Source organism: Rana temporaria, chromosome 1 (genome assembly GCF_905171775.1).
Source record: "Rana temporaria chromosome 1, aRanTem1.1, whole genome shotgun sequence".
Lineage (NCBI taxonomy): Eukaryota > Metazoa > Chordata > Amphibia > Anura > Ranidae > Rana > Rana temporaria.
In genome coordinates this window covers 627,784,696-627,928,874 of record NC_053489.1, presented here as the reverse complement: position 1 = coordinate 627,928,874, position 144,179 = coordinate 627,784,696, and the positions used below count along the sequence as shown (strand labels likewise).

The following is a 144,179-nucleotide window of genomic DNA, read 5'->3' as shown; positions in this document are numbered from 1 at the left end:
GGACACAGTCAGTGACTGGGTTCCCACTTTGAGGATCCCAAGCTGTACTGCTGTTCGGTGGGGAGTCAGTCTGAGGAGCGCCATTGAGAGGCTGGCGGTCCAAAAGGGCCTGGACAAACCACCGGGGATCGAGGTAGCCGGACACCTGTCACCTGTCGGTCGGTACCTGGGCGACAAGTTGAAGGAGATCCAGACGTAACCCATTTAAGGGGGCATATCTCCAAGGATCAAACCCAGACGGGACCTGTGGCAGAGGTATCTTCTGAGGCTCATTGAGAGGGGTCTGTGGCAGAGACTTTCTCCCAAGTTCACCAATGCGGGTCTGTGGCAGAGACTTTATCCTACAATTGTCCGAGTGATACTTCGGCTGCCAGGTCAGTGAGAAAGGCCTGTCCGGGTACACTAAACCCATTCCAGCGGGAGTGGTGCTAAGAAGTGTTACGTTTGGGAGCAGGACTGTTTCCTATCATTACGCCTGAATCTGCTATTCTTCAGCTTTACTTTCCTCACCACAAGTTTACTGTTTTTACCCGGCTGGGTAATAAAGAGCACAGCAAAGAGCACCTGTCTGGACATTCCTTTACTTCTGCTACATATACACTGCAATACGCATCATTCACCCCTAGAAATTTCAGAGAAGCCACAAGGTAACACGCCGCCCAAAAATACAGCAGCTCCACTGGGGGTAATGCTACACTCTCAACACTATAGTAGCACAAACATACCAACTTTGGCTTTGTCATAAAGATCCTTTCAAACGTTCATCCTTGCGTAGCACCCTCTACCATAGGTAGGTGCTAGAGGTGAGGATTTCTGGTGTGATAGCTGCCAGGCAGGTAAATTTAGGCAGGCCTATGCTTCGGGCTAGGCCTGCTTGTTTTGATCTGGGAGTAGTTAGTGTAGCAGTGGGTATGACCACCTGTGCTTCAGTTCCTGCTTCCAGTGAGAATGTTCTTGAAGAGGGGCAGAGCTGGGAATTGGAGTGACAGGGAGCTCATGTGAGGAGCCCTGACCAATCCCCAATTGGAATTGGCAGGGGGCAGGCCTACTTTTTAAGCTCAGGTCCAGCCCACTGGAGGTTGCTGTCGGCTGGGAGAAGTGAAGAATGGAGTGTTAGACTGCAAAAAGGAGGCCCATCCCCATCTGGGGAGGGGGGGGGGTGTGCGCGCGCCTTAACAGAGGAGCCCAGGAGCTGGGAGGGAGCCTCATTCTTACATGGTCATGGAGGAGGTGTCCTGGAACAGAGGAGCTAGAGAAGTAGTCGGTACGCATGTCCGGTTAAGTTCTTCACCATGGACTCAGGGCAGGAGAAGGTCGTGAGTGAGGCACAGTGGATATCTGGAGAAGGCATGCCAGGGGAGCTGGGTGCAAGGCCAGAGGAGAGACTGTGGGGTTTTGTGTCAAACTAATGTGGCCTGCGGGCACAGGATTTGCAAGTCAGGCTAGCTGGGATCAGTAGTCCACCAACTAATTCAAGTTGCTAAACAACTAGGTCGCAAGAAGGGGTACTGCAGGCCCCTGGCCAATTAACAAGTCAGCAAGTTCAGTAAGCACCTGGGGCCATTTAGAGTGATCCCTGGTGTAATGTGAAGATGAAGGGGCAGAGAAACTAGCATTACACAGTGAAGTTTTGTGCAGGAGAAGGAGTCCTGGGAGTAATAGTCTGCAGGAGTTGGTTCAGAGGAGGAGTGACAGCCTTCAGGAGTTGATGCAGGGGAAGTCAATGTGAATGTTAGAGTCCATCAGTTCTTCAATTCATTCAATAATTCTCTAAATTATGATGACAAAGTGATCTGTTCTATGGGCATCCCATAACCCCTTTCCCCAACCAAGTTATTTCCCACAAATAAATGTAGTGCCCTGCTCCTGACGAACAGGCGCTGCCTCAAATTTAATGGGGGTCTGAGCTGTTATTTGGCTCAGACCAGAGTGATTAAGGGCAATTTAGCCTCTGTTCCAGCCATGGCTGTGCTGGGAGTGATCCACCATTGATCGCCTGGGGGTGTTATTACCACCCCAAGCCAAGGGTGGCAGCAGTTAGGTCATGGTACATTGATTGTTCCCCTAAGCAGCGAATTAGTGGATGTGGTTGCCCCGCTGTGCATGCTGGGGAGGGGTACTTAAGGGACAGACGCCATTGGTGGGTGTCCATCCGTGCGCGCCTCGTGGCCCACCTGGCCTGGGGGTGTGTGTTGTGAATCCTGTTTCCGGGTTCCGTTGGCCCAGGGCTGCGGCTTCGTCTGTTGGGCCCATTTGTCTGACTGGGGCCTGTACCGCAGAGGTGATCCTGTGCTGTCCGTCCTGCGGGAGGAAACCACTTAAGGAATGCGACCAGGGGAGCACCTATCCTGGGAGGGACCATGCAAGAGGCTAGTACCTTAGAAGAAGGCCTGGAAACTTCATCAAAGGATGCACTGTTCACTGAAAGGCTTGACAGTGTCGCCTTTCAAATTCAAAGGTTCTAGTGAGAAAGCTAAAGAGATCCGAGTGCTGAATCCTGTGGCAGAGGATTCCGGACCAAAATATCTCATCAAGAAAGGAAGGTCTGTGGCAGAGACTGTACTTTATTTTGTGCGCCATCCCGGCTGCTAGGCCTGTGAGAGGGACCTATCCGGGTGAGCAATACCCACTCTGGCTAGAGTGGCGACGAGAACTGTTTGCTGGAAGCAGGAATGTTTCTACCTGAACCTACCTACCCTTCCACCCCTTACTCCTCTTTTCTACTAAAGTTATTCAAAATAAACCCCAAGAGAAAGAGGTACATTGTGTGTGGACATTGAAATTCTTTGGACTCTCCTTTCACCCTGGACAGCGAGAATAGAGGTAACGTGCCACCCAAAATCTAAACCAGCAGCAGTGCTACATAAACAAAAACCAAAACAAAGCAAAATGAGAGTCGGTTCACACTAGGGCGACACGACTTCCAGCGCGACTTTCAGAGGCGACTCCGACACGACTTGAGCATGAACCACAGGGCGATCTGCGGCGATTTACAACACGACTAGAAGTCGTCTCCAGGACAGGAGACTTTCCAGTGGCCAATCAAACAACAATCAGCTCTAGGGGAGGGAGGGGGGAAGGAGAGGTTTGCCTGAGAAATGTATGTTATCTTCCTGGAAAGTCGCTTCAGTTAAGACATTGATCAGACTTGGATCAGACTTGGATCAGACTTGGAGGCGACTTCCATTGAAATCAATGGGTACCAATCGCCTACAAGTCGGATTGAAGTAGTACAGGAACAGGTACGAGTCGTGTGTATTAACACCGCTCCCATTCACTTGCATTGTTTTTCTCGACAGCACGACTTGGGACGACTTGAGGCGACTTCAAGTCGGATCCCAAGTGGCCCCAGTGTGAACCGGCTCTGACTGTTCATTGTCTCTGAGAGTGATACATTGAGGTCTGGCAGCAGGGTGATATGGTGGATGTTAATAACTAGTAGAAACCAAGCTTTACACTTGATACCACCATTGGCCTTGTTTTTGGGTGACCCTAGATTTTCACCAGCTTTAAAGGATAGGAGCCCATTTGTCTTATGGATAAAAAACGCAACCTTACAACACTTAGATCCCTTACTCCCATTCGAATTTCTACAAGCTAAATATAACTTTCCTCCCTCAGAAGTCTCCCGCTATATACAACTGAAAAACGTCTTTAGAAAATATTATTCACTAACTATTCACCCTCCTAGCACACACCCTATTCACTATTCACCCTCCTAGCACACAATTTGACAATATCTCATCTCTACAAACACTTTAACAATCTTCATCTCCCTGAAAAATCGAAACCAATGTTGAAATGGGAAGAGGAACTGGAATGCTCCATTGATATAGACGGACTGGGTCTCCATGATTGACAACCTGCATAAATGCAATCGCTCAGTCTCAATCAGGGAGGCCCCAATAAAATTATTCTCCAGATGGCATATGACCCCTGCCAAAATACACTTCTTTTATTCTACATGCTCTCCTAATTGTTTGAGGGGATGCACAGACCAAGGCTCCTTTCTACAAACATTTTGGAGTTGCAAATTTCTTCAACCAATTTGGCAAGCAGCTACCAATAAAGCAACACTTGTTACAGGCAAAACAATTACTCTTACACCAAAAATATGCCTCTTGTTTCGCCTCTATACCAAACATTCCTATCTCCTACAACAGATTATTACACTTCCTATTCAGTTCAATACTATAGATGATTACACTTAAGGGGTTGCAAAGGTTTGTTTTTTATTTTCTAAATCCTTTAAGCTAGTGCAATGTTGGTTCACTTACCTTTTCCTTTGATTTCCCTTCTAAATGTTTTTTTTCTTTGTCTGAATATCTCACATCCTGTTCCTCCTCAATAAGCTTGCCACCATCATCCGAGCCGTTCTGGCTGGGGGTTAGTCAGCATGCTTGCCCCCTTCCTTGGGTCTACATCCCTGTGGGGAGATGCCCCTTTGCGTCACCCCTGTCTTCTGGGAAACACACTTATCCCAGGAGACAGCGGGGACCAGTGAGGGCGCGCTACGCTACTCGCGCATGCACAGTAGGGATGTGGAATGGGACATCAGCTGCTTTATTAACCGCTTCCCGACCGCCGCATGTACATATACGTCGGCAGAATGGCACGTACAGGCACATTGGCGTACCTGTACGTCCCTGCCTTTCCGCGGGTCGGGGGTCCGATCGGGACCCCCCCCCCCCGCTACATGCGGCGGTCGGATTCCCTCGGGGAGCGATCTGGGACGACGGCGCGGCTATTCGTTTATAGCCGCTCCGTCGCGATCGCTCCCCGGAGCTGAAGAACGGGGAGAGCCGTATGTAAACACGGCTTCCCCGTGCTTCACTGTGGCGGCGTATCGATCGAGTGATCCCTTTTATAGGAGAGACTCGATGGATGACGTCAGTCCTACAGCCACACCCCCCTACAGTTGTAAACACACACTAGGTGAACACTAAATCCTACAGCGCCACCTGTGGTTAACTCCCAAACTGCAACTGTCATTTTCACAATAAACAATGCAATTTAAATGCATTTTTTGCTGTGAAAATGACAATTGTCCCAAAAATGTGTCAAAATTGTCCGAAGTGTCCGCCATAATGTCGCAGTCACGAAAAAAAAAACGCTGATCGCTGCCATTAGTAGTAAAAAAAAAAAAAATAATATAAATGCAATAAAACTATCCCCAATTTTGTAAACGCTATAAATTTTGCGCAAACCAACCGATAAACGATTATTGCGATTTTTTTTTACCAAAAATAGGTAGAAGAATACGTATCGGCCTAAACTGAGGAAACATTTTTTTTTTATATATATATGTTTTTGGGGGATATTTATTTTAGCAAAAAGTAAAAAATATTGCATTTTTTTCAAAATTGTCGCTCTATTTTTGTTTATAGCGCAAAAAATAAAAACCGCAGAGGTGATCAAATATGACCAAAAGAAAGCTCTATTTGTGGGGAAAAAAGGACGCCAATTTTGTTTGGGAGCCACGTCGCACGACCGCGCAATTGTCTGTTAAAGCGACGCAGTGCCGAATTGTAAAAAAACCCTTGGGTCATTTAGCAGCATATTGGTCCGGTCCTTAAGTGGTTAAAAATGGTTGAGGTCCCTTCCCATTAATGATGGTTCTATGTCCCCCTTCTTTATATTATATTTTCTTTCATTTGTTTAAAAAAAAAAAAAAAAAATATTCAATTTTTCTGTAGGGGATAATCCTTTTAAGAGAACCCCCCCTCTGGAAGGTGGCAATCTCTAAATTGAATCCTGTAATTTTTTTGCATTGTGGGTTTTTTGTAAAATGCTGAGTTTGTATTCGTTTATTGCTGTACATATGATCTGTATAATTAGACACTGTTGGCTCGCTAGGGTTTTAACAGTGACAGTATTGTGGAATAAGTATGGTGATGCTATCTGCAGTGATGCACACTGTTTTTCTCGTGTTTAGCATTCTGATATTTGTCCACAAGATGTCACTGTGATTTTGTATCAATACATATCTCTTTAAATTGCTGCACTGTGTTACTCAACCACCTGATGTCACAATTGATCCTGATAATTTTCAGCTCTCTGTGCACACCTGTTTTAGCTCTGAGGCGGCCCCACTGTAGAACCAATGGCTATGTTCCGTTGTGGTTCAGGATGGTATAAGAGGTGCATGCGCGTGTGCATGTGCGTGCCCCTGATGATGTCAGTGTGACAAAACGATCGTCGGGCGACACGCACACGCATTGCACATGCGTGGTTTTTCTTCCCCATAGGCGGCTTGACGCCAAACAGAGCTACTTTGTTTTATAATTCCTTGAAAGGATATTTTATTACCTCTCGCTGAACACAAGAGTTTGTATTTTATACCCACAATAAACCCTCTTGATTTTTAAATGCCTGCACTATGGAACTCTTTTTCTGTTTCTTTTCCATTGCGGCACACCCACCCCCACTTTGAGTGTGTAATCAACACTATACACACACACACCTGTGATACCCCTGGAAGGACCTGTGAGCCGTGGTTGGAGATATAGAAGGTGTGAGAGACGGAGGATCTTCTCATCTGCTCTGCAGGAGAACTTCATCACGGTCACAGGCTTTCTGGTAAGCCTTCCATTTTACTATATAGAAACAAAAAGCCGCGCCACAATACTCAAACACGAATAATTATAAACTCTGAGAATATGCTATAATGAAAGTCCATATGAAGGTACATGAAACACTTGTAGCAGTCCATGAGGAAATAACTGTATCCCTTAGATCACAGGTGTCAAACACAAGGCCCGCGGGCCAAATCCGGCCCTCCAGGCCATTTCATGTGGCCCTCGCACCTCTCCTGTAGCTGCAGGAGAGCTCCAGCCCTCCTCTTGTCCTCCTCCAGACCCCTTACTTTCTGGTTTCAAGCAATGCATCCAGCTTATTCCCAGCAGCAGCATAAGGAAAGGGGGGTGCCCTGTGATGTCCGGGAGAGTGGGGGACTCAACTTCTGATGGTGGGGTGGCTGTTCACATCTAATGTAAGGGGGAGGGGATGCGCTGGCCATCTAATCTTACAGATAGAACCGGCCCTTTTGAGGGCAATCATAATGCTGATGCGGCCCAAGGTGAAATTGAGTTTGACACCCCTGCCTTAGATGATAAGCATAGGAACCAATAGGTTAATTCTATGCAGAAAAATCCTACGGTCAACACCACCAAGTGACATGTAGACAGTTTAAGTGAACCCTCCACCGGAATAAAAAGCCGCTTACCAGAGGGCAAGCATTACAAGCGATTGGATATAGCCCAGCCACGGCCTTTAACTCCTCAGGAATCCCGGACAGGTTACCCCAGATCCACGATAGTCACCAACTCCAATAATTCAGTTAAGATAAAAAAGAGAGGCGCACATAGCGTGACTCCGTATAACAAAACGATTTATTTAAAAGTTAAAAGATACTCACAAACGAGCAGTTTTAAACAGCATGTAAAAATGCTGGCCGGCATGTAAGGAGCCCTCCTCCTCAGCGTGGTGATGTCACTGCGTAGCCTCCCAGACGCGTTTCGTCATTCATAGGACGTTATCAATGGGGGTAACCTGTCCGGGATTCCTGAGGAGTTAAAGGCCGTGGCTGGGCTATAGCCAATCGCTTGTATTTTTGATAATTTTGATATATGTGAATAAATACTTTTTTACCACATTGTATCCCATTCGTCTAATTGAGCTGCCTAAAAACCCCACTTGGGAAATTTTCTCTGCTGTATTATAACGGGGTGAGCAGCATTTTTTCTCTCCACTTCATGTGTTCTGTCCCTTCTATCGCTTGTATTGCTTGCCCTCTGGTAAGCGGCTTTTTATTCCGGTGGAGGGTTCACTTAAACTGTCTGCATGTCACTTGGTGGTGTTGACCGTAGGATTTTTCTGCAGAGAATTAACCCATTGGTTCCTATGCTTATCATCTAAGGGATACAGTTATTTCCTTATGGACTGCTACAAGTGTTTCATGTACCTTCATATGGACTTTCATTATAGCATATTCTCAGAGTTTGTAATTATTAGTGTTTGAGTATTGTGGCGCGGCTTTTTGTTTCTATATTGCTATTTGTGTATTAAACGCCAGCTGCTGCCTTTAGTGTGTCAACTAGTGGGCTTATTAGAGCAGTTTTTTGTTTTTTCCTTCTATTTTACTATCAGGTGATGGGCTGATTTCACGTTTATCTGGAACTACTCAATACACACTGGATGTTCATAGCTTCCTTTTAAATTTTTAAATTTTCTTTTCTGGATTTCCATCTGCTGATTCATTAGACTCATTGTTTTCACTGATCTCTCACCATTTGAATATATTATATGTCAATTGCATATATCCTAAGATTTTCACTTCATTGTTTTTGAATGTCACGTATTTTTCAATTTTTACGTTTGTTTTACTCATTTTGATTTCATTTCCAGCGCTACACTGTTTTTTACATATGTTTTTTTTTTTTTTTTACTTGTTATCAAGGTTTTAGTGTCTAGCTGCAGGATCCCTCAGGGATTATTAATATTACCCTCAGGGACTATTAATATATTTTTCACTTTATTTCACTTATTCTTTACCAAGCGCAAATTTTCCTCTTTGCCTTTTCCCTTTTACACAGTGAAACCACAATGCTTCACTTCCTTGATTCCCTCACAGAGGATGGCGATGGGGGCAGCCAAGAGAAGAGCGATTGTTCGGCTTCAGCTGCCGACATCGCAGGCACCCTGGACAGGCAATTTTGAAAAAAAAAAAACACTATGGGCTAGATTCACGTAGAATGGTGTAACTTTGTGCGGGCGTAACGTATCCTATTTACGTTACGCCTCCGCAACTTTTACAGGCAAGTGCCTGTGGCATAGCGGTGGCGTAGCGTAAATAGGCCGGTGTAAGCCCACCTAATTCAAATTGTGAAGAGGTGGGCGTGTGTTATGTAAATCAGGTTTGACCCGACGTGATTGACATTTTTCCCGAATGGCGCTTACGCCGTCCGTGGAATTTTCCAGTGTGCATTGCTCCAAAGTACGCCGCAAGGACGTCATTGGTTTCGACGTGAACGTAAATGACTTCCAGCCCCATTCACGGACGAATTACACGAACGACGTAAAAAATTCAAAATTCAACGCGGGAACGACGGCCATACTTAACATTGGTACGCCGCACTTACACCACCATATAGCAGGGGTAACTTTACACCAGGAAAAGCCGAACGTAAACGGCGTAAATGAACTGCGTCGGCCGGGCGTACGTTTGTGAATTCGCGTATATAGCTAATTTACATATTTAGACGCGTAAATCAGCGTACACGCCCCTAGCGGCCAGCGTAAATATGCAGTTACGATCCGACGGTATAAGAGACTTACGCCAGTCGGATCTAATGGAAATCTATGCGTAACTGATTCTATGATTTAGGCGCATAGATACTACTGGCCGGACTCAGAGATACGACGGCGTACCTGGAGATATGCCGTCGTATCTCCTCTAAGGCCCCATACACACGATAGAATTTATCCGCGAATACGGTCCAGCGGACCGTTTCCGCGGATAAATCCTCTCGAGGATTTCAGCAGATTTTAATGCGATGGAGTGTACTCACCATCGCATTGAAATCCGCGCCGAAATCCTCTGGCGATGACGTGTCGCGCCGTCGCCGCGATTATGACGCGGCGACGTGCGCGACGCTGTCATATAAGGAATTCCATGCATGCGTCGAATCATTACGACGCATGCGGGGGATCCCTTCGGACGGATGGATCCGGTGAGTCTGTACAGACCAGCGGATCCATCCGTTGGGATGGACTCCAGCAGATGGATATGTTCTGCATGTCAGCAAATATTCGATCTGCTGGAATCCATCCCAGGGGAGAAATATCCACGGAAACAGATCCGCTGGCGTGTACACATCATAGGATCTATCCGCTGAAACCCATTTGCTGGGATTTATCTGCGGATGGATTCTATGGTGTGTACGGGGCCTAAGAATTTGGCCCTATATTTTTTACTTTTTTCTATAATGAATATCCCAATTTTTTTTTCTCAGTTTAGGCCGATACGTATTCTTCTACGTATTTTTATAAAAAAAAAAAAAAAAAAAAAAAAAAAAAATCGCAATAAGTGACTGGTTTGCTCAAAAGTTATAGCACTTACAAAATAGGAGACAGAATTATGATTTATTTTTTTATTTATTTTTTTACTAGTAATGGCGGCGATCTGCGATTTTTATTGGGACTGCAACATTATGGCGGACATATCGGCCACTTTTGACACATTTTTGGGACCATTCACATTTATACAGCGAACACTGCTATAAAAATGCATTGATTACTGTATAAATGTGACTGGCAGGGAAGGGGTTTACACTAGGGAGCGAGGAAGGGGTTAAATGTGTAAACTGGGAGTGTTTCTAACTGTCTGTGTGGGGGGGGGACTGACGGGGGGAGGTGACCGATCTGTGTCCCTATGTACAAGGGACACAGATCGGTCTCCTCTCTCCCTGACAGCACGTGGATCTGTGTGTTTACACGCACAGATCCACGTCCTTGTTTGTGTATCCGCCGATCGCGGGTGCCCGGTAGACATTGCGGCCGCCAGGCACGCGCATCGGCACTTCAGTGATGCCGCGGGAGCGTGCGCCGCCGGTGGTGGTGCTCGCGCGCCCCCCAGTGGCCAGAGGAGCGGAGGACGTCCATAGACGTCCTCCGGGCAATTGAGAGCCACCTTGCGGCTGTCTTTTGACAATTGCCCAGATGACAAGTTGTTAAAGTAGCACTATTATGCCGCGTACAAACGACTGTTTTTTCCGTCGGAATAAACTCAGACAGGTTTTTCCGACGGAATTCCGCTCAAGCTGTCTTGCATACACACAGACACACCAAATTCCAACTGTCAAAAACGTGGTGATGTACAACACTACGACGAGCCTAGAAAAATTAAGTTCAAAGCTTCCAAGCATGCGTCGAATTGTTTCCGAGCATGCCTGTTTTTTTTCTCCGTTGGAATTCCATACAGACTAATGGAATTTCCGATAGAATTTTTTTCATGTTCTCTTTCTAACATTTTGGATAGAGCAAGGGAGATTTACAAAACCTGTCCGATTTTTCACCATCTGTGCCCCCTTTTCAGAGATTTCCCTTCACTTCCTTAGACAGGTATCTGCACCCCACTCCCCCCTGAAAGGTGCCAAATGTGACACCGGATGGGGGTAGGGTTCCGAAAAGCGGAAGTTGCATTTTTGGGTGGAACTCCGCTTTAAGAGAATCCCTGGGGGACCCTCAGGTCAACAGAACTATTGTCCCCATTTAGGATTTTCTTTACTTTCAAATAATAATGGTAAACAGGACAAATAAAGAGGGTGAATCTCCCTAACGGGGACACAGACAGCAATAAAAAACTGTCAGAAGCTCTAATCTTTCTCCACTCTGTCCAAAAAAAAAGGTTTTCCTTTAGCTATACTTTAAAAAGAATGTATAGTGTTTTATAGAAATGTTTTTTTTTTTTTATTATGTTGAGCAGAAATAATTACATGCTTAAATATTTTTAGTCAGGGAAATATAAAATTAGGGTTTACCCGATACCAGTATTGGTATCGGGACCCATACTGGGCATTTGCGCGAGTACGTGTACTCGCGCAAATGCTCCCGATGCTTCACCGATACTTATTTTTTTCTTCCTCCTGAGAGGGGTCGGAGAGGAGACTGAGAGGGGGCAGAGAGGAAGGCGGAGAGCAGAGCAGTCCTCGGGTATGTAAAACATGCCACTGGAGGAGAGCTGCTGCCGCGTCTAGTTGATCGGCGCTCAGGGAACATAACAGCTTTCATTTGAATAGCTGTGTGTTCCCCGCCGCGCCCGTCATATATAGCCCCTCCCCCTTGTCCGGGCACTTTGATAGACAGATCACCCATCCCAGGATTGGACGGGTGATCTGTCTATCAAAGTGCCCGGACAAGGGGGAGGGGCTATATATGAAGGCACGTGGCGGGGAACACACAGCTATTCAAATGAAAGCTGTTATGTTCCCAGAGCGCCGATCAACTAGAGGGCGGGGGGGGGGGGGAGACCTACACAAAGCTGCATTTGGGGACATGGCTGCATGGGGAGACACAATGCTGCATTTGGGGAGACACAAGGCTGCATTTGGGGAGACACAAGGCTGCATTTAAAAAAAAAGTATCGGTAATCGGTATCGGCGAGTACATGAAAAAAGTATCCGTACTTGTACTTGGTCCTAAAAAAGTGGTATCGGGACAACCCTATATAAAATATTTTTCTTTGGAACAGTTTCCTACTCACCTATTTCCAGGGCCCAAGGCTCCTATTATATGCTTACTAACTTAAAAAAAAATAATATTGGAGTACTTTTAAGGTTCTTAAAATAAAAAAGCAGCTCAATGTATAAGGTTGGGCTTTAAATACCTGTTACAGAACTCAATTGCTCAAGCTCTGGGTTGTTGAGAAGACTCCACCCAGAGTTTCAGTTGAAGAGAGTTGTCTGACAGGAAACAACTACTGTTGAGCCCTCTTTTACTAAAGCAATAAAGAGCTGTGACTCCAGTATCATGTGTACAGACTTTGTTAAATGTTTACTTATATTATAAGGATTTTAACTTAATAGTAAAACAATAAAAAACACATGAAACATTTGTTTATCTTAACCACTTAAGGAACGCCGCACGACAATATACGTCGACAGAATGGCACGGCTGGGCAAAAAGGCGTATATGTACGTCCCCTTTAAGAACCCAGCCGTGGGTCGCGAACGCACTGCCGGCAGCACGCTCGCGACTTGGTCTGAAGCTCCGTGACTGCGCCCGTGGGACCTGCCGACCCAATCGCCGCCGGTGTCCCGCGATCGGGTCACAGGAGCTGAAGAACGGGGAGAGGTGAGTGTAAACAAACCTTTCCCCGTTCTTCTCTGTGGCTTGTTACTGATCGTCTAAAACAAGGGGGGAACTAATGCGCAAACCAGCCTAACCCGGGAAAAAATATATATAGTGGTACAAATAAATTAAAAGTTACAATCAAGCAGCAGCCACAACTAATAGTGCTCACGCACTGACAGCATATGATAGACAGGGGGATGTAGTGGCGCTTGCAAATACTAAAAACCGACAATAATTTAAAACAATAAAATATTCTAAACAATGATTCCTAAAGTATGAGAGTGAGTCCGTCCTCTACTGGGGTAAAAATGTGTAACACTCGAGGTCTATGCCCAAACAATACCATCCAACATCAATAATTAGATGTGGAAGGAACTGCGAGTGAATAAATAATGAAATCCAATGGATAAAAGTGCCTGACTGGCCGCACAGTGTACATGGGATAATAATCCTTTTTTAAAAAATATGTGTCATAAATCCTTAAAGTGCTTGATGAAAAACAAGTGCAAAGTGCTAATAATTAAAACAATAATAGCAGTGAATGAAAGCTCCAGCTCTCCTGGAAAGTAGTGGTTAATTACTAATTAGCAAACATATGCAGGAAAAAGCAACAACTGAAAAGAAGTCCAAAAATGCAAGTGTCCTAAAAACCTAAACGGTTCAATCATAAAACTGTTGTTTTTCTGTGCAATGAAAAAGATATAATAATATAATAATAAAATAAAAAATAAAATAAAAAAATAAAAAAATCATAAATAATAGTCCAAAAACAGATAGTACAATATCACTGCAGGATTAGTGATAGTGAATAAAACTATATCCAGTGCACAATCAAGTGATAATGAAAATATTAAAAATAAAGTCCAAAGTGCAAAGTGCATCTGTGCTCCATTCAACAATTCAGATGATAAGTGGTTAATTCAGTGAAGACTTGTTACATTGTGCTCATTCAATGAAGACTTGTTACATTGTGCTCATATGTCTGTGAATCAAACCAGCCCGATTTTCCTCAGTGTGGGGATTGTTTTTACCAGCCTCTTACCTTCTTGAGGCTTTTACCAAGCCTGTAACAGGAGCTGCTCTGCAGTCACATAAATACAATCCAGGATCCAAAGACGGCTCACACTCCTCCCCATTCAGGCTCTCAAAAAGAAACACAGGAATGCCTCCATAGCATAAAACCACAGGATATCAGTTTAATAAAGAAAAACAAATACACTCACAAACATTGCTGTGTTAAACAGCGTGTGTACAATCGAGTGTCACCGCTCTGCGGCCGCAAAGCAGGTGACTTCACCAGCAAGCCCTCTGTGTCCTCCTCACGCGTATCGCGACAGCCCTACGTCGCTTAATCATAGGATAGAGGGCAGCTGGTGTGGACATGATTTTTATAGCGCCGGCATCACAAGTAAAGAGCTATGCAATTAGATAGCAATCATAAAATAAAAGTACATCTACATCATTGCGATCAATCTAGACATATAGTGTTTCTACAGTGATGTTAGATAAAATATGAATATATATAAAAAAAACACATAATTCAGACACAGCGATCCTCTGAGTTAAGTGCTCCCTCTAGTGGTAGGAGGAAGGAATAGTATAAGTAAGATATAGGTGGACTGTTAAATGTCGCCACCTGCTGGAAATGTAAGGTGCATATTTCAAATGCCCAGCCATCCACCTCATTGTCGTGCTGAACATTTAGATTAATCCAATTATATTCAGAGAGACAGAACATAATAAGAAAAAAGGCAGTGCGGAACCCAGGTAGGCAATCTTCTACTAATTTATGAAATAATTCATAAGTGTAAAAACCCTGATCAAGGCTAAAATATATGTGGTGGGGAGATATAAAGCCACAATAAAATAAAATTAAAATGAATAATCCAATGTAAAAAACCCCTTATGTGGCAATATTAACCATAAAGTGACTCATATGTATAAAACAATGGCCAAGGCTAATAAATATATGGTAAAAAATTCCAGAGCCACAATAAGAAATATAATAAGGAATAAATGTTAAAAATGTCAATATAAAATGGCAATAAAAAGGAAAATCCAATACTGTAAGACCAATACATGGTTGCGCTAATCAAATAACCAGGACCAGTAAATAAGTACGGTGATGTAACCCTAAAACCACAGCAGTACCTATTTAAAATTATTGGTAAAATAATTATAAAATCACTAGTAAAAGAATCAGGCAAATAGGTAGTTAAAAGTTGGATATAAAACAATTCAAATCAAACTCGACATTGTGCCCCTGTGGCGTGAGGGTGCATAACTCGTGTATCCAACGAGATTCTGCCTGACTAATTTTCTGCACTTTATTGTCTCCTCTCCAATGCGGTTTGTATTTCTCTATCCCCCACACCATCAATGACGAGGGGTCTCTATTGCGGCACTGGTCATAGTGGCGGGATAGACTATGCTTGGGGAACCCATTGATTATGTTTTGTGTGTGTTCCCGAAGTCTTTTCCGCAATTTCCTTTTTGTTCTGCCCACATATTGAATCTTGCATGGACATTCCAACAAGTACACTACCCCCTCCGTCTCACAGGAGATAAATTCTTTGATTTTATATTGTTTCCCTGTAAAACAGGAATTGAAAGTCTCTTTCTTCTTTTTGCTCTCTTTGGTGCGTTTGCAAGTAAAGCATTTTTTACACGGATAGTACCCTTTCTCATTAAAAAATGAAAAACTTTTTTTCTCTGGTGGATCTAGTACGTTTTTAGCAATAATATCTCTCAGCGTTGGGGCCCTCCTATATGTGAATAGGGGTTTTTCAGGAAGTACCTGTGCCAAATGTCGGTCGGCCTTCACAATATGCCAATATTTTTTACAGATCGCCTCTATTTGCTTGTGTTGTACACTATAATCCATTATTAATGGTATTTTTCCAGTGAAGGAGCTGTTTCTCACAGAGTCCTGGATCAGCGTGTCTCTATCCAAAGTGACTACATCTTTGATTTTTTTCTCAATAAAATCTGGTTTGTAACCTTTTTCTATAAATCTTTTGCCAATAAAATCAGCCTGTTCCAGGAATACGTTGGTTTTCGTACAGTTTCTCCTCAATCTCAAGAGCTGACCCTTCGGTATATTCTCTAACTGATCGTCTGTTTCCTGTCATAGGACACGACAATCAGTGATGTCACACGTCCAGCCACGCCCCCTACAGTTAGAAACACACATTAGGACACACTTAACCCCTTTAGCGCCCCCTACAGGTTAACCCCTTCACTGCCAGTGTCATTTTCACAGTAAGCAGTGCATTTTTATAGCACTTTTCGCTGTGAAAATGACAATGGTCCCAAAAGTGTCCGCCATAATGTCGCAGTCACGAAAAAAATCACTGATCGCCGCCATTACTAGTAGAAAAAAAAAAAGATTAATAAAAATGCCATAAAACTATCCCCTATTTTGTAAACGCTATAACTTTTGCTCAAACCAATCAATCAAAAATATGTAGAAGAATACGTATCAGTCTAAACTGAGGAAAACATTTTTTTATATATTTTTATTAGGGATATTTATTATAGCAAAAAGTAAAAAATATATATATATTTTTTTTAAATTGTCGCTCTATTTTTGTTTATAGCGCAAAAATAAAAACCGCAGAGGTGATCAAATACCACCAAAAGAAAGCTCTATTTGTGGGAGTTAAAGCGATGCAGTGCCAAATCGCAAAAAGGGGCATGGTCCTTTACCTGCATAATGGTCCAGGGCTTAAGCGGTTAAAGCTGAATTCCAATCAGCTGTAAAAAAAAAATAAGGCACTTTAAAAGTCAGTCACTTGCTTTATTTAGGGGATAGGAAATAATGCAGAAATACTTACCTTTTTCTTTGATACCAGCAGTTGTGCATTGTACATGTTGAAGGCCCATTCACATACAGAAATTGCTGGACACCAGAGAACGACAGCTGCTGGGGAGCAAAGAACAAGGTAAGTCTAGAAAGGAGAAAATCTGGACAGCCTCACTCCAATAAAAATGCCTTTATTGTGAAAAATATCAAAAGTTCATGACAACAGCAGAAACCCTGCTGTTGTCATGACCTTTTAATATTTTTCATAATAAAGGCGTTTTTATGCGGCTCTCCAAACTTTATCCTTTTACTAATATGTTCTTAGCCTGCACATGCTCCTTCCACCTTAACCACTTAAGGACCAGACCAATATGCTGCTAAATGACCCAAGGGGTTTTTACAATTCGGCACTGCGTCGCTTTAACAGACAATTGCGCGGTCGTGCGACGTGGCTCCCAAACAAAATTGGCGTCCTTTTTTCCCCACAAATAGAGCTTTCTTTTGATGGTATTTGATCACCTCTGCAGTTTTTATTTTTTGCGCTATAAACAAAAATAGAGCGACAATTTTGAAAAAAATTCAATATTGTTTACTTTTTGCTGTAATAAATATCCCCCAAAAACATATATAATTTTTTTTTTTCCTCAGTTTAGGCCGATACGTATTCTTCTACCTATTTTTGGTAAAAAAAAAAAAATTGCAATAAGCATTTATCGATTGGTTTGCGCAAAATTTATAGCGTTTACAAAATAGGGGAAAGTTTTATTATTATTATTTTTTTTTACTACTAATGGCGGCGATCAGCAATTTTTTTCGTGACTGCGACATTATGGCGGACACTTCGGACAATTTTGACACATTTTTGGGACCATTGTCATTTTCACAGCAAAAAATGCATTTAAATTGCATTGTTTATTGTGAAAATGACAGTTGCAGTTTGGGAGTTAACCACAGGGGGCGCTGTAGGAGTTTGGGTTCACCTAGTGTGTGTTTAAAACTGTAGGGGGGGTGTGGCTGTAGGACTGACGTCATCGATCGAGTCTCCCTATAAAAGGGATCACTCGATCGATGCAGCCGCCACAGTGAAGCACGCGGAAGCGATCGCGATGGAGCGGCTATAAACCAATAGCAGCGCCGTCGTCCCGGATCGCTCCCCGCGGGAATCCGACCGCCGCATGTAGCGGGGGGGTCCCGATCGGACCCCCAGCCCACGTCTAGGCAGGGACGTACAGGTACGCCAATGTGCCTGTACATGCCATTCTGCCGACGTATATGTACATGCGGCGGTCGGGAAGTGGTTAAGGAGGGTGTTACCTTCAATTCATCAACTGAAGCAGTAATGGAGCAGTAATAAATTTTTTCCCATTAAAGCGGGGGTTCCGCGGGTTTTCAGTTTTTTTTATTTGTATCGTTCTAGTGCTCTTACCTGTAGTAGTCGGCAGCCCGTGTGTCCCACTCCTTTAGCCGGCTGGATCCCTTTTGTCCCGAAAACTATATTTTATAAAAACGAGCGATGGACGTTTCCATCTTAACTGTGGGCACTCTGAAGCCCACAGGGTAGTTCTCCGGGATACGGTTAATGCTGACGTCCCAGCATTCACCGCTCTATCCCGTGCATGTGCAGTGTTGACAGCGAGCGTCGCCGTCAACACTACACAGTTGCCATAAAAACGGCCGGCGTAATAAGCTCACGCTATAGCTCAGAACGGTCACTGAGCAGCTGATAGCTGATCACGTGACCCGCGAGATATCGCGGGATTTCAGCACAGCGCGTCTCCTGGGATTCTCATGACTCACTCCCAGGAGACAAAGCGCTGGTCAGGGGAAAAGGATGATACACGCCCACTCCCGCGGGGAATCGTGATTGACAGGAGAGAAACTGCTGCAGTACCAAGGTAAGGATTGCGATTAAATAAAAAACAAACAACAGGTTAGTTATTGTCTATGCCTGCTAGTTGACCTCAAAATTTAGGGTGAACCTCCGCTTTAAGGCAAGTATAGCTAGACATAATTAAAGCGGTTGTATACCCAAAAACACACATAAAAAAAAAAAAACCTGCAAGACAAAGGCATAATGAGCTAGTAGACATCAGTGCCCGATTTTCTGCAAATATCTCCTTAACCATGTAGGTTAAGGAGATATTTCTTGCACCTACAGGTAAGCCTTAATGTAGGCGCAAGTAGTATCAGAGTGTATACAACTGCTTTAACAGTTAACTTAATAACATTTAGTTTGTTAAAGCCTGGTGTGTCATAAAATATTGACTTTATTTCATTATCCTATGGCAGGTTGGCTCCCCTGCTCAAATCGCCGTTGGTGTACGTTAGCCGCTTTCCGAGTGATAGGGGGCGCCTAAGCCGATGCGTGTGGCCGGCAGCCACGATGTCCACCGGCCACCTGCGATCACTCCACAGAGAGCCAGAACAGGGATCTGTCAATGTTAACTAACAGATCCCCATTTTGACAGGGGAGTAGAGAGAGAGAGAGAGAGAGCGCGTCTGTTCCTAGTGATCAGGAACAGCAATCTCTCTCCTCCTCTAGTCAGTCCACTCCCTCCTCCTTAGGGAACACTTAACCCCTTGATCGACCCCTAGTGTTAACCCCTTCCCTAGCAGTGACATTTATTCTGTGATCATGGGCCATTTTTTAGCTCTGATTGCTGTATAAATGTCCCAAAAAAGTGTCAAAAGTTTCCAATCAGTCTACCGCAATGTCGCAGTCCCGCTAAAAGTCGCAGATCTCCGCCGTTACTAGTAAAAAGTAAATAAATAATAAAAATGCCTTAAATCTATCCCGTATTTTGTAGACGCTATAACTTTTGTGAAAACCAATCAATTTATGTTTATTGTGATTTTTGTTACCAAAAATATGTAGAATAATAAATATTGGCCTAAACTGAGGAAGAAATTTGTTTTAATTCTTATTTATTTTTTGATATTATAGCAAAAAAAATATATTATTTTTTTCAAAATTTATGCTTTTTTATTGTTTATAGCGCAAAAAAAAAAAAAACGCAGAGGTGATCAAATACCACCAAAAGAAAGATCTATTTGTGGGAAAAAAGGACATAAATTTTGTTTGGGCACAACATCGCACAACGCAATTGTCAGGTAAAGTGACGCAATGCCATATCGCAAAAAAATGACCTGGTCATTAAGGGGCAAATCCTTCCGGTCCTTGAGTGGTTAAGCGAACCTTTCATGAATAATGGAAGGTCACCTTTCTCTCTAGCTTCCAGCCACCCAAAGAAAATTTGCGGTAATACAAACCTTGAAAATAAAGATTTTTGAGGCCAGTAAGGGATGGTGACATCACCTGCATTTTACAGAACATTTTCAACAGAAATCTGGGGCATGTGTCTCTACCTCTACTTTTGTAAATCAGGGAACCTATTGGGATCTAGCTTTCCATTGTCTTCTAGAACTCTCTGGATAGTTCTAGAACTTAGAGGGTGGAGGAACAGAGGTTGTAGCCTGAATATTTATGGAGTTTCCACCAGTCCTTGAGGAGGCAAGGCTCAGTAGGTGGGGGAACAACCCATAAATAGTCAGAAGACTGGCAGTTGGGAGAGCAGAGTACAGGCTCCAGTTGCTTGGAAGGGACCCCTGTGCTAGGGGTCTCTGCCACTGTGCAGAAGGAAGAAAGAGAGGAGAGAAGAGTAGCTGAAAGTCTCACACACTTTACCAGCTTCAGCTAGGCTAGCTGAAGCCATCTTGAGAGCAAGGCCTGGTCTGTATAACAGAGTGCCCATACAGCAACCTCTAGGATCCCACTTCACCCCAATCCTGTACATAGAGGACAGTAAGGCTGCAATTCTTTACATGTCCAGGACCAGGGGACTGCTTAGATCCAGTGCAAAGCAGCCAGAAGCAACCTCATATCTCTATCTCTAGCCAGTTGCTTTGGTTTTCTTGCCAGGAGCAACACCTGCATCTTCAGTTTGGAACCTTTTTTGTTATCTTAGCTGCACCATCACTCCTATGGGCAGACAGCACAGTCAAAATCAGTTATTAGTAGCTAGAGACATAAATAAGTCCTCAAGAGTTTATTCAAATTCTTTAATTTTGGGCATCCCATGCATTCCTATTATACACGTTATACCCTAAATCAGGGGCCTCCAAACTTTCCAAACAGTGGGCCAGTTTACTATCTTTAAGATTTTAGGGGGGCCAGACTGTGGCCATTAAGAATAGAAAAGGTCCCAGTGTCAGCGGGAAAAACAATGCCCCATCTTTGGTGTCAGTGGGAGGAATTGTGTCCCATCATTGGTTTCATTGGGCCCAATTGTTGATGTCATTGGGAGGAATTGTGCCTTTCATAATTGGTGTCATTGGGAGGAATTGTGCCCCATCAGTGGTGTCATTGGGCCCAATTGTTTATGTCATTGGGAGGAATTGTCATTTGAGTGTTTGGAAGGAATTGTACCCCATTGTTGGTGTCATTGGGAGGAATTGTGCCCCATCATTGGTGTTATTGGGTCCAATTGTAGATATCCCTTTTGAGGAATTGTGCCCCATCATTCGTGTCAGTGGGAGGAACTGTGCCCCATCATTCGTGTCATTGGGCCCAATTGTTGGTGTCATTGGAAGGAATATTGTCCCATCATTCAAGTCAGTGGCAGGAATTGTACCCCATCATTCCATTCAGGGGAGGAATTGTACCTCATCATTCCAGTCAGTGGGAGGAATTGTGCTCCATCATTGGTTTCACTGGGCCCAATATTTAGTGTCATTGGGAGGAATTGTGCCCCATCATTGGTATTATTGGGCCCAATTGTTGGTGCCAGTGGGAAGAATTGTGCCCCATCATTGGTGTCAGTTGGAGAAATTGTGCCTCCTCATTGAAGTTACTGGGTCCAATTGTTGGTGTCATTGTGAGGAATTATGCCCCTTCACTGGTCTCAGGGGCAAAGAATTTAGCCCCATTGGTGATATCAGTGGATGAAATAGTACCCCAAGGGTAAGGTGATCAGATTTTTTAAATGAAATCCAGGGTCATATTTTTTTTTACTAGTAATGGCGGCAATCAGCGATTCTTTGCCCATCGCCGCCCGCCTCACAGCCTCTAAAGTCTCACTCTCCTGACCCCCGGCTACTACTGAGTGGAAAGCAGAGGAGGATCACTCTGCCAGGGAAGGCAAGGAGATAAGCAGGCAGGTGGCTGACCGGTCCAAGGCAGAAGAACATGCGAGTAGAGCTGAATGGGCATGTGCCTGAAACTGAAGAAATATTCCCTCCGTTCTGACCAGCACATGATCATTAGTGTTGCTCACGAATATTCGCATTGCGAATATTCGTTACGAATATGGCATATTCGAATATTCGCGAATAACTCAAATTTCGCGGCCAAAATTCGCTATTCCGAATATTCGTATTTTTTCAAATTTATTTTTAAAACAGATCACATCCTAGTGATCTCCATCGACGTCTAAAAGCATTGCTGGTATGATTAGAGACCTTGGGCCGAGTAGCTAAGCTGAGGCGATCCTTTTATGTTGACGAATATTCGCAATCGCGAATATTCGCATTAAGAATATTCGCGAATACTTTCTCCGCCCTTCTTTTGCATCAGAGCCAATCAGAGTTCTCCTACCACAGTTGTCATAGGAGAGAGTGGAGTGTTTCTGTGCGTTTTTCCAGTGTATCAATCACATCTTCAAAGAATTTTCCATCTTTTGTCCCGTGTCATCATTTGCATTTCACCTCTTTAATGAGAATAATAACTGTTTAACATAAAGACATTTAAGAGATGTCAACGTAAACGGTTTACTTGGCTTTTTTTTAACTCAACAAAATCAGGGGCCCCAGTGTGCGGTTGATCTTTACCTAACTCAATACAGGTCAGTCTAGAGGAGAGATCTGTATTTTCCAAATCTATGGTTATTCAATATTTATTAAACTAATCAATATACAAAATTGGTCATAGTAAACCCTCAAATCTATATAATAATGTATTTATTTTATTAATACCTTGTTGTTAGTTGCAGGGTCCATTACGTAAAACCACACTTTTTCCAAAGGGCAGGTGAAATTGAATGTTTCAAAATTTCGCAATCAATTTCGCATTCGCATTAGCGAAATTTTGCAAAAAAAAAATGTTTTGATAAAATATCACGAATATTCGATTTTAGCAAATATTTCACGAATATTCGTCTATATATTCGTGATATATCGCGAAATCGAATATGGCGTATTCCGCTCAACACTAATGATCATCAGAAAGGGGGCACAGGTAATGGAAAAAACTACACCCCCCCTAAGCTAGTAGGTACGGTGAAGCGGGGGTGTGTAATTCAGATATATATTTTTTTCTGCACTGACTGTTTTTGAAATTGCCCCAGCCCCTGTTCAAATCCAATCCAGGACTAAAACCAGGAACAGACTTGTCCTCAATCCAGGGACTGTCCCCAGAAACCAGGGATGTCTGGTCACCCTACCCAAGGGCCAGATAAAAGCAAGCAATGGGTCGCATCTGGCCCCCGGGCCACAGCTTGGAGACCACTGCTCTAAATAAACAAAAATCAAAAAAAAAAAACCCTAGACTGTTTATTGAGCCTATGAAGAAAAGTGTGATGCCGCGTACACACAATCAGTTAAACCGATGAGAATTGTCTGATGGACCGTTTTCATCGGTCAAAACTGATCGTGTGTGGGCGCCATCGGTTATTTAACCATCGGTTAAACAAAAGCCAACTTGTTTTAAATTTAACCGATGGATTCCTAACCGATAGGACAAAGACGATCGGTTAAAAATCCACGCATGCTCAGAATCAAGTCGACGCATGCTTGGAAGCATTGAACTTCGTTTTTTTCAGCACGTCGTCGTATTTTATGTCACCGCGTTTTAACCGATGGTGTGTAGGCGCGACGGACCATCAGCATACCTCCCAACTTTCTGAGATGGAAATGAGGGACACCTATTGGCAAAAGTATGAAGGCATAGGACACACCCCTTGTCACGCCCCCTTAAAGGAGAATTGTACAAAAACATACGATTGGTTAAACCCACAAGTGCTTTTTTTACCACTACTATTCCTTTATATTGGCTCTTGGAATTAAAAAATGCAGCAATTTAGAAATCAGATGAAAGGTTTAGCACTGGAAAACCCTTTTTGATAGATAAAAAGTGAATTTTATATACATCTATATAGAACAGACCAAAATGAGGGACAAATGAGGAGAATGAGGGACAGAGGGACATTGCTCCAAATCAGGGACAGTCCCTCGAAATCAGGGACAGTTGGGAGGTATGCATCAGTCAGCTTCATCGGTTAACCGATGAAAACGGTCCATCGGTCCGCTCTCATCAGAGGAACTGATCGTGTGTACGCGGCATGAAAGTTCCTGTTGCCTGGCTGTGTGGGGGAAGGACCCAAAAAATTCAGCTGCTCCTCCACATGTGTATAACCACTGACATCTATATGAGGCTGTACGCAGAATCTGTGGACAATTTTACTATTGGTACTCATTCTCATTCATTGCTACAATAAAGAGATTACTACTGTAAATGGATATATATTGGCGATATCACTGCTGATATAGTATCCATATGAAACATATATGAGAATCAATGTATCAGCAGAGAAATGTGACAGAAACAAATCGGTTTCCTGTTTATGAACGGAAAAAAAAAACATCAGGACCAGTTATTTGCTGAGCTCAGAACTTTGAGAACAATGGAAGTTCAGGTTGTGTACAGTTCTGCTGACTGATAAGAACTTATGACCATGCAACTTTCCTGTGTGCAAATCAGCTTTATTACAGGACCTCTATAATAAACATTTCATTGTGTATCACATGTTAGGAGAATTATAAATATTTTTTGTTGGTGTGCTAATTTTGTAAAAAATAATATTCAGACAGAATCCGAAAAAAAAAAAAAGACTTAAATATTGTTAATTATTAGGACGATAAGTAAAGATAATTTAAATTATATGGGTTATTGGGTATACCCACATTTGGCATGTCATTTTTTTTGGGGGGGGGGGTGGGGGCTTCAGGAGGAGTGGGACTTCCTGTCCCACTTCCTCCTTCCGCCGAGGGGCTGTTAAGGCAATACGTCATATCGCCTTTTGGCAGCCCCCCCTGTAGGCGATTTCGCCTGGGACACATGACAGCTCCGAGGCGATCGCCTGTCCAATCGGATGGCGCAGTGCCGCTCGCACATGTGCAGTGGGTGCCCGGCCGTGAAGCCGAAAGCCGGCCGGGTGCCCACACTTAGAATGAAGACGCCGCCCGGGGAGAGGGGGGGGGGCAGAGGAGCGGACCCCCGGCCGGCGCGTCGCTGGAATGTGGAGCAGGTGAGTGTATGTTTATTAAAAATGACTGGAACACCCCTTTAAGTAGTTCAAAGCTGTGTGCGTTGAAGGGCTTCAAAGCTGTGTGCCCCAAAGGAGCCTAAAGCTGTGTGCATTAAGGGTCTTCAAGCTGTGTGTGTTTAAGCCCAAAGCTGTGTGCGTCCAAGACTGAGACTGGAAGATTGGGTGGTTTAAGGTACCAGTACCTATAGCAGCAGTGCCGTTGAAGAGTAGCCAGGTGGGCTTGTATTTTCAGTTATCTCTGAATGACGTTTAAACCCCTGCGTGGGATTCCTGAGTGGACTTTTTTTTTTCTCATTTAATAAACGTGGGCTACCAGGCCCTTAACGATATATGCCTGTTTGGTGTGGACTCACTACAAGAAAACGCATCTAACACGAGAGCCAACAATCCCCTATGTCACAAGTGCCTTTAAAAAAAGTATTAATTTACGCAAAAGTTATAGCATCTACAAAATAGGGGATAGTTTTATGGCATTTTTGTTATAATTGTTATCGTGATCGCGATTTTTATCGTGACTGCGACATTATGACGGACACATCGGACACTTTTGACACTTTTCGGACCATTGTCATTTATACAGCGATTAGTGCTTTCAAAAATACACTGATTACTGTGTAAATCAAGGGGTTAAGCGTGTTCTATGAAGTGATTCTGACTGTAGGGGGGGGGGTCTCACTAGCACATGACATAGATCACTGCTCTCCTCACTGACAGAGAGCAGTAGATCTCTGTCATGTTGCTAGGCAGAACAGGGAAATGCCTTGTTTACATAGGCATCTCCCCTTTCTGACACAATCACGGGCACCGAGTCTGCGGGACCCGCGGTCACACTCACGGAGCACGCGGCGCACGCGCGCCCACTTTGTCGCGATTTAAAGGGGACATACAGGTACGTCCCTTTGCGCAGCCGTGCCATTCTGCCAACGTAAATAGTCATGCGTTGGATGGCAAGCAGCTTTATGTTTAGTATTATGTTATCACTTATGAATAAAAGTGTGTGTGTATATATATATATATATATATATATACACACACACACACACACACACACTGTATATAGTATATGCAAAAATGTTGCCTTGGGTTCACATATGCTTTGATTTTCTAAATAAACAAATCAAACAAAAAAAAAACTTTGCTGGAGGAGTACAATATGTGATGTAATGGGTTGTACACAGACACTTTTAATCTCTGTCACAATGTTGTACAAATAAATGCATTCCCTGAGCATACCTAAGCAAACATTCAGTAGCAGAAAGCCTCTGTGAAAGCCATGGTCACCCGGGCGGCCGGGCCATGGTGTTAATGGTCAACTCTTTGTTAGTTCAGAGAGTCCGAGCAGAGCTCAGGGTAGTTCAGTCAACAGGAAAGGTAAAGAGGTCAGACAGGAAAGGATGTATCAGAAGGCAGTTCCTACAGAGCTGTACAGAGAACACAGTCTATATACTAGCCTAGTACTTGTCTGCCTGCCGGAGAGAGACTCTGCACAACTACAAGGTAAGAGACCTTCCCATCATTCTACCCAGAAGAAGCACACTGGTGTCTTCTAACTACCTTGGCTAAGTTCTTGTACTGTATGTTAGGCCTGCTACAGACTATAAACTGACAGCATGTGCTGGGATTTGTTAATACTCAGCCCAAAGAGCACTATACTACACAACCGATGGTAAGGTAGCATGCATTGCTACAACTCTTATATGTAGAGCAACGTCATTGTGTAAGATAGCGTGTTACATCTCCAATATGTAGAATAACGTCATTGTGTAAGATAGCGTGTTACACCTCCAATATGTAGAGTAACATTTTTGTGTAAGATAGCGTGCTACATCTCCAATATGTAGAATAACGTTAATGTGTAAGATAGCGTGTTACATCTCCAATATGTAGAGTAACGTTATTGTGTAAGATAGCGTGTTACATCTCCAATGTGTAGAATAACGTTATTGTGTAAGATAGCGTGTTAGGCCTCGTACACACGACAGAGTTTCTCGGCAGAATTCGGCGAGAAACTCTGTCAGAGCCGGATTCTGCCGAGAAACTCTGTCGTCTGTACACTTTTGGCCCGATGGAGCCGCCGAGGAACTCGTCGAGAAAATAGAGAACATGTTCTCTATTTTCTCGTTGTTCTATGGGAGAAGGCGGCCCGCCGAGCTCCTCGGCGGCTTCATCCCTGAACTCGCCGAGGAACTCGACGTGTTTGGCACGTCGAGTTCCTCGGCCGTGTGTACGAGGCCTTACACCTCCAATATGTAGAGTAACGTTATTGTGTAAGATAGCGTGTTACATCTCCAATATGTAGAGTAACGTCATTGTGTAAGATAGCGTGCTACATCTCCAATATGTAGAGCAACATCATTGTGTAAGATAGCGTGTTACATCTCCAATATGTAGAGTAACGTCATTGTGTAAGATAGCGTGTTACATCTCCAATGTGTATACACACAATGAGATTATCAGACGAATGATTGTCCGTTTTTTTGCATGCTAGCCTCAGATCGAATCTGATAAGTTTACTAAAGTCACAAAAATTTGTGAACGACAGAATAAAAATTCAGAAGTGATGTCATGTGTTGTAAGGGTCTTTTCACACGTGCGGACCGTTTTTTAGATCAGTTTTTTATCATCAGTTGATCCGGTTTTTTATCCGTTTTTTTTTTTGTTAGAACTTTATTTTTATTAAATTTTTTGATGAAAAACTGATGTTAGCGGATCGGATGTTAAACGGATCGTCCGCTAACATCCGTATTTCGTCCGTTCCGTTTTTTTGACGGAAGGAAAACGGACGTATGAAAAAACGGACGAACGGTCCGCACGTGTGAAAGGACCCTAATGCATTCGTATTGTATTTTCGAATGACAGCTGTACTGATTAAACTAAAATCTTATGATCTGATATTGTGCAAAAAAAATAAAAAATGTTGTGCATGTCCGATCAAATAATATCAGATGAACTGTCCTGATCGGCTTTCGAAATCTCTGTACTAACAATCAGATTATCGTACAATCGCTCTGAAATCTGTATTTTTCATACGATTTTCTGATTGTGTGTACTGGGAATAAGATAGCGTGTTACATCTCTGAAATGTAGAGCAACGTCATTGTGTAAGATAGCGTGTTACATCTCCAATAAGTAGAGCAACGTCATTGTGTAAGATAGCGTTTTACATCTCCATTATGTACAGCAATGTAAGAGCCGGTTCACACACAGGCGGCACGACTTTGGGGGCGACTCGGCAAGGCGATCTCAAGGCGACTTGAGAGGCAACTTGCAAAATGACTTCAGTATTGAAGTCAATGCAGATCGCCCCGAGTCGCCCCCAAAGTCGTACAGGAACCTTTTTCTAAGTCGGAGCGACTTGCGTCGCTCCTATTAGAACGGTTCCATTGACTACTGTGGACCGCGACTTGTCAGGCGGCTGAGTCGCCTGACAGGTCGCCCCAGTGTGAACCGGCTCTAACAGTGAAAGTGTTATATCTCCGAAATGTAGAAAAACATCATAAGGTAACGTTTTACATCTCCAATATGTAGAGCAATGTCATAGCACAAGGTTGCGTTTTACATCTCCAATATGTAGAGCAATGTAACTGCAAGATAGCGTGTTATAGTCATATAGCTGGATTTACAAAGAGTTACGCCGGCGTATCAGTAGATACGCCGACGTAACTCGGAATCTAAGCCGTCGTAAGTTTAAGTGTATTCTTAAACTGAGATACACTTAAACCTAGCTAAGATAGGACGGCCTGTGCCGTCGTATCTTAGGGTGCAATTTTTCCGCTGGCCGCTAGGTGGCGCTTCCGTTGAGTTCGGCATAGAATATGTAAATGACTAGATACGCCGATTCACGAACGTACGTGCGCCCGTCGCAGTAAATATACGCTGTTTCCGTAAGAGGTACGCCGGCGTAAAGATAAAGCTGCCCCCTAGGTGGCGTAGCCAATGTTAAGTATGGCCCTCGTTCCCGCGTCGAAATTCGAAAATTTTACGTCATTTGCGTAACTCATCCGTGAATGGGGCTGGACATAATTTACGTTTACGTCGAAACCAATACGTCCTTGCGGCATACTTTGGAGCAATGCACACTGGGATATGTACACGGACGGCGCATGCGCCGTTCTTAAAAAACATCAATCACGTCGGGTCACGAGTAATTTACATAAAACACGCCCCCCCATCCTCATTTGAATTAGGCGCGCTTACGCCGGCCCCATTTACGCTACGCCACCGTAACTTAGGAGGCAAGTGCTTTGTGAATACAGCACTTGCCTCTCTGACTTACGGCGGCGTAGCGTAAATACGACACGCTACGCCGCCTCAAAGATGCGCCGCCATACCTGAATCTGGCTAATAGTGTAAGATTTTATCTTCAAAATGTAAAGCAATTGTAATATTGGGGGGGGTTTAGCTTAAGTGGGATATGCGGTTTTTAAGCGATTCACGCCAGTCCAGAACTATATTTAAGGGCCTGGTAGCCCATTTTTATTAAAGGCAAAAATAAAGTCCAAACAAAATAATGACTTCAGCCTCCTGGCTCACACATGTAAAAGGAAATGCCAAGCCACCTGGCCGTTTTCAGCAGTAGCACCACTGCTCAGCATGAAGCCCTCCTGACGCCTGTCAGCAACCTCAGATTTAGGTCTCTGGGTTTCACGGTGCACAACTGCACTCTACAGCTCTCTAGCTACTTCCCAGTGCACACCTGCACTCTCTGAGTTCTCCCTTGTAAGCCTGGACTCCTGGGGAGGGTGGAGCCCAGAATGCTGGTCCTGAGTCTCCTATCAGGCCCACACACACCTGCACAATCAGTGTGCTGATCAGCTCTAAAGCCTGAACTCAGGACTGGGGATTTCTTCCCACCCGGATCTCTACGAAATCCCCAGGCTCCAGATCCCAAAGTGGATTTTAGTAAACACAGAGGAAACTGAAAAGCCAGTTTCCTCTTAAAATAGCAAATACCCTGGAGCCCCTCAACCTGCCTGGTTGAGAATCCTGGGTCACCACACCCCTGGGGTACCACACTACTACATATCTCCCCCCCCTTGTTTCGACCCAGAGGGCGGAACACACCAGTACAACCTCCTCACTTTGGCATGACCATGCAAGCTACCACCCACATGGGCCAAACCTTGTCCCATCCGGTGACTTTCTCCGCGTCCCCCTGCTAGATTTACTCGGGGTCTGCAAAGACACTCCCATGCCTTTTTACGTGTATGCTTCCAAAAGCGCTGTCTTCCCATTTCCCTTGGACCTACACTAGCCACCTTATCAGTAGGGAGTTTACTACTCTTGGTACCTTTTTGCACCCAAGGCTGATTTCTGAGCTTTGAGGGTCCGATACCATTAAGGCTACCAAAGTCTCCCTCAATTTCCGATAGACCACCCCCTTTCCCTTTATTTAATTTGTAAGGGATCATATTTTTATACACTTGTTTAGTAATAAGCGGGGGCTCTTTTATTGGGGTGACGCTGGTCCCTCTCTGAGCTCTATGTACGGGCACCCACTTACTGTCCAAACTTAGCGTCACTTGTTTCCCCATGTACACTGCATGCTTCATTATGTCAGTTTCATCACTAACACCCTCATATGACTGCGGCCTCATTCTAGTCTCCCTCTGAAGGACATCCTGACTATCTCGCCACTCTGAGGTTTTTAAGTCATGTGACACCTTGCTAAGTTTTGGGCTTTTTCCCTCCAACCATTTTTTACCAGGATCCTTCTCAGATCCTAGAAGTTCCTCAAACCTCAGGAAACCTTCCCCAGAATTACCCTCCTGAACCTGTAGGGGGCCTAATTCTGCTTTACCTTTTACCTCTTCGGTGTCAAACCCATCATTCCCTGTCTCGCTACAATTTTCAGGGTTTTCTACAACCATATCAACTTGACCAAGACCATCAGGTCTACCTTTATTTTTGATGTCACCCATGGCAACCATACCATCAAAAATCGCCAACATGCTGCATTTTTCATCATGGTCAGAAATATCAATGCATTTGTCATATTTAATTTCACCCATGTTTGGCAGGGCAGTATCTGGAGAGGAACCACACCCAACGGAGTGGTTGTCTCTGGCAGCTTCAGTATACACCAACTCCACTGGCATGAGATCCTCTGCCAGCAACTGTCCCAACCGCTGAACATCATCGCATAACACAACATTTGGATCTTTGACTACAATCAGTTGACTTATTGCTGTGCCCTCTGGCACTTCCACCAACATCAGCTCATTTGGCACGTCACCATCCATTACCACATCATTAGAACCTTTGTGGATCACAGACATGACCTCTTCTGTGCGTTCGCCGTTACTTGGCGCTTCCATCTTTTGAGCAACATCTGCAGCAGCAAATGCACCATTGCATACAAGTTGCTCTGCAGGTCCTTCATCTGGCACTGCAGAAATCATGTCTGCTCCACTCTTACCAACAGAGGCCTTTTCCAACAAAGCCAACAGGCTTTTTGCCCATCTGTCCCAGTCTAATATCTCTGCGCTACCAGAGGGACAGAGTGGCACAGCAACAGACACATTGCAAACATCACTTTTGTGTAAACCAGACTGTGGTAATACATTTTTAACCATTGCAGGCTGCAATACCACACTCTCACCTTCTGGTGGCGCTTCATTAAATGCATGAAGACCTTCACACCTGTCATTGCCAGACAGCATTAAGACACTTCCATCATGAGTGTTTTCAAACACATTAGTTTTAGCATTTAACATTTCATTATTACTATGTTCAGGTACCGTCTTATCCTTCAGAATGGCACCATAGCTGTCCCAGGCAACCTCCGGCTCCAAAACGCAGAGCTCCCTGGGGGTTTCTAGGGACACCTCTGTGGCATTCATTACAGTTGCTAGGGGAGATAACACATCTTTAACTGTATTCATAGCAACATTTATATCTCTAGTGAGCTGCACTAGCTCATTAGCAGCTGGGCCATCAACTTTAGCCAACACAATATTGTCAGTTTTACCCATCACATTGTCATATTCAAGTTTACCACTTGCCTCCCCACTGAACAGGGCACTGCAGCGAGGCAAGTCCTTTTCCACACAGACAGTGGATCTCCCATTTGGGGTCACTGCAACTCCAGTGTGCACATTCACATAGTCAATCTTTTCCATGCATTTACCAGCAACAGTCTTACCGATCACTGTAACGGGGGCTGCCATGTTCATTTGAGTACGTTGTCTGTCCTTTATCGCACTTTCACTGGCCAACTCTCCCTGGTGGCCATGGGATGAAACTGCAGCAGCCACTGCTGACTCCTTAGCACCCCCTGCAGGCACAACAGGTACTTCCTTACTGTTGTCAGAGGTGATTGCAAACACACTTGCACAAGGACCTGGGCTTGCAGACAAAGACTTGTGCCCAGTAGCCATATCTCCAGCCATGTTCCATAACCTGGGACAAGAAAAAATGCCATGCCCCAGCTGACCACATTCCAGGCATGGTACATTTTTGCACACATCTTTAGTGGGACGCCTCTCCACATCTCCACTGTAGCTCCTCCTTCCGGTTACCATTTGATCTCTCGTTGCTAAGGGAGACGGCGCTCTTCCAGCTGTACTTTGCTGACTCTCCCAAACGCAGCGACTTTGCGATCCTTGACGCCTTGTTGCTTTCAATTTACTACGCTCCTCTGTCGGCAATACGTTTCTCACATGGTTTGCAGACTTGATATCACCACCGTTGCTACGGGCAACCACATACCTCTCGAACTTCGGATCCGATTTTTGGACACTCCTGGCACTCAAATCAGGTTTTCCAAACATGGTTGCAGACCTTTGTCGGGCCATGTCACCTTGTCTTGGCGACTGAGACAAAGGGCACTTGGAGACAACATGCCCCCACTCTCTGCACCGCAAACAGCGCTCTTGCTTCAGAGCCTTAGCAGGGCTTCCCCAACTGCATCCTCTTTCAAACTTAGGACTTTGCACATTAACAGATGGCCTGCTTGTACTAGCGTTACCAGGGGCAACCACATGTACTTCCCCTTTAACTGGCGTTGGTGTAGCAAAAAACAGTCTGCAATGCTCTCCAGCAGGCTCAAATCCTTGAATCATCTTTGCAGTCACTCCACCAAACTTTTGCACCGTCCAACAAAAAAAAGGAAGCACTGTCACTTTAAAGCAAGTTGCTTTTCACTTTATGCAAGCTTTACTCAGCTGCACACAGATTGTGCTGTCTCAAGCACACAAATACAGTTCATATAACAGGTGAACTTACTTTTGCAGAGATCTCCAGTTCTGCCAAGATTCTCCTTTCACAGGCACATAACCTGCAATGCCTTTTGCCTGGCTGCACTTCCACACACAGCCAACAGTTCCTGACGTGAACTCACTGTGGAGCAAGGACCCGGATGCCACCGTCTTGTGCCCGCATGAATCCACCACTTGTAATATTGGGGGGGGTTTAGCTTAAGTGGGATATGCGGTTTTTAAGCGATTCACGCCAGTCCAGAACTATATTTAAGGGCCTGGTAGCCCATTTTTATTAAAGGCAAAAATAAAGTCCAAACAAAATAATGACTTCAGCCTCCTGGCTCACACATGTAAAAGGAAATGCCAAGCCACCTGGCCGTTTTCAGCAGTAGCACCACTGCTCAGCATGAAGCCCTCCTGACGCCTGTCAGCAACCTCAGATTTAGGTCTCTGGGTTTCACGGTGCACAACTGCACTCTACAGCTCTCTAGCTACTTCCCAGTGCACACCTGCACTCTCTGAGTTCTCCCTTGTAAGCCTGGACTCCTGGGGAGGGTGGAGCCCAGAATGCTGGTCCTGAGTCTCCTATCAGGCCCACACACACCTGCACAATCAGTGTGCTGATCAGCTCTAAAGCCTGAACTCAGGACTGGGGATTTCTTCCCACCCGGATCTCTACGAAATCCCCAGGCTCCAGATCCCAAAGTGGATTTTAGTAAACACAGAGGAAACTGAAAAGCCAGTTTCCTCTTAAAATAGCAAATACCCTGGAGCCCCTCAACCTGCCTGGTTGAGAATCCTGGGTCACCACACCCCTGGGGTACCACACTACTACACAATGTAATAGCGCAAGATAGCGTGTTACATCTCCAATATGTGGAGCAATGTCACCACCAATAGAGTCTCCAGTATCTCCAGTAGAGGAGTGCCATAAGAAAAGAAAAATAAAAGAAAAATAAAGTACTTGGCACCCACACTAACCAGTCAACTTTCTAGATTTATTTTTTTCATCTGAAATAACAGATGATTGGTGGCGAAGGTTAACTAAAAAACATTTACCGTAGCACACTTTTCCTCTATCAGGCCCTCCCATCGTGCAGCTTCTAACTTCAGCTTATACAGTTAGGGCTCTTTCACACGGAGCGGATCCGTATTGATCCGCTCCGTTAGCCCGTTTGGCTCAGCTGTGATTCCTACGTTAATCCCCGCTGAGCTGTCGGCGGACAGGGCGGTTCCCTATGGGGAATCGGATGAATACGGACCGTGTGTCCGTATTCATCCGATCCGTTCCGCCGGACGGAAGAAAAATAGGGTTTTCTTCTGTCCGCAAAAGCGGATCTTTGCGGATGCGGATGGTTGCGGACGTTAGCGGATGCATCATCCGCTAACGTCTGCAATCCCATAGGGATACATTACAAGTAAACAGACTTGTAATAAACGGACCGTTTGTCCGTAGGTGTGAAAGGGCCCTTAGTGTCAGGGCCGCCATCAGGTGGGTACAGGCAGTACACCTGTAAGGGGGCCCGGTGGTCTACAGGGCCCAGGATGGCTACCCCCTTTTTTTTTTGTTCGTCCGCACCCAAAGCCCCCCCCGACTTTAATTTGCGGCTGCAGTACTCCCCCGGCTTCTCAACTTGTGACACTCCCCCCCGCTTCTCAACCTGTCACCCCTTCCCACGTCTCAACTTGCGACACTCCCCCCCCCCCCACTTCTCAATTTGTGGCCCTGGTGCCGGTTCACACTACAGCAACTTGGGATCCGACTTGTCAGACCTCAAGTTGCCCCAAATCGCTGGACATAAGAAATTCCATTGAGGTGAATAAACCCGTCTTAATGTACACTACTGACGTCGCTCCGACTTCAGAAAAGGTTTCTGTACTACTTCAAGGCGACTTGTACCAATAGCTCTCAATGGAAGTTTCCTCCAAGTTGGATCTCCATCTATATTGAAGTGACTTTACAGGAAAGAGAAAATTGTTTACCCAGTGTGACAGGAAGTCAGGTAAATCTGTGGGTGTTGTCACAGACGGGAGATACATTTCTTCCTTGTTTAGACAATACACCAATTGTTATTAGGCGTCGGCTGCAGAAGTAGCCGGAAAGGGTTTAAGGGCGTTGGAAAACTTCAGCTGTTCAGAATGAGGCATTTAAGGCCTCTATAAGTAATCCAGAGGATTACCACTGATTTGCTGCATCCTGAGGCTTTGTGAGTAGTAGCAGTAGCTGAAAGTCTTGAAGGTGAGGTGGTGATTGATTTTTCTGTGTGATAAAAATCAAAAGACTATTGTTTTTCTGCTGTATGACCAGCAGTGTCTGCCCAGCACTAGGCTGTGCCATACTCCCTAGATAGGTTTCTGTGTGGTGAAGGTAGACGCCCCAAGTGGCCAGGGTTTATTTTATGTTTGATTTTGTTTATGCTGTTTTGATGCTTGCACTTGTTCCCAGCAAGATGGAAGAATAAACCAAAATCTTTTTTTTTCCAACCGTCTTCGACTGCCTTTCTGTATAAATTCAGTGTTTAGTGAACCCATCCAGGGGGTCACACACCCCGCTACCGAGCTAACCCCTTACACCAGACAAACCCCTCCCCCCCTCCCACAGAGCTGATTATTCTGTGATTGGCCACAGTCAAAGTCGCTTGTCCTGGAGGCAACTTTAAGTTGTTCAAAGTCACGCTGAAGTCGAATCCAAATCGCCTTGCAAAGTCACCCTGTAAGTCGGGTTGCCCCTGTGTGAACCGACACTTAGGCCGCGTACACACGGTCGTTCCAAACCGATGAGAATGGTCCGACGGGCCATTTCCATCGGTTCACCGCTGAAGTGGCCTGATGGTCTGATGTGCGTACACACCATTGTTCCAAAAAACGATCGGGTCAGAATGCGGTGACGTAAAACACACGACGTGCTGAATAAAACGAAGTTCAATGCTTCCAAGCATGCGTCGACTTGATTCTGAGCATGCGCGGGTTTTGAACCGATGCTTTTCTGTACTAACCATCGGTTTGGACCGATCGGGCAGCGGGCCATCGGTTCGATTTTGAAGCATGTTTTAAAATGTTGGACCGAAGGACAACAGACCGATGGGCTATACACACGGTCGGTTTGGACCGATGAAACTGAGCCTCCATTCTCCATTCTCATCGGTTTTGTCCGACCGTGTGTACGCGGCCTTAGGCTTTGCACACGAAAGATAGAAGCAAATTAGATGACATGTGTAGCTGTTACAGTTTTATAACATCCCCCCCTTCCATTGTGTTTATTGACCTTATACTTTCCAGTTATAAGAACGTGAAGCTGGATTGTAGTGTTCTGGAACATTAGGAAGCAATGCTCAGATCATATTTGTTTTTATCAGTCACCGCGCCATGCTGAGCACAAGAACAGCGGCCGTATTGATAGCTTCTATTTATAACAACAACATTCTTAGACACTACAGGAAAAAGCTGCATCAAGTTAGAAATTCAGAATGTCATTATCTGAAATGGTTTCAGCCAGCTTTAAGGGCTTATGTACTCAGTCAGACATCTTCGCTCACAGTGTGCAATAAAAGCAAACACAGGGCAGGGGAGTACCTTTCCAGCTGTACAAAACTGAAGGAAGGCTGGAGTTCAGCTTCAGGGGTGGACTGACCATTGAGGCACTCGGGGGCCCAATCAGGGTTGCCAGGCTCAGTAAAAGAGATTAGCTGCCCGCCTCTGTACTGCCTCCTGGTTTGGTGGCCATCTGAAAGCCCGGGGGCCCCATAATCTTCTATTGCCCGGGGGCCCCATGAGTTGTCAGTCCGCCCCTGTTCAGCTTTAAAGCTAAATTCCATGCATGGATATTATTAGATAGTTATACTGTATATACTATACCTGACTTATTCCCCTGGATGCTTGAAATCACTGTAGTAGACACTGCTATTACAGTGATCTCCTCTAGCTTTTAGGTCCTCTGCCAAGTGTCTGCCCTTCTGCTTAGTGAACACGGAAAGTGGACCACTTGGCATGGGGCCATTCAGAGATTGCTTTGCATTTTCTCAATAAATGCAAAGCACTCTCTGATTGGACGAGGTGAAGATTTTGGTGATACCGCCCCACCACTTCTCCTTTTTCTAATCAGAGAACACTTTCCATTCACAGAGAAAATGCAATGTGTTCTCCAAATGGCCCCCATGCCAAGCGGTTGACCTCATGTGTTTACAGAACTGCGCCAATTAGAGTACTTTATCATCTGGCTCCTTCATATCTGTTTCATTTGCTTGGTGGAGTTGGGGTTTAATCAGGACAATGAAGGCCTCAGAAGTATGATGAAACTTTATTTATGTGGGTTGTAACCCAAATCAACCAATCATAATTGAACTTTTTTGGTCATCTGATTACATTGACTTGATTGGTTTCCATATGTTGCACATAATCACTGAAATTTGAACTGACATTTAAAATAAGGTGACCAGATTTTTAAAATGAAATCCGGGGACACATTTTTCTTTTTACTAGTAATGGCGGCAATCAGCGACTCTCTGTCCGTCGCCGACAGCCTCACATCCTGTCAAGTCTTAGGCCTCGTACACACGACCGAACATGTCTGCTGAAACTGGTCCACGGACCAGTTTCCACGGACATGTTCGGTCGTCTGTACGGCCGACCGGACAATTTTCCTGGCGGATCGGACAGGTTTCCAGCGGACAAATGTTTCTTAGCATGCTAAGAAACATGTCCGCCGGAAGCCTGTCCGTCGGACATGTTCGGTCGTCTGTACGACTAACCGGACATGTCCGCTCGGCCGAAAGCCCTCGCATGCGTCGAAGTGATTCGACGCATGCGTGGAAGCATTGACCTTCCAGGGTCGTGCACGTCGCCGCGTCATCGTCGTGGCGATGGCGCGGCCACGTGACCGCGTTCGCTGTCCGCGGGAAATTTGGTCTGATGGTGTATACAGCCATCAGACCAAAATCCGCCAGCGGACATGTCCGATGAAAATGGTCCGCAGACCTTTTTCATCGGACATGTCCCGTCGTGTGTACGAGGCCTTACTTTCCGGGCCCCGGCTACTACTGGGTGGGAGCAAAGGAAGATCACTCCGACCAGGGAAGGCAAGGAGATAGAAACAGAAAAAAGCAGGCGCCACTTAGAAAAACTGCAAACTTTAATATTAAAGTAACATCAAAGCACTCACATGGAAGTAGTAGTATGCAGGCATGTATATAAGGTCCTGGTGACAGTCAGTTCACAACCGCAATCTGTTGTCCCTTTTGGCTGTGGAATACATTCGCTGTTGCTTATGCTGTTTTGTGGGAGAGCGTGTGCCCGGTTCGCCGACAAGCTGTTTCCGGGTAAGTCTCTGCGGCACCAGAGAGAGGGCTGGAGCGCAAACAATGGATCCTGCTGGGACGCAAACGGTGTGTGGGGGATGATGTCACTTCCGTGCACCAGAATGCAACGCGTTTCGGTGTATGCGCTGCGACCTACTAAGGATCACAGCGCGCACCTTTCTCACCTTTCACTCCTTGCCATTTAAAACAATTGGAAACCGCGGTAATACCGCCCGCAATGTGCTTCTGCAGAGGCGCATTGCGGGCGGTATTAACCCTTTATCGGCCGCTAGCGGGGGTTAATACCGCACCGCTAGCGGCCGAATCCCGCGGCAAATCCGACGGTATAGCGCCGCTATTTTTAGCGGCGCTATACCACCACCGCGCCTCCCGCCCCAGTGTGAAAGGGGCCTAAGGATCACTGAGAAGTCATAAAGGTGGCTTATGAAGATACAAAACCATGCTAAACCTACTCAAGGTCAGTAGCAATACACAACTTTACATTTTTCTGCTTATATGTCCACCTTTTCAACCCCCCCCCCTCCTTTCATAGAAGCTGTACTATAGCTTTCATGAATGAAAAGGGCTCTATGAATGGAGGAGGTGGACCTTTCATTGACCCACTAATTCCTTGCTCTAATAACTTCCGGAAATCTGCAGGATTACATCTGTGGGGTATAGGGGTTGGGTGTCAGAAAACAAAAAATGTCAACTATGACAGCCGGAACCAGCACAACAAACTTAGATGTAGGTTCCGTCTCTTGTGTTGATTTTTTAACCCCTTGACACCAACGGTACTCAAATATGCGGCCCTACTGGACTGGGGTTTTTTCCCCCGGGGCCACATATCTGCGTATGTCCCTTTGTGCTGGAAGCGTGTCGCATGGTGCGCTCCCAGTATGAAGACCGGGGTCTCAACAGGAGGCCCGGGCCTCGCACTAATTGATTGGGACCCAGATCTCCTGATTCTGTGTCAGCCTCTGATTGGCTATCACAGTGATCAGTTACTATGAAGCACACCCCAGTTTTTGTTCTTCTCTGTGAATGGAGGTGAGAAAAACTCAAATATATCTTGAAAGAAAAAAAAATGCACTCCCTCGTACAGCGGCGCGTTTATGCGCCGGTAGTAGCGTATCTAAGATACACTACGCCGCTGTAACTTACTTTTGTTTTTTCAAATCCTGAAAGAATCTGCGACGTAAGTTACGGCGGCGTAGTGTATCTTTGCCGGCGTAATGGCGCCTAATTCAAATGGATGTAATGGGGGCGTGTTTTATGTAAATACGTCGTGACCCGACATAAACAACATTTTTTTTAACTTCGCATGCGCCGTCCCTGGGGGTATCCCAGTGCACATGCTCGAAATTTGACTGGAAGAAGCCAATGCTTACGACGGTGACGTCATTCTACGCAAATTCCTATTCGCAAACGACGTAAAAAATTCAAAATTGTACGCGGGAACGACGGCCATACTTAACATTGAGTACGCCACCATATAGCAGCTTTAACTATACGCCAGAAAAAGCCGAACGCAAACGACGTAAAAAAATGCGCTGGCCAGACGTACGTTCGTGGATCGCCGTAAATAGCTAATTTGCATACTCGACACGGATTTCAACGGAAACGCCACCTAGCGGCCGTCGAAAAATTGCATCTAAGATCCGACGGCGTACTAAGACGTACGCCTGTCCGATCGATCCCAGATGCCATCGTATCTTGTTTTGTGGATACAAAACAAAGATACGACACGGGAATTTTGAAGTTACGCCGGCGTATTAAGATATACGCCGGCGTAATCCTTTTGTGGATCTGCCCCAAAATCTTTTTCAGGCCTTATACCTATGGTACATGGGAAACAGCTGTAACAAAACTACACAGAACAGGAGCCAGCAATGTAATAGTCACACACACATAAAAAAAAAAAAAAGTCATATGAATTTACTTTGATACTCAGCAGCAGGAACACTTTAGTGTATATTTGTGTTATATTTTAGTCCTGAAAAGTGTTATTTTGTAGCAAATAAAAAGTTAAAATGTAACTAAATGGAGAAAACATTAGCAAGGGGCCGGGGTGAGAGATTACGTGGCCGTGTCTCCATTTCTTATGTTTGTTTTACTTTGTACTGTGTGCCAGAATGTACTGCACAAAATAAACTGTGTACACACTCCGGGAGAACCTGCTGAGTGGAGCGTGGTTCAATCATTCATTACTCGTTTTGTTAAAGAAAAGTCTAATAACTAGTATTATTTTGATAAATGCAGACATTAAAGCGGGGGTTCACCCTATCAACGCAAAAAAAATTTTTTTTTTCTTTTACCATAAAATCAGGCATTGTAGCGCGAGCTACAGTATGCCTGTCCCGATTTTTTTACCCCCGTACTCACCTTGTACTCGTAGATCGAAGATATCGGGGAATGGGCGTGCCTATGGAGACGGAGGATGATTGACGGCCGGCTCTGGCGCGTCACGCTTCTCCGGAAATAGCCGAAATAGGCTTGGCTCTTCACGGCGCCTGCGCATAGCCTGTGCGCAGGCGCCGTGAAGAGCCGAGACCTACTCCGGCTGTCTTCGGGGAGAGTGACGTGCCAGGGCCGGCCGTCAATCATCCTCCCTCTCCATAGGCACGCCCATTCCCCGCGGGAGCCGAAATCTACGATGTCCGATTACAAGGTGAGTCCGGGGTTAAAAAAATCGGGACAGGCATACTGTAGCTCGCGCTAAAAATCGGGACAGGCATACTGTAGCTCGATGGTAAAATCAAGTCAGTGAGGGTGAACTTCCGCTTTAAAGTGATACTATAGGTTCACATAAAAAAAAATTAAATAACAAACATGTCATACTTACCTCCACTGTACAGCTTGTTTTGCATAGAGTCGCCCTGTTTGTCCTCTTCTGGGGTCTCATGGCGGCTCTCTCAGCTCCTCCCCGTAATAGATAACCCCCTTTGGGGAGTTCTCTCCTGAGGGGGTTACCTTGCGGGCGCCGTTCCCGTGTTATACACGCGGCATACATAGCCGCCGAGTGTATGACTCGACCCCCCCTCCCCCAGCGGCCGCATCATTGGATTTGATTGACAGCAGCGCCCCAAACTTTTGTACACGCTAACCAATCAATAAACGCGTATTGCAATTTTTTTTAACAAAAATATGTAGAAGAATACATATCGGCCTAAACTGAGGAAACAATTTTTTTTAGATATATATATTATTTGGGGGTATTTATTATAGCAAAAGGTTCAAAATTGTCGCTCTATTTTTGTTTATAGCGCAAAAAATAAAACCAGCAGAGGTGATCAAATACCACCAAAAGAAAGCTCTATTTGTGGGAAAAAAAGGACGCCAATTTTGTTTGGGAGCCACGTCGCACGACCGCGCAATTATCAGTTAAAGCGACGCAGTGCCGAATCGCAAAAAGTAATTTGGCAGCCAAATCCTCCGGGGCTTAAGTGGTTAAGCTTTGAGTAGCTTAATCAGCCTCTGGTTTAATATCTCTTGTGGATTTCAGCCGCTTTGCCTACTGCCATTGCTATTATGGTGGGGTTGCCATTAATGAGAATGTGGTGGAATCACTGAGAGAAGCAGAGCGCACATGTGACAGTGAGAGCTTACTTCTGGAGCTTCTGAGAAATATAAGAGGCTAGTAAAGTTACCCATTTATTTATTTTCTTTACCATTTATATAGCACCAACAGCCCTCAAAATTTCCACTCGCCTGCAAGCATTTGGCGAGTGGATTTAAGCTGGGGGCGAGTGATAACAGCTCTGCTTGACCAACAGTCCAATCTGTGCCTACACTTAGGCCCCGTACACACGTCCGAGGAACTCGACGGGCAAAACACATCGTTTTGCCCGTCGAGTTCCTTGTGAAGCCGCCGAGGATCTCGGCGAGCCGAAATTTCCCATTGAACAACGAGGAAATAGAGAACATGTTCTCTATTTCCTCGCCGAGGTCCTCGTCGGCTTCCTCGGCCGAAAGTGTACACACGGCCGGGTTTCTCGGCAGAATTCAGCTCCGACCGAGTTTCTGGCTGAATTCTGCCGAGAAACTCGGTCGTGTGTACGGGGCCTCAGAGCCACGCTGCGATTGGCGGCCGAAGAGGAAAGGTGCGTGCCCAGGAAAAGTAGTCGGGTGAGCCGCACACATGCAGAGCACAGGTGCTCTCCTTACAATTCTCGTTAAGCCATGGGACCTGATAGTATGACCTCTCTGAGCCTGGCTTCCCAACCTGACCAATGTAGCTGGAGAGCAGAGAGCAGGAAGGAACAAGTGAGCTGGAGGACTGCGATTATCATCACTCTCGGTGTCCCAGGAAGGCAGTGCAGCACAGCTCTCACCAAGAGTTGTCCTGACAAGAGAGCGACAGTATGCTGTGCGGTGTCAGTGTGTGCTGTGGTGTCATTGAAAGGGGAAAGTGGGGACATGCAAGTGTGGAGCCGCACACAGGGGCTCCTGATTATGAGAGTGGGTAGAATAGGAGAGGGAGAGAGAGAGGAGGATGGATGGGGGTTGCAGAGGAGACAGCAAGAGAATGGGGGGAAAATACCTGGTTCTAGAGAGAAGGCAGAGGAGTAGGAGGGAGTCTTGTACATAAGAAGACGGAGAGCAATATTTGCAGAAGTAAAAAAGTCCATGTCCCTCTGGTTTGCCCCAGTGCCATATCCCTCTGGTTTGCCCCAGTTCCATGTCCCTCTGGTCTGCCCCAGTGTCATGTCCCTCTGGTCTGCCCCAGTGCCCTGTCCCTCTGGTCTGCCCCAGTGCCCTGTCCCTCTGGTCTGCCCCAGTGCCATGTCCCTCTGGTCTGCCCCAGTGCCCTGTCCCATTTGTTAAAGTTGTTGTTGGTAATATTTAATTGTGTAACTTGATTCGGCATTAAAACATTTAACAGTGTCATTCCAAGAGATAATCTACAAGGGCGTTTTTAGGGGCGGGGCAGTGTATGGGTTAGGTGAGGCAACTGGTGGCGAGTAACACTTGAGGCCTGGCTAGAAGCTCAGGGCTTGAAATTTTGAGCCCTGGCACCAATGTTTTAACATTTATGTATTTTAGCATCATCTGCACCAAGAATGCACTAGAATGAATGGCATTCGACCACATAACTGCCCACAGTGGCAGCCCAATGCAGCATTTCCTGGAAAACTAACAATTATTACATGGTTTAACAAAATCATTCCTCATTATAAATGAGCAGGATGGTTAGAATGATTTAAGCTTTAATGGACAATTCTACTTTCACATTAAAATACACGAAGAGCTTAGTAGATATTATGTTCTATGTTCATTAATATTTACCTAATTACACGGAAATAGACATTTGCTTGCGCCGAATAATATACAATGCTTTTATTTTACAGGTCTGACCAGTCTCTTAATATAATGGAAGTATTATAAGGCCAAGAGGCACCATGGAGCCAGGTGGTGTGAACATTCCGGAGCCCACCATGGCACTGCCTAGACTCCATCCAATTGTAGAAGATGAAACAGAAGGAACAGAGGACTCAAGATCAATGGAAGAAAAAGGTGCAGCAATAGGGGAACAGAGCAGGAGAGACAGTGCTGAGCCTGAGCATGGATCCTCCAACCACAGTCCGATATCCTTTGTTGCTTCTGTGAAAAGGGCTATTTCTTCTATCGGGTCAAATGGTAAGACAAACTTTGTCATTCATTGTTTTTCTTTTTGCAAATGATTTGAGTTTTAGGAACAATAAAGAATTAAGTGAAACCATATACAGTATAAAAAAGAAAATCTACATTTGTTTGTGGTTCCGGGATATAAATACTAAGATGTTAAAGGGTCTTCTTGGTGGGTAGACTATGCCCCTTATGTTACTTTAAAATATGCCTGTTAGAATAAATACCGTATTTATCGAGGTATTGCGCGCTCCGGCGTATAGCGCGCACCCCTAATGTGGACCCGCAATTCCTGTAAATTTTTTTTTTAGTACTTACAGTTTTGGTGTTTTGCGCGGCGTCCATCGGCGGCCTCGTCGGGTCGGGCATCCGTCTGCAGCTTCGGTGGTGTCCTCCCGGCTTCTCCCGCGCTGTCTCCCCGTCGAATCGCCGCTTCCCGCGCTCAGTTTGAATGCCTGCGCCGACATATATCGAGTGCAGTACACTCGGCTACATTCGGCCAGGCTCGGCTTCGCTCGTGCTCACGCTCTGTGACGTTTATGCGTGAGTACGAGCGAAGCCGAGCCTGGCCGAATGTAGCCGAGTGTACTGCACTTGGTATATATCGGCGCAGGCATTCAAACTGAGCGCGGGAAGCGGGTATCGGCGTATATCGCGCACCCATGATTTCCCCTTATTTTAAGGGGGAAAAAGTGCGTGGTATACGCCGATAAATACGGTATGTGGGTTTGTGAAAGTGTAGGTGGGAGGTGCTAGATCCAAACCTTATATCAGATCACATCACAATGAAGGTCAAAGTCCATAGTGTAGCAGGGGTGTCAAACTCAATTTCATAGTGGGCCGCATCAGCATTATGATTGCCCTCAAAAGTATCTGTAAGTATTGTATCTGTAAGATTAGATGTCCAGCGCATCCCCTCCCCTTACATTAGATGCCAAGAGCCACCCCACCATCAGAAGTGGAGTCCCCCCACTCTCCCTTACATCACAGTGCACCCCCCTTACCTTATGCTGCTGCTGGGAAGAAGCCGCATGCATTACTTAAAAGCTGAAAGTAAGGGTCTGGAGGAGGCGCAGAGGAGGGCTGGAGGTGCGAGGGACACATGAAATGGCCTGGAGGGCCGGATTCGGCCCGCGGGCCTTGTGTTTGACACCTGTGGTGTAGAGTGCAGTCCCTCTAGTGAGGCAGCTCTAATGCACAAAGCAGCCACACCAGGCAACTTTGGACTCAATCCGATAGGACAAAGAGCATTTGTTGGGAGTCCAGGATATAAGTTTATTTCCTCATAGAATAAAAGGCCACCATGTTTTGGAGGCTTTAACATGGCTTTTTCATCAGGGTTTTAATGGTTGATAGAGAGGAAAACACAGAGCTCATCGTGATTGAAAAAGTTATTGGAATTATATAAACACAGGACACTTGGATACAAATTATGGAATGAGATTTTATCAGTTGATTACTGTATCCAAGGTTCGAAGCCCTGATAATGGGCGTATTGTAAAGGTATTACAATGAAATGGCTTATATTATATGTAACACTCACCCCTGCAAGGACCGCTGAGTTGTTTCCCAGGTTCTTATCCCTTTGTGTAGTGGCTGCCAGGCAAACAGCAACTTTCACTCTTTCGTTTAGCTCAGAAAACAGTCTAGAGCAGTGTTCCCCAACCCCCGGGCCGCGGCACTTCTGCAGCCGGGCCGCGAGCAGGCGGCATGAGAGAGCCCCACATGCTGACCGCGGCACTCTGCCATTCGGACCGCAAGGAGACTTTTCTTCCTCCTGCGTCGCTCATAGAGCAGACAGCGGGAGGTGGAACAATTCTGGGTGGAGGGCGGAGCTGCCCGAGGTTATCAAACAGGCGATTGGCTGCTAGGACTGTCCTTCATCCTAGCAGCCAATCACCTGTTTGTTACCTCGGCCCTCCATCCAGAACTGTCCCGCCTCCCTCCCTGCAACTTTTCTCCTCATGCTGTGCCTCCCTCCGATCTGTCCCTAAGTGTGGGGGATGGAGCCGAGGACTGTAATGTGTGGGGGACGGAACCAAGGAATGTGTGGGGGACGGAACCGAGGACTGTAATGTGTGGGGGACGGAACTGAGGACTGTAATGTGTGGGGGACGGAACTGAGGACTCTAATGTGTGGGGGACGGAACTAAGGACTGTAATGTGTGGGGGACGGAACTGAAGACTGTAATGTGTGGGGGACGGAACCGAGGACTGTAATGTGTGGGGGACGGAACCGAGGACTGTAATGTGTGGGGGACGGAACCGAGGACTGTAATGTGTGGGGGACGGAACCGAGGACTGTAATGTGTGGGGGACAGAACCGAGGACTGTAATGTGTGGGGGACGGAACCGAGGACTGTAATGTGTGGGGGACGGAACCGAGGACTGTAATGTGTGGGGGACAGAACTGAGGACTGTAATGAGTGGGGGGGAAGGCTGAGGACTGTAATGTGTGGGGGGGGGGAGGCTGAGGACTGTAATGTGTGTGGGGGAAGGCTGAGGACTGTAATGTGTGTGTGGGGGGGGGAGGGCTTAGGACTGTAATGTGTGTGTGTGGGGGGGGGGGAAGGCTGAGGACTGTAATGTGTGTGGGGGGGGAAGGCTGAGGACTGTAAGTGTGGGGGGGGGCTGAGGACTGTAATGTGGGGTTATGATATAAATAGGGGCAGATGACAGTACTGTTAATGGGGGAGCCCAGAGTATGACAACACTACCAGTGACAGGGTGAGTGTGAGCAGGGCCTAGTGGGGGCACTAGCTTCATCTGTTGGGGCCTTACCCCATCTGGTGGCAGGCAGCATGGCAAGTGATAATCCGCATCTGGTGGCAGGCAGTGTGGCAAGTGACACACTCAAAGCTCCCACTGATTCTGCATTATGGTGGGTTTAACTTTATTTTTTACTACAATGTAATAAATAGAAATAATGCGCTGACAAATTGCCCGCGAAAAATCGCTTACCCCCCGCATGCCATCCCCAACCGGGCCTTGGAAAATTTTCTTCCATGCAGCCGGTCCCTGGTGCCAAAAAGGTTGGGGACCACTGGTCTAGAGCACAGGTGTCAAACACAAGGCCCGTGGGCTGAATCCGGCTCTCCAGGCCATTTCATGTGGCCCTTATACCCCCCTTGTCTCCGCCACCACCTGGTCTCAGCAGTCAGCAGCAGAGAGGACAGGACTCCTCCACCAGATCTTTTACTTCTCTGTCCAGCCATCCTGGCAGCAGCACAAGGCAAGGGAGTGCACTGATGTAAGGGATAGGGGAGGGTGATGCTCGACTTCTGATGGTTGGGGGCCTCTTGACATCTGATGTAAGGGGGTGGGGCTTCCAAATAAGAAGCTCAGTAGAACCCTTTCTTAGGCTCTTAAAGCGGAGGTCCACCTAAAATAAAAATATTGAAAGCCAGCAGCTAAAAATACTGCAGCTGCTGACTTTTAATAAATGGACACCTACCTGTCCAGGGTGCTCGCGATGTCAGCAGCAGAAGACGAGCAATCGCTCGTCTCTCGGCTGCCCCCTCGGTGAGGGAATCAGGAAGTGAAGCGTTGCGTCTTCATTTCCCGATTCCCTACTGCGCATTTGCGAGTCTGCGCGTCTTTCACTGGTCACCGCTGTGTCCTGGGGATGGGGGAGTGGGGCGTAGATAGCTGCAGATTCTGTGCCTATCTATGCCCAGAAGTGGGTGCAAAAACCCATATTATACAGATATCTGCACCCCCTCCCCCCTGAAAGGTGCCAAATGTGACACCGGAGGAGGGAGGGTTCCGAAAAGCAGATGTTCACTTTTTGTGTGGACCTCCGCTTTAAGCAGGGTAGGACCCCTGGTTAAGCACAGCTGAGACCTTGATGAGACTGGCAGAACCTTCAGCAGAATGACCGCTGGGGATCCCATTGCTCCCTTAGGCTCCAGACCAAGGATCATCAAACTACAGCCTTTCAGCTGTTGCGGAACTACGCATCCCATGAGGCATTGTAAAACTCTGACATTCTAGGCTCGATGGGAATTGTAGTTCCTGAACAACTGGAGGGCCATAGTTTGAAGACCCATGCTCCAGACTATGTATGCACTCTCTCAGACACTATTTGGGCATCCTCCCCCAGGGATTGGCTGGGGCCAGGGCTCAAGTCCTGGGGCAACGCGTGGGAACGGAGTTCCTGCACTTTTTTCACAGCAGCAACTCAGTTCCCTTTGCAGGACTAGAGCGGACTAGAGTAGCCAAGAGCAGCCGAGCCAATCCTTCACTAAGCGGCGATGCCCAGCTCGAGTCACGGTCAGGGGCAGGCGAACCTTAGTAATCCTTTATGTTACTGGCCGCTTCCTGTATATGGATTCATCAGGTAGTGTGCGGGTATTCCGTCACTTCCTTGATGCCGCAATGTCTCCTGGGAGCTTTTGTCATTGTTCCCAAGAGACGTTGCGGAGGTCTGCCGCGAGTTATCGCAGGATTTAGAAAGAACTTGCTACCCGATGAATCCATATACAGGAAGCGGCCAGTAACATAAAGGATTACTAAGGTACAGTGGATCGAAAAAAAAAAAACATGCGGTTTAGGAATTATGCATATAAGCGTATCATTTTTTTTTTGGTGGGGGAGTGTTTCTTGGGTGGGAGTTCCCACACTTTTTTTCCCCAGGACTTGAACCCTGGCTGGGGCTGCATAAATATTCAAGCTGCTTATCTGATCCTTCCAGCCACCGTATTCTGGAAGACTCCAGAAGACAGAGGGAAGCAATCAAATTTACAGCCTGTAGAGCCCTGAGCAGACCAAGGCAATCACTTGCTGCTCTGGTTTTTAAAGGTTCAGGCTTTGAGACTGCCTAAGGGATACTTAATTTACTATTTAGTGGCAAAGTTAAGGACATGGTTGAAATTAAATCTGGGAGCTGTTTTACATGCCAACTGATTTGTGTTTCTGTTTGTTAAATCCTGAGACTTAAGCCTCGTACACACGATCAGTCCATCCGATGAGAACGGTCTGAAGGACCGTTGTCCTAGGTTAACCGATGAAGCTGACTGATGGTCCGTTGCGCCTACACACCATCAGTTAAAAAAACGATCGTGTCAGAACGCGGTGACGTAAAACACAACGATGTGCTGAAAAAAACGAAGTTCAATGCTTCCAAGCATGCGTCGACTTGATTCTGAGCATGCGTGGATTTTTAACCGATGGACGTGCCTACTAACGATCAGTTTTGACCTATCGGTTAAGAATCCATTGGTTAATTTTAAAGCAAGTTGGCTTTTTTTTAACCTATGGTTAAATAACCTATGGGGCCCACACACGATCGGTTTTGACCGATGAAAACGGTCCATCAGACCGTTGTCCTCTGGTTAACCTATCGTGTCTACGAGGCCTTACACAACCCAGCTAGTTAGCACAGCCACACTAGGAGACCACACTTTCCTGTACTGAACTTAAATAACATGACTAGGTCTTAAAGGGGTTGTAAAGGTTTGTTTTTTATTTTCTAAATAGGCTCCTTTAAGGTAGTGCATTGTTGGTTAACTTACCTTTTCCTTCGATTTCCCGTCTAAATGTTTTTTTTCTTTGTCTGAATTTCACACTTCCTGTTCCTCCTCAGTAAGCTGTTCTTAATCCCAGCCAGAACGGCTCGGATTATGGGGGCAAGCTTACTGAGGAGAAACAGGAAGTGAGAAATTCAGACAAAGAAAAAAAACATTTAGACGGGAAATCAAAGGAAAAGGTAAGTGAACCAACAATGCACTAGCTTAAAGGAGCCTATTTAGAAAATAAAAAACAAACCTTTACAACCCCTTTAAGCAGTACAGCATAACTGATGTTTGTGCTACTCTCCCTCTCTCTGAATGGAGTATAGTTTTAAAATAGTAGTCAAGGCAGTAGAATGAAAACTTTAAGGGCCAGATTCACGTAGCTCAGCGGATCTATAGATCCGCTCGATCTACGTGAATTAAGATCCGCTCCCATAAGTTTAGGAGGCGATTTAAATGCGCATGCGTCGTCCGTGGAATTTCCCGGCGTGCATTGCTCCCACTGACGTCACTAGGACGTCAGTGGTTGCGACGTGAGCGGGACTTGCGACGCGCGTGTTCGTGAATCGGCGTACGCAAACGACGTAGGAAAATTCAAATTCGACGCGGGAACGCCGGCTATACTTAACATTGGCTGCGCCTGATAAAAGAAGGGGTAAGTATACGACGGAAAACCGCTACGGAAACGACGTAAGAACACTGCGACGGGTCCGCGTACGTTCGTGAATTTGCGTATCTCGCTGATTTACATATTATTTATCGTAAATCAGCGGGAACGCCCCCGGCGCCATTTTTAAATTTAAAAAAAGATCCAACAGTGTAACACAGTGTAACACTGTCGGATCTAGCCCTATCTATGCGTATCTGATTCTATGAATCAGGCGCATAGATAGGACCAGTTTACGTCAGAGATACGATGGTGTATCTGTAGATACACCGTCGTATCTCTTTGTGAATCTGGCCCTAAATCTCTGTATTAAAACAGGGATTGTTGCAGAGGCTATTTGGGAGCATGTGCGGTCATATGACACTGGGAAGAGATCTTCTAGCAAAAACACTCAGAAAGCATAGCCGCGTCAATCACCATCTTTAGCTGTTGGAGAGGTGCAGAGGTGCTCATGTTACTAGGGGTAAAGGGTTATTATTGTGCACTTAAAATTATAGTGGAAGCAACAGTAGCATAATGTTAAAAACAAAATTTCCACTATAACAGGCCTCAAAAACTGTCAGTAATGTGTCAGATATATCAGGAATTCTGGCCTCAGAGCAGCCTTTTACAACCTTCTTACCACGGAGGAGTCTTTGAAAAAACACCCAGTTGTTAGTGAACCAGACCCTTGCTAATATTTACTATACTTACAGCTTAGCGTGCATCAGCATGAACAGCAAGCTGTAGATTAGGCATGAGCTTTAAGTTTGAGTCGAACTCATGTTCGACTCGAACATTGCCTTTTGGCCGAACAGCGAACAATTTTGGGTGTTCACGGCAAGTTTGTGTAAATTTTAGAACCCAGTTAAAGTCTATGGGACTCAAACGTTTGAAATATAAAGTGCTATTTTAAAGGCTAATATGCAAGTTATTGTCATAAAAAGTGTTTGGGGACCTGGGTCCTGCCCCAGGGGACATGTATCAATGCAAAAAATGTTTTAAAACCTGCATTTTTTTTGGGAGCAGTGTTTTTAATAATGCTTAAAGTGAAACAATAAAAGTGAAATATTCCTTTAAATTTCGTACCTAGGGGGAGTGTAAAGTATGCCTGTAAAGTAGCGTTTGTTTCCCGTGCTTAGGACTGTCCCTGCACAAAGTGTAATTTCTGAAGGAAAAAAAATAATTAAAAACCAATCACGGCTATAAAGAATTGTCGGCTCCCGGCAATACAGAGAAAAGTCATTCATAAAAAAAAAAAAAAAATGCGTGGGGGTCCCCCCAAATTCAATTATCAGGCCTTTCAGGTCTGGTATGGATATTAAGGGGAACCCCGCATCAAATTAAAAAAAAAGACGTGGGGTTCCCCCCAAATATCAATTCCAGACCCTTCAGGCATTATTAAAATCAGTGCTCCCGAAAAAACTTCAGTTTTTAAAACTTTTTTTGCATTGATACATGTCCCCTGGGGCAGGACCCAGGTCCCCAAATACTTTTTAGGACAATAACTTGCATATTAGCCTTTAAAATTAGCACTTTAGATTTCAAACGTTCGAGTCCCATAGACTTTAACAGGGTTCTAAAGTTCACACAAACTTTTGCTCTGTTCGCAGGTTCTGGTGCGAACCGAATGGGGGGGGGGTGTTCGGCTCATCCCTACTGTAGATATACAGTGCCTTGAAAAAGTATTCATACCCCTTGAAATTTTACAACCAAAAACGTAAATGTATTTTATTGGGATTTTATGTGACAGACCAACACAAAGTAGTACATAATTGTGAAGTGGAAGGAAAATGATAAATGTTTTTTATTATTTTTTACAAATAATTATGTGAAAAGTGTGGTGTGCATTTGTAATTAGCCCCCTGAGTCAATACTTTGTAGAAAACACCTTTCGCTGAAATTACAGCTGCAAGTCTTTTTGGGGATGTCTCTACCAGCTTTGTACATCTAGAGAGTGACTTTTTGCCCATTCTTCTTTGTAAAATAGCTCAAGCTCTGTCAGATTGGATGGAGAGTGTGAACAGAAATGTTCAAGTCTTGCCACAGATTCTCAATTGGATTTAGGTCTGGACTTTGACTGGGCCATTCTAACACATAAATATGCTTTGATCTAAACCATTCCATTGTAGCTCTGGCTGTATGTTTAGGGTCGTTGTCCTGCTGGAAGGTGAAGTTTTCCGCCACACATAGCGTTTTGCTTTTAGGCCGAAATTGTTATTATTTTTTTTGGTCTTATCTCACCAGAGCATCTTCTTCCACATGTTTGCTGTGTCTCCCACATGGCTTCTCACAAACTGCAAACGGGACTTCTTATTGCTTTTTTTCAACAATGGCTTTCTTCTTGCCACTCTTCCATAAAGGGCAGATTTGTGGAGTGCACAACTAATAGTTGTCCTGTGGACAGATTCTCCCACCTAAGCTGTGGATCTCTGCAGCTCCTCCAGAGTTACCATGGGCCTCTTGGCTGCTTCTCTCATTAATGCTCTCCTTGCCTGGTCTGTCATTTTAGGTCAGTGTATCTCAATTCCAGTCCTCAAAGCGCACCGACAGGTCATGTTTTCAGGATTTCCCTTTAGGTAAAACGGCTGTGGTAATTGGGCAGTGAAACTGATCAAATCACCTGTGCAAAATAATGGAAAGCTTGAAAACATGACCTGTTGGTGCACCTTGAGGACTGGAATTAAGAAACACTGGTCTAGGTGGACGGCAATGTCTTGGTAGGTTTGCAGTTGTGCCATACTTTTTCAATTTTTGGATGATGGATTGAACAGTGCTCCATGAGATGTTTAAAGTTTGAGATATCTTTTTATAACCTAATCCTGCTTTAAACTTCTCCATAACTTTATCCCTGACCTATCTGGTATGTTCATTGGCCTTCATGATGCTGTTTGTTCACCAAGGTTCTCTAGCAAACCTCTAAGGGCTTCACAGAACATCTGTATTTATACTGAGATTACATTACATACAGGTGGACTCTATTTACTAATTAGGTGACTTTTGAAGGCAATTGGTTCCACTAGATTTTAGTTAGGGGTATCACAGTAAAGGGGGCTGAATACAATTGCACCACATTTTGAAAACCATTTATAATTTTCCCTCCACTTCACAATTATGTGCAATGTTGTGTTGGTCTATCACATAAAATACATTTACATTTTTGGTTGTAACATGACAAATACGAAAAATTTCAAGGGGTGTAAATACTTTAAGGCACTGTAAGGCCGCGTACACACGATTGGTTAAACCGATGAGAACGGTCTGACGGTTCAAACCGATCGTGTGGGCGCCATCGGTTATTTATCCATCGGTTAAAAAAAAGACAACTTGTTTTAAATTTAACCGATGGATTCCTAACCGATAGCAAAAAAACGATCGTTAGTAGGCACAACCATCGGTTAAAAATCCACGCATGCTCAGAATCAAGTCGACGCATGCTTGGAAGCATTGAACTTCGTTTTTTTCAGCACGTTGTGTGTTTTACGTCACCGCGTTCTGACACGATCGTTTTTTTAACCGATGGTGTGTAGGCACGAATGACCATCACTCAGCTTCATCGGTTAACTGATGAAAACCGTCCATCAGACCGTTCTCATTGGATGGACCGATCGTGTGTACAGGGCTTAAGAAAAAAAAATATTAAGGAATGTGGTGTGCTTAGGCTATTTAAAATCCCAGGGGTGTTCTATATTAAATTTTCAGTAATAATAATAAAACAAATATTCACAATGTCCAAAAAAGAAATGCAGGCAGTACATATTGTGTACTTTGGGAGGTAGTGACATGCTCCGTTTGATTGGTGGACAGATAGGTAGATTAGTGGACACTAGTGATCATTGGCAGAAGGGTCCCATTACACTGATGGTCATTGGGAGAAGGACCCCATTAAACTGGATGATTATTGGAAAAAGGACCTCATGACACTGATGGTTATTGGGACAATGGCCTCATTATATTGGCAGTAATTGTGAAAAGGGCATCATTACACTGTCAGTCATTAGAAGACACTGGTGGTCATTGAGAGAAGGGTCCAATTAGACTGATGGTCATTAGAATAAGAGCCCCATTAGACTGGTGGTCATTGGAAGAAGGGCCCCATTGCACTGATGGTCATTGGGAGATGGGCCCAATTAGACTAATGGTCATTGGGAGAAGGACCCCATTACACTGATGGTCAATGAGAGAAGTGCCCCATTACACTGATGGTCATTAGAAGAAGAGCCCCATTAGACTGGTGGTCATTGGAAGATGCGCCCAATTAGACTGGTGGTCATTGGGAGAAGGGCCCAATTAGACTGGTGGTCATTGGGAGATGGGCCCAATAAGACTAATGGTCATTGGGAGAAGGACCCCATTACACTGATGGTCAATGAGAGAAGCGCCCCATTACACTGGTGGTCATTGGGAGAAGGACCCCATTACACTGGTGGTCACTGGGAGAAGGACCCCATTACACTGGTGGTCACTGGGAGAAGGACCCCATTACACTGGTGGTCACTGGGAGAAGGACACATTACACTGATGGTTATTGTGAGAAGGGCGCCATTACACTGGTGGTCACTGGGAGAAGGACACATTAAACTGATGGTCATTGTGAGAAGGACGCCATTACACTGGTGGTCACTGGGAGAAGGACACATTACACTGATGGTCATTGTGAGAAGGATGCCATTACACTTGTGGTCACTGGGAGAAGGACACATTACACTGGTGGTCACTGGGAGAAGGACGCCATTACACTGGTGGTCATTGGGAGGAGAAGGGCCCTATTACACTGGTGGTCCGTGGGAAGAATGCTTCTTACATCGATGGTCAGTGAGAAGGAAGCCCCTTAAAATGGATATAATTGGGAATAATGCCCCAATTAATAATAGTTTAAAAGATCATTGGTGTCAGTTGTTCTATACCTGAGAGACAGAACTTGCTCCCGGAATTCTTGAGGAACCTTCTCAATTTCTGAAGGAACCCTAGGGTTTCCCAGGACCTTAGTTATGAATAACAATAGTTCAAATAGTAAGGAATATTGATTAGAGATAATAAAGTCTGCTATAGATGGAAATAAAAAGGTTTGCATTGACTTACACATTAAGCCCAATGTTCATGTTTGTAGCATACCTATAAAAATAATTTTTACTAGTAGCTATTTCTAAAGTGACCTGTAGCTTTGATATCAGCTACACATCCTGCCTTGCAGTACACTGTGGGAATGCCATTTTTGGCTTCAGAGTTTAATGAACAATAGAGCTAAGCTGTTAATGATCAAGTTGTCTGGAAGTGGAAACTTGCACATGTGCTTGGACCATGCCTGCAGACTGCAGATAGAATCCAGCACATTGGCTGCTGTCCTACAGTAACAGTATTGGATGTCTGCTCAGAGTCTCCATTAGTGGATGGGTTTTCATGTCATTTGATAAGAGAACACAAGCGTGGGAACTAATGGAACAAGACCTGTGTGAACATTCTGCAGATTTATTTTTAGAAAAATTGGCATAGGCAACACCTGTAAATATGTGTAAAAGGGAATTTTTAAGCTTTGAGGGGCCATACTGTGGCCATTGGGAGTGGGAAATTCCCAGGAATCAGTGCCTGGTCATTGGTTTTAGTAGGGAAATCGTGCCCCTGTTTCATCAGATTAGGCGACCCGTCGGAATTTGTAATGGAAGTGAAGTTTCGTCGTCGCCATCTTGGTACATCGCACACACCTCCACAGTAAGGATACACTGAAAAGGGGGCAAGCGGACATCTTGTTACACCCAGCAGAGTTTTGCATTTTACACTTATTTTTACAAGTAAACTGAGTTTATATAGGAAAATACAGTAATTACAACTCCGTCTCACTGTTTAGATGTTGAATTTTAAAAGCAGCGGCAAGTGTGCTGATCTCACAGGTTTGATAATCGGACAAAAGTTTGCTGCTTTTAAAATGAGACATCTAAACAGTCACACGGACCTCTAAGTACTGTATTTCACTATAGAAACTCACTCTACTGTTACAAAAAGTGTAAAATGCAAAACTCTGGTGGGTGCAACAAGATGTCCGCTTCCCCCCCCTCCTCAGCGAATCCTTACTGTGGAGGAGTGCGGGGTGTAGCAAGATGGCGGCGACAGAACGTAACTTCCGTTACACATTCTGATGGTCGTCTAATCTGATTAAACACCCCATTGTGGTATCAATGTGAAGAATAGTGCTGCTATAGTCAATACATATGGGCACACTCAACGGAAAATACATTCATAGGTTAAACGACATCTAAATAAAACTATTGAAAAAAACACTGAATTCAGAAGGAAAAATTAAGTAAATAGTGTATTACCTCTACCGGTGACAAGCCCTCCCTTCATGCCTTGAACGTACCTCATAGGAACAGGAAATTAGAGAAATCTTCCCGATGGGGTCATAGACAGAGGTAAAAACTATTTTGGTAGAGAGAGAGAGTCATATTCTCCAAATAGCATAAATCTTTAATTAGCACTTTATCAAAACACATAAGATTGCATTTGCATCCAATAAAAAGCAACAGCACTGTTTAAAAACAATCCTCCGGTAAAACCTTTAAACTTTTGGTCAACTTCCAGTATGTCATGATGACGTCAACAGCAGGCTCAGTCCGGCGCGTTTTGTCATAGATTTGTCATAGATTACGGTTTTTGGCGCACAGAAACAGAAAACCAATATTTTCCAACAGAACTCGATTGTTACAGTCGAAATGGCCATAGATCAGGTGTGCCCAACCAGTGGCCCGCTGAGCCCTCCAATGTGGCCCACGACCCCCTGCTCTGGGATAGAAAAAAATAGAATAGAATACTGTTATTAAAGGTAAGCTTTTATTACTAAAATCACAGTGGCCCGGATTCAGTAAGATTTGCGCATTAATTACGGAAGCACAGGGCAATGATTTTGCCCTGCGCCCCCGCAAATTTGCGCCGCTGCCCTCGATTCACGGAGCAGTAGCTCTGTAAATTGCGAGGGCGCGCCGGCAAAATTGCTCGGCGTAAGCGCGCGCAATTTAAATGATCCCGCAGGGGGCGGGAATCATTTAAATTAGGCGCGTTCCCGCGCCGATCGTAAAGCGAATGCGCCGTCGGGAAACTTTCCCGACGTGCATTGCGGCAAATGACGTCGCAAGGATGTCATTTGCTTCAAAGTGAACGTGAATGGCGTCCAGCGCCATTCACGAATCACTTACGCAAACAACGTGAAATTCAAATTTCACGACGCGGGAACGGCGGGTATACTTTAGCATTGGCTGCCCCTACTATTAGAAGGGGCAGCCTTACGCTAAAGACGCTGTACGGAAACTCCGTAACTTGCGTACGCAGGGCCCGCGCAACATTGTGAATCGATGTTAGTATGCAATTTGCATACTATACACTGAGCACAATGGGAGCGCCCCCTAGCGGTCATCGCAAGAATGCAGCCTAAAATATGCGTGGCATAAGAGCCTTATGCCACGCAGATTTTAGGCTGCAGTCGGCGTTACGATGTTCCTGAATCGGGAGCATTCGTAACGCCGGAGCAAGTCAGCAATTGCGCTGCGTAACTATGGTTACACAGGCGCAATTGCTCTCTGAATCCGGGCCAATGTGTGTATATACGGGCATATCTGTTCTGCAGTGGCTACTGGGCTGCTTTCAAAATGATCCACAGGTACAGAGAAGTGCACCTGTAGGTTACCTGCACTGAGCCATGGACATCTATTACCTGCGAGTTTGGTGTGCTGAGAGTAGAGCGGGCTCTATAGAGCCGAGTGGGCTGCCATCCACCCACTCCACTCATTGTGGCCCACGACCGGTTACCAAGTCACTTAAGTGGCCGTTGCTCTTCAAAAGGTTGGGCACCCCTGCCATAGATGATCCTTGCTAAACTGGCCAAATTTCAATCCATCTCTGGACAGTTTAAGAATCTCAGTAGTAATGGTGCAGTGTTGTGCTTTACAACAAACTTAGCAAAAAGCCAAGGGCAGTTAGCTAGCCAGTAAGGACTCTTATACTGTGGCTTTCATTAGCCCTTATACCTTTTCTTCTCTTTCAGCTGAATCTTGTACTTCGGACTTTGTCCACATTACCGATTGCTTAAAGGAGAAATCCATAAAGTTCTGTGACCAATCAGATGCCCTTGTATCAGGTAAGAAACTTCTAGGCATGTTGTTTTATACAATGCAGTGTTCAATACATTGATTGCTTTGAGAGTAAAGCTTTGTTAAAGTGGCACTTAACTGTATGTGAGCACCACAAACTGAAAAAGCTAGAGGAGCTCCAGCGCCCCCATGGGAGCCAGGGATCCCACAATGTTGGCACCCCAGCCGATTTTTCAATCAGATCTCGGGTGCTGCCGCCACCATTCCTTGTAAGGAAAATCATAAGTGAAGCCCTACGGCTTCACAGACAGTTCCCTACTGCACATGTGCGGAATGGGGAAGTAGGGGGGGCCAAACTTCCGACGGACCTCGCTGCGGCGAGGTCTCCCAGAGGTGTGGACAGTTACCTGTCAAAAACAAGTACCCACCCCCCCCCCCCCCCCAAAGGTGCCAAATGTGTCAGAAAAAGGGGGAAGAAGCAAACAAGCAGAGCTTCCCTTTTGGGTGAAGCTCCGTTTTAATTCATTTTCAATATTCAAAGATAACTCGCCCATCCATCTATGTCTCCATACTTTATTTATTGAGTAATAACTTTCAAAAACAAAAAAAATTCTAGTCATGGCCACTTTGAAAAACATCAGATGATTCATGCAGCATTGGAATCCATCTGCTTATAGCTCAGGCATGCAGGCAGGAGGGTGGACTTAGCCCTGAAACTAGAAAACAACTGAAAAAAAAATGCAAAACAAGTAAATATAAAACACCTTCCTATGAATTTACTAATACTAGCAGCATAAGGATTAACATTAGTTAATATTGATTGAGAGAGTGAAATTCTGCTTTAATAGACTGAAGTTTTCATATGACAGCACTGTATCCCACACCAATGGACATAAAAAAAAAATTGTCAGTTGTCATAGAAACTAGAAACATAGATTCTCCTTTTATGTTTCTACTGTACATCCCTTTTGTCTCATATACACAAGGCCTAAAGACTGGTTTAGTTTGGAAATGATGCATTGTCACTCTAAAAACAATACAAACAGTCCTATTTAGTAGAATTCCTGAAAGGGTAGGTATATGTTCAAAGTATATTTACCTTTTTTGCCCCATCCCCCAACCTAAACCCCTTACCGTCCCCTCCCTGCATACCTTGTGCAACTGTGGCCCACCCAAATGTTTACATCCTGCTGGCCTGGATCTTCTATAGGCTCGTACACACGATAGGTTAAACCAAGAAAATGGTCTGATGGACCGTTTTCATCGGTCCAAACCGTGTGTGGGCCCCATAGGTTATTTAACCTTCGGTTAAAAAAAAGCAAACTTGCTTTAAAATTTAACCGATGGATTTCTAACCGAGAGGTCAAAACCGATCGTTAGTATGCTCAGAATCAAGTCGACGCATGCTTGGAAGCATTGAACTTTGTTTTTTTCAGCACGTCGTTGTGTTTTACGTCACCGCGTTCTGACCCGATCAGTTATTTAACCGATGGTGTGTAGGCGTGATGGACCATCAGTCAGCTTCATCGGTTAACCTAAGACAACTGTCCTTCAGACCGCTCTCATCGGATGGACTGATCGTGTGTACAAGGCTTTTGGGGCTGATATTTGACTTTAAAGTGATACTAAAGGTTCAAGTTTTTTTTTTTTTAAATAACAAACACAGAGGGCTTCGATCCTCCTCTTCTGGGGTCCCATGGCTCCTCCCCGCATTAGATAACCCACTCTGGGAAGCTCTCTCCCGAGGGGGTTACCTTGCGGGCGCGCTCCCGTGTCATACACTCTACGTCCATAGACAACGAGTGTATGACTCGGGCCCTGTCCCCCCGGCGGCCGCGTCATTGGATTTAATTGACAGCAGCGGGAGCCAATGGCTGCGCTGCTATCAATCTATCCAATGAAGAGCCAAAAAGCCGTGGCAAGAGCGACGCGGGATCGCGCCCATGGAAATTCTCAGGTAAATAAAACGGGACACACACTGCATAGGATGCATTGAGGTGAAAAAACACAGGGCTTTACAACCCCTTTAATTCTTACAGCGTATCTAAGACCAAAAACAAAAATGTGACATATTTCAGCTTACCGAGTCCTTAGATATGGTGTCTGCATTAGATTTTGCTAGTTTCACTGACAACCATAGCTCCCGCCATAGATACAAATAATAAATACATTTATCAATGAAAGGAAGTATGATATACATAGGATTAACAGGTGAAAAACTGAAGCCTCGTACACACGACAAGAAACTTGCTGTTTTTATTTTTTGGCCGAGGAAACCGGTTGTGTGTACACTTTTCGACGAGGAAACTGTCGAGGATCTCGTCGAGCCAAAAAGAGAGCATGTCTTCTTTTTCCTCGACGGCAATGGAGAAATTTGGCTCGCCGAGATCCTCGACAGCCTAACAAGGAACTCGACAAGCAAAACGATGTGTTTCACCCGTCGAGTACCTTGGTCGTGTGTACGAGTCTTAAGGAATGTAAGCTTACAAAAGAAAATGAATGCAGCCACCACAGCTGAAGACTGGTAAGCTGCAATATATAACTTTTCTGTCTTTGGGTTTAAATACATTTTAAACACACTGAATTAGAGCTACCAAGTTTAGAACAATATCTACTGTACTGAATTCTCATTGATTGGTATGGGCAACATTATTGAGGAATAAGAATTCTCTAAGACCCTTTTCACACTGGGGCCACGGCCGCGTCAGTTCTTTAAGGGGTTGTAAAGAATAGTTTTTTATTTTCTAAATAGGTTCCTTTAAGCTAGTGCATTGTTGGTTCACTTACCTTTTCCTTCGATTTCCCTTCTAAATGTTTTTTTCTTTGTCTGAATTTCTCACTTCCTGTGTCTCCTCAGTAAGCTTTCCACCATCATCCGAGCTGTTCTGGCTGGGGGTTAGTCAGCCAGAACAGCTTACTGAGGAGGAAGAGGAAGTGAGAAATTCAGACAAAGAAAACAAAGAAAACAAATATTTAGAAGGGAGATGGAAGGAAAAGGTAAGTGAACCAACAATGCACTAGCTTAAAGCGGGGGTTCACCCAAAAATCAACTTTCTGCAATTAGATCCAGCATACTGCTGACATCTGCAGTATGCTGGTCTTTTTTTTTTGTACTTATCGTTTTAGCTGGGTTTCTTATCTGGCTCCGAGCGGTGATTACTTCCTGGTATAGGCGTTCCCGAAGGCAAGCGTAGTTGATTGACGGGCTTGGATAGCGTGTCACGGCTTCCGAAAATAGCCGAAGTGACGTATCGTGGCGTAAACAGCCAAGTGTCACCTTGGCTATTTTCGGAAGGCGTGACGCGCTATCCAAGCCCGTCAATCAACTACGCTTGCCTTCGGGAACGCCTACTTCCCGCAGAAATCCCCGCTCGGAGCCAGATAAGAAACCCGGCTAAAACGATAAGGCTTTGTACACACCAGCGGATCTGTCCGATGAAAACGGTCCGCGGACCGTTTTCATCGGACATGTCTGCTGCCGGATTTTGGTCTGATGGCTGTACACACCATCAGACCAAAATCCCCGTGGAAAACAAACGCGGTGACGTGTTGCGACGTGGCCGCGCAGTCGCCGCGACGATGACGTGGCGACGTGCGCGGCCCTGGAAGTTCAATGCTTCCACGCATGCGTCGAATCAGTACGACGCATGCGAGGGATGGCGGTCGGTCGGACGTGTCCGGTGAGTCTGTACAGACGACCGAACACGTCCGACGGACAGGCTTCCAGCGGACATGTTTCTTAGCATGCTAAGAAATTTTTGTCCGCTGGAAACTGTCCGATCCGCCAGGCAATTGTCCGGTCGGGGCTACACACGACCGGATCTGTCCGCTGAAACTGGTCCGTCGGACCAGTTTTAGCGGACAGATCCGGTCGTGTGTACGGGGCCTTAGTGCAAAAAAAAAAGACCAGCATACTGGTTGCAGAAAGTTGATTTTTGGGTGAACTCCCGCTTTAAAGAAACCTATTTCGAAAATAAAATACAAACCTTTACAACCCCTTTAAGTGGATATTGTTGTTGTTGTTGTTCACACGTCTTTGTATACTTTATACTTTGTGCTAAATACCAAAAAAGAAAAAAGAAAACAATAATAAATAAAAAAATGAATAAAAAAATTACCTTAAAAAAAAAACATAAAACAAACATTTTGCCAGATCTGAGTGTTTTCCCAAAAGCTCGATTGTAGTTTTCCTTATCAGACATTCTGGACTTGGAGCCAAGAAGTGAAATGTGTGATAACGGAGCTGCATAACAGGGTCACATGAGAGGGGGGGGAAACCAATTTGTATTGAAAAAGGAAATGTCAGACGGAAGGAAGTTGGCCAGGATATGCGGCAGGTTTACAGGTCCTGAAATGGCACAGTACAGGCAGTCAGTGGGTTCAGTAAACAATATAACTTGCTGACACATGGATCCTATATGAAGACAGTATGTTGCTGAAACAGCAAGAATAGTAAAAGATTGTCTAGAAAACCAAAAAATCAGGGGGAGGGGCATACATAAATCAAAAATGAATTATTACTTTCTCTCCCTTATCATTTTAAGGGTTGCTCTATTTTGCTGACTTTGCTATTCATAAAGCCTTTCAGGGTTCATTTTCATCTGATTTATTAATATAAGTAATAAGACAAATTTATCAGACTTTTTTTGCAGAGTGACTAGACATTTGTCACTATTTTAAGGAAGGAACAGCGCTTTTTGTGATATCAAGCTGCTCCTAAAATGCATGAAGCCCCCTGTTCCTTCTGTTTAATGGCATGTGTATTATCAGTATGGTTTCATGTGCGAGTTTTTACTTAGTTTAGTTTGCTACAATTTTGGTGCATTTCCAATGTGTGCATCTTTCCTGGAAGACAGATGAAAAAAAAAAATGTATAAAATGCTGGATTTTAGAAATCATGGGGCCCCATACTGCTTACCTGACAGGGCACTGCACACCCCCCCCCCCACCAGGGCTGTCTTAATGAGAGGGCACACCTGGGCACTGCCCAGGGGCCCCAGCTGCAATGGAGCCCCTTCACTTTCACCAAAGCAGCTGGTTCTTGAGCCCACGCTACCCCAAAATTGGAGAGGGCCCTATGTTATTTTCCCACCGTTACTTTGCTGTACAGAATGATTGTTCATGTAGTTAATGCGGAGCTCCACCCAAAAGGGGAAGCTCCGCTTGTCTGCCTCCTACCTACATGATGTCTGTTTAACTGCACTGTCTCCATTGTAGGGGCCCCTGAGCATTACTTTGCCCAGGGGCCCATGATGCTATTAAGACGGCCCTGCCCCCCACCCCCCCCCCCCCAGATAATATCAAATTACAGTATATTGTTGCTAAAAATACACTAAAATCATTATTATATGACATATTTACCAGCCGCTTCCCCTGCTTTCCATCCTGAAACATCCCCTTGTGCACATGCAGCAGCTCCAGGAGAGGAGAGGAGGGAAGCCAGTAAAGCTGCAGGGAAAAGGGGCACACGCGGGGGCCCGGAAAACAGGGGGGATGGGGACGCGGATGCTAGATTTGACCCCACCTACAGCACAGCTGGTGGGAGGGAGTGGAAGAGAAGCCAGCAATGCTGCAGGGGGGGGACAAGTGCCACCCATGAGTGCCCATCAGTGCCACCTATCAATGTCCATCAGTGCTGCATATCAGTGCCACCCATCAGTGCTGCCTACCAGTGTCCATCAGTGCCACCTATCAGTGCCTATCGTCAATGCCTGTCAGTGCCCATCAGTGTCACCTCATTGGTACCACCTCATCGGTGCCACCTTATCAGTGCCCGTCAGTGAAGGAGAAAACGTACTTACTGTATTTACAAAATTTTAGAACAGAAACAAAAGAAAAACTTTATTTTTCAATTTTTTTTATATGTTTAGCAAAACAATAAAAACTGCAGAGGTGATCAAATACCACCAAAAGAAAGCTCTATTTGTGGGAACAAAATTATAAAAATTCTGTTTGGGTACAGTGTAGCGTGACCGTGCAACTGTAATTTTTTTTTTAAATCAAGAAAAAGGTTTATTGATGCAAAAATAGTCAAACAATACATTAGGATACATACACATACAGTATCATTACATACAGGATAATCATGTGCCGATTTAAGGGAAAGACAGGTACTCTTCGTGCAATTATGATTACTTGAGCTATATCAAACATGGGAGGGGCTTACCCCCCCTAAACAGCAGCCAAGATAAGCCAGATTCTACCTATACTTCGTATATAATATTTTCAATTTGCATCCAGGCCGGCTATCCTGTAATACCCTACACTCTGATTACAATAATTGTTTAACCTATCCCACCATACCTCCAGGAATAACATTTACATTTGTAACAAGCACATTGATTCATACACCACCTCCTGATTCTGATTCACTTGCCCCACACTCTGCTCCCAAAGTCATAAACTACTTGACCGCTATTCATCCCACATTCTGCCAGTCCCTCTCCACGCATATCCTGCCTCTTTATCCCTGTAATAGCCTTTCCATGATCAATTGCGTTGGTCCCAGGCCTGGTATATCCAACCAGGGTTGCCATAATGAGTAGAATTTCTTAAGAGCATTTCTATGTTGGTAGGTGACTTTTTCCCTTATCAGTAGATTATTTACCAGCTTTACCCATTGACCCTCTGAAGGCACTCGGGGAGTGATCCAATATCTGGCGATGGCCTTGCGCGCAACATACAATAGTTTAAGTACGGCTGTATGACCACTGGGAGACAGCGAGGGTATCTCGAGGCCACCCAGCAGACACACCACCGGGTCATGAGGCAACGGAAAGCCGTACGCCTGGGAAATAGTATCAATAACATAGTTCCAATATCGGAAGAGTTTTGGACACTTCCACATCATGTGTAGTAGGTCTCCCTCCTGCACATTACATTTTGGGCATATTGGGGAGTCCCGTACACCCCATCTATGTAGACGAGTGGGTGTTCTATATACTCTATGGAGGAGAAATAGATGAGAAAGTCTGTGTTGCGCCGATACCGAAACCAGTGGGGCAGAGGTCAAACACAGCTCCCATGTATCCCCGTCGATGGGACCCAGGTCCGATACCCACCCCTTCCTACATGGTAATACTGAGGCATCATGAGTTACATTCAGCAGTCTGGAGTATACTAGGGAAATCATGCCCTTCTTGTCTTTATTGAAAAGCACATCATTATGAAGGGGGTGCCTCACTAACGAAATTGGGGATAACCTGATCTCCCTCTGAGCTGCATGTCTTAATTGTAAGTATTTATAGAACTGAGTTCTGTCCAGGCCATACTCTTCCTGCAGATTAACAAAAGATTTGAGGGTTGAGCCACTAAACAATTGTGTGATATAGTGTATACCTGCATTTACCCAGGACCTGAAGCCTTCTAGTTTAAAAAGTTCCCTGTAATAGGAGTTTTTCCAAATGGGAGTAAAGGGGCATACCCCCCTGACTTTGAGACTGGAACGGATATATTTCCACAGCGTATTCAATAGCACCACTGTAGGTAAAGTCTGGTCCAAGTGTGTGAGCCCTGCTTCCAAATAAGACGCCGCCGGAAGCCTCGACCCCGACGGGAGTAGTATGGCTCGTATTGGGTCTCCGAGGTCTACCTCCCCCCAGTCTCCTAGATGCTGGATTTGTGATGCTATGAAGTAGTAGCGGGCATGAGGGACAGCTAGGCCACCTTGGTCCTTGGCTAGTTGCAGTGTGGTAAGTTTTATACGTGCCACCTTACCACCCCAAATTAAATCTCTGAACTGGGCATCTATCTGAGCAAACCATCTGTGTGGAATCCAAATCGGGGTATTATGAAAAACATACAGAAGCTGAGGGGCCCACACCATTTTAATGAGGTTCGCTCTGCCTGTAACTGATAGCGGAAGCTTTTTCCAGGACACACATTTCTGTCTGAATTTTTGTAGCAATGGTGCCAGATTCAAAGAGAGATATTGGGAGGGGTCAGGCGTAACCAAAATACCCAAGTACTTAAACTCATTTACTACCACAATATCCCTGGCACAGTCAGGCAGACTGTCTGTTAGGGGGTCTAGAGGCATAAGCACTGACTTGTTCCAGTTAATGCTGAAGCCTGATAGTTCGCCGAAGTCTGCGATCAAGGTCATCGCATTCCTCAGCGACTTCTGGGTGTCTCCCAAATACAACAGTGTATCATCTGCAAATAGAGAGATGACATCCCGCCCTGCACCCCTGATGAAGCCTGTAATGTCGAGTGAAGCTCTCATATGTATTGCCAAAGGCTCTAGGGCTAAGGCAAACAGCAGGGGTGATAGGGGGCACCCCTGCCGCGTACCCCGGAAGAGCCTGAAAGAGTCAGAAACCTCTCCATTGATTCTCATTCTTGCAGTCGGGGAGCTATACAGTAGTTGCACCCATTTTAGGAAGGATGGTCCCACCCCAAATCTATGCAAAGTCTCCCAAAGATAAGGCCATTCAACACTATCAAATGCCTTGGCCGCATCTAGAGAGAATATAGCTCTATTTCCTGGATTGTCCACCGGCACCTGTATATTTAGGAATAGCCTACGCAGGTTTTGTGCTGTGGACCTCGTAGGGATAAAACCCGACTGATCCCTATGTATTACTTGATGAATACATTTGGAGAGTCTGGTGGCTAGGACTCTAGCCAGCAATTTAATGTCAAATGTCAAGAGAGAGATCGGTCTGTAGGAGTCTGGTGAGAGAGGATCCTTACCAGGCTTCAACAGGACCACAACCAGGGCCTCATTCATAGATGGGGGTAGTACTCCAGTTTCAAAGGCTGTATTATAAACTTTTAACAAAATGGGGATGAGTTGCTCAGAGTATCTGGAATACACCTCAGAGGGAAGACCGTCAGCTCCTGGCGCTCGCCCGTTATGTGCCTGCGCCAGTGCCTCCAGAAGTTCCTCACTGGTAAGGGGAGCATTAAGCATGGCTACATCCGACCCAGGAAATTTTGGTAGCTGATATTTATCCAAGAAAGAGTGCAACTGTTCACTAGTGGGACTGACCTTAGATGAGTATACATTTTGGAAAAATTCTTGAAAGCAAGTTATAATGGAACGTGTGGAGTGGCATAGTGTCCCCCCTGCGTCCGCCACCACTGCAATATGAGAAGGGGGCTGCTGCGATCTAGCCAGGATCGCCAGAATGTGACCTGTATTTTCTCCCTCCTCAAAGTGTCTCTGTTGTAAAAAGAACCTTTTGTTTTCTGCAAGTTGAAACGAAAGGTCCTTAAGCATGGTATGGGAGGCCATCCAATTTCTTTTAATGCCATCATTAGATGGGTCTGCCACATAGGCTGCCTCAGAGCTGCGAGCTTCCTCTAACACACGTGTTTCCCATTCCTTAGTGCCCGATTTGACTTGGTTGATAGTTCTGATAAATTGGCCTCTCATAAAGGCTTTAGCCGCATCCCACACCACCTGAATTTCCACCGTACCTAAGTTATCCCCAAAGAACTCCCTAAGCAGCGCCGGGATCGGGTCTGGTTCTGGAATAAGAGACAACCAAAACGGATTAAGTTTCCACAGTGTTTTACCTCTCCTTTCACCCAGGCCCAGATCTACCGTAAACGGGGAATGATCGGAGGTGTGTCTCGGGTGATATACAGAGTTCCGTACCAATGGTAGTAATAGACCATTACCGAAACCCATGTCTATCCTTGACAGTCCCCCTCCGGAAGCTGACCTGCAGGAATAGATTCTAGTATCGGGGTTATGCATTCTCCAGACATCAAACAGGCCTAGTTCCTCAATTAGTCGGGCAAAAGGTGTGGGACCCTTCCTATCCTGCCCCCCCTGTCCCGCTCCAGTCTTAAGTTTGTCCTTATCGTGATCCATTAGGTTATTGAAGTCCCCTAGTGTTAGGACTGGAATACCAGGAAGACAGGACACAAATTCAGCCAGTGTTTTCAATACGTTAGATGAGAACGGTGGGGGGATATACACTCCCGCTAACACACATTTAACCCCATAAAGGGAGCAATATAAAAAGACATACCTGCCCTCGGGATCTATCTTAGCATTCATAAGTGTATACTGGGTGCCACTACGGATCAGGACACTCACTCCCCTCGAGTAAACCGTGTGGGTAGAATGGTATTGGTGGCAAAATTGCCTAGTCGCCAGTTTTGGGGTAGAACCCGGGGGGAGATGAGTCTCCTGTAAACAGATCACCCTGGCGCCCAGTCTCTTAATAGTGCGCAATACCTCGAGGCGCTTCACCGGGCTATTCAGGCCTCGGACATTCCACGACAGACACCTAGTTATATTAGACATACTACCGGAGTCTGAATATCAGCAGGAGAATACAATCTTATCACGTATAAGTTAAAATTATCTAGAGCATCATCTTTAACCAACTTGGAGGCTAGAGGCATATCACAAGCAATCAGCATAACACCATTCTGGGACCCATGTCTCCTGCAGTAAGGGATCCCTGTTACATAATCATGTGGACTATAGGCTAGGGAGAGCATAGAAAAAAATAGCAAAAAAAACAGAAAAAATAACAGAAAAGTATATAGAGCAGTTTCCTGGGAGCAGAGCGTGGTGGGATCAACATTCTTTAGTACCATATGTAATGTAGCCAACACGGCTAACGAAATTCTGCCAAGGGGCAAGTTAGGGCCTGAAACAACCCTATTGGGGGCAACAGTGGAAGCGCACCACAGTGTCTTAGAGCTTCTCAACAGCAAAACTCTGTGCCTTAGTAACCAAAGTGAACAAAAACCGCCTTACAAAGGCAACTTGGAAAGTGAGCATATCATATGCTGGGACATCAGATTAAACTTTTTCAGTCTGCCGGTCGTCTACCCCTCGCCTCTTTAATTGATTGCTCTTCACGATCCAACCAATGTGCTGCAGTGGCAGGAGAATCAAAAAATTGAACAGCTCCAAAAACCTCTACCCGAAGGCGGGCTGGGTACAACATGGCGTACTTCAGGTCAAGGTCCCTTAGGCGGCGTTTCACGTCCAGGAACTTGCTTCTCTTCTTCTGTAACTCAGCAGAAAAGTCCGGGAATAGAGAGACTTTAGTATTATCAATCTTCAGTACTGTCGGATTAATTCTGGCATTGTATAAAGTGGCATCCCTGTCCCGGTAATGTAGGAATTTAAACAGGAATGGTCTAGGCGGTGCTCCAGGCTGTGGGGGCCTAGATGGCACCCTGTGTGCCCGTTCAACAGAAAACATAGGGGAGAATGCCTCTCTTCCAAAAGCTGCGATCAGCCACTTCTCAATGAACTCCACAGGATTCTTTCCTTCCATTTTCTCAGGTAGGCCTATAGCCCTTACGTTATTTCTTCTCATCCTGTTCTCTAATTCCTCCAAACGAGAAGAGTGTTGGTCTATTAAATGGTTATTGTAAGCAAGGTCCCTTTGCATAGGCCCCATGTCATCCTCAATGGTGCTCACCCTTTCCTCTAATGCCGAGGTTCTTTCTCTCATTTTTTGGGCATCCTGTCTGAGAAATTAGATTTCTGACTTCATCCCTTTTACTTCCGTGGTCAGTACTGCCAGGGATACATTACATGAAGTGACTGCAGTAAATATGTCTCTCAGCGTGGGTTCTCCCTCTATGGTAGGACTCCCTGGGCCCTGTGTCTTATCTGGGGCCTGCTCTGGAGTACTCACTGTGTCCCATAGTAGTCCGGCCTGCACCGAGTCTTCCAGGGGTACTGTGTCATCCGCTTCGGATCCTCTGCTCGGTGAATCCTCCGGGGTGCTGGAGGAAGCCGTAGACTCCTTCAAAAGTGGCTTGGAGAACAGCTTTTCGGCCGCCTCGCGGTGCTTCTCCCTCGCCGTGCGGCCTGCATACGCGCCATTTTGGACCATGAGCTCTGCTGGCTTGTTCACCAGCTGCCGTTTGCTGGACGACATCGCGGGACCAGGACACCAGAAAAGGTATGTACGTGTTCCCCAAGCAACAAGGAATCCTCCGGTGTGGCTGTGGGTGAGTATAGATTTCTTCCGCAGGATGATTAGAAGGATTTTCGGCGGAGCTCACTTCAGACACGTCCGGCTACATCCGCTGCCTGGCCACGCCCCTCCGAAACATGTGCAACTGTAATTTAAACAGCGACAGCGCTGAAAGCTTAAGATTGGCTTGGGCAGGAAGGGGGGGTAAGTGTCTGGTATTGAAGTGGTTAAACTGATGGGGCCTGAGCCCAGTACAGGAGGGCTGGCTTTACTGCTTTATCAACGTCCCTGATAAAATGCATCTATAGCCTTATTCACATGGGCGCTGAGTCCCGTAGTCTATGAATTGAACATGTGTTTCTAAGGCTTGAGCTTCCTGATACCGCATGTAGGCAGCCCATTCAAGGCTATGACGGGTGCCCCGACAGCCCCTAGTGCCAATTTGATAGCCCTGAATGCACACTTTCTTCAGAAATGAATACAGTGGGGATCGAAAGTTTGGGCACCCCAGGTAAAAAGTTGTATTAATGTGCATAACGAAGCCAAGGAAAGATGGAAAAATCTCCAAAAATGCATCAAATTACAGATGAGACATTCTTATAATATGTCAAAAAAAGTTAGATTTTATTTCCATCATTTACACTTTCAAAATTACAGAAAACAAAAAAATGGCATCTGCAAAAGTTTGGGCACCCTGCAGAGTTAATATCTTGTACTGCCCCCTTTGGCAAGTATCAAAGCTTGTAAACGCTTTTTGTAGCCAGCCAAGAGTCTTTCAATTCTTGTTTGAGGTATCTTTGCCCATTCTTCCTTACAAAAGTCTTCCAGTTCTTTGAGATTTCTGGGCTGTCTGTCACGCACTGCTCTTTTAAGGTCTATCCATAGATTTTCAATTATGTTGAGGTCAGGAGATTGTGAAGGCCATGGCAAAACCTTCAGTTTACGCCTCTTGATGTAATCCCCCGTGGATTTTGAGGTGTGTTTAAGATTATTATCCATTTGTAGAAGCCATCCTTTCTTTAACTTCAGCTTTTTCACAGATGGCATCAAGTTACCATCCAAAATTTGCTGACATTTTATTGAATCCATTTTTCCTTCTACTCGTGAAATGTTCCCTGTGCCACTGGCTGCAATACAACCCCAAAGCATGATTGATCCACCCCCATGCTTAACAGTTGGACAGAGGTTCTTTTCATTAAATCTGTGCCCTTTTTTCTCCAAACGTACCTTTGCTCATTCCGGCCAAAAAGTTATATTTTAACCTCATCGGTCCACAGAACTTGTTTCCAAAATGCATCAGGCTTGTCTATATGTTCATTTGCAAAGTTCAAACGCTGATTTTTGTGGTGAGGACATAGAAGAGGTTTTCTTCTGGTGACTCTTCCATGAAGACCATATTTGTACAAGTATCTCTTTATAGTGGAATAGTGTACCACAACTCCAGTGTCTGCCAGATCTTTCTGGAGGGATCGTGCAGTCAAACGTGGGTTTTGAATTGCTTTTCTCACAATCCTGCGAGCTGTTCTGTCTGATATTTTTCATGGTCTTCCAGATCTTGCTTTAACTTCCACTGTTCCTGATAACTGCCATTTCTTAAGTACATTCCGAACAGAGGATATTGACATCTGAAAACGCTTTGCTATCTTCTTATAGCCTTCTCCAGCTTTGTGAGCGTCAACTATTTTCAGTTTCAGTTTTCTAGACAACTGCTTAGAAGAACCCATGGTGCTGATTGTTGGGGCAAGGTCAGATGAGTCTGGGCATTTAAAACCTTTGAGATTGACATCACCTGGTCTTCCCAGACGATGATTGAGAACAATCCATGACACTGGCAGGTCTCAGCTTTGCAAAGGGGGCAGTGCATGCTATAAATTCTGCAGGGTGCCCAAACTTTTGCAGACGCCATTTTTTTGTTTTCTGTAATTTTGAAAGTGTAAATGATGGAAATAAAATCTAACTTTTTTTGACATATTATAAGAATGTCTAATCTGTAATTTGATGCCTTTTGGAGATTTTTCCATCTTTCCTTGGCTTCGTTATGCACATTAATACAAATTTTTACCTGGGGTGCCCACACTTTTGATCCCCACTGTAGCAATGGATGAAGACTGCACTAAAAAAAAGTCTAACTTAGTTTCTAAATGCACATGTGTGAAAAGACCCTCAGTGGTCCAGGGACCCTGTAAGTGAGCACCACTGCATTAGAGGTCATGAGCACATCGAATGCCTCCATGTTACTTTGCTTTGCAAAGCTCTCAGCACAATACAGACATACTGCCTTGCAGTTACCAAGTCTGGCTGTACTGAGAAGGTGATGGTCACGTCTCCTGTATGAGGCATAGCGTCTTCGCAGTAGCTTATCATGACTTGTCCTATTAATATACATAGTAGTCACCATCTTTCCCTTGTTGGTCCAGCTGGGTTTGGCATGTGGTACATGTACAGTGAATAGATCTGTGTGTATATCGTGTAACCCATTGAATGATCTTGTCTCACAGATCTCAATCTCCACTTGGTCATGGTCAGAAAAGGAAAACACGATGCCCAGCTGCAAGCAGAGCTCAGGAACCGGCTGCGCCTGCTGGAGAATGACAATAAGGAGGTTGCTGCTGTCTTCTGTGTAAGTTCACATACTTATTTATACTATTGATAAAGCCAGGCACGGGAAGAGGAAGTGTAAAATCAGTATAGCACAGCCTGATATTCATTTATTTCAGCTTACTGCTTCAGAATTTCTCCTCTTGTATTGAAAATAACTCCTATTCAGTGTAAAGGAAGCTGAGGAAGTATTGAGGTTGTTATTGCTGACCTCTTCTCCTAAAAATAATAGTTACTTGTCAGTCTTCCTTCATTACTCTCAGAGTCACTGACCGGAACGAATGAGTAGATTCTGGGCTCTTTATTTAACATTCACTTTTCTCATTTGCATGCTTCCAGTGACTCGAAAAGTAAAAAGCCAGAGGCAACCAGGGAACTAGGATTTTCAGAGGGAGGTCAGCAGGGACAGTCACTGTACTAATCTCAGTACAGGTTTGAAAGGTGCCTCTGCTCAGACTGTGCATGCTATATTGGCTCCTGTGAGTTGATGTTATGCATATAACTCATAGGTGTGTGCAGCCTATTGCATTATGCACGTGTGTGTGTGTGTGTGTGTGTATGTGTGTATACTGTGTGTGTGTGTATATATAGTAGGGCAATGGACAGTGTTGGTAGAGCAGTGGACGTAGGGCAGTAGTTATTTTTTTTATTATTACTTTTTTTACAATTTTAGTATTTTTTTCCAATATTTTTTTTTAACTATCATTTTTTTTTATTGTTTTATACAAATAATTTTTAGGAGCCTCACTGGGGGTCTTTGGTAAAATATCAGGGGTCTAAAGAGACCCTTGATGTCTCAATTTGAGACAGAGAAATGGACTGAGGACAGAGATTCCACAGTCCCTGTCTCTGCAGCCAAGCAGGTGGAATCTGTCCAGTACAGAGTGATTAGGGTATGCCCAGGCACACCTGGCACACCCTGTGCGCACACCTATGATATAACTACAATACAATGCTTTTTAAAACAATTTCCTTTTTCTGCTATAAAGTTTTTAAATTTTGAAATACCCAGAAAAACATTCTTAAAGTGGATGTACACCCACCACTCACCCAGTATAAGCTAATGGCACAGTATTAATTTATATATACTGTACATGTGAGCCTCGCAAGACTCTAGAATCATGGGTGGGTCTCTTTGCTGGAGCTCGGTGGGTGGAGCCGTGATGTTACAAGACTCCCCGTCCACCTCTACACTCTCCTACTCTCCTATTCCTGAGTTTTGAGTAACATCCAGTCAAAACTCAGGAAAGGCACCACATGACTTCAGCATGCCCAATCATGCTGAGGTGGGGAGCAGCCAATCCTGGGAGAACTGACGAAGAAAGAAGGAGGGATGTGAAGCTGGAATCTTAAAACTTTCTCTCTCTCATGCCATGCATGAGATAAAGAAACTAGATGTCAGTCACAGCAGTGGGGGATGTGGTGACACAAACGTATCTGTGTGTCCTTTTTTATCAAAAAAGACAAGATGATTGCTCAGAGCTGGATTAACTCTTAGTGGCAAGACTGGGCACAGATGACTTGACATCCTCTACTGTGCCGGGTAGAAGTCTTCATTAAAAAATATTCAGGTTTACTTCCACTTTAAAACAAAGTATTAGTTTGTCTCATCACGTATCACAAAACTAAGAGGAACATTTCTAACTTCATGACAGTGGAAAGAACCAGGCAAGTCATTGCTTTTAGCCCCTCTGGCCAGATATACATCTAGGGTTGGGTGTGTAATGCAAATATATTTTAATATTATACAGCCATTTGTTCCAAAGCACATACAGCTGTTTCATGCTATTTGGCCATAATCTGTGCAATGTATGGAAACCATTGCTTCTATGGAGTAGGGTTTGGGACTCCTCAGCAAGACAGAATATCCTGTGTGGTTATTGTAACGGAAGGGCCCGTGGGACCTAAAAGCTCTTAGAAAGTATGAGATACTCCTGTTTCAGATTCTCCGACGCCTCTTATGTGTAGATCACCCTGTGTCTCTAATAGGGGCACAGGGTGAATGAGAACCCCACTATGATCTTTGCTAGTCATATTTAATGCAGTATACATTGTATATATTATATATATTGTGTGTTGGCTGTAGTGTACTATAAAGCTTGCTGTGATGAGGTGGGGTGTGATTGCATCCTATTGTCTATTGTGGTAATTAAGTCTGCTACTGTGATAATGTGTATTGTAAGTTAACAGACTGCCTAAAGGTCAGGTGTCTGAGTCATTAGCTGTAGTTAATTAGCTCATGTAAATTAGGTCAGGCCCGGAGACAGTGTGTCTGCTAAAAAGATGTATTAAGGATCATGTGTATTAGTTAGGGGCTCGTTAGGCACCATTGTGTGATGTTGTGGGTGGATCCGGGCCATATCTCCTGTGGTATACTAAAGTGTATATAAGAGCCTGTATTTCTCATTAAAGTCATTCCTGTTGAACCTCAAACAGAGCAGTGTGTCTCGTTAATGGGGGGGAATTCTTATGGGTCGTGTTCGCCGGATTGTGGAGTGTCGGTAGCTGCCTTGTGTTCAAGAATGGAATATCCTAAACGGCGTTAACCCCTGTCCCATTTGGGGTGCCGTTACAGATATACTGTAAAGATTTTGGAATACAATCTAATGTTTTTTCAGAGCTTTGTATTGTATTGCAGTATATCTTCCTGGGTACATCTGGCCCTGTTTTTGTGCAGTCTGTGCAAGTGATCATATGGTTATTATAAGCATTGTACTAGCATTAGGATGCCATGATGCATTTGACGACAGTATTGTCATTAATTACCTTGCATACTGAGTGTCAAGCTGTGTTCTCAGACATACATGTGCATCTGAAGAAAATTTGAATATCATCAAAAAGTTTATTTATTTCAGTAATCCTATTCAAAAAGTGAAACTCATGTTATATAAAGATACATTACACACAGAGTGATATATTTCAAGCTTTTTTTTCTTCTAATTTTAATAATACTGTCTTATATCTAGTGAAAACCCAAAATTCTGTATCTCAGAAAATTTGAATATAACATAATAAAAAAAGTATTTTTAATGCAGAAATATTGGCTTCCTGATACATATGTCTAAGTACAGTATAGTAAGCACTATACCAATACTTGGTTGGGGCTCCTTTTGCATGAATTACTGCATGAATGCGGCGTGGCATGGAGATGATCAGCCTGTGGCACTGCTGAGGTCATATGGAAGCCCAGGTTGCTTTGATAGCGGCTTTCAGCTCATCTGCATTGTTGGGTCTGGTGTCTCTCATCTTCCTCTTGACAATACCCCACAGATTCTCTATGGGGTTTAGGTCAGGCGAGTTTGCTGGCCAACCAAGCACTGTGATACCATGATCATTTAACCAGGAATTGGTACTTTTGGCAGAGTGGGCAGGTGCCAAGTCCTGCAGGAAAATGAAATCAGCATCTCTATAAAGCTGGTCAACAAAGGGAAGCATGAAGTGCTCTGGAATTTCCTGGTAGAGGGCTGCACTGACTTTGGACTTGATAAAACACAATGGATCAACACTAGACATGTGCACAGAAAAAACATTTTTTCGTTTTTTTGTTCCGTTTCGTATCGTTCCGTAGGTTCGTTTCTGTTTGTTTTTCGTAAGACGCACGTTTTCTTGTTCGTTCCCGTTCGTTTTTCGTACGACGTTTCGTATTTTCGTTACCGTTTTATTTTCTTACATGCGGGATGGTTCGTTATTCTGTTTAATTCATGTTCGTTACTTGTTAGACAATCATTTTCGTGAATTTTCGTCAATGATTTGCATTCTGTATTTTGAATTCCTTTTTCTGTTCGTATTTTCAGTCGTATGTTCATATGACATCTATAACAATTTGTTATAGATGTCATATGAACATGCGACTGAAAATACGAACAGAAAAAAGGATTTTCGTCATTTTGTACTTTCGTAAATATATCGCGGGATTCGCGGCACTTTCAACACGCGGCTCATCCATATTAACTATTGTTAAGCCCCATACACTTGGTCAGACTTTTTTAACAACAAACATAAAAATGATCGTTTTCCGTTCAGAAAATTTGTTCGTTTTTAAACTCCATCAGAAAACCATTTTTGTGTTCAAAAGTCTGACCAACTGATCTCCCTTCAGATGAAAATCCACAAAAAAGTTTATTTGGCTTTACTGTACTACTCAGTACAAAAGAGAAGCTGCTTCACTAACTACACTCACTGCCCATTCAAAAAAAACGAAAATTACATCTATAACAAAAGATTTGCATTCTGTATTTTGAATCCATTTTCTTTTGGTATTTTCAGTCGTATGTTCATATGACATCTATAACAAAAGATTTGCATTCTGTATTTTTATTTTGAATCCAAAATACGAACAGAAAAAAGGAATTCAAAATACAGAATGCAAATCTTTTGTTATAGATGTCATATGAACATATGACTGAAAATACGAACAGAAAAAGGATTCAAACAAAATACAGAATGCAAATCTTGCGTTATAGATGTCATTTTCGTTCTTTTGCCGTTTTCGTTCTGTCGTATTTTCGTCGGATCGTTCGTTCGTATTTGCGGTTGTTCGTTATGCGGCTCATTCGTAATCCCGTTGTTTTCGTATTTTGGTGCTTTCATTTTTTCGTATGTACACATTATTCCGCTCCCCTCTTTCTCCAGACTCTGGGACCTTGATTTCCAAATGAAATGCAACATTTTCCACAGTCTGTGATGTTTTGGGGAGCCATGTCATCTGCTGGTGTTGGTCCACTGTGTTTTATTAAGTCCCAAGTCAGTGCAGACCTCTATGTGTATATATATAAAATGATGCGCTATCTTAATATTGTGAGCAATACATATGCAATAACGAATAAATATAGTGACAATAATGAGATAAAGTGCTATAGTGCATACAGATGGTACACTGATAATAAATCTTTCGAATTAAAACAACATAATTACATCATAAAGTCCATTTCAAACATAATATAATAATCCAAACATATAAATTAAGTGACAATAGTGAAATAAAGTGCTATACATATGATATAAATGGCAGGACATGGGACCAGAATATAAAAACAAATGGATACAATATCACCAATTAAAGACATACATTGAATCAAAAATACAACTATCTCTGATAAATAGACCACTAAGGGCCCTTTCAGACATGCAGACAGTATGTCCATATTTAATCCATCCATTTTTGGATGAAATACGGACATACATTAATCCCTATGAGATAGCGGGTGTCAGCGGATTAACATCCGTTGACACCCGATGTCATCTGTCCCCACTATGGTCCGATTCTGCAGACGGAGGAAAATCCTATTTTTCCATCCGTCTGCAGAGCAGATCAGATGAACACGGGCAGATGGTCCGTGTTCATCCGATCCCCCAATAGGGGAGAGCGGAGATCTGACAGGGTGGTCCCTGCACAGTGTGCGAGGACCGCCCTGTCATCTGCCGGCTCAGCGGGGATCAACGGAGCAATCCCCCCTGAGCAAGCGGATAAGACATTTACGGATCCCCACGGTATCCGTACATGTGAAAGGGACCTAATTAATCTGATTTTAAACAATTGCTAATAGAAGAACAAAAATCGACAAAAAGACTTTCTAAGGTATATACATTATTACTTCCCTCCGGACCTCTTAATAAATTAGCATTTACGAGAAATGGGAAAAGGAAATAGAGAACACAATCTCATTAATAGAATGGGAGAAGGCACTCTTAATAAATCACAAAGCATCGGTAGCAGTCAAACACCGAGAAAGAAGTTATAAAATTATGTCCAGTGGCCCTAAATAAAATAAATAAAGAGAACACAGAGACCTGTTGGAGATGTCTTAGTGATAGGGGAACAATGTCCTATATCTGGTACGGGTGTAATGAGGTGAGGGATTTCTGGAATAGGATATTTGAGATATATCAGAAGTTGTCTGGATCCAAGATACAACCAAACATGAACGTTATATTATTATGTATAATACCAGGGTCAATAAAAATGATAAAGTCAGACATCCTTCACCACATGATAACAGCAGCCAGAATAATAATAGCCCGTAGATGGCGGGAAATAGAAAGTCCCACAATAACGGAATGGGTATGTGAATTGAACAAAATCCAACATATGGAAAAACAGATAAGGGAGAAATGGCAAAAATATGGCAACGTTGGGATGAATTTCGGTCCTCAATAAACTTAATAAAATATTTATAAATGGGAACATATCACCCCATGGAGTTGAGGGGGAGGAATGAAATACATTTTTTTTTGAATGTGTGTAAATGTGAAAGAATGAGGAAAAAGGAAATTTTTATGAGGTTCTGGGAAATTGATAAGGGAAAGAAAGAAGGCAAAATAGAGGGAAAATAAACCCTATATTATAAATTATGGTCCCATGTCAGTTAAACAGGTCAATATGCATAGAAATAAAGGATATGACTGTATTTGTATTGTTTAAAAAAATTATAAAAAAATAATTGAAACAACATTTTTATTAAACAATAACCCCTCTCCAGTGTACTCACATTGTGCAGGTGCCTCAGTTCAAGCAGAAAACGCCTTGAGACCGTCCAGCGGTCTCCTACACCGACGGTGTAGGAGACAGCTGGTTGGTCTCAAGGTGGAGGGACACACAATCTCAGTGTTTTCTGCTTTCTGTAGAGTGGTGCACTGAAAGGTATTGTCAAGAGGAAGATGATAGACACCAGACCCAACAATGCAGAGAAGCTGAAATCAAAGCAACCTGGGCTTCCATAACACCTCAGCAGTGGCACATGCTGATCACCTCCATGCCACGTTGCATTGATGCAGTAATTCATGCAAAAGGAGCCCCGACCAAATATTGAGTGCATACTATACTCTACATGGACATACATTTCTGTAAGCCAACATTTCTGTATTAAAAATCCTTTTTTTTTTATTGTTCTTATGTAATATTAAAATTTTCTGAGACACTGAATCTTGGGTCTTCACTAGTTGTAAGCTATAATCATCAAAATTAAAATAAATACATGTTTTAAATATATCCCTCTGTGTGCAATGCATATATATAAAATATATAAGTTTTGATTTTTGAACTGAATTACTTAAAATAAATGAACCTTTTGATGATATTCTAATTTTATGAGATGCACCTGTATGTGATACATTTCAAAATACAAGGTGAACTTTGTTAATGGATACTGGCACAGGTAATGTAATAACCTGTATTGTTCCAAAATATTGGCATATATAAATACATAGTGCTATATGATATAATATAAATGATATCATTTTTTGGGGGAAGCATTGCTCTGAATGGATTCTAAAGACCTATTGTGAATTTATTGTGTGTGTCAGGCTGTAACTAGTATCACTGTCTCCAAATTTCAGTCTGCTTTATCTTGGACAGAAATCTATTTGTCAATCAATGAACAGCAAACATACCTTTGCATTTCTTGTGCCAGGTTGTAACACTTTCCACAATATACAGTTCTGTGCAAAAGTTTTAGGTAGGTGTAGAATAAATGCTGTAAATTTAAGAATGCTTTTAGAAATAGAAGTGTTAATAGTCTATTTTTATCAATTAACAAAATAGAAAATACTGTAAATGAACAGAAGAGAAATCTAATCAATATTTGGAGTGATCGCCATTTGTCTTAAAAACAGCATCAATTCTTCTAGGTACACTTGCACACAGTTTTTGAAATAACTCAGCAGGTAGGTTGTTCCAAACATCTTGGAGATTTAACCACAGATCTTCTGTGATTGTCAGCTGATCCTTATGTCTCATCATGTAACCCCAGACTCCACGATGTTGAGATCAGGGCACTGTGGGGGCCAAACCATTACTTCCAGGACACTTCTTTACGCTAAAGATAGTTCTCAGCATTGACGCCACCACTGATCCTGACCAAATCATCAACTCCGTTAGTAGAAATGCTGCTGCAAACATGCAAGGAACCTCCATCATGCTTCACTGTTGCCTGCAGACATAAGAGCTAATGCCCTCCATTTTCCTCTTGCAGTCGCTGAAAGCCTGTTTCTCCTCCTCTCCCCCCCACAGGCATTCAGCGTCTGCAGGAGGAAAATGGATAGATTGGTTCCTCTATATGCAGCCAGTCCGGCTGCCCCTCCTTTTCCTGGTCCTCCTCATTGTCCATGTCCATGTCATTTACCAGCCCCTTCCTTTTCTGAATGGATATTCATAACTCAAGCATAATAAACTGTGTTTACTATGTCTCGGTTTGTGAATAAAGAGGAAGCTCTTTACGGAGCTATTCCTGTCCATTCCTTTTGTTCAGCTGAGGCTGCAGAGATGGAGATTGAGGACAATCTCCTTTCTTTGTCTCAAAGGTGAAGCATCAGAGGTCTGTTTAGACCCCTGATATTTCACCAAAGACACCCTACGGGGGCTCCTAAAATTATTTTGAAATAGTAATTAAAAAATATTAAAAATAATAAAAAGAACTGCTAGCACCAGTGGCGGAACTACCAGGGTCACAAAGGTTGTACTTGCAACCAGGCCCTGACATTCCGCCACCATGGGGGCCAAGACAGCAGGAAAGGGGTCCACTGCAGAACATATGAAAGGGAACTATAATAAAGGGCCCCGCAATGGGAGTAATGCGTCTCGGGCTTGGAGGGGGAAGGGCTAGGGGCCCTTTATGGTTTCTTGCACTGTGGCCCTGAAGGTTCTAATTAGGACTCTGTGTAAATAAATATATATATATATATATATATATATATATATATATATGTATATTTTCAGGCTCGCGCACGTGTGTGTGTGTATATGTGTATATATATGTGTATGTGTGTATATATATATATATATATATATATATATATATATATATATATACACACACACACACACACAGTATCTCACACAGTACACCCCTCACATTTTTGTAAATATTTTATTATATTTTTTTATGTGACAACACTAAAGAAATTACACTTTGCTACAATGTAAAGTAGTGAGTGTACAGCTTGTATAAGTGTATATTTGCTGTCCCCTCAAAATATCTCAACACACAGCCATTAATGTCTAAACCGCTGGCAACAAAAGCGAGTAAACCCCTAAGTGAAAATGTCCAAATTGGACCCAATTAGCCATTTTCCCTTCCTGGTGCCATGTGACTTTTTAGTGTTACAAGGTCTCAGGAGTGAATGGGTAGTGGGTGTGTTAAATTTGGTGTTATCGCTCTCACTCTCTCATACTGGTCACTGGAAGTTCAACATGACACCTCATGGCAAAGAACTCTCTGAGGATCTGAAAAAAAGAATTGTTGCTCTACATAAAGATGGCCTAGGCTATAAGAAGATTGCCAATGGCCAAGACCCTGAAAATAAGGTGCAGCATGGTGGCCAAGACCATACAGCAGTTTAACAGGACAGGTTCCATTCAGAACAGGCCTCGCCAAAGAAGTTGAGTGCATGTGCTCATCGTCATATACAAAGGTGGTCTTTGGGAAATAGACGTATGAGTGCTGCCAGCATTGCTGCAGAGGTTGAAGGGATCAGCCTATCAGTGCTCAGACCATACGCTGCACACTGCATCAAATTGGTCTGCATGGCTGTCATCCCAGAAGCCTCTTCTAAAGATGATGCACAAGAAAGCCGGCAAACAGTTTGCTTAAGGCAAGCAGACTAAGGACATGGTTTTCTGGAACCATGTCCTGTGGTCTGATGAGACCAAGATAAACCTATTTGGTTCAGATGGTGTCAAGCGTGTGTGCCGCCAACCAGGTGAGGAATACAAGTAATAAATATTACAAAAATAAATGCAAATGCAAAAGTAAATGGAAATCACAGTCAAGTACTGGATTATTTACTGGATTAGTACTGGAGTGGACTAAAGTCTGTTCTTGCACAAAAAATACAGGACTGCCATTACTAAGCTTCTTCTAAGGCCTCGTACACACGACCGAGAAACTCGTCGGGCGAGACACATCGTTTTCCTCGACGAGTTCCTTGTTAGGCTTGTCGAGGAACTCGACAAGATTGCTTTGCGTACACACGGTCAAGACAAAATCTCCTCGTTCTCAAACGCGGTGACGTACAACACATACAACGGCAGGGGAAGTTTGATTCCACTGGCACAACCCTTGGGGCTGCTTTTGCTAATCTCATGTTACTGCGTGTTAAGTAAAAGTTTGGTCGGAGACGATTTGCACTTTTCAGTCTGTTACAGAGTGCAAAAATGTGTTCTCCATTACAAATGCTACTTTTTCTCCCGTCTCATTCTTTATTCTGAGCATGCAAGGGTTTCTTAGTCACACACGCTCGAGTTTCTCGTCGAAAACCAGCCTGACGAGAAACACGACGAGGAAATTGAGACTCCCATCGAGGAAAAAGAGAACTTGTTCTCTTTTTTTCTCGTCGAGTTCCTCGACAGTTTCCTCGATGAAAAACGTACACACGACTGGTTTCCTCTGCAAAAAAGCTCTGCCACCAAGTTTATTGATGGATTCTTTCGAGTTTCTCGTGTGTACGAGGCTTAAGAATGCTAGTTGCCTGGCTGTCTTTGCCTTCCAATACTGCGTGTGTCATCACAGGGAACAAGCATTATTGAGTGAATGCTGGTTGTTTTTTTTTTTCCAGGAGCTATCAGCACGGCTGTTGTCTATTGAGAGTGATAAAGATCTAATAACTGTGACCTTCCGAACGTTTGAGGAGATCTGGAAATTCTTCACCTATTACTCACTTGGTAATTATATCTATCTCTTTTTTTTGTCTATATAATCCTGATTATCTAGACCACTGATGGTGAACCTTGGCACCCCAGATGTTTTGGAACTACATTTCCCATGATTCTCAACTACGAGTGCATGAGCATCATGGAAAATGTGGTTGAAAAACATCTGGGGTGCCAAGGTTCGCCATCATTAATCTAGACATTCAAAATGAAGGAGGCATGAAACTCTATATTCCACATCTAAATGGAACAATATAATTTCAACTATGCCTTGAACCAACAATTATATGTTTATGACATCATGCTCTGACCAGTTGCAGTTCAATCTTGTGTACACCACTGTCTACTAAGCCAGCCACATATAGATTGAAATAGGGACCAGTGGAATTTTGATTCATGTATGAGAAAACTGGTTGTACACAAGTTGATTTATCAACTATATCAGACTATAGCTGGCAACACTGATCATTGTATTCTTATGGTGAAGAAGGCTCCCCACTGTTAGAATACAATACCACAGTGGGAAGTATTCCCCTGTCCGACCTGCAGGTCACGTGCAAACTAGCTTCATCTCGTAGAAGAGCAGTGGAAGTTATTTACTAAAACGGTATGGTGCAAAATCTGGTGCAGTTTTAACACCCGCTAGCGGCCGAAAAAGGGTTAAACCTGCCTGCAAAAACGCTGCGTTGCAGCGTTTTGGTGGCGCTACCCCATTGATTTCAATGGACAGGGGCGCTGTAGGAGCGGTATGTTCACCGCTCCTACAGTGCCTCAAAGATGCGGCTGGCAGGACATTTTTTTACTGTCCTGCCAGGGCAACGCTCCAGTGTGAAAGCCCTCAGGCTTTCACACTGGATTTAAAGGAGCAGCTCTTTCAGGGCGCTTTGCAGGCGCTTTTTTTAGCGCAATAGCACCTGCAAAGCGCCTCAGTGTGAAAGCAGCCTTAATGAGTGTGTCCAGCAAGCTTTTACAAGGTATCTTCAAGGGTTTCAGTAAGCTTCAAGAAGATTTCTGTTAAGATTTCTATTAAAGCACCCTTGAGTTAAAATTTTGGAATGGTAAACCTAGATCTTAACATTTGCATTGGTTGCCACTTTTAACAAGCTACTAGCAGGTAAAGTGGTTATAAAGGCAGACATATTTTTTTAATTACGGTAACATAGATGTTATACTTGCCTGCTCTGTGCAACAATATTGTACAGAGCAATGCATTAATATTGCATTGTGATCACTGACCTGAGCTGTCGGCTCCGACCTAATCTAGTAGTGTGTACGAGGCTTAAGTCAAGGGGTGAAAAACGCTAGCTTCACAATCTCCCGGTGAATTCTGATTTTACTGCTCCAAAAATTTGCAATGTTCACAGGAGAGGGATTGATTTTAGTCCTCTGAAACTTATAATTGACATGAAGATTGCATTCCAATTTTTTTTACAAGATGGTTATGGGAGGTCAATTTCCAGGTAGATACAGTCCATGGAGGGGATCAGAAACAGTCTATGGTAAATGTTTCTATGTTCTATAAAAGACTCTGCTTGTTTCAAACCCCATTAATACAGGCTTCTTGAATCACTGTATGGAAAACATATTTTTGGACCAGACTTTTTGGCTGACCTCATTAGAGGATGAAGGTGCTGGAATTCAAGTTCTGGTTAATGAGGAATCCCTAAACCACATTTATAAAGGTCTACTAATGGATGAAGGTTAGTAAATTGCTTTGGTACTTTCTGTATTGTGCGTGATTTTCTAATGCAGTAAAAAATGTATATCTTGAAACCATAGGAATTCCATACAAAAGATCCCAGGAGCACAATGCTGTTAACCTCCCTGGCGGTATGATTCTGTCTGGAAGCGGTACAATTATTTTGCAAGGAAATTTGGCGTTTTATACTGTAGGCCTGTAATTTTTAGAAATAACTCACTTAAATCTGACCAAACAAGAGTCTTGTAGGCATCCCGGGTATGATTTTTTTTTTAAAACAAAATTATAAATTATAATATAATAAATAATTATAAATAATTATAACAAATAATAATATAATTATAATAAAAATTATTCAATAATGTAATCAAATCAAAATCACTGAAATTTGCTCAGTTGCAGAATTGTCACTATCATTATTTTTTTTTTTTTATGACGAATTTCCCCACAAATCGCTATCGCACATTTCTGCAAGTGATTATAATTTATTATCTCTGTTTTCTAGCTGATCTAAAACCATTTTTGACATAAAGGGACACTTTTGGACAATCTACAGTTTTTAGGCAGAAATGACATTTTTTATTTTTATAAAAGTACATGTAGGGCACTGGGCAGACCACTAGGGACAAGGGGGGTGTGTATTTTTTACATACAGTACTGTAATCTATAAGATTACAGTATACTGTATGTATTGTGTTTGTTTACTTTTTTGAATTTGGCGCCATTCTCCGCTCCCGTGCGTCGTAACGTCGCAGGGAACGGAGATCGGCGGCACACGGGGACTGTGAATCGAGCGAGGAGGTCCCGCTCGCTCACACAGCGGGGTGGCATCGCTGGATCCAGGGACAAGGTGAGTAATTTGCCTGTGGATCCAGCGAAAGGTAAGCCGCGCCGCTGCACGTCCACCCCGAGCGTGACTCGGGGATACCGATTTTAGCATTGAAAACCAACCCCGAGTCACGCTCGGGTTTACCACCAGGGAGGTTAATTTATCATTATCCATTGGTCTGATATTGTTTGTGTGCCATTGGATCATCACCGAAACAAGGGGCACAGAAAAAGGATTGGGAAGCCAGGGAGGTACATCTGGAAAATTGGTTCCCCTATCACTTTCCACCTAAAAGAAAATTATTACTTCAAATGGATCTGTCTTTGAAATGCATTGTCAAGTTAGGAATTCAAATTAGGCTGTGAAATGCATACACCCAGAAAGGGTATTCTGTGTCTGGCTATGCAAGTGGTACAACAGTCGTCCTTATGGGGGTTATTTATGAAAGGCAAATCCACTTGAAAGTGCGGTTGTTGTAAGTCTGAGGGGTAGATCTGATATGAGGGGAAGCTCTGCTGATTTTATCATCCAATCATTTGCAAGCTAAAATGCTGTTTTTCATTTACATTGCATGTCCCCCTCGGATTTACAGCGACTGCACTTCCAAGTACACTTGCAGTGCACTTATAGTGCAAAGTGGAATTGCCTTTTCGTAAATAAACCCCATTGTGTTGCTGGTAGTCTGATGTTCTGAGGACACTATCATTCTTGTAAAGTCCTCTATGCACTCCAGAGCTTCTCTTTTACCCCCTTTTCCTTTTTAGTTGTGGTCATGTACACAAATCCCTAGTCAATCGTTGGAGTGAGCAGGAGAGGGTAGCTATGTTCCTTCATAAAGTGGGACCATGGAGAACCTCTAAAGCCTCGTACACACGTCCGAGGAACTCGACGGGCGAAACACATCGTTTTGCTCGTCAAGTTCCTTGTGAAGCCACCGAGGATCTCGGCGAGCCAAATTTTCCCATTGCCGTCGAGGAAAAAGAAGACATGCTTTCTTTTTGGCCCAAAAAAAAAAAACCCAGCAAGCTTCTTGCTGTTTTTTGCCGAGAAACTCGGCCGTGTGTACGAGGCCTAACAGGAAGTCATGTCACAACAGCAAAAAAAATAAGGAATTTGGAGATTTTGAGGAGGCTGAGAGCAGTAAAAGGGACGTCTTTGAGTAAAAGCCCAACTCTGGCCATAAAAAAAAAAAAATCCTGTGCAGTGGGGCTGTACCCACACTTTTGTCAAGGCGAGAGGAGAAGGCTGTATGCTCACCCACTCTTCCTCTCCACTTGTAAACATTGCTCCCCCACGATCTAGCTGTGGACTGTTCCTGACGTCTTCTCATCCAGAGCAGGTCTATGGGCTTGATGATGTCAGGAATAGTCCACCCTTCGGGAGGGAGGTTGCAAAGCTGTAACCACATAGACCGATGCAGGGAGAATTGGATGATTAGGTCTCTGACAGGGAAGGGGTTAACACTAGGGGGCGATCAAGGGGTTAACTGTGTTCCCTATGTGTGTGTTCTAACTGTGGGGGATGGGACTTACTATAGGAGATGACAGATCGTGGTTCCCAGCTTGTAGGAACTCACGATCTCTCTCTCCTTACAGAACAGAACAGGGATTTGTTGTGTGTGTTTACACACACACGTCTCTGTTCTGCCTCTCGTGCCCAGGATCACGCCTGGCCGGCAGTTATCGCGACTGCCGGCCACGAGCATTGGCACCCCTGCTGCCTGCTATCCCACTTAAAGGGACCGACGTAGAGCTACGACGGTTTCCGGGGGGGCGTACTGACCTGCCGCAGTATAATGATGGCGGCTGGTCAGCAAGTGGTTAAATTAGAGATTGGTTATCTCTAAAGTGATCTGTGATGCAAAAGCAGTCAATGTTTTAGAATGCAAACCTCTCTGGAATTAAGGTCATATCAAATTTTAACCTATTCATTTTCTTTTGCTCAGGGATTTATTTCACCCTTTGCGCTGACAAGTGTATACGACAAGCCACTGTTGTTGATAACAAAGTTCAGATAATTGAGTCGAGCCCGGCAGCTCAGCGACACACAGCAGGGTGGACCCAGCCAGATTCCTCTGCTGAAGACAGTGGACTTTCCACAGAAGCTGAACCTCTCTGTCCATTTCATCAGTAGGTAGCTGTCTTCCTTCCTTCCTTTCCACTCTTTGCAATTAAAGTACAATGTAGAAAACCTTCAATTACTTATTAACCTTAGTATAAGAATATACGTAAGTTAAACATTTCAGTCTGTTCAAAGAATGTGTAAACCTAATTAAAGTGACCTCCAGCTTTGCAATATAGTTAAATGGATGTGTGTATTTTGGGTGGTACCACCAAATAACATATTGTGCATAGTATGGGAGTGATTTACATAAATCTGTTACCTATAGCCAACAACAATATTAGCTTCCTTTTTTGGTAAATATTTTTGCTCCATTTTTTGCTTTGTGTTCATTTGTTATTTCTTTAACCGTGTTTTAGGTGGTTCTTGAGAGCAAATGTAGGTTCAGACCTTGTAGATTTTGGGAAATCAGAGCTGAGAAACCAAATAGGTAAGCTTATGTCAATCATTTTTTTTCTTATTTTAAAATGGTTCTGAAGTCAAATGTTTTTACCTTAAAGGAGTTGTAAAGGTTTGTTTTTTATTTTCTAAATAGGTTCCTTTAACCTCCCTGGCGGTATGAATATGTCAGATTTTAGGTGCTGAAAGCGTTACCATTATTTTGCATGGAAAGTTGGCGTTTTGTATTGTAGGCCTGTAATTCTTAGGAATAACTCACTTAAATCTGTCCAAATCACAGTCTAGTAGACATCCCAGGCATGATAAAGTTTGAAAAACAAAATCATAAATTATAATATAATAAATAAATAAATAATTATTACAAATAATAATATAATTATAATAAAAATTATTCAATAATGTAATCAAATCAAAAACACAGAAATTTGCTCAGTTGCAGAATTGTCGCTGGCATTACTTTTATTTTTTTATGACGAATTTCCCCACAAATCGCTATCGCTCAATTCTGCAAGTGATTATAATTTATTATCGCTGTTTTCTAGCTGCTCTAAAAGCACTTTTGACATAAAGGGACACTTTTTGGTTGCTATGGACAATCTACAGTTTCCAGGCAGAAAGAACAGTTTTTATTATACAAAAGTACATGCAGGACACAGCTCATGTGATCGGTTCCAATACAGCAAATTTCCATTTCTAGGGGGGTTCTTTAAACAAGTGGTGTACTGGTATAGAAGGGTGACATCAGCCGGGGAGAGCATGTGACCTCCCGCAGAAGCGATGTCTCGGAGCTGTAAAGCGGCCGCGAGTCACATGACCGGCCTCAAGACAGCTCTAAAGAGGTATTTAGAGTACTCGTTTTTACAAAGGACTTGATAATGAACTGCAGATGGATTAAAAAAACATAAATCAATGCAGTTCTGTAACCACTATTAGACCACTAAATGTATTTTGAGAATACAAGCAGTGTAAAACCTCGTACACACGACCGGTTTTCAATGACGTCAGCGCGTTCTTTCCTTTCAAGAGAACCGCGGTTCTTTTGAAAGGTCAGTGTGTACACTTGGGCGGCAAGAGATTCTTGCCAAGAATCTCGTCAGGGAAAACGACGGGAAATTGGCACTGCACAGGGTGATTAGGGTGTGCCCAGGCACACCGACACACTCTGTGCACACCCCTATGGCTGACAAGAAGAATTCTGATAGGAAGAGAAAGCTGACAGCAAGATGAGCTTATCACTGTGCTGATTCTCCTTTCACTGCTTAATCACTGACTGGGATGGGTCAAAGACAACCTTGGCTCAGAGGAAGTAGTTTGAATGACCATCAGACTGAAGACATCTAGCAACAGAAAAGAGTACTGCAGGGGAAGCATTTGAATTGAAGTTGAATAGTGCAGCAAATGCTGGTTTGGTTAGTTTATCTTTTAATGAGACATTCATAAATTTTTATCTGGTATGTTTTTCTGGAGATCAAATTTTTAATAAGTTTAAAGGTCCAATTTCAGACAGGGGCCCGGATTCAGAAAGCACTTACGCCGACGTATCTTTATATACGCCGCGTAAGTGCACGCCGTGTAAGTGCACGGATGCGCTGTCGTATCTATGCGCCTGATTCTTAAAGCTAGATACGCCTGAATTTTGGCTTCATCCGACCGATGTAAGTCTCCTACGCCGTCGTATCTTGAGCGCATATTTACGTTGTCTGCAAGGGGTGCTTCCATTGTTTTCCGCGTTGAATATGTAAATGAGCGAGATACGCCGATTCACGAACATACTTATTCCCGTTGCAGTAATCTACGCCATTTACGTAAGGCGTACGTTCGGCGTAAAGTTAAGCCTCATAAAGCAGGGGTAAGTCATGTTAGGGTATGGACGACGGAACAGCCGTCGTATTTTACGCAGTTTACGTAAGTCGTACGTGAATGGGGCTGGGCGTAGGTTACATTCACGTCGTAGCCATTGAGCCGTCGTATCTTAGGGAGAGTATATGCGACGTGATTCTGAGCATGCGCGCGCATGCACCGTTCATTCGGCCCTTCATTTACATGGGGTCACGCTTCATTTTATTAGATCACGCCCACTACCTTCCTACTTTGAATTAGGCGGGCTTATGCCGGTCAATTTACGTTATGCCAGCGCAACAAAGGGAGCAAGTGCTTTGTGAATACTGTTCTTGCCTCTCTATGTTACGTCGGCGTAGCGCATATGAGATGCACTACGCCACTCTAAAGATGCGCCGATCTACGTGAATCCGGGCCAGGCTGTTGAATGGAATATAATCTGGTTGTTTGGTATTTTTTTACAAGTGATATTGCTCTCATTTCTTTGGTGCCATTTGACATATCTATTCTATCTGATCAGCTGTAGGTTGGACAGAAGCTGTAATAAATTACGAAAGTGATGTCCCAGATGAGATATCCTATCAGAACGGAGACATCATTGAGACAGTCAGCACATACATAGAATGCATGGAGTGGTTTGTAGGAAGAAATGTGACCTCCAACTGTGTGGGCTTTGTGAGAACCAGAAATGTGAGACCTTATACATCGGATCATGGGTGAGCGAATAAATGGAATAAGTAACATTTTCAAAATGTAAACTAAGGTGGTGACATGTAAAAAACTAAGCAGAAACTTGTGTTTGTTTTTAACCCCATCGGACCCAAAAAAAATAAATCTTTATAGTTCAGCAACTGTTTGTGCCGGTTCACATTAGTGCGCTCTGCGAGATTGCATGCGATTCGCACTGCACTGCAGAGCAAATCACATGCGATGTCCGCACGATGCAATTTCAGACATTCAGGAAGTATGGCTGAATTTGCATCGCATTCGGACCAAACTTGCACAGGACCCTTTTTTTGGTCCGCACCAGAATCGGAACGCATGGGTGTTCACACCCATGCAATCCAATTCATGTCCAAACTGTCAGTTTGCAGTGCGATATGCGAGCTGAAATAGGGGTGTCATTAACATTGTATTGACACTTTCAGCAGTTCGCATATGGCCGTGTGAACTGCCTTTGCGAGTCAGGTGCGATCAGTGTTGCCAACCTACCAGATTGAAATTTACTGGCATTTCACAAAAGTTACTAAATTAAATTTTTAGATGCAAAGTTCAGTATTTAGGCTACAAACAAGTACACTAGGCAAATAACAATGTGATTTAAGGTAGATATTAAAGCGGGAGTTCACCCAAAATCATTTTTTAACATTACATTCAGCCAAATTGTCCGAATGACAATCGGCTGTTTTTTTTAATTTATTTTTTCCGTACATACCGACTTTCACCGCCGCTTCCGGGTATGTCTTCTTCGGGACTGGGCGTTCCTATCTGATTGACAGGCTTCCGACCGTCGCATACAGCGTGTCACGGGTTGCCAAAAGAAGCCGAACGTCGGTGCGGCTCTATACGGCGCCTGCGCACCGACGTTCGGCTTCTTTCGGCAACTCGTGACGCGCAGTATGCGACGGTCGGAAGCCTGTCAATCAGATAGAAATGCCCAGTCCCGCACAAAACATACCGGGAAGCGGCGGTGAAAGTCATTAGGACAACTCGGCTGAATGTTAGGCCCGGTACACACGGGCAAACATGTACGATGAAACTGGTCCGTCGGACCGTTTTCACCGTACATGCCTGCCAGAGGGCTTCTGTACGATGGCGGTACTAACCATCGTACAGAAGTCCGCGCGTAAACAATACGCGGGGCGTGTCCACGTCGTCGCCGCGACGATGACGCGGCGACGTGGGCGGGCCTGCCATTTAAAGGCTTCCACGCATGCGTCAAAGTCATTCGACGCATGCGAGGGACGGCGGGCGCTCGGACATGTACGGTAGGTCTGTACTGACGACCGTACATGTCCAAGCGGGCAGGATTCCAGCAGACGGTTTTAAAACACGTCCAGGAATATTTGTCTGCTGGGAAAAGGCCCGGCGGGCAAATGTTTGCTGGAATTCGGCCCGCTCGCGCCTACACACGATCGAACATGTATGCTGAAACTGGTCCGCGGACCAGTTTCAGCATACATGTTTGGTCGTGTGTACGGGGCCTTATGTTAAAAATTTATTTTTTGGGTGAACCTCCACTTTAAGGTAAAAAAACATATTTTTGTTATTTTCAATATAATAAGGGCAAATAATTTACACATCACATCACCCCCTGCCTCCATCCCCCTCTGCCACTAACACCCCCTGCCTTCACCCCCTTCTGCGGTGCCACAATCTCCCCCTGCCTCCATCTCCCCCAGGCCTCCTGCCTCCAATCTCCCCCCTGCCTCCAATCTCCCCCAGGCCTCCTGCCTCCAATCACCCCCTGCCTCTATCGTCCCCTGCCTCCATCCCCCTCTGCGGTGCCACCAACAACCCCTGTCTCCATCCCCCACCCTCTGCGGTGCCACCATCCCCCTCAGCTGTGCCACCATCACCCCCTGCCTCCAATTACCCCCTGCCACTAACACCCCCTGCCTTCAATCTCCCCTGCTTCCATTTTCCCCTGCCTCCATCCTCCTCTGCGGTGCCACCACAGCCACCATCACCACCTGCCTCCTATCTCCAAGCAAAGTTTCAAGCCGAACCGATCTCGGCTATTTTTACTGGCATATTCCCGCAACCATGAACATTTACGAATGAGGGAAAAAAGTGCCCGTTTTTACGAACTGTCCATAAAATACAGACGGTTGGCAACACTGGGTGCAATGTGGGAACCCGCAGTGGATTCGCAGGGCTCGACCTTAGGGGGCGACCTGTCAGGCGACTTGGCCACCTTACAAGTCGCACTCCATGCATTGCAATGGATCCTTTCTAATAGGAGAGACTCAAGCCGCTCCGACTTAGAAAAAGGTTCCTTTACTAATTTGGAGTGACTTCAGAGCGGCTTGCATTGATTTCTATACAGACGTCGTTTTGCAAGCCTTGCTGAAGTCGCGTTCTGTGAGGCGGCTTCAGAGTCGGACAACTTTGAAGCTGCCCATGTGTGAACCGGCACTAAATGTATATCCAAAGTCAAAACTTTTTGTTTTACTTTTAGATACAGCAGGGAATGTTTAGGGATAGCAGGGAAATATGTTCACTTTCTGTCCTGTAGGCTCACCATTTTCATAATAAGGGAATGCCTATCTTAGGCAGTTGTAACTGGAACAAGTGTCTCCACTGGAAGATTTCTCATTCATTTCTATGCCCAGGGTCATCTTTAATGTTTATTGGACCCTGGGCAAAAATTTTCTTGGGCCCCCCTCCATGCAATTTCGCTCTCCACTCGCTCTGAGACATACAATAAATATCAGCTAGACATAAAATCAGTTTACTGTATCAGATCAGGGAGTGATTTTGATTGGTTGCCAGAGGTTACAGCATATCATTACCACTTACTGACTGGTTGCTAGAGGTTACAGCACACATTACAGCTCACTGATTAGTTGCTAGAGGTTACAGCATATGATTTCTGCTTGTTGATTGGTTGCTGTAGATTACTGTACAGTAATACTGCTCACTGATTGGTTTCTAGAGGTTACAGCACATCATCTCCTCACTGCAGAGGGGCCTGATATATATATGAATGCCGCCTTTATTTACATATCAATGCCGCCAGACGCTGCTATTTACATATGAATGCTCCTGTTATTTGCCTATGAATTATGGTTATTTACATGTAAACACATGGTCTGCAGGTGAGTCATCTGTACACAACAATAGGGCAGAGCTGGGCAGCATTAGTAGCAGCACTTCACACTGAGATATCAGGACACGGCCTAGGACTAAAACTTCAAGGGACAAGGGAATTTAAACTAGGATAGTTGGCAAGTATGAGGCAGCTGCTTTGGGCCCCACAACAATGACAGGGCCCAGGGCAGCTTCCCCTTTTGCCCTATCTTAAAGACCGCCCTGCCTGTGCCAGTGACAACTCAAAAGTTTGGGATTCCCGTCACTTTCCCTTCCAGTGACAATGGTCACCAGGACCCATAGAGAGGGTAAATTTCCCAGCGGAGACACAGACAGTAATAAAAACTTGATAGAAGTTCTGTGCAACCTGGGCTTAGAACTTCTATCACCTGACTCCACCCAAATAAATAGGCTGTCCCAGCAGGTCAAGGGACTCAAGGCTGAGATACCCCATATACTCCTAATCTGTCCTTGCAATGCCCTTGTCTTATCTAATCCCACCAGGTACCCGGACTCCTAGCGACAAAAGAGAGCAGTGCAGCAATTCCAGAATTAGGGTGAAGTCAGTTGACCTCCTAGCAATTGGCCAAGGAAACTATCACTTGGCAAAAAAAAAATAGGAGGAACCCTGCCTAAACATCAGGGTGCTACATCTAGTCAACCCAAGACTGAAGATCTATCATGGTGCATGACATATACTATACATTATGTGATTATTATAAGCAATGTTTGCATAGAGTGTGCATAGAGTGTACATTCCATCTAAATCAGTCCAATGGTAAGTACTGTCATCCATTAACATTAACTAATTTTACTCTCTAATTGTCCAGGCAAGGAAATTCATCTTCTTTTGTATGTGAAGGCACAATATACACAAGGAGCACAGAAGACTTTGATTTGGGTGCTGCAAAAACATTACTGCTAAGGATATCTCATTCTGAGGTCTGCCATGTGTATAAACTAGGTAAATAAATAGGATGAAGAAAATAGGAATTGGCCAGTCCATTCTAGGGAAACTATACAAGAGCTGACTATTAGCCATGAAAGATCGATATCGATGCAAAATAACCGTCGCATGTACGAAAATTGCTCATCTTTTTGTCTGATTGCTACTTACTTGAATTTCATGTAGGGAACATGGAAATAATTTTATTGTGTAACGGTGCATTCAAGTTTATTGATTTTACAAGTTCTGACCATCTCTAATGGGCAGTGCTCAAAAAAATATTTTCAGAACGTTTGAGGAATGGAAAACGATTTATTAGGCATTTAGGGCCAGATCCTCAAAAGGGATACGCCGGCGTATCCCTGTTTTTATTTTTGGAACTGATCCACAGAATCAGTTTCTCATAGATAGACAGAAGATCCGACATGTGTAAGGGACTTACACTGCCGGATCTTAGGATGCAGTACCGCAGCCGCCGCTGGGGGCATTTCTCGTCGAAATGCCGCTTCGGGTATGCAAATTAGCACTTACGGAGATCCACGAAGCGGTTTAGCTTCGTGAAATCTCCGTAAATACTTACCATATTTTTCGCCGTATAAGACGCACCTGACCATAAGACGCACCTAGGTTTTAGAGGAGAAAAACAAGAAAAAAAATATTTTCTGAACCAAATGGTGTACTAAAATATTTTATATTATACTACTACTATAGGTGGTTGGTGGACACACAGCAATACCACCCCACCTATCAAATCAGCTCAGCTACACTATATCTAGTGGTGGTGGTGGACACAGCAACCTCCCCCCCTTCCCAGATCAGCTCAGGGTGACAGGGCAGACACAAACACACCTTAAGCCTCTATCACATTAGCTCAGGTGATGAGCAATGGATACCATGCCAGCTCACACCTCCCGCCCCCTTATCAACAGCTCACCTCAGGCAGTGGAAGACACTGCCATTATAATCCCGGCTGGCTGGCTGGCTCTCAGATGTACCCAGGAAGCAGCTAGGAATTAGTTGTGGTGACATATTCAGAGCACAGCAGCTGCGGGGGAAGGAGCAGGAAGTCAGACAGGACTAGACCACGGCCCTGAAAGGGAGGGGGGGTTCGGCTGAAAAAAACCCCAGCAAAGGCTCTCACTGCCTTCAGGATGGTGTCACCTCTGGCGGGTGACACCTGATCTAGGTGCGGAGCGCACCCCCATTGCACTGCTACTGACATCCCCCATGTTTTGACACCCGGGTGCAAAACGTCTCCCCCCACTCCCTCTTGGTATGCCCCTGCTAGGAATGCATCACATGTCCTGTCTTCTCTCCTATGAGAGAGGGATTCTGACACGGCGGCGACGGAGGGGGGTGCAGTGACTGTCAGCATTCACAATATAAGACGCAGGGACATTTCACTCCGTTTTTTGGAGTAGAAAAACTGCGTCTTATACGGCGAAAAATACGGTAAGTTGCAATCGTAAAATTAGGGCTGCTTTTACAAAGTGTAAACTGTTTACACCTTGTAAAAGTAGACCCTTCTTTGCAGCGACGCTGATTTTTTTTTTCCCGCCGTATCTTTTTTTTTCCCCGACGCAACTTTTTTTACCCGGCGCGATTCACAAAACACGGCGTAACATAATTTTGCGCTATGCCCGTCGGGAAAATGACGTCACGAGCATGCGCAGTACGTCCGGCGCGGGAGCGCGCCTAATTTAAATGGGACTCGCCCCATTTGAATTGGGAACGCCTTGCGCCGGCCGGATTTAAGTTACACAGCCGAAAATTTCTAGGTAAGTGCTTTGTGGATCGGGCACTTAGGTAGAAATTTTGCGGCAGTGTAACTTAAATCAGAATAGTTAAGTTACGGCGCCTCTTTGTGGATCTGGCCCTTAGCTACTGTGTTACAAAAGAAAACAAAAACATTGGGCCAGATTCCTGTACATCCTGCGGCGGCGTCGCGTAAGCTATTTACACTACGCCGCCACAACGTACTGGAGCAAGTGCCGTATTCCCCAAACACTTGCTCCGTAATTTGCGGCGGCGTAGTGTAAATGGCCCGGCGTATGGCCGCGTAATTTAAAGGGGGCGGCTTGTATTCAAATTAAGCGCGCCCCCGCGCCGATCGAACTGCGCATGCGCCGGGCGGAAAAAAAGCCCAGTGCGAATGCTCCAGCTCACGACGGAAAACATCAATGACGCCGACGTGAGCGTCATTGATGTAAAGTCGTATTCGTGAACGACTTAGGAAAACGACGTAACCGAAGGAAAAAGCCGACACGGACCCGACGCCATACTTAACATGGCATACGGCGGACTGGCGTAAGGTTACCCCTCATATAGCAGGGGTAACCTTACACTTACGGAAACGACGTAAACGAAGACGACGCGGCGCAAATTCGTTCGGGAATCGGCGTATCAGGCTCATTTGCATAGTCAAATGAGAACTGACCGTAAACGCCACCTAGCGGCCGGCGTCGCATTACATCTAAGATCCGACGGTGTAAGTGACTTACACCTGTCGGATCTTGGCCGTATCTATGCGAAAATGATTCTAGAAATCACTCGCATAGATACCCGGGGCCAAAAACAGAGATACGACCGTGTTTCCTGAGATACACCGTCGTAACTCTTCTGAGAATCTGGCCCATTGCAAATATGACTTGGGTAAGTGGAAAATGTCACTATCAGCACAAGTAAAGCTCAGATTTTTACATAGCATAATGAATGTACTTACCACAACAGCACACACTTCTAAACTAATGCCCCATGCACACGATCGGATTTTCCGTCGGAAAAACCTTGGATGGTCTTTCCGACAGAATTCTGCTCAAGCTTGGCTTGCATACACACGTTCACACAAAAGCTCTCTGAACTTTCGTCCGTCAAGAACGTGGTGACGTACAACACTACGACGAGCCAAGAAAATGAAGTTCAATGCTTCCGAGCATGCGTCAAATTGTTTCTGGGCATACGTCAGAATTTTGCGCGTCGTAATTGCTACAGACGATCAAATTTTCCGATCGGAATTTTTTCCGTCTGAAAATTTGAGCACCAGCTCTCAAACTTTTGTTGGCATAAATTCCGACAGCAAAAGTTTGATGGAGCATACACACAGTCGGAATTTCTGTTCAAAAGCTCACATCGGACTTTTGGTGTCGGAATTTCCGATCATGCGTACGGGCATAAATTGCAAAAAACTGTTCCTTCCAACTATTGATACCTAAATGATGCTCACTGCTGCAGTACAGATGAAAGCTCAACACACTTCCTCTCCTCCAGGCCACATACCCAACACCTTGCCCATGCTGCACTCAACTTAAAGTGATACTAAACACATAGGGCCAGATTCTCAGAGACTTACGTCGGCGTATCAGTAGATACGCCGTTGTAAGTCCGAATCTGCGCGGTCGTATATTTAAGCGTATTCTGGAAACCAGATACGCTTAAATTTGGCTAAGATACGAGCGGCGTAAGTCTCCTACGCCATCTTATCTTAGGGTGCATATTTACGCTGGCCGCTAGGTGGTGCTTCCGTTGTTTTCCGCGTTGAATATGCAAATGAGCAAGATACGCCGATTCACGAACGTACGTACGCCCGTCGCAATTAGTTACGCCGTTTACGTAAGACATACGCCGGCGTAAAGATAAAGCAGGTCTCTAGGTGGCGTAGCCCATGCAAAGTATGGACGTCGGAACAAGCGCATCTTTTTACGTTGTTTGCGTAAGTCGTACGCGAATAGGGCTGTGTGTAAGTTACGTTCACGTCGTAGGCAGTGTTCGACGTATCTTAGGCATATCCGACGCATGCGCACTGGGATACGTCCACGTAAACATCATTTACGTGGGGTCATGCTTTATTTGCATAAAACACGCACACCTCTTCCCAATTTAAATTAGGCGCGCTTGCGCCGGTACATTTACACTACGCCGCCGTAACTTAGGACGCAAGTGCTTTGTGAATACAGCACTTGCCTCTCTAAGTTGCGGAGCGTAGCGTAAATACCATACGCTACGCCCGCCCACACTAACGCTGGGGTACGTGAATCTAGGCCATACTGTTTAATTTACTGTTTAGTTTAATATTACAGTGGAACCTCAGATTACGAGCATAATCCATTACAGAAGAGTGCTCGTAATCCAAAGCACTCGCATATCAAAGCGAGTTTCTCCATTGAAGTCAATGGAAACGAAAATAATTAGTTCCGCATTGACTTCAATGGCATGCTATACCGCATGTAGCCAGAGGTGGGGGGCGCCAGAGAGCCTCAGAAACAGCTGGAAGGGCCCGAGGACAGCACAGCTGACCGCAGCAAACCTTGGAAAGGCTTGGGAACGGAGTATTTCCAAGCATTTCCGAACGGCTCCGATCGATTCCGATCGGCTCCTGCCCCCCCCTACCTCAGGCCTAATGCAGTACTGGACACCGCTTTGGCCTGAATCCTCCTCGTTTTGCGAGACAACATTCGCAAACCGAGTTAGGCCTCGTACACACCACCAGATCTATCCGCTGGAATTGATCCGCGGATCAGTTCCAGCGGATAAATCCGGTCGTCTGTACGGCCTAGCGGATATTTATCCGCGGACATTTCTCGGCCCGATCGATTTCAAGCGGATATAAATTTCTTAGCATGCTAAGAAATTTATCCGCTTAAATCGGGTCCAGCGGATTGATCCGGTGGTCTGTACAGACTCACCGGATCAATCCGTCCGCTCCCCTCCCTCGCATGCGTCGTAATGATTCGACGCATGCGTGGAAGTACTTACCTTCCAGCGTCGCGCACGTCGCAGCGTCATCATCGCGGCGACACGTCACCGCGGATGAATTCCGCGCGGATTTTGATCCGATGGTGAGTACAAGACATCGGATCCAAATCCGGAGGAGGAATCTCCGCTGGAAACGGTCCGGCGGACCGTTTCCAGCGGAGATCCCCTCGTGTGTACGGGGCCTTAGGATTTTTAAAAATACAATGCTCATATTGCGAAACGCTCATTAACCCCGGTACTCGCAATCCGAGGTTCCACTGTATTATTAATATTAGTATTATTCTGTTTCTGTATGTGGATGATTGCACTGTAATTATTTTAATACAAAAATCTAAGTACCTACTTTCCTAATTGATATACAGCTTTCACATGACCCCAGCTCTTTCCCTATAGGGAAACAGTGGCAGGAGTAGCCTCTAGTCCCCTGCTGCTGGTCACATGTTCAAAAAAAAAAAAACTGCCTTTGGACTACAGAGTAAAAAAAAAAAAAAAATCATGAATATCAATAAACTGTTTTAAATTGTCATACAAATATATATTCGAAATCAAATCTTTATTATTTTTTGGCCTAAGGCCCCGTAAACACGAGAGGATCTATCCGCTGGTATTTATCCGCGGATCAGTTCCAGCGGATAGATCCTGTGGTGTGTACGGCCCAGCGGATATTTATCCACGGATTTTTTCGGCCCGATGGATTTCCAGCGGATAAAAATTTCTTAGCATGCGTACAGACTCACCAGATCAATCCGTCCGATCACCTCCCTCGCATGCGTCGTAATGATTCGACGCATGCGTGGGAAGTCTTTACCTTCCAGCGTCGCGCACGTCGCCGCGTCATCATCGCGGCGACGGCGCGGCACGTCACCGCGGATGGATTCCGCGCGGATTTCGATGTGATGGTTAGTACAACCATCAGATCCAAATCCGCCAGAGGATTTATCCGCATGAACGTTCCGGAGGACCGTACCCAGCGGATAATCCTCTCGTGTGTACGGGGCCTGACATGATGTGGATCCCAAAGCCAGAGACTTAGACTAAAAGGGAGGTGAAGCCTCCATCAATCAATATGTAATATCCCGCCACCATTATTTTTAGTTGGCTAGTGGGCATGGAGGAGGAAAGGAGGGAGTGAGCTGTCATTTACCACTGTGTATACACCCTCATGTGTGACTCTATAGTCACATGTACTGCTCAGATGTGATAAGGAGGAAAGGCTCAGCATAGAAATTCACTGAAAACTAAGAATGTGCACTAGCTGCCAACGCTGTTCTGCAAAATCCCCAACTGCAGTAGTTACATGGACAGGAAGGGGAGACAGAGAACAGCAGGATCAACTAGTTTTTTTGCAGAATACAGAAACAAATACCACAGTGAGTATGACCAGCATGTAATACAGTATTTATTGATTGTTTTTTAACGATGTGGGTTTAATGACACTTTAAATGCCAGAAAATAAGATCTATTATGACGGGTTCTGTGGCAGCAAGCTCATGTATTCAAAGCATCAGCAGTCAGCTAGAGTAGACATCAGGAAAGCCTTGTCACATTTCTCATGTGGTGCAAAGCACAATGTGCAGATGCATCAAGGCTTTTTTGATGTCTACATTGTGACTGCTGGTGTTTTTGATAAATGAGCTTGCTAGCATTTAACCTTAGCCATGACAGAGCTTCATTTCTAGAACTGCTGCTTCCACCCAAAATCTGCCAAGGGAGTGATTAATACGTTTCTGCAGCCCTGTGGACTAGTGCACATGCATTGGCTCCAGCCATAGAGAAGGGGCTATAATTCCTAATGACTGGGTAGAACTAAATTCACCAATTTAAACACTTCCTAAAAGTTACATTCAATACATGCCTTAAATTATAACTGATACATTTACTAGTGTGATTATGTTAGCTCTCAACTGAACTGTCAATCAGGGCCGGGACAAGGGGTGGATAGGAGGGGCGGCTACCCTGGGCGCAATGGTTTACTGTAGGGGTGCCTTCCTTCTGTTACACAGCTGACAGGAGTAGTGACAGCGGCAGTGATTTTGACAAGCAAGTGACTGCTGGGTGTAGGATCCCCCATCATAAATTGGGGTGGGGGGGCGCAGTTTTGGATCTTTGCCCTGGGCACTGGATGACTTGATGTCCAGCACTGTTGTCAAGCTATAAAATTACTGGTGACTGAAATAAAGTTGATAACTTGACTTATATTTAAATAGCACACTTACTGCTATTAAATCGATCATGAGACAGATTCGTGAATAAAAAAACGTGTGTTTAATGTACACACTTAACATAAGTACAAAAACAGTTTAAATGTATCAAATAGCTTCAAATAAGAGTTCAAAAAATAAGAATTTCAAATGAATCAGATGTGTGTTCCAAGACTTGCTTCCGTATGTTTGCAAAATATCTGAGTGACTCCTCTTGATGGTGCCTGAGAGAGTCCTTCAAGATGGCTGAAGAGCGAGTTCTGCCCCAGCTGGCAGACCTTCAGTTTATATATCAAAGACATTTCTTTGTCTGAATTTCGCGCTCAGAAATATACCCTCCCAAAGGGCGTGATTTATAATGAAAACCTGATACAACATCTGTTTTACATCTATCTCAACCTTTACATAGGAAATGTCTCCCGAGAACCTAGTCTAAATATTCTGTAGATCTCAAGAGGAAATGGCTTGTTTAGGTAAGAAAAGGTGAAAGGTCTACACAGCTAAAATCACAGTCTAAACAGAATGTGGCCTAGCTAATCAATCACTGAGAAACAGCCATATGAATTACCTCAATAGGAGAACACATTCCAATCAAATACAATTCTTTACTTACAAATAAATTTCATATTCAAACTTATATGTTTTTGGAGTTTCAAATCTCGATTCCAGCGAATTTACATAAGAAAATGATTAGCTCAAACAGTCTCACATTCATTCATATTAACAAGAATATATATATTCTTTATAAAATCCTTCCGGAAGGGATTTTAGAATATAACATTCCCCTCTGAAATATGAATAATGACCATATTTCCTAATCATTTATACACCCATTTATGTCACAAACACTCTGACTTTGATCTAATAACTCCAAATGCATTGTCACCTGTCATCGAATTTGCAACTCCAAAACCTAATCTCCTTTTAAGCTTATTTTGCAACATATCGTCACCTTTCTTGATTTCATTTCTGATTTGCTTATACAATTTTTTCATTCTAAACATTAAAAATAATTGATATATAATGCATAACATAATAATAATAAAAATAATAACTATAGGATGTGATAAAATATTTCCTGCTGCGGAAGTAATTGAAGTTTTTCCCCAAATAGATATACTATTTTTAAATTGATGCCACCAGCTGGAACCTGTTAAAGTGGACCATTGATGAACTACCTCTTGCAAATTCCCTTGCTCATGTTTAAACGATATCTCTGCATTCCTGAGTTCTTTAGCTAGAGCCATTAATAAACCTTGATCCTTTTGAATTACGTTAACCCATTCTCTCCATGGAAACTCATCTATTTGAGACAAATTATATAGTGTCGGACTAACACTAACATTTTTCAATGATAAATGAGATAAATTAGTTCTTATACCATTTACATTTATGGCCCTTAAATCACCTTTTACACAATACAATCCCCGTTTTAGGTTTTCTGTGTTTGTGCAAGAGGAAAAGAAAGTCTGAACCCTTTCTGTATCTTTCATGATCTGAAAACAAACTTTCCTTTTATCTACAAGAGTAGTTAATTCAGAAGAAGCTTCAAATGTTTCTATTCTTGCAGAACATAATGTATGATTATGATAACAAGAATGAAATATACTTTTATCTTGATTAGGTAAACAAAGAACTTTAGACTGAAATTGTAAACATGATGACAAATCTAATTGTTCTAATTCCAAATTATCCTTGTTAAGCGCAAAATCTGTATACTGCAATTTATAAAATAATAATTGAGTATCACTAATTGGTAATCCCAAAACAGTAATTGGAACCAAAATTTGTTCTCTCCCTGCTATAGGAATCATAGAAGAACTGTAACATACATCCTGACTACATCCTAACCATTTATTTACCCATAAATCAGTATGATTTCTTGCATATGCATATTCTCTGGGTAAATTCTGCAATATACCAAGAGGGGTAACTCCACTCTGAAAAGCTTGTGCAATTATTTTAAAATTAGTGGAATATTCTGTTTGAATTTCTAAACATAATCTGGCAATATGTGAATGTTCTTCACTAGTCATTAAATTGAGAGTAATATTCTGAAGATGTAGTATGGATGGACCCATTACATTGGCTGTTTTAATAACCATATCTTCTAATATCTGATTTAAGTTTCTTTGGATCTTAAAACCTTTACTTCCCACTAAACCTGCTGACTCAAGATCAGATTTTAACGTGTTAATATCCATACTATTTGCAATGCTGCCAATTACACCTATGCCCCCTAGGGCTCCTTCGACAATACCACGTCTATTTCTGTTATGACTATTGATTCCAAACCATCTTTCAATACCCAATTCCATATTAACCAAATGTCTTTGACATTGTGGAAACCTTGTAGAAATTTTCCATTCTGAAATATTAAAGTTCCATAATATAATGACGAATGTTCCTTCTCTCAATAGAGCTCTGGATTGTAAATGGTTAATCTGGAAGGGATTAGCAAAAACACTGTTTTTACCAACACATGGAGTTTTCCCTGGGGACATGACAATTATACTTGCATTAGCACATTTCAAGGGATAGCCTTCTATTAATATGCAGCACTCATATATACCAGTATCATTTAAAGATACACCTGATTGATGATAAATAAATTTATCATTGATCCAATTCACATTACCAAAAATTCCTTTGTGAATTATATTAGTTGTACTGTGGAAAAAACTACCCAAAAAATCACCATTCCTTTTCCAAGTTAACAATGAACTTTGAGGTAAATAAATTTGAGTACTACACATCAAATTCAATCCATCTTCATCTTCAATGACTTTTAAAGACTGTGGTGACACTTTTATCTCTGGAACAATAATATCTACCACAGTAATGCTAATTTTGACTCGTAATTGAGCAAACTTCCTTATCACTCTAAAATCCCATTTTCTTACAATGTCTCCCTTTTTATCTCCAATTATTTTTAAATGTTTTGGATTTAATATTTGTACAAAACTTTGAAAAAGGTAATAATACTGGTCTACTGGATAAAATATTTTTCCAGACCTTGACATATCATTATTGACATCTCCAGACCAAATTGTTGAATCATTACCTTTTACAAATAATGTCCAAAAAGCTCTTTTCAGTATATTACATTCAAAAGTCTTGGTTATATTATTAAACCTATAAAATCCTTGCATTTTAACAAAACTTGTTTTCGACTCTATTTTAACTTCTATTTCCACCTCATTACTATGAATGAAATATAATTCCATACAATGCTCATACCCCTGTCCCACAGCTATATACCCAATCAAATCATCAGCTGTATTGACATTGGTATATCTAAACCTATCCAATTTGTTATCTACATTAATATCATTGTCCATGTTTCTTTTGCTTCTTAATACTGTAATGTCTTTGAGAAAATTGTCAATCATGTTAACCTCTGCATGGCTGGAACAGTTTGTGATATATTTTACCACTGATAAAAATGTCAATAGAGAAAAAAATGAATCCTGTGACGATGACGATGATGATCAACTTTCTTTCTTTAAGATTTTTCATCTCTTTTGTAGTCATCTTTCCTTCTTTGATCAATTTTTGTAAAAATCATTCCTAGAAAAAAGAAAAGCAGTATCATTTATCTCAAAATATAAATTTTTATCTCATAAAATAACATTATCATCTCATAATATACCATTTCCACTAATCAATGTATATCCATATTTTTGTTGTCTACGTGCATATTCCACTGAATTGAGAGGTCTTTGAACTTCCACCATTAATCATTATGTTTTCTCTATTGCCCCTCTGTGCATCGTAGACAAAAAAAAATTCATTGAAAAACCAAATGACATTTTCCTTCCTGTCATAAAATTCACAGTGTTTCAGAAGATGCTATACTTCTGACACTACTCAAAAAAAAACAAGATTAAATTACACTGTCTGTTATGTATTCCATTTTGTCCCACTAGAACTTTACTATAAGAAAATCAAACAATTATTCTTTTACCAAAGTGACCTAAACTCTCATGAATGAATTTAGTGAATTCCCTGAAGGTGTTGAGATATAACAAGACACAAAAACCCATTGAAAGTCATGACGCAACATCAACGTTCTCATGAACCATAGAAGATATCGAATCAACCTGTAGAGGAACAAAAATTCCTTTTTCTGTTCTTCAGCAAATTAGGGTATCTGTGTGTTTGTTTTCCTTGCAACAATTATACCAATTCAGGTTGAATCACCATTTCACCATGTAAAACCTACTTCCTTTGCTAAAGTCTCTTAAATAGAAACCTCAAAATACTAATAAAGATAGTATAAATATATATATATTGTGCGTATGTGTATGTGTTTCAAACTGGATCAACTTCCTTGTGTGTGTGATTTTTCAAAAGTGTGTGTGTGTGTGATTCCTATCAGGCTGTCAGCACGTCTGCATGTCTCCCTTTGGCCCCCACCTTTTCTTACAAAGGAGAGCTTTGGAAGCAAAACCCCGCGAAATTTAAATCACAAGGATGTATGTCACTTACTCCAAAATTACTAAGGATGGACTGTGAAGAGCTGAGATAGGAATAATATATATTGTACTCAATGTTTGAAACAAATAACACTACATACATACACATATATAAATCCTTACTTATTCATTCGATTTCTTTTATCATTAAAATCAATTCCCTTCATGTCTTAAAAAAACTTCAATATGATCTGTTACATTTACTGCACAATGCACATCCACTACACTATACAAGTAAAGAAACAATAAATTCTGTCTCTTTTCCTAAACCAATTAATATTCCTTAAAATTTCACTTCACTTTTCATGAGCTAGACGTTACATATATTCCACTTAAAATCTCTTCTTTCAGAATTGTCTGCAATTCTGCCAGAAAAATAAAATATTCAACTTTCTGATTCCCAACATGAAATCTGTCGAACTTACATCAAAACCTTATTCAATAATCCTTATGCAATACCAAAAATCATAGCCAAAAAGTCATAACCAAAAATCATAAATTCCATGCCGCTCACTAAGGAACATGCCTATTTTTTCCTCCCAGCGTAACATTAGAAGTAACAAATGGCTTATTGTACTTTAAATAATATTGTTCTTCTTGTCTAACTTGAAAATTATACCTCCTATGATTACTCCATCTTACAGAGTAAACTTCATAACGCCTTGGAGACGTTTTGAAATTACGTGACTTCCTGTCACTCACTGACCAACAAAATTTTGCCATATGACCTTTCCTGCGACATAAAGAACATTTGAAAACTTGCTTTCTCTGTGCATATGACGATGGATAAACACATTGCTTCTTAGAATGAACAAACGTAACACATTGCTTGTCACTATTGCCTGAAATGCTTTCAAAAACATTCACTGTGTTTTTAGTAATGTCTGCTGCAATAATACCATCATCCTGTGTGCCTGTATGGTTTTTACCCTCCATTTTATATGAGGACTGAGCAAATTCTGTTAATACCATATCTGACTGCGTTTTTTCACTCCGCTCAACATAATTACATACAGTTCCACAATTTAAACAACTAGCTGCAGTAGATACATTCTCATGTGTTTGCATATTGCCTGCATTACCCGAAGTGTCCTCTGAATGTATTTCTGTTACCTCAGAAATCATTGAATTAAAATCTGTAACTAGTTTCATTACATTACTTAATTTCCTTTTAATTTTAGCTAACGAGAATCTCTCTGCATCAATAGCCAGATTAGATTCTAAACATTGCAAATATAACGACTTCCATAAAACAGAATAACAAATCTGTTTCGATAAACCTTGACATTCATCAGCTGAACATTTAAAACATTCCATGATTTTACTCACCGAATAAGAAGTCTTCCGTGTTCTACGAATCTCCAGGTCATTCACGATAAATCGATACTTCTAGGCTCTCGTCAAACTCTTTCCGTAGTTTCTCTCAGTACTAACATGTCCCCCTTTCGATATAAGGGACAGTTGTAAAAAAACTGCGACAAAATGAGCGACTGGCTGATTGTTGACTTCTAGGTTCTCGTCAAACGTTTCAAAAATTACTCAATACTCTACTTCTCTCCGATAGCACTTTGAGAAAGTGGTATAAAATTTGAAAATCGTTCAAAGCCTGGCTGGCTTAGCCAATGAAATAAAGTTGATAACTTGACTTATATTTAAATAGCACACTTACTGCTATTAAATCGATCATGAGACAGATTCGTGAATAAAAAAACGTGTGTTTAATGTACACACTTAACATAAGTACAAAAACAGTTTAAATGTATCAAATAGCTTCAAATAAGAGTTCAAAAAATAAGAATTTCAAATGAATCAGATGTGTGTTCCAAGACTTGCTTCCGTATGTTTGCAAAATATCTGAGTGACTCCTCTTGATGGTGCCTGAGAGAGTCCTTCAAGATGGCTGAAGAGCGAGTTCTGCCCCAGCTGGCAGACCTTCAGTTTATATATCAAAGACATTTCTTTGTCTGAATTTCGCGCTCAGAAATATACCCTCCCAAAGGGCGTGATTTATAATGAAAACCTGATACAACATCTGTTTTACATCTATCTCAACCTTTACATAGGAAATGTCTCCCGAGAACCTAGTCTAAATATTCTGTAGATCTCAAGAGGAAATGGCTTGTTTAGGTAAGAAAAGGTGAAAGGTCTACACAGCTAAAATCACAGTCTAAACAGAATGTGGCCTAGCTAATCAATCACTGAGAAACAGCCATATGAATTACCTCAATAGGAGAACACATTCCAATCAAATACAATTCTTTACTTACAAATAAATTTCATATTCAAACTTATATGTTTTTGGAGTTTCAAATCTCGATTCCAGCGAATTTACATAAGAAAATGATTAGCTCAAACAGTCTCACATTCATTCATATTAACAAGAATATATATATTCTTTATAAAATCCTTCCGGAAGGGATTTTAGAATATAACAGTGACATAGCTGATCATGTGCAGAACCATGGCTTCTGCTTTAGGCACCACATGCTGTAGATCAGGCGTCTCAAACTGGCGGCCCTCCAGCTGTTGCAAAACTACAAGTCCAATGAGGCATTGCAAGAATTAGTTACCAGCATGACTCCCACAGGCAGAGGCATGATGGGACTTGTAGTTTTACAACAGCTGGAGGGCCACCAGTTTGAGACCCTTGCTGTAGATGCTGCCTGGCCCTGGGCAAGCTGAGTAGTAAGAAACCTGCAGGAGTCTGTTAACTGTAGATTGACTCATTTATTAAGGTGGTGTTAGGGGCTGGTAATGCACTTACCTTCTAAGCTTTACCAAGAGATTTCACAGTGCGATGATGTGGCTCCCATTAATATAAAAATCTTGTCTGTTTGTTTTTGATATTCATAGATGAATTTGAGAAGATAAAAGTTCACAGAAATAAAGGTAAGAACTGATTTATGAAGATTGGAAGTTATATTTCTGAATGATCTAACCTGCTAAATGTGATACAATCGGACTACTATATGTGGCACCATTCTGTGGCCAACCACTGCTGCTGCAACACAGGCATGTAGTTGTTCTATATATACTGAGGATTGTCTAGATTTGTATTTAAAGGGGAGTTCCAAGCTTTTTTTATGTTTAATAAAAGTCAGCAGCTACAAAAAGTGTAGCTGCTGGCTTTTAAAAACAGATACTTACCTGCTCCACGGTCCAGCGGCGTGCCGCCTGGAGCTCCGCTTCGCTCCTCTCCCCCCTATCTAGGTGGCGTCTTCATTCCTAGTGTGGGCACCCGGCCGTGACAGCTTTCGGGTTCACGGCCGGGCACTAACTGCGCATACGTGAGCGGCGCTGCGCTCTGTGAGTGGTCAGACGATTGCCTGGGACCTGTCACGTGTCCCAGGCGATCGCCTACAGGGAGGGGCCGCCGTAGGCGATATGACGTCTCGCCTAAGCGGTCCCTGGGCGGAAGGAGGAAGTGTGACAGGAAGTCCCACTCCTACTGAAGCCCGCACTCCCCGCCAAAAAAAAATTACATGCCAAATGTGGCATGTAAGGGGGCAAGGAGTGGTTTAAGCCACTATTGGGTGGAACTCCGCTTTAAAGTGGATGTTCACCCTAGAATTATTTTATAAACATTTAACAACTATATGTAGTACTCAATCACTGTTTCTAAAAGGCTCTTTTCCAGCAATTGCACCCACAGCCAGGCACATCATCAGTCACTCTCTTGGTTCAGTAATCAGTCTAGGGGTATACTTTTTTTGATGCTTTATTGCAGGACTTGAACACTGATCTTACCTGAGGCAAGTGAGGCCTGCAGTTCTTTAGATGTTTCTCTGGGTTCTTTTATGACCTCTTGAATGAGTCATTGTCATGGTCTTGGAGTCATTTTCGTAGGCAGGCCACCCCTAGGAAGGTTCACCACTGTTCCAAATTACTGTATATACTGTATGCAAGCCGAGTTTTTCAGCCCTTTTTTTAGGGCTGATAATACCCCCCCCCCCCTCGGCTTATACTCGAGTCAGTGTACCTTGGGCGTCCATTTTTTTAAAACTCGCATCCCGTTCCTTGATAGACATGTAGCGGGGGCATTTTTGCCTTTTAATCTTGTGTTAATGTTGTGTAATGATATTTCCTGACTAATGCTATAAATTGGTATTTGGCACCATCTAGTGGCTAAAACGGGAAATGGACTTCAGTTATTCTTTTGTTGTTTTTCAAGAGCACAGTGAAATAGTTTGCAAATCACTTACCCATGTACACTTGGGGCTGAAGTGCATGCTGGGTAGGAGATAAAAAGCCCTCTGGTGGCCATCTTAGGTGTCTTGTTCCTGGGACGCATGGCCTGCCAGCAGAGCTCTGTATGTGTGTGTGTGTTCCACAGAGCTCTGGCCTATTGTGCTGATTGAACCAGAGACCCTTGAAGGAGGTAACCGAGAACTCCTGGTCATCTGTGAAGCAGAACAGCGTGACAGTGTGGTCGCAGCAAACAGACTGAGATCCTGTGGAGCGGAGGCATCCATCTGCCTGAAAATCGTGTGGTGAGAGGGCTGATGCCCAGAACTTTGTACTGCTTTTCACACACCTAGACTGACTGCATAGTGTTGCTGAGACCGGTAGTTCCACGGAACAGTTCAGTTCAATAGAGTCACATGTGCATAGGCCTCAAGCCTGAATTGATTGTTTGGTGACTGCTGCTGGAGGTGCGCTTCTGGGAAAGAGTGCACAGATACTTTTCACAATTTAAACTACAGTTCCATGTTGTTCTACATTGCTTATTGATCAGAAAGCCTTTTGGATTACAATCTTTGTCTCACAATAGCTAGCATAAGAAAGAAAACCAGAGACTATACTGTATTCTTAACGCAAGGCCTTGCAGTGCTGTTACCACTTACTAGAGACTGTAAGGGGGGAATATTGAGTTCATTATACTGTGATATATCATTCTTGCCAAATACTGTGTGCCGCATAGTGGGTTTCATAGTGTCTACATGGTGTGCTGGAAGTGGGAAGGTGCTCAGTGCTGAGGTTGTTGCCTGAGCATTAGTCCCACTTGGAGACACCCCTGTGGAGACCTCTTGTCTCATTGTTGTATACCAATTGTGATTCCATGTTAACAATAAAACCTGTTCTAGTAAAGTTACTTTTTGCTTTAACACAATCTGTTTTGAGGCTTGTTAATTCTCCAATCAGGTGTAACAGTGTATGCCTGGGTGACAACACAGGTAAAGTGAATATAATCTGTGTCTATCTACCTGTCTTTTATTATTGAGCTTCATATCAGCACTGCACCACAGCTGTGTCAAGGGGAGTGAGACCAAATTATTGGGGGGTGTTAAAGCAGAGTACAGGCCCAATCAATTACCAGCGGCTCCTCCGGGGGTAGCGCTACAGACATTTGACACTGTGTTCAGTGTTACGCCTATCACGGACGTTCTTTCATCCTCGGACTCAGTTTCCCAGCAGACACTGTGTTCAGTGTTCCGCCTATCACGAACCTTCTCTTGTCCGAGGATGAAAGAACGTCCGTGATTGGCGGAAAACTGAACACAGTGTCAAACACCTATCACGGAACGGGATGGGACCAGGAGGAAGCCGCAAGTTTTAAAAAATAAATGCCCACAGCGCAGCCTGTCAAGAATTTCAGGTACGCTGCAATGTGCACAGTGAGGTTGTAATGGGCACAGTGAGGTAATGGGCACAATTAGGTAATGGACACAGTGAGGTTGCAATGGGCACAGTGAGGTTGCCATGGGCACAGTGAGGATGGGCACAGTGAGGTTGCAATGGGCCCAGTGAGGTTGGGCACAGTGAGGCGTGCAAATAAGCACAGTGAGGCAGCAAATGGGCATTGTTGACCCTCTTTTCTGCTTGCAGTAGTTGCTGCATTCTCACCCTAGGTTTATACTCGGGTCAATACGTTTTCCCAGTTTTTTGTGGTAAAATTAGGGCCTCGGCTTTTACTCGGGTTGGCTTATACTCGAGTATATATGGTATCTCCATTTGTGGATAATGGCTCTCCCCTTGGTTCACAGGAGTTCCAAAGCCTTAGAAATTACTTTGAAACCCTTCCTAGACTCATACATGTACATTACTTTGTTTATAATCTGTTTTTTGATTTTTTTAGATTGTGGCATGGTGTGTGGCTTTTTGTGATCTGTTAGTGTGCTTCACTTTGTCAGACAGCTTCTATTTATGTGGTTTCTTGATTCATCAGGTCTGGCAGTAATCAGGCTTGGGTGTGGCAATTGAAATTTAACTCCTCTTTCAAAAAAATGTGGTTAATCACAGTTCAATCATGATTCAGCATGGGAGGGGGCAATTACTTTTTCACATAGGGCCAGGCAGGTTTGAACAGCTTTTATCCCTTAATAAATTAAATATTAATTTAAAAACTGCATCTTAAATCTACTCTGGTTATCTTTGTGCAATTTTAAAATTAGTTTGATGATTTTAATTATTAAGTGTAAGAAATACGCAAACCAAACATAAAAATTAGAAAGGGTGCAAATATTTTTTCACAGCACTGTGTGTATATATATATATATATATATATATATATATAGATTTCAAATATTGTATATAATAATATATATGTCGATTATGGCACTATATGTCCATTAAAGTTTGCTATGAGCATATAAATATTTGGCACTTTGACACAAGTGATCAGCTTGAACATGTATTACAATATATTCAAACCAAAAATTCCTGTTATTATTAGGGAAGCACTGATACCTGTTTTTTAAGAGTAAGTACAAGTACCGATACTTGTTCTCAACCACTCGCCAATACCAATTACCGATACTATGCAGTGTGCAGTGCTGTGTGTTTTGAGCCCATACAAAATGAAAGGGCTCAAATCGCACTGCTAAGAATCACATGTGATTTGAACAGAAATGTGGTGCGATTCCTCTCTGAATCATATGCAGTTTCCCACACTGCTCCTTTGTGAACCCAGGCTGAGAAGTGCGGAAACCGCATGTGATTCAGACAGGTTTTGCATCGCATTCCTGTTCAAATCACATGCGATTCTTTGCCGTTCAATTTAAATTTTCAAATCACACCGCAAAGGTATCGGTTTTGGGTATCGGAGCATTTGCTCAAGAACTCATGCAAATGCTTAGTATCAGCACTGATACTGATACCGGTATCAGTATTGGTGTAACCCTAGTTTTTATGCAAAATTATTTCTCTCTAGGAATAAGGATGTATAGCAGTGTGCAATGGGTTAATTCAGAATCTCCAGAAATATAGACAAAACCATTCTGACGTGGGCGAAAGCTTTATTTGAATACTACTCACAGTTCTGTGAGAAAGATATAAATCGCGCTAACTCTAAACATAAGAACCTATTGAAAGCACCAAACAGTGATTTCTAAATGCAAGTGATATAAAGGGGGTTATTTGCTAAAGGCAAATCCACTGTGCACTTGGAAGTGCAGTCGCTGTAGATCTGAGGGGAAGATCTGAAATGAGGTGAAGCTCTGCTGATTTAATCATGTGCAAGCTAAAATGCTGTTTTTTATTTTCTAACATGTCCCCCTCAGATGAACAGCGACTGCACTTTCAAGTGCACTTGCAGTGCAAAGTGGATTTGCCTTTAGTAAATAACCCCCATAGTGTTATATATAGCACACTGCTATATCAACAAATTGGTGTGATGGGGATGGGTAGCCACTAGAGGGCGCTAAGTGGTCATCTCAACACCCATCAGTGTTAATAAACATCGCTATAGTGATACCAACAAAAACAATATATACATTTCAATCAAAAAACATATATAAACAAAAGCTGGAAGTCAAAATAAGCAAAAACAGGTAAAATATAAGTTAATATAGATTATATTAAAATTATAAACTGTGACAATAAAGTCCATAAATTATTGATGAAGGTCTTAACAGAACACCTGTGAGTTGTGCCAAATGTCATGTAGTAGAAAATGTGTCCAAAGGGAACAGTGATAAATCCTCCACCAGACTATTGATTGGATCCTTACCAGATCTCCATGATCCCTTGTTACAGGGGATCATGAACAGCATATAAAAGGGCAATTACTCCCAGTCATGTAGTTCAGACGTATATGATCCAATTGGGTCTCATTCACAAGTGATTTTACCGACAGCAATATCCACCATGTAAAAACAATGATAAAGGCTCCACATAGTGTATTAAATGAGTAAAAACATTTATTTAAAAAAAGTAATGCACTTACAAAAATGCAGTTAAAAGATCGCCTTGAATCTGATGTGCCGGCCGGAACACAAATTCACAGACACCCCGTCCACTGGGGAACGTTTGGAGCTTGTTTGGGTGACGACAGCGCGCCGCTCCGCCCTACGTCCGTTTCGTACTTCTTTACAGTTCTTTACAGTTCTGTTCTTCAAAAATAGTTCTTAGCCCAAACTTTGAATATTGTTTGGCCATTAAAAAATATCATCCAATATTTAATTTGCATATATAAATCAGTGCATTAATATCCATTTTCTTCTTTATAGTTTCAGAAGAACATCATCCGACATCAAGCAACGACAGTGAAAACCTAAAAGAGACATTGGAGGAATCTTTGGTGAAGTCCAACGCTGGTCCAGATGAATTTGCTGACATTGAAGAGAAGAACACTGACTCTGCTGAGTTGCAGACAACCTGTGACTTATGTGAGGACACACGTTTCTGTATTTGTGAAGAGCAGTATGAATGGCTGCAGTCATTACTTCAGTTTCTAAATAGCGGAACCTATCTCCCAGGCTTCAGAAAGCTCTATGATGTCTCGTATACGTTTCTAACTAGCCTGTTTTATGAATACGGAGAAGAGGAAGATCTGGTTCGGTATCTCAGTGTAGCACGAGAAGCAGCAAAGAAAGCCAACATGACCTGGGCCCTGGCAAGGCTTTGCTTTCTTCTCGGCAGGCTTTGCACCAAAAAGCACAAGTTCTCACAAGCAAGAGTTTACTTTGAGGAAGCAATGGGTGTCCTAAATGGGGATTTTTCAGACATTTTTCTCTTTACTGCAATCCACATGAACTTAAACGCTATATACCTGAAACAAAAATCCAAAGAGAAGAGTTTGCAAATGATGGGCAAGTCTTCATCCCTTATCCTTGGACTACAAAACTATATTAGTAATACAGACATAGAACCCGTGGTTCTTAAAAATGCCTTAAAAAGGGCGATATTGAGCCAAGACCAGAAAAGTGAAAGAAATGCTTGCTTGCTCTTAGCCAAAACATTTACCAGTTTAAGGCGATATGATGAAGCTCTTCCCTACGTAGAGCGTTTACAAGTTTTACAGAACATGACGGATTCAAGTAGCTGTTCGCCATTAAGATACTACTTCCAACTCGCTGACATGTACAGTCACAAGTGTCTGCCACATTTGACCCTGAGCTGTGTGAAGGTGGCTTCTCAGACCTCTTGTAGCATGATGGACTCATTAAGAAGGGTTGATTTCATCATTAAAAATGCTTCTAAGTTGTGTGGAATGAAAAGACCTGGAAATAAGACATTTCCAACTCAGATTGCCTACCACTTGAAATGTGCCTTGTCATCAGCGGTCACCAAACAAGAACAGGAGCTATGCACTTTTATGTTTCTAGGTATAGCTGAGCTTTGTGCAGCTCATCGACTATATAAGGAAGCTCGATTTTACATTATGAAAGCAGTGCACTCCGGTATAAAAATGCAGTACATGGTGGATATTTGGGTCTGGCTCGCCTGGTTGTATATGCTTGAAGGACACAGTAATGAAGCTCTAGATATACTGAACTTTATGGTGTCATTTTCAGGTTGTACACAACACCAGATGGGCATTATACACAATCTTATTGCTATTGCTCTACAGCGGAGAGGTATGATTAAAAATGCTGCTAGTCACTACTGCAAAGCTCTACAGATCTCAAAGGATGCAGACAACTTCCAAAACCAAGCAGTGGTGTTGGCGAACCTTGGCACTCTATGTTTACATCTAAAATCTAGAATTGTGGCCGAATGTTTCTTAGTTAAATCTGTATCAATTTACTCCAGCATTCCGCTTGTCAATAACAGAGCTGATTTTATTCATGTTTTAATGGTCCTTGGTCACCATTACATTGCTGGAGACCAGAAGGAAACAGGAAGACTTTATTATGAATGGGCTTTACTTGTAGCAATTGAAGCAAAGAACTTACAAGGTGTGTTCTGCTGCAGAGGCTCTTAAGTTGAACGGAATGGTCTAACCACCAAATTACCTTTTTTACTGATATACACCAAGTATGCAGACTCATGTCTCACAGTTATGAATTATACAGCATACATTAATCCCTAGTACACTATTATGTTGCCATTTCCTATAGTGTTGATTGAACCCACTGAAAATGCAGGTTATCAATTGTTTATCAGCAAATATCTCTGAAATCTTAATTCTGTCTTCACAACTATGTTCATGCATGTTAATGCAAGTCAAGGCCATTGGACACATTTGTTCATGTGTTTTTGGGGAAGCTTACATTTAATACTACTGGTCATCCAACACAAATCCTTACAGTAAACAATAGGGGTGCGCATCTTCACTGGCCTCACGATTCGATTACCCTGTCCACGATTCGATTTGATACCGCGATGCTTCACGATGCATCACGATTGCTGCGCGCGGTTTTCATCTGTTCTTATAAAAAATTCTCTGCATGTAGCAAACTGTAAACACAGCAGACATTTTAAAGAGGAGCTTCAGACTGACCCCAAAATACTACAAGAGATGGACAGAGACTGCAGACATGATACAAGAGATGGACAGAGACTGCAGACAATGATACTAGAGAGGATCAGAGACTGCAGACAATGATACTAGAGAGGACCAGAGACTGCAGACAATGATACTAGAGAGGATCAGAGACTGCAGACAATGATACTAGAGAGGATCAGAGACTGCGGACATTGTCGCCATAAAGTCCTGCCAAACGACAATGTATGCCATGTCATAAATTATGGTTTATGTATGTCTTATTGTCTTAGTGATTGATTCACATCACAACTTCATTGGTACCTTTTTTTTTGTATAATTTTTAGTTTTGCTCATTACTGCCCCACACATGCAATGCATGGCTGCATGTGTGTGGCAGTGATGAGCTAAAGCAAAAATCATACAAAAATTCATAATTTGGCAAATTTGCAATCCACATAATGGTGCATCAGATATATTATATACAATGTGTCCATCAAACGCTGCCACTGTGCCCATAAATTGCCACCACTGTGCCCATAAATTGCCACCACTGTGCCCATAAATTGCCACTACTGTGCCATCAATTGCCGCCCATCTGCCATCATTTGCAGCCACTGTGCCATCAATTGCCGCCACTGTGCCATCAATTGCCGCCAGTGTGCCATCAATTGCCGCCACTGTGCCATCAATTGCTGCTAGTGTGCCATCAATTGCCGCCACTGTGCCATCAATTGCTGCCAGTGTGCCATAAATTGCCGCAACTGTGCCATCAATTGCCGCCAGTGTGCCATCAATTGCCGCCAGTGTGCCATCAATGGCTGCCAGTGTGCCATCAATTGCTGCCAGTGTGCCATCAATTGCTGTCAGTGTGCCATCAATTGCCGCCACTGTGCCATCAATTGCTGCCAGTGTGCCATCAATTGCTGCCAGTGTGCTATAAATTTCCACCACTGTGCCACTAATTGCCGCCAGTGTGCCATAAATTGCTGCCAGTGTGCCATCAATTGCCGCCAGTGTGCCATTAATTGATGATGATGATGAAATCTCTGCTGGTCTCTGACTCCTGTCAGTGTTCTGCTGCCTGCAGTCCTCAGCCGTCTCGGGTCTCCCACAGCAGCCTGTGGAGTGTGCACAGTGTGAGCTGAGCCAAGGAGGAAGGCTCTGGGGAGTCGGGACCGGGTCATCACTTGTCGGAAATTGGGGGACACTCGCTCCACGTGTCTCTTACATGGTGACGGGCGGCTGGGAATGCCGTCAGCGGGGGGGCGGGAAAGGAGGCGCGGCTAACACCCACGGCTTCTTCGGCTGCATCAGCGGGGGGCGGGAAAAGAGGCACGGCTAACGTTCACGGCTCCTTCAGCTGCATCAGCGGGAGGGGGGGTGGGAAAAGAGGCGTGGCTGACGCCCACAACTTCCGTCGGCTTCTTTCAGACTCAAAGGGCATATAGCAGCGCTCAGGTGACGCCATCATAAAATTGATTAATGCAAGTCGTAGCATCGATGCCGCATCGTGGGTGGTCGAATGATTTATGTTTCTAGATGTTCCCTACAAGAGAGCAAATCTATGCTTTTTAATGATAGATCACCTTCACAATCGGTGATACGTTTCTATACCTTTTTGCTTATTGTCTGCTACAAATTGAGCATTGATGGCATATTTGCATCTATATTAGTATTGGCTTAAAACTTCACCAGGATAAAAACATCATTAGTGGTGGTAATAAAAGGGATGCAGTCAGGTTTTATTGCAGGAATGTGTGCTCCTTGACCCTAACCCTAAGGTAAAGGGGGGGGGGCTGGAGTTTGGCATCTTTTCCCTGGGCGCTGGATGGCCTTGTCCTGGCAGAGGATGCAGCCTGTATATAGGAACACTATTATTCACTGGTGCTGATTGCAGCATGATTGCTAAAAGATACAAAACCCTGAGTACCCTGCCCCTGACTACATGACCTCTTACAAATTTGTCTAGATCACTGAGACTTGGACAGATTTATGTTAGATAAATATGGTAAATCCCCAAATGTATTTAATAATGGTCATTCCATTGTTCAAAATATATGAGAGCAAGTGTCATTGTTTTCTGTTTCCCTTTGGACAGGTCAGCTCCATGCCGTCCAGCTTCTGTGTCAGTTCTACAGCACATATATGGTTAATGAGGCTCAGTGCATCATTTACAATGAATACCAATTGTCCTTAGCCAGGAAAATGGCAGACAAAGTATTGGAAGGCCAAGTGATTGAAACCATCAGTAAACTGTACTTATCTCTAGGTACTGAAAGGTGAGATCAGAATTGAAAAGTGTGCTTTTTATTATTATGATATATGGTCTGGGAATAGGTTCCAAAAATGTATTTTTATTTTCTTTATAACCTTTTAAACCGTATCATAGTACCAGTGACAATGATATATCCACTTAAGCTGGCCACTGAATGATTGGATCTGACCATTCCAAAGCACCTTCTAGAACTGTTCTGATCACTGTTATGACACAAAATAAAGGTGTCAATACAATGTTAATGGAACACGCAGATCGGTTTACAGTTTGCAGTGCGAACTGTGAACTCCCACAGGAATCAGATTGCATGGGTAAGAACACCTATGAGATCTGATTCCAGTGCGGGGAAAAAAAAGTCCCTGCACTATTTTTCTGCAAATTCAATGCGAGTTCAGCCATACTGTATGGCTGATCTCGCATTGCGCAGACATGGAATGTGATCGGCACCGCAGTGCCGGTCCAAAGCACATGCGATCTCTGTGTTGACACAAGTGTGAACCCAGTCTGAATGATGGCTGCCAGGGGCTTTTACATCGGAAGCCTCACCATCACACCAGATGTCACTCCCTTCAGATCAGAAGCCTCACCATCACACCAGAAGTCACCCCCTTTAGATCAGAAGCCTCCTCATACCCTTAGAAGTCACTCCCTTCAGATCAGAAGCCTCACCATCACACCACAAGTCACCCCCTTCAGATCAGAAGCCTCACCATCACACCAGAAGTCACCCCCTTCAGATCAGAAGCCTCACCATCACACCAGAAGTCACCCCCTTCAGATCAGAAGCCTCACCATCACACCAGAAGTCACCCCCTTCAGATCAGAAGCCTCACCATCACACCAGAAGTCACCCCCTTCAGATCAGAAGCCTCACCATCACATCAGAAGTCACCCCCTTCAGATCAGAAGCCTCACCATCACACCAGAAGTCACCCCCTTCAGATCAGAAGCCTCCTCATCACATCAGAAGTCACCCCCTTCAGATCAGAAGCCTCACCATCACACCAGAAGTCACCCCCTTCAGATCAGAAGCCTCACCATCACACCAGAAGTCACCCCCTTCAGATCAGAAGCCTCCTCATCACATCAGAAGTCACCCCCTTCAGATCAGAAGCCTCCTCATCACATCAGAAGTCCCCCCCCCTTCACATCAGAAGCCTCCTCATCACATCAGAAGTCCCCCCTTTCACATCAGAAGCCTCCTCATCACATCAGAAGTCCCCCCCTTTCACATCAGAAGCCTCCTCATCACATCAGAAGTCCCCCCCTTTCACATCAGAAGCCTCCTCCTCACATCAGAAGTCCCCCCTTTCACATCAGAAGCCTCCTCATCACATCAGAAGTCCCCCCTTTCACATCAGAAGCCTCCTCATCGTATTAGACATCACCACCTTCAAATCAGAAGCCTCCCCATCAGGGGAGGGCTGGCAGCCTTAAGCCTGGGGGGCAAGTCCAGTTGAGTGGCCCATTGTACTACCGAATCAGCTAACCATCAATGCCCACCTGGTTTTATAATGGATATTGATGTTATGATGCAAGACATGATCCCAGTCTTGGTAAAGAGCCGATGACGCGGCTCTTTACCAATGTAATTGGCTGTGTCCAATAACAACAAATAACATGTAAATGACAGCGTGTGAGGATAGCCAATCAGCGGCATCTCCTCACAGGGGAGACTGTACAGATAATTAGGGCACTTTACAGTGCAGCCCTAGCAGTGCCCAGCAAGTGACGCCAGTCTGTGCCCATTAGTGACACCAGTCAGTGCTGCCTTTCAGTGCTGTCCATCATTGCCACCCATCAGTGTCCCCTACAGGTATCAATGCCACCCAATAATGCTCATCATTGCCACCCATCAGTGCCCATTTGTGCCACCCATCTGTTCCACCACCTATCAGTGCTGCCTATCAGTACCCATTAGTGCTGCCTATCAGGGCCAATCAGTGCTGCCTATCAGTGCAGCATATCAGTGCCCATCAGTGCTGCCCAATAGTGCCACCCATCAGTGTTGCCCATATGTGCTGCCTATCGAAGGCCATCAGTGCCGCCTATCGGAGGCCACCACTGCTGCCCAATAGTACCACCTATTATTGCTGCCCAATAGTGCCACCTATCAGTGCCCATCAGTGCTGCCCACAAGTGCTGTCTATCAGAGGCCATCAGTGCCGCCTATCAGAGGCCATCAGTGCCACCTATCAAAGGCCATCAGTGCCACCTATCAGTGGTGCTCATTAATGCTGCCCAATAGTGCCACCTATCGGTGCCCAAAGGGAAGACTCCATTTGTGTGAAAAAATGGACAGAAATGTAATATGGGTACAGTGTTGCATGATCGTGCAATTGTCATTCAGAGCCTAGGTTCACACTGACTGTGGGAAATCGCACAATCTCATTCCCGCATGTCAGTCCCAACTTTGTGGGGTGATTTCAGAGACATCTGTGCGGGTTTCTGCACAGATGTCAATGGAAATTGCACCCTGAAGTCACCAAAAGTAGTACAGAAACTACTTTTGGTAATCAATGTGACTCCACAAATGCAGCGTCGCACAGATTTGGATGGTGCCATTGCTGGCATGTGCTGCCGATTTGGCATGCGATTTGACATGTCAAATCACATGCTAAATCACTCCAATGTGAACCAGGGCTCAGTATGAGAGCACTGAAAGCTGGAAATTGTGACATTGCCTGGCAGGCAAGAGGTTGAATGATAGGGTGAGGGAGAAGGGGAGAGTCTGGTCACAGCTCACTTACTTGCACAGTCCCACTCCCAGCAGGAGGCTCATTGGCTGTCCGCATCTTCATGTTGTGACATTGTGATTTGCGACTGCCCGCACATTCCCTTCACAGCACACGGGCTGCATCGAGTGTGGACGGGCACAGGGAGAGAGGGGCGGGAGAAGGCTGAACTGATAGTTTCCCATTGGTGGAGAGGAGGGTGAGGGCTGTGCTCTGTAAGAACAGAACACTCTCAGCCCTGTGACAGGTGCAGCTAACATCCCTGTAAGGCCCCGTACACACGACCGGATCTGTCCGCTAGGATTTATCCGCGGATCAGTTCCAGCAGATAGATCCGGTCGTGTGTAGGCCCGAGTGGACATTTTCCAGCGGACATTTGTCCAGCCGACGGATTTCCAGCGGATAAAAATTTCTTAGCATGCTAAGAAATCTATACCTTCCAGGGTCGCGCACGTCGCTGTGTCATCGTCGCAGCGACGGCGCAGCTACGTCACCGCGGATGTTTTCCGCGGGGATTTTGATCTGATGGTGTGTACAGCCATCAGATCAAAATCCGGAGGAGAAATGTCCGATGGAAACGGTCCAGCGGACCGTTTTCATCGGATATCCCCTCGTCTGTACAGGGCCTCACAGGACACATCGTTGGATCACAGCTGCAGCGTGGGATGGAGGGATCAGTTCAGTGCAGTCTCTCTCTCTGTCTCACTGACTCTTCTCTGCAGCCAGCCCACGAGTCACAGAGATGTACGGCGCTCGTGCCCTGACCCTCCCCTGACGTGCCACATGACCTTCCTACAACTCCCACAATGCAGCGCGACAGCAGCCAGCCAGCCAATCGGCGGCCGCCGCTGCCGAGTATTAGCAAAAAAAAAACAGCACCGCGGACGTTTTTAATATAATGTGAGCGGCCTGGGGGGCAATCTCCACTTTTCCACCTGGCCCAGTCCGCCCCTGCTCCCCATCACATCAGAAGTCGTCCCCCCTCTTCACATCAAAAGCCTCCTCATCATATTAGAAGTCACCACCTTCAAATCAGAAGGCCCCCTCTTCACATCAGAAGTCCCCTCCCTTTCAAATCAGAATCCTCCCCATCGCATCAGAAGTCCCCCCCCCCCGACCGCTATGAAATCAGAAGCCTCCCCATTACATCAGAGGTCCCTCCTTTCAAATCAGAATCCTCCCCATCGCATCAGAATCCCCCGACCGCTATGAAACCAGAAGCCTCACCATCACACTAGAAGTCACCCCCTGCTGACATTGCCCACCTTGATGAGAGAATTAAAAAAATATGGGGAACTCATGATTTTCAAGATTAACCCAATAAAAACTGAAATATTGAACATAGGAATAGATAAAAAATAAAAAAATAATAAAAGATAAAAAAAGAACAAGCACTACAAAGGGTATTCTTATTTACGTGGGCAAGAAAGGAACTAACATACGTAGGAATTAAATTGACACCCACCTTAGAGAAACTATATCAGGAAAACTACATCCCATCACTCAATAAAATCAAAACAGAGATCAAGATCTCCATAAGACCCCCGCCTTGCATAGGCAGGATAAATACTGTATGTTAAAAATGGTGATCCTACCAAAAATAATATACAAGTTCCAAATGTTGCTGATAGCAATTCCACAAAGTTTTTTTAGAGCAATAAAATCAATGATATTAAAATACATATGGCAACACTAAAATGTTGCACTTCTTAGTAGAAATAAAAAATATGGGGGATTAGCAGCACCAGATATAAAAAGATACATATAATAGCACGGTTGGTGGAATTGGAAAACGTACACAGTAAAAAGAGGTGGGTGAAGATGGAAGACTCTCTAAGCACGACACTATTACAAAAAAATATTTGGATACCACGGAAATTTAGAACACTGGGCACAGATACACATGACTTAACTAAGAATGTATTTAAAATATGGGACACAATACATCGTCAGGGAAATTGGAAATATAATTCACCCTTAATGTCACTTACGGCAACATATTTTTTTATCCCTGGGAAAGGGAGACTCTTAGGAACTCAAATGGGAAACACACAATTAAAAGATGTCATTTCCCAGGGCAGGATAAGGACAAGACAGGAACTAGAAAATGGAAATGGGTGGCAGAAGATCAGTGAGTGGGAATACCTACAGCTAAAGCACTTTGTGAGTACAATACCCCATCCAATCAGGGACGGTAAGGAGTTACCGGTAAATCCATTAGAAAAACTCTGCAATATAAAAACACTGTTAAAACATGGGGTATATATATATATATATATATATATATATATAGAAAAAAAATGGGGTATATGACACCCTAACAAAACTAGAAGGACAAGGGCTATTACCCTGTATAGAAAAATGGGAGCAAGAAATGGGTATAAAACTGGAGGAAACACAAATAATTGGAGCAGTACATCATTTTGTAACAGATATAAATACTATTGAAGCAGATTATAAGTATTTGGTACGGTGGTACCTGACACCAGAAAAGATTCACAAATTTCAACAAGATAAATCCCCACAGGGAGTGCAAACAAATCGGTACAATAATCCATATCTGGTGGGACTTCCCATAAAAAAAAGAATATTGACAGAAAATTCTAGAATATATAGAAGAGATAATCGGGGAGAGAATATTAAATAACCATTGAACCTGTCTGTTCCATCATGGTACAAACGACACAAATAAACAATATAAGAAAACGTTAATTCCACCCCTACTGAACACCGCAAAGGGTCTAATAACAAAAAAATGGCTACATAAAGAAAAGCCAAGTATAAAAGAGTGGCTCGAAAGAGTAGACTATACTTGTAAGATAGAATATCTAGGCAGCAGAGAGGAGGGACAGGCTGAAAGATACAGAGGGGTTCGGGAAAGATGGTTGGCCATTAAATTGTCTGGGAAGTTTGTGGAGGGAATGAAGTCGGAGGATATCGGTGATTGAAATAAGAAAGACTGCAGAGAACAGATCGTGGGGGGGGGGACTAGACATGTGCAGGATGAAAAAATTTGTTTCGCTTCGTTTCGAATCGTTATTTAATTAAATCTGTTTAGTTAAGTTTGTTGCATTCATTACATTCGTTTTCGGGATTCATTTCGCATTCGAAAAAACTCTACCGCATTCAAAATAATTCTAACGCATTCGAAAACAAATCTACCGAATTCGAAAAAAATGATCAAATTCGAAATAATGCTACCACATTTAAACGAAACTATATATAACCATTTCCTGAAATTTGAAATTTGTATAGAATGAAATCGAATTTGAATAGAAAAGATTAATATAGAATCGAAAATACTAGAAAAGAATAGTATAGAAAAACAATAGCACAAAACAGAAAAAAAATATTTTATATAACTATATATATATATATATATATTTTTATATTTTATATATATTTATTTATATATAGCATCTTCTGAAATTCGACTTTTGTATAGAATGAAATCAAATTTCAATAGAAAAGATTAGAATAGAATAGAAAATGATAGAAAAGAAAAGCATAGAAAAACAATAGAACAGAATAGAAAAAAAATATAATATATTCTATTCTAATCTTTTCTATTCCAATTCGATTTCATTCTATATGAAATTCTAATTTTGGAAAATGGTTATATGTAATAAAAATTTGGATGTGGTAGTTTTTTCTACTTTAGTAGATTTTTTTCAAATGTGGTAGAATTTTTTCAAATGCAGTAGATTTTTTCTAATCTAATAAAATTTTTCAAATTTGATCGACTTAGAATAGAAACGATTAGAATGGAATAGAAAAGAAAAACAAGAGAATAGAATAAAATATAATATATATTATAATTGATTCTTTTCTGTTCTATTGTTTTTCTATTCTTTTATATTTTAGTTTCCATAAATTTTAATTATTTTCTAATCTATTCTAGAATTCAAATTTATACTATTCGAATTTCGGAAGACTGTCATGTTCTATTTTATTACATTCTATTAACTTCTATTCTATTATTTTTGATTCTATTGCTTTATTGTTTTATATTCTATTTATAAACCAATAGAAAATCAATTTCTATTTTTTCAAATTCGTTTCGAATTTGTTTTCGAATTCGATTCGAATTTAGTTCGCGTTTTTTCGAATTTGTTCAAATTCGTTAATTTTGTAATTCGGAAATTCGGATGCATACGAATTTCCGAAAAAATTGTCCGAATTAGAATTCGGAACGAAACAAAATGCACATATCTAGGGGGGATGGACTGGGTGAGTTTGATATATATGCAGACTATACGTATACTAAGGATGATACGTTGTACATGAAAAAATTAAATAAAGCTTAAATATGAAAAAAATAAGTCACCCCCTTCAGAAGCCCCCCCAATTGAAATCAGTAGCCTCACCATCACACTAGAACTCACCCTTTCAAATTATAAGCCTCCCCATCACAACAGAGGCCCCCTTCACATTAGAGTCACCCCTTTGACATCAGAAGCCTCCCCATCACTGCAGAGCTCCACCTACACCAGAAGCCTCCCCATCACATCAGAAGTCCCCTCCCTCTGGAATCAGAAGCCTCACCATCACACTTGAAGTCACCCCCTTCAAATCAGAAGCCATCACATCAGAAACCCCCCTACCCCTTCAAATCAGAAGCCTTACCATCACACCAGAAGTCCCCCCTTTCATATTGGAAGCGTCACCATCACACTAGAAGTCACCCTTTTTCAAATCAGAAGCCTCTCTGTCACCTCAGATGTCCCTCCTTTCAAATCAGAAGCCTCCCCATCACGTCAGAGGCCCCCTTCACATCAGAGTCACCCCTTTCCCATCAGGAGCCTCCCCATCACTTCAGAGTCCCCCTTCGCATCAAAGTCACCCCTTCCCCATCAGAAGCCTCCCTATCACTTCAGAGCTCCGCCTACACCAGGGTCCATATCAGAGTTCCCCAATACATTGGGGTCCACATCAGAAGCGAAGACCAACTGATCTGAATTCTCAGTCTGTGCATAATGTCTGAGGATATACCATTCACCCTAGCTGCAGGCCAGATAAAATCTCATAGTGGTTTGGATGTGGCTCGCAGGTTGTAGTTTGGCGACCCCTGATTTAAAGTAAAATGCTCAGCGTTGTTAAAGCAGATCTCAACCCAATCACAATATGTTAATATCATTTTAAAGTTTTTTTTTTTTAAATAGACATATTTCATTGAAAAAATACCAGAAGATCCTGCCATTAACTGTCAACCAGTTGTTATCCTGTGTCTTCACTCTGTCAGATGAACCCCTGGTGGACAGTACAGGAAGCTCAGACGTGGTCTTTATGGAAAACAAAACATGTTAATTGTTTATGACACATTGCAATTATTTATGACACATGGTGCTTTAATACCCTAAATGTTGTCCAGTTAGAATTAGATCTACTGTAAGGTTGTTGTATGCTATATTCCAATACTAAATTCAGACATGTTGCTTGTTTTAGAGCCTGCAGGTCGGCCCTGGAATACACCAAAAGGTGTCTGGGTATTTTTATTGACCTTCAAGCCAAAGAGAAGGAAGCCTATGCATGGCTAATGGCTGGGAAGATTTATTATATTCTGGGTCAGAATGAGCTGGTGGATCTGTATATTCAGGTACACAAACTTACACTGATATAACAAATGGGGTGGGGGCTAAGTGCAAATATTGGCACATGTCTTCAAATTCTTAATCCTTTAAGAGCGAGCTGCAAAGTGTCTATTTTAAATAATATTTTGATATACAGTACATTTATCAATCTTTTATAAATTTTCCAATAAGGCCTCATTTACACTTGTGTTGTCCTCTGAAAAAGTATCCAGTGTGGATCGCATTAAGAGTAACTCCACTTTAGTTTAGTTGAGGAAAAAAATTCCCGCAGGGTGATCAATTTTAAAAAACATTATTGCAGATTTCTACCTGTATACCTGTATCTGCTTGGAAAGAATAGCTTGCTGTTTGACCGTTTCCTGTGACGGGTAATTCTGAATTGTAGGGACTGGTTCATTATAATCAGCTGGTGCACTCAGTGTTTTGATGATAAAAGCTGCAGTATCTGTATCCCTTAAGAATAAATTAACCCTTAGGCCCCGTACACACGACCGAACATGTCTGCTGAAACTGGTCCGCGGACCAGTTTCAGCAGACATGTTCGGTCGTGTGTACGGCCGACCGGACAGGTTTCCAGCGGACATTTGTCCAGCCGACCGTTTTGCAGCGGACAAATGTTTCTTAGCATGCTAAGAAACATGTCCGCTGATATCCTGTCCTTCGGACATGTTCGGTCATCTGTACAGACTCACCGTACATGTCCGAGCCGCCGCCATCCCTCGCATGCGTCGAATCACTTTGACGCATGCGTGGAAGCATTGAACTTCCACGGCCGCGCAATTCGCCGCGTCATTGTCGCGGCGACGGCGCGGCCTCATCTCCGCGTATCGTGTACGCGCGGATTTCTGTATGATGGTGTGTACAACCATCATACAGAAATCTCCGGCCGGACATGTCCACTGAAAACGGTCCGGCGGACCGTTTTCAGCGGACTGTCCGGTCGTCTGTACGAGGCCTTAGAGAGTATTTCACCAAAAATACAACTTTTGTCACAGAGGGTGCCTAAATTCTGAATTGTATCTTATAGCAGAGTTGAGAGTTTTAAAAGGGTCTTGGATGTGCATCTTAGTGAACCCAATATACAGGGATATGGGAAAGGATTATCTACATGAACACACACAGGTTGAACTGGATGAACTATTGTCTTTATTCAACCTTACTAACTATGTAACTATATAATAAAGTCTGAGTCCAATCAAATCTGTAGCTTCAGTTATGAGTGGATGGTGAAAGATTAACACACCCATTGGCTTCTTACATCTCACAGGGAATATGTTTCCTGTAGTTCCTTGCTCTTGCCATCTGCTACAATTAGGCTACATTCACACGACAACATGCGTGAGGACAGTTTGTTGCTTTCAGAGGTGGCTAAACTCCTCCTATGGATGCAGCAACACTCTATGCCAGGGGCCTCCAAACCTTCTAAACAAAGGGCCATTTTACTGTCCTTCAGTGGCCTGTGTAGGTAGAAAATGCCCCTTGGGAGTAAACAATGCCCCATCATTGGCATTGGTGGGAAGAATAGTACCCCATTGTTGGTATCAGGCGAAGGAATAGTGTGCCATCATTGGTGTCAGTGGGAGGAATAGTGCCCTATTATTGGTGTCAGTGGAAGTAATAGTGTGCCATCATTGGTGTCAGTGGGAGGAATAGTGCCCCATCATTGGTGTCAGTGGAAGTAATAGTGTGCCATCATTGGTGTCAGTGGGAGGAATAGTGCCCCATCATTGGTGTCAGTGGGAGGAATAGTGCCCCATCATTTGTGTCAGTGGGAGGAATAGTGTCCCATCATTGGTGTCAGTGGGAGGAATAGTACCCCAAGGGCCAGATAGAAGCAAACACAAGGCCACAGTTTGGAGACCACAGCTCTATGCTATGGCCACAACAGACTGGCAGATAAGTTGTGACCAGCACCTGGCATTAAGCTGACCTTGAACATATACTGGTTGCGTCCAGGATCGATATGATTCACATGTTACCACTCAGATGAGCAGCTACAATGAGAAGTGGTGGTGCCAGTGATTTGCAAAGAGTACAAGTCTGACAACCTCTGCTGACTGTTGCTGGTTGCACACAGGCTGAGTTTAGAACCACTGGGGAGAATCTAGTGATTCTTGCCAGCAGCTGTCCCAGCCTAAGGACTCTTAGCTGGATTCAGAACGATTTATGCCGGCATATCAGTAGACTCTGAATCTGCGCCGTCGTAAGTTTAAGTGTATTCTCAAACTCAGATACACTTAAACCTATCTAAGATACGACAGCCTGCGCCGTCGTATCTTAGGGTGCAATATTTAGGCTGGCCGCTAGGTGGCGCTTCCGTTGAGTTCGGCGTAGAATATGTAAATCCCTAGATACGCCAATTCACGAACGTACGTACGCCCGTCGCAGTAAAGATACGCCGTTTACGTAAGGCGTTTTCCGGCGTAAAGTTATTCCATCAAATAGCTGGCCTAGTCAATGTTAAGTATGACCGTCGTTCCCGCGTCGAAATTTGAAAATTTTACGTCGTTTGCGTAAGTCGTCTGTGAATAGGGCTGGACGTAATTTACGTTCACGTCTAAACCAATACGTCCTTGCGGCGTACTTTGGAGCAATGCACACTGGGATATGTACACGGACGGCGCATGCGGCGTTCGTAAAAAACGTCAATCACGTCGGGTCACGAGTAATTTACATAAAACACGCCCCCATCCTCATTTGAATTAGGCGCACTTACGCCGGCCACATTTACGCTACGCCACCGCAAGTTAGGAGGCAAGTACTTTGTGAATACAGTACTTGCCTCTCTGACTTAAGGCGGCGCAGCGTAAATACGATACGCTACGCCGCCTTAAAGATGCGGCGCCCTACTTGAATCTGGCCATATGGCCTGAAATATAAATAAAGGAATAATGGCAAGTTTTATGTTGTGCAAGACCCCCTGTCAGCAGGTAACTGTATGGATCATGAATAGTGTTGCTCACGAATATTCGTATTGCGAATATTCGGCTCGAATATGGCATATTCGCGAATATCTCGAATTTCGCGGTCAATATTCGCTATTCCGAATATTCAGATTTTTTCAATTTTATTTTTAGAACAGATCACATCCTAGTGATCTCCATCGATGTCTAAAAGCATTGCTGGTATGATTAGAGACCTTGGGCCGAGTAGCTGAAGCGATCATTTTATATTGCCGAATATTCGCAATGCGAATATTCGGCAATAGGAATATTGCTCGATTATTTTCTCCGCCCTTCTTTTGCATCAGAGCCAATCAGAGTGCTCCTACCGCAGTTGTCGAAATTCCGCAATCAATTTCGCATTCGCATTTTGCGCAATTTCAATAAAATATCACGAATATTCTGAGCCAATCAGAGGGCTCCTACCGCAGTTGTCGAAATTCCGCAATAAATATCGCATTTGCATTTTGCGAAATTTCGATAAAATATCACGAATATTCTGAGCCAATCAGAGGGCTCCTACCGCAGTTGTCGAAATTCCGCAATCAATTTCGCATTCGCATTTTGCGAAATTTCGATAAAATATCACGAATATTCTGAGCCAGAGGGCTCCTACCGCAGTTGTCGAAATTCCGCAATAAATATCGCATTCGCATTTTGCGAAATTTCGATAAAATATCACGAATATTCTGAGCCAATCAGAGTGCTCCTACCGCTGTTGTCGAAATTTCGCAATTATTTTCGCATTCGCAATAGCGAAATTTCGCAAACATTTCATTTCGATAAAATATCACGAATATTCGAATTTAGCGAATATTTCTCGAATATTCGGCTATATATTCGTGATATATCGCGAAATCGAATATGGCGTATTCTGCTCAACACTAATCATGAAGACTAAAATCTGAATGAGCTATTGGAGGCTGTATGATTTATATGAAGAACTATTACAATTATTGGCTGAGAGCCTGCAGAGGAGTTCATTGCTGTATGCTACTCTAGGTATAGTTCGGTCTTGTGCTGCCCCATTAACGTGTGCTTGTGGCTTATAAGAAACATTTACATATTAGAATCTATCAAAATGGAAATTTGCGTGACATTGCCAATTCTGGATGACTAATGATTAAATAAAGAGAACCTGTTTATGGCTTCTTTATCCATGTACATATTTTTGAACGTGGCACTGTTTTCCTCCCAGGTAGCTCAGAATGTAGCGCTGTGTACTGGAGACCCAGAGCTAGGAATGGCCCTGTATGAAGCTTGTGGAGATATATTCTTCAATGGGACCAGTGACAGAGACAAGGCAGTGACCTTTTACCGGGTAGAGTATGAATTCAACTTTATTCCCTAGTAAACATTCTTGAAAATGTTTTTAAAGCTTGTATATGCAGAGCTGCCAGTGCATACTCAAGGGTCAAATGGTGGTGCTGTGAAGCTGGTGAGAGGGGGGGTGGGAGCAAACAAAATGAATATATGCTGCAATGAATGTGGAACCTTTCTTTATCAAAAAACTGAAGTGTGCTGCAACCTATTGCTAAGATTAATATACTGTATATACAGGGCTGAACAAGCGTGGGCAGAAGGGACAGTTACCCTGGGCACTGTGGGGTACCATGAGGTGATTGGGGGGAGGGGATTTGTGATAAGAGGGGGAATTTGTGGAGGTGTGCTAGGAGTGGTAATTTGGGGGGATTTGTATTGGGAGGGGAAAGGGATTTGTGCTAGGAGTGGTAATTTGGGGGGATTTGTATTGGGAGGGGAAAGGGATTTGTGCTAGGAGGGGAGATTTGGGGGGATTTGTATTGGGAGGGGGAACAGGATTTGTGCTAGGAGGGGAGATTTGTGCTAGAAAAGGTGATATGTTAGAGGGGGGGAAGGGATTTGTGCTAGGAAGGGAAATGGGGGGGGGGGATTTGTGCTAGGATGGGGAATGGGAGAAGGGAAATTTGTGCTGAGAGAGTGGATTTTGAGTGTGGGGGAGAGGATTTGTGCTCAGAGGGGAAATTTGAGGGATAGAGGATTTGTGCTAGGATGGGGAATGGGAGAAGGGGAATTTGTGCTGAGAGGGTGGATTTTGAGTGTGGGGGAGAGGATTTTGAGGGATAGAGGATTTGTGCTAGGATGGGTAGATTTTTTTGGGGGGAGGGGGGTTTGTGCTGGGGGCATATGGGGAGAAGAAGCTGGGGGGGGCAAAGATTTTTGCTGGGTAGGGGGTGGGTTTGTACTGGGAGGAGGGGAATGTATGCTTAATGGGTAAGCATGCAAATTAGTGCTCAATTTTTCCTTTTTTTTTACGTGGGGATTTTTCCTGACGCATAGGGGAAGATTTACTAACACTGGTGCACTCAGTATCTGGTGTGGCTGTGCATGGTAGCCAATCAGCTTCTAACTTCTGCTTGTTCAATTAAGCTTTGGCAATACAACCTGGAAGCTGATTGGTTTCTATGAAGAGTTGCCCCAGATCTTGCACTCTCCATTTTTAGTAAATAACACCTTTAATGCTCATAAATCATGGGGGGCACACAATTTGGCCTCTAAATGACCGTGGGGTAGATTTAGAGAGCAATTACGCCGGCGTATACATAGATACGCCGCGTAATTGCTAAGTTGCGCCGGCGTATCTACTTTCTGTATTCAGAAAGCTCGATACGCCGACTGTAGCCTAAGATACGACTGGCATAAGTCTCTTACGCCGTCGTATGTTAGGGTGTATTCTGAAGCTGGCCGTTAGGTGGCGCTCCCGTAGTTGTCAGCGTAGAGTATGCAAATTGCCGATTCACAAACGTACGTGCGGCCGGCGGTCGTTTTTTACGCCGTTTGCGTACGTCGTTTTCGGCGTAAGGCTGCTCTTGCTATTAGAAGGCGCAGCCAATGTTAAGTATGGACGTCGTTCCCACGTCGCGATTTGAAAATTTTACGTCGTTTGCTTAAGTCGTCCGTAAATGGCGTTGGACGCCATTTACGTTCACGTCGAAACCAATGACGTCCTTGCGGCGTCATTTACCGCAATGCACGTCGCGAAATTTTAGGGACGGCGCATGTGCAGTACGTTCGGCGCGGGAACGTGCCTAATTTAAATGATCCACGCCCCCTACGGGATCATTTGAATTACGCGCGCTTACGCCAGCCCCTTTTACGCTACGCCGCCGCAACTTTACAGGCAAGTGCTTTGTGAATCAAGCACTTGCCCGTAAAACTTGCGGCCGCGTAACGTAAATGTCATACGTTACGCCGCCGCAGTTTTGCGCGCCCCTACCTGAAACCACTCCCTTGTCTCTGCACTGTGTATATACAGTATATGCACAATATTGTCAAAAGCAAATTGTGATGAGGTTGGAATCTCAGAGGGCCCAGTTTGACGGCTATTTTCCCAATATTTATCATTGGCTGTGCTCACATTCAGATAGGCTTTGTTATGATGTCAGGAGTCTGGGAACTGTTATGCTGTTTTGTTTGTAAAAATAACCAAAAATATTTTTTTTACTAGTTAGTGGGGCAAATTGAATTTTTTTCCCCCGACTGTCGTGACAATAAATTTTGATGGACCAGAATAGAACGTTTTTCTCAAACACTAATTCCAAAGAGCATGCAGTTTTTATTTGGGAAAATCCATTCATTCCGAAATCAAATGTTAAAAGCAAACAAAATTTTGAAGTATTTTCGAACATTTGTCAAGTCATCAAATATACTGAGAGGGCCAGATCCACGTAGGAGATACGACGGCGTATCTCCAGATACGCCGTCGTATCTCTGAGTCTGAGGCGTCGTATCTTGGCGCCTGATTCAAAGAATCAGATACGCCAGAATTTTGCTAAGATACGTCCAGCGTAAGTCGCCTACGCCGTGGTATCTTAACTGCATATTTACGCTGGCTGCTAGGGGCGTGTATGCTGATTTACGCCTAGACTATGTAAATCAGCTAGATACGGCTATTCACGAACATACGCCCGGCCGTTGCAGTACAGATACGTCGTTTACGTAAGGCTTTTTCCGGCGTAAAGTTACCCCTGCTATATGAGGCGCAGCCAATGTTAAGTATGGACGTCGGGCCAGCGTCAAATTTTCCGTTGATTACGTTGTTTGCGTAAGTCGTTCGCGAATAGGGCTGTGCGTCATTTACGTTCACATCGAAAGCATTGGCTTTTTGCGGGTTAATTTGGATCATGCGCACTGGGATACTTTCACGGACGGTGCATGCGCCGTTCGTAAAAAGCGTCATTTACGTGGGGTCACAATACATTACCATAAAACACGCCCACATGTTCCATATTTGAATTAGGCGGGCTTACGCCGGCCTATTTACGCTACGCCGCCGCACCTTTGCTTTGAGAATACTGCACTTGCCTGTCAAAGTAGCGGCGGCATAGCGTAACTACGATACGCTATGCCTGCTTAAAATGACGCCGTTCTACGTGGATCTGGCCCAATGTTTATACTAAGGCTTGTACGGAAATCTACTAGTGTATGGCCAGATTTAGTATCAGTGTAGTGCTTGAGAAGTGAAAGCAAAAGTGTTGCCATGTTCCTCTCTACCCCACGCCTAAAGCATTTACTTAAAGTGGAGTTCCACCCATAAATATAACATTACATCAGTAGTTTTAAAAAAATGTCATTAGTCCTTTAAGAATTTTTTTTTTTTTTTAGATGCCTTCAAAGTGTTGTTGCTATGCAGAATAGTTAATCTTCCCACTTCCTGCACCTAGGTGCTTAATGCTTCCTAACCTACACCGCACAGACTCCTGGGAATGTAGTGGGTGTAACTTTCCAGGAGTCTGTGCACTCCCCAGTCTCGAAGAATCATGTGACTTGGACAGTACAGGTGCTGAAACCTGATCTGAAACCCATTACACTGCTTGTGCAGCACTGAGCATGTGCGAGATCTGCAAGGCTGAAATCCAGGAAGTCATACAGTCTGGCTTCATGATGCCCACACTTAAGATGGCCCCAGTCAATTTCTATTTTATAAAGTGTCTAAATGCTGTAACAACCTAACAAAACGGACATTAGTTTACAGACTAACTTTACTAGAATACATTAAGCTTGTGTATTACAGGGGTATTTATATTTAAAAAGTGAAATTGTGGCCGGAATTCCGCTTTAACTTTTAACTATCACCCCAAACCCAAACAAGCTAACACTTACCTGACTGAATGCTATACTAATCTCCAATACTAGGACACGCATTTAGCAAAATACTCACCTTCATCCTGCACCAGGAACCTCTGCACTAAAACACAACAGTCCTGGCATATTTTCCGCCCAACACCTAATGATCTGGGACTGAAAATAAGGACTGAAAAATTTAATCACTTGCCAACCGCCATATGTCAGCAGAATGGCTTGGCTGGGCAAAGCAACGTACCCATACATTGCTTTGAAAAGCCCGACGTGTGGGCGTGCGCACGCCCGCCGTGAGCTCCGTGACTGTGGAACGATGTGAATAGCGACCAAGTGGATGATTTATTGCATGATCACAACACAGGAGAGTGCAAAGTTTCGGAGTCACGTAGGACCCCTTTGCCAAGCATGTGACGAAGGAGTCCTACGTGACTCCGAAAGGTTGCACTCTCCTGTGTTGTGATCATGCAATAAATCATTCGTTTGGACGCTATTCACGTCGTTCCATGGTGTGCTGGCATATACAGGTGTATCTACATTGTGACTTGAACCAGTTTCCAGCTGGTTGTTGCTGCAGCACCCTAATTTGAGAGCTCATCAAGGAATGTGTGCGATGGGAATATGAAGTATGACTCTGTGACCGTGGGACCCGCAGACTCGATGTCCGCTGGTGTCCCGTGATCGTTTCACGGAGCTGCAGAACAGGGGGATGCCTATGTAAACAAGGCATTTCCCTGTTCTGCCTAGTGACAGGACACTGATCTACTGCTCCCTGTCATCGGGAGCAGTGATCATTGTCGTGTCACTGGTATCCCAGCCCCCTCACGGTTAGAATCACTTCCTAGGACACACTTGACTCTTCCTCGCCCCCTAGTGGTTATCCCCTTCCCCGCAGTGTCATTTAAAAAAAAAAATGCAGAGGTGATCAAATACCACATAAAGAAAGCTCTATTTGTGGGAAAAAAAGGCAGTCAAATTTGCCAAATTTGCCGCGTCGCACGACAATCGTCAGTTAAAGTGACGCAGTGCCGAATCGCAAAAAATGGCCCGGTGATTGGGCAGCCAAATCCTCTGGGACTAAAGTGGTTAACAGTGCTTTTTTTTTTTTATATTAAGATATGATGGGTCTGAGTTTACATTTTGCACAAAAGGTCTGTGTTTTTCGAAATATATTTTGCTTTGTGCCATATGTGTTTTTAACTATTTGTTCAGGATCGCGCCCTTCCGCTTGCTGTGAAGACGGGGAATGAGAAAGCTGAACTTGAGCTCTGTAATAAACTCACCGGCTTATTGATGAGCATTAAGGAATATGAAGAAGCGCTGGACTATGCCAAAACAACGTTAGCACTGAGTGTGAATTTAGGTAAATACTTGACCTGTATTCTTTAACAAAATAGAGCAAGTACACTGTGAAGATAACATGCACCCATATTTAAACTTTTAGTTCCAAGAAAGTACTTAAAATGTATTATCCCAAACATTTTTGAAACAATTTCATAGAGGGTTACAACATATGTGACAAATTAGTTAAAGGGGTGGTTCCCCCTAAAACACATTGCTAACAATAGATTCGTAAGACCCGTTACACTGCGGGTAGGCTGGCTTTTTTTTTTTTTTTTTTTAGTACATACCGAGATCTCCCCGTCTCGTCCCTTGTCGGTGGGCGTTCCTAGTTGATTGACGTTCCTCGGACGGGCGCGTATGTGACGTCACGACTTTCCGAAAGAAGCCGAACGTCGCTGCGCATGCGCCGTATAGAGCCGACTCTATACGGCGCCTGCGCAGCGACGTTCGGCTTCTGTCGGAAAGTCGTGACGTCACGTATGCGCCCGTCCGAGGAACGTCAATCAAATAGGAACGCCCACCGCCAAGGGACAAGACGCCGAGATCTCGGTATGTACGAAAAAAAAAAAAAAAGCCAGCCTACCCGCAGTGTAACGGGTCTTACGAATCTATTGTTAGAAATGTGTTTTAGGGGGAACCACCGCTTTAAAGTGTAAGTAACCCCCCCCCCCCAGGGCCGTTCGAAGACATTTGGGGGCCCCAAGCAAAAAAAAAATAATTACATTTTGAGTTGAGAAGCGCGGGGGGGGTTGTCTTACCTCTATCCTTCGTCCCGCCTCACACGCACATGCCGGCATATGTTGGTGTCCGCACAGGGGCCCCAGCAGGGAGGGCCCTTGCCGCATCGCTGCGTCCTCCTGCAGTCCGGTCGGACTGAGAGGAAGTGAACACTCCGTGTGTGCACTTCCTGTTAGTCCAGCCGGGAACAGGAACCTGATTCTCCTGTACCGCGCGGTTATGGTACACGGCCGACCAAACTGCAGGAGGACGCAGCGGTGCGGCAAGGGCCCTCGTTGCTGGGGCCCCTGGCCAGCTTGGGGGCCCCAGGCAAATGCCTGCCGGGTTCCGACGGGCCTGCCCCCCCCTATCGTTTTCAGCCAAGGAAGCTGCCATCTTTGCCTCTGTTTAATCTACAACTGCCATGATGCTGCACATGTGATCAGTTATGACACCAGCCATTGGATGGTTTGACAGTTTGGGGTTGAGAGCACAACCAATGGGAGTGTTACATTTCCAGCACGTTCCGAAAATGAAACTGTTTTATGGATGGGTTTTTCTTCCGCTTTAAGATTCTTAATTACGGCACTTTATATTGAGGTGTTATGCCCGCAATAAAATTCAAAATGAAATACTGCAACATCGTAATGAAGGAGTGGAGTTACATAAGACAAATACCTTTTGGAGTAACTATCTTCAGGGCTGTGCTGGACCCACCTACTTTGGTGGTTGCCAGGATGCTGGCGACAGGGCGACATAGCATCATTAGTTGTTAGGATACTGGCGGCCTGGGCTGTACAGTTGTCAGTGGTTGCTAAGATGCAGGTGGCTGCCTGCACTGTAACAACCAATGACACTAAACAGCCAAGGGCCTGAAAATACACAAGGCTGACCATACACTGAGGATAGAGTGTCTATTAATCAATATTCAATGACGTCCCTCCACTGTGCCTCCACAATCCATCTATTATTGGCCTCATGGGTAAGAAGGCTCTGACTATGCAGAATGCTGTCAAATTGGGATGGTTGTGATAGCCCTGTCAGAGTAGCAATAAATTCATATACAAGTTTCCAGTGTGGCTATTAAATTGTTGCAAACAACATTGCATGATGGTGCGGTGGAATTATTAAAAGTGTCAGCTGCTGACTGTTTTAACGAGGTCTTACTTTAAAGCAGAAATAGTCAGAAATACTCACTTATTCCCCAACAGTCTAACGCCCACAAGGCCCTTCACTGCACCTTCACACCAGCTTCTTCTGGATGCCGGTCTTTAGCTGTCTTGATCGGTCGGTGCGAGATGAAGTCACTCCCATGCATGTGCAGGAGTCATTCATTCCAGCACAGTGCCAGAAATTTAAATGCCATTGCAAATGCCCAGCTCCATCTACATTCGGACAGTGTAGGGTCCCATACAGACAGGTAAGGCCTCGTACACACGACCGAGGAACTCGACGGGCGAAACACATCGTTTTCCTCGTCGAGTTCCTTGTTAGGCTTGTCGAGGAACTCGACAAGCTTGCTTTGCGTACACACTGTCAAGCCAAAATCTCCTTGTTCTCAAACGCGGTGACATACATAGCAGGGGAAGTTTGATTCCACTGGCTAAACTCTTGGGGCTGCTTTTGCTAATCTCATGTGTTTGCGTGTTAAATAAAAGTTTGGTAAGAGACGATTTGCACTTTTCAGTCTGTTACAGCTTTAAAAATGTGTTCTCTCCATTACAAATGCTACTTTTACTCCCGTCTCATACTTTATTCTGAGCAAGCGCGGGTTTCTTAGCATACAGACTTTCGAGTTTCTCGTCGAAAACCAGCCCGTCGAGGAACTCGACGAGCCAATTTGAGACTCCCGTCGAGGAAATAGAGAACTTGCTCTCTTTTTGTCTCGTCGAGTTTCTCGACAGTTTCCTCGACAAAAATGTACACACGACCGGTTTCCTCGGCAAAAAAATATCTCCCAGCAAGGTTCTTGCTGGTTTTTGCCGAGAAACTCGGTCGTGTGTACGAGGCCTAAGTGTATTTTATTGCAGAAGAGACATTACATGTCTGTACTACACAAAATATATTAGTTCACTTCTGGTGGTGAGACCCATGTTTTATAGACCAGTATTGAAAGGAGGTTACAGTAGTTTATAGTTTTAAAAAAAACGAAGTCTTACCTAAAAATGATATCAATAAATATTTTAGTGATTTGAAACAATTGTTTGCATTGTCTAGAAAACATTTCTCCACAATTACGAGTTTTGGTCATTTGTGTAGCTATGTGAAATGGTACTTAACATGTTGAAGCAAAATTAAAGTCCATCAATAGAAATTTGCTGGGAGTTATCGGTAGTTTTTTTGCAAAATCTCTTTTCCAAAAAACTTCCTCCAACGTTGATAGCAATTTTCTTGCACTTTGTAGCAAGAGCTCACCCACACCTGGTGGAATTTACAGAAGCTCCACTTTAGGAATATTTTCTAATCATTTGTGGGGTTGTTTTTGACTGCAACAACGAGAAAATTTAAAGGCATCAGATGGAAAATTCTTCTTAAACTAATACATTTCGAATAGAGCATGTCGTTTTTCTTTGGGAAAATCCATTTATTGCAAAATTTAATGTTGAATGCAAAAATACTTTGAAGTACTTTCAAATGACATTCGTCAAGTCAACGAATGTACTGGGAATTTATGAAGGAATTTCTGATTGAACGTTCATTCGAAAATTTACTTGTGTAAATGAAAACACACGAAAACACATGAAAACACATGCCCATTATTATTTTTTAATTCTTAGTTTAATTCGAAAATAACCTTTTCATGTGACATGTCAAAAATATTATTTCATAAAAATTTAACAAATTACAGAATAAATTTAAAAGATTGAATTGGCACTTTTCATGTGTAGTAACACGATATTTATATATTTTTCACACAAGATTTTCACAACTGTTTTTCTAATTTTAATTATTCTTTCTTAAAAACAAACTCTGACAAATAACTTTTGGAAGATAATATTGCCAAAATGCCTCACATCTGTATCATAACCAATAATAAAGTTATTAGTATGCCAATTAAAGCGGAGGTTCACCCTAAAAAACATCTATTTACCATTACATCCAGCATACTTCGGATATGTAACGTATGCTGGACTTTTTTTTTTCCGGGGCACATACCGTTTAAAAGTTCTGTTTCACTCAGTTCGGGTTCTCTCTGCCGCAGGGAATAGGCATTCCTAGACAGCGGTGTAGATGATCGATGTGCTGTTATGGCGCGTCACGCTTTCCGAAAATATCCGAGCTGGACTCGGCTCTGTACGGCGCCTGCCGTGTAGAGCCGACTGCGCAGGCGCCGTACAGAGCCGAGTCCAGCTTGGATATTTTCGTAAAGCGTGACGCGCCATAACAGCACATCAATCATCTACACCGCTGCCTAGGAACGCCTATTCCCCCGCAGCAGAGAGAACCCGGAAGTCGGATGAAAAATAACTTTTAAACGGTATGTGCCCCGAAAAAAAGTCCAGCATACTTTACATATCCGAAGTATGCTGGATGTAATTGTATATAATTCTTTTAGGGTGAACCCCCGCTTTAATACATTATGATCTGAAATTGAAAAATTACTGTGGAGCTTAACTGGTTAAAATTAGTTGACACTAAGCAAATAAGCAAATATCACAGCATATTTTAATAAAATTCAGGGTCATTGGATTATAAACAATTTTTTACCTTTCTTTGGATAAACTGTTATTTTACATCCCATCACCATGACGGATATATGTTTTTTTCCAATCTAATCAGCTGACTAACAATCTGTGTTTTAGGGAATCCGCTGAATGAGCGAGTAGCTTATCACAGACTAGCTAAAATCTATAGTCATCTGAATCAGTGTGAACTGGCTGAACATTTCTACCTGAAGGCCCTGTCCCTCTGCTCTTCCCCTCTGGAGCTGGAGGAAGAAGCCATCTACTACATGAAGGTCTACCTCATCCTGGGAGATATCATATTCTATCACCTTAAGGTAAGGAGGAAACACATCAAAACCAAACCTAATAATGTGAACCTGAATATAGCATATGGCTGGCACAATCCAGTTTAATTTTCTGATTCAAAGCTCAATATAATGTATACACTCGAGTATTAGCCAAGTTTTTCAGCCCTTTTTTTAGGGCTGAAAATATACCTCTCGGCTGATACTCGAGTTAGTGTACCTGAAGGGCCACGAGCGTCCATTGTTTAAAAGTCGCGGCTTCCCCCTGGTCCCTTCCGTGATAGGCGTTTCCCAGCAGACACTGTGTTCAGTGTTCCGCTAATCACAGACGTCTTTTCATCGGGCAAGAGAACGTCCGTGATAGGCGGAACACTGAACACAGTGTCTGCTGGGAAACTGAGTCCGAGGATGAGAAGATGTCCGTGATAGGCTGCTGGGAAACCCCTATCATGGAACGGGACCAGGAGGAGACCACGACTTTTAAACAATGAATGAACACCCGCAGCCTGTAAAAATTTCAGGTACACTGACTGGGGCACAGGGAGGCTGCAATGGGCACAGTGAGGTGGCGATTGGGCACAGGGAGATGACAATGGGCACAGTGAGGTTGGGCACAGTGAGATGGCAATGGGCACAGTGAGGTTGGGCACAGTGAGGCTGCAATGGGCACAGTGAAGCGTGCAAATGGGCATTGTTTACCCTCTTTTCCACTTACAGTGGCTGCTGCATTCTCACCCTAGGCTTATACTCGAGTCAATACGTTTTCCCATTTCTTTGGGGTAAAATTAGGTACCTCGGCTAATACTCGGGTCGGCTTATACTTGAGTATATACAGTACTTTAATGTGTATTTAGGCAAACAGAAGATTGAAATTTGAAAAAAGAAAAAAATGTGCACATACCGTATTTATCGGCGTATATCGCGCACTATTTTACCCTTAAAATAAGGGGAAAATCGTGGGTGCGCGATATACACCGATAGCCGCTTCCCACGCTCAGTTTGAAATCCTGCGCCGACATATACCGAGTGCAGTACACTCGGGTACATTCGGCCAGGCTCGGCTTCGCTCGTGCTCACGCATAAACGTCACAGAGCGTGAGCGCGAGCTAAGCCGAGCCTTGCCGAATGTACCCGAGTGTACTGCACTCGGTATATGTCGGCGGAGGCGTTCGAACTGAGCGCGGGAAGCGGGGACTCGACGTGAGGCGTGCGCTGGAGAAGCCGGAAGGACACCATCGAGGCCGCAGCCGGACGCCGGACCGGACGATGGATGCTGGGAAGACACCAAAACTGTAAGTAATAAAATCATATAACATTTTTTTTTACAGGAATTTCGGGGGCAACTTTAGGGGTGCGCGGTATACGCGGGAGCGCGTTATACCGCGATAAATATGGTAACTTGATGTTTGAAGTCAATATAGGATGGCTTTGCTGCACTTCACTGCATACTTAAGTATTAGGACCAGAAAGTTCATGGATATTTTCATGGGTTGGGGCTGTGACCCAGGGTAGGTAGGGTGAAACAGCTTTTCATGTAATGTTCTCCTTGCATTTCAGGATCCATACGATGCAGCAGGATACTATCATCTTGCACTGGCGGCCGCAATGGATTTAGGCAACAAGAAGTCTCAGCTGAAGATTTACACCCAGCTTGCTGTTATCTACCATAATTTCCTGGTAGACAGAGAAAAATCCCTCTACTTTTATCAGAAGGCCCGGACCTTTGCCACAGATCTGAATGTACGAAGGATCAACCTTGCTCCTGCACAGTATTATCAGAATCCTCCATAAGGGTTATTAAATGGGAAAAAGGACAAACAAAGTGCCTTATTTAATATCCATATGTAAAATAAATGATGTGCAGATATCAGTTAACCAGTTAAAAATCAGTTTACAACAGCCTACACTGTAGATGAAAGAAAGCTGATTTGTGATTGGTTGGTGTGGGCTAATGCACTTTGCACATTAGTGCTCACTTCAATTAGATGCGGCCCCTTTTCAGCCAACATCTTTCCACCAGGCTCCTTCAATTTCTCCTTCAAAGTATGTTGGGCGGGAAGCAGCTGCCTTGAATGGCCAGCATTAGAGACACATCAGAAAGTAGTGGGAGGTCTCAAAGCAGGAGAGTACAGTGGAACCTCGGATTGCGAGTAATGCAGTTAACGAGCGTTTCGCAATACGAGCACTGTATTTAAAAAAAAACATGACATGAGTGTTGTTTCGCAAAACGAGCAGGATTCAAGCCAAAGTGGTGTGCGATACCACGTTTGGCCTGAGG

At 43.7% G+C, this 144,179-nt stretch overlaps 1 protein-coding gene and 1 long non-coding RNA gene across 3 annotated transcripts; one reads left to right on the top strand and one right to left on the bottom strand.

The window, feature by feature from the left end:
- Positions 1–26,236: 26,236 nt before the first annotated feature.
- On the top strand, positions 26,237–143,706 carry SH3TC1 (SH3 domain and tetratricopeptide repeats 1). Of its 2 annotated transcripts, XM_040335368.1 has the most exons (18): positions 26,237–26,475; positions 43,825–44,113; positions 58,293–58,385; positions 72,740–72,861; positions 83,391–83,496; positions 85,041–85,184; positions 87,958–88,141; positions 88,493–88,563; positions 90,892–91,087; positions 95,015–95,148; positions 109,415–109,450; positions 115,009–116,679; positions 119,308–119,488; positions 127,665–127,815; positions 131,951–132,073; positions 137,083–137,233; positions 141,735–141,931; positions 143,459–143,706. In XM_040335368.1, exons 2-18 carry the CDS (start codon positions 43,876–43,878, stop codon positions 143,690–143,692), a joined length of 4,032 nt encoding a protein of 1,343 aa, XP_040191302.1. In that variant the 5' UTR covers positions 26,237–26,475; positions 43,825–43,875; the 3' UTR covers positions 143,693–143,706. The 2 variants fall into 2 exon arrangements, with proteins under 2 accessions (XP_040191302.1, XP_040191303.1); XM_040335369.1 differs by lacking the exons at positions 137,083–137,233; positions 141,735–141,931; positions 143,459–143,706 and having other exon boundaries at positions 131,955–132,057.
- LOC120924417 lies at positions 103,521–108,277 on the bottom strand. Its single transcript, XR_005746370.1, has 2 exons — positions 107,891–108,277; positions 103,521–105,653 (listed from the first exon to the last, which is right to left on the bottom strand). It is a non-coding gene; the product is annotated as an uncharacterized LOC120924417 (long non-coding RNA).
- Positions 143,707–144,179: the final 473 nt, after the last annotated feature.

Bases quoted from the DNA above. Each gene is read 5' to 3' on its own strand.
- SH3TC1 (XM_040335368.1), top strand. From the start codon at position 43,876: ATGGAGCCAGGTGGTGTGAACATTCCGGAGCCCACCATGGCACTGCCT. The intron at 72,862-83,390 runs GTAAGTTCACAT...TTTTTTTTCCAG, and splicing joins AGGTTGCTGCTGTCTTCTGT to GAGCTATCAGCACGGCTGTT. The intron at 119,489-127,664 runs GTGAGATCAGAA...TGCTTGTTTTAG, and splicing joins TTATCTCTAGGTACTGAAAG to AGCCTGCAGGTCGGCCCTGG.